This window comes from Ceratotherium simum, chromosome 2, assembly GCF_057802395.1.
Source record: "Ceratotherium simum simum isolate JZ-2026a chromosome 2, ASM5780239v1, whole genome shotgun sequence".
Taxonomy (NCBI): domain Eukaryota; kingdom Metazoa; phylum Chordata; class Mammalia; order Perissodactyla; family Rhinocerotidae; genus Ceratotherium; species Ceratotherium simum.
Window position 1 is genome coordinate 3498142 of NC_141901.1, and position 134169 is coordinate 3632310.

At 41.8% G+C, this 134169-nt stretch overlaps 3 protein-coding genes and 1 pseudogene across 6 annotated transcripts; 2 read left to right on the forward strand and 2 right to left on the reverse strand.

The window, feature by feature from the left end:
- Positions 1-2391: 2391 nt before the first annotated feature.
- Positions 2392-41234, forward strand: LOC147917721 (zona pellucida sperm-binding protein 3 receptor-like). Its single transcript, XM_087420562.1, is given in 11 exon segments — positions 2392-2533; positions 3470-3649; positions 4209-4247; positions 4250-4306; positions 13845-13931; positions 14103-14297; positions 15362-15548; positions 17803-17996; positions 33713-33910; positions 40353-40528; positions 41073-41234. Coding segments are annotated over 11 exon segments (1617 nt in total).
- A 40651-nt stretch (positions 41235-81885) lies between these two features.
- POGK (pogo transposable element derived with KRAB domain) lies at positions 81886-96648 on the forward strand. Of its 4 annotated transcripts, none has more exons than XM_004425084.3 (6): positions 81886-82029; positions 83421-83554; positions 89162-89288; positions 90047-90145; positions 91498-92982; positions 94813-96648. In XM_004425084.3, exons 2-5 carry the CDS (start codon positions 83423-83425, stop codon positions 92967-92969), a joined length of 1830 nt encoding a protein of 609 aa, XP_004425141.1. In that variant the 5' UTR covers positions 81886-82029; positions 83421-83422; the 3' UTR covers positions 92970-92982; positions 94813-96648. The 4 variants fall into 4 exon arrangements, with proteins under 4 accessions (XP_004425141.1, XP_087293515.1, XP_087293510.1 ...); XM_087437384.1 differs by lacking the exon at positions 81886-82029 and adding an exon at positions 82416-82651; XM_087437389.1 differs by lacking the exons at positions 81886-82029; positions 89162-89288 and adding an exon at positions 82412-82651.
- A 1732-nt stretch (positions 96649-98380) lies between these two features.
- On the reverse strand, positions 98381-115298 carry TADA1 (transcriptional adaptor 1). The gene is made up of 8 exons (XM_087437405.1): positions 115079-115298; positions 109770-109861; positions 109443-109508; positions 105255-105352; positions 103572-103781; positions 102127-102278; positions 100088-100250; positions 98381-99644 (listed from the first exon to the last, which is right to left on the reverse strand). Exons 1-8 carry the CDS (start codon positions 115150-115152, stop codon positions 99492-99494), a joined length of 1008 nt encoding a protein of 335 aa, XP_087293531.1. The 5' UTR covers positions 115153-115298; the 3' UTR covers positions 98381-99491.
- Positions 115299-123533: 8235 nt separating this feature from the next.
- Positions 123534-124737, reverse strand: LOC147917722 (uncharacterized; annotated as a pseudogene).
- Between the last annotated feature and the right edge of the window lie 9432 nt (positions 124738-134169).

A 134169-nucleotide genomic window follows, 5' to 3' on the forward strand; every position in this document is an offset into this window, starting at 1 on the left:
TTATAAATGCTAAATTGTAATTGGAATATGGAGGCTGGACTGAAGGATAGGAGCAGTGTTAGAGATATGTCTGGAAAATGAGTAGGATTTGGTGGAGGAAAGTTCAAGAGGGCAGATGATGTGGGCAGAGTAAGGAGGTAAGAAAGTGTTTGGACATTTCAGAATATATTCAAGTATACAAATATATTTTTCTTGAACATAGTCATGAATACGTACTTTTTAGCACCGTTGTAAGAATGTTCAATGTGTTGAACACGTGGGGTTTAGTGTTAGTTCTTATGACTATATTGTTTTTAATGAATGTATTTATAAATGCTTTCTTCCCAATAAACTCAAGGCATGTATTTTTCTTATGAATTTAAGCACAGATATAGAGATTTTTAGGGGACGTTTTCACTTTAAAGTGTCATCTTTTTAATTTTTAAAGCCATTTACATTTTACCAATATTTTAGCGTTTTCAGATTCTTGCCAATTTCACTAAATGACCAGTTCACTACAGCTACCAAATTACTGACTTACTGGCAACTTATAATTTTTTTTCTTGGGAAGATTTTAGTACTTTTGAAAATTTCTGTGAGCCTTGAGTTGTCTGGTTTTCATAATGTGAAACTTGTCTTTGCCACAGCTCCCTCTGGCTTAGAGGTAGATGGTAGGAAGAGGGGGTGCTAGGGAGCACAGAAAGGGGAACCTGCCCTAGGGGGTCAACCATCCCAGTTTTCCTGGGACTATCCATCCCAGTTTTGGTAGTGCAAGTCCTGCATCCTGAGAAACCACTCAATCTGGAGCAAACTGGTACAGGTGGTCAGCCTGTGATGGAGAAGTTGGGGCAGGGGGAACGCCTCAGAGCCTTCGATTTCTGTGTCTTCACACTTTTAAACCAGGCTGACTCATTCAATATAAATTCAGCATAAATTGTTATAAATAAATTGGCTATTATGTCAACTGAGTTTTTTGGCAGAATTGACGTAATGAACAGGGCATTTGGGACCAGGGGTATGTGTGTCTGCACGGAGCAGGAGAGGGGGCTGGAGGAGTGGCATGATCAGAAGTTTTAGAAGGTTAAGAATCTTTACTCAACGAAAGAGTTAAGCTGCTGCATAAGCTTCCCCCGCCAAGGTGGGCAGTGACAGCTTTGAGAGGAATGGTGAGAAGATTGTCTTGACTTAAGTGGGCATCTGCTGGCAATTAGGATAATTAAGGGTGAATGGTAATATAAGACCGTCTCAATCTCTGTCAGGTTTTAGAGTAAACAGTGAAATCCTACATTTCACTGAAAGTTAATTTCATGTGTCATTTTAGAAATAAGGACTAATTCTTAACTAAACTCAGGATATGTGAGGGTTTTTCCCAGTTAGGGAGTAAAAGTGGCCTTATAGGGATTTTGCTGTAAAGAAGTCTCTGATTAATGAATGACCAGAACCAAGAAACCAAGAAACACAACAGTAATGTTTCCCTTTTCTTTTTTTCTCTTTTGGTGGCAAGAGTGATGCTTTGAAAATTCTGAATTGACCCAACGGATCATTGCTCTTGTTGACATAGGGACAGTTTCCATAAGGAACTTGATAGATAGATGATAGATGATAGATGGATAGATAGATAGATAGACAGACAGATAGAAAGGGATAACGCCTCTCTTCTGTCTCATCATTTTCTTGCTTTTCTTTCATTTGCTCCATGTTCCCTAACTCCTCTGCCATTCCTTGTTCAGATCATCTCTGTGGCTCACCTGGCCAATTGCAATAATCTTCTTAATCAATCTCCCTGTCTCTTCTCTCTGCCTCTTTCAGTCTATCTTGTCCACATCAGCCATAGTGATCTTCCAAAAGCACAGTAATCATGTCAGTCAAAAATTTTAAAAAACTAAAAAATCAGTGGCTCTCCATTTCCTGGGTCCAAACTCCTAGTCTTAGCACTGAAAGCTCATCAAACCCAGTTCTAATCTGCCCCTCTATTTTTCACTATCTTCTCCCTATCACACACTCCTTACCTTACAAACAAATTGAAGTACTAAGTACTGTTGCCCAGAATAACCTTTACCTTCTCACTGCTGTGTCTTTCCCAGTTTTCACTTTTGGCATAAAATGTCCTGCATTCAACACTCCAAATTTCACAGCAACATCTACTATATGCAGTCACCTCTGCAAAGCCCACTCCCACCTCTCCACCTAGAGTTAACTGGCCTCCTGAATATGCTCCTGAAGCAGACAATATAAGCTGTCTTTTACTGTAAATATTTGGGCTTAATGTCTTTCCTTCTACACTCCATTGCAATCTCTTGAAGGCATGACTCCTGTGTGATTTTCCCTAAGACTTTACAACAAGTCAGAATTCAATAACTGTTTACTAAGTTGAGTTCTTTTGCCAGAGAGATGTTGAAGAAACATCAGATCATGCCTCCTCAAAGAGTTCTATATGGTGCCCTCGATAGAAAGGGGAAAATGGCAGCTAGGCCCTTCTCTGGGCTGTGGAGAGTCTCTGATCCAACTCTGTTCCAAATGACCTTGGTTGCTGCCCTGTTCACTACTGTTCTTGGTGAGTAATGGGGCGACAAGGTCAGATTGTCACCATACAACTGAATTCATCAACACACCCTATTTCAAGAGATATCTAGCAGATATCCATCTTGAACATTGTGGGGTATTTGACCCCATTGAATTTAGGGAAATTTGCATAAACCCACACCAAAAAAAAGGCCTGATTTATAAACACTCTTGATATTCCCTTTTAGAATTTCCTCTCCAAGCAATCTAACCTCAAAGCAAATCATGACTTGGAATAAACGCATATTATCTGCCAGTCTGAACATGAAGAGCTCTCACTGCCTGTGTGGTTATTCAGAACGCAGAGGGGATGGGCATAATTCTGCTAGGGCTCCCGGAATCTAACTTAGTCCTTTATTTAATTCTTCCCAGAGAAGTAGAATTAAGATTTTATTTTTCAAGGATTTAATGCATCTCCACCTTGTGATGCTTTTTGAAAAACATTTTATTTTCAAATAGGCAGTCTATTCAAAATCTAAAAGGACATAAATGAAATGCCTCCTTTTCATCCCTGACTCTGACACAACTAATCTGCCATAATGCTACTATTAATAAAATATATGTTTCTGCTCAGGCAAGAAGGTGGAATTATATGGCACAGTATAGTTGCCAGTGTTCTGAGTAGGCAGATGTGGAGAATCTGGTATGATGATGAAATTCAGGTCTGTTCATCCATTTTCTGACAAATTATCACATATACAGGAAAGGACAGATAAAATTTTTCTGCCTTTTCTCATTGCTGTTGTCATTGTCATCAATCAACAAACATGTATTACTGATGACTCACCATGTTCATTGAACAGTGGGATAGTGGGAAGTATGATGAAAGAGGAAAGCATGGTCTCTGTTCTAAAAATCTCACTACTGAAACATTGAGATGCTATGTCCCAACCTACAACTTGATGCTCCTTGTCATTTTGGTGTCCAGGGCATTGTGTTCCTTCACCTGATTTACCATTTGCTTCCCCAACAAACAAGTTGATTAAGACAGACTTCAAAACTGGAACTGTTCTGAAATACACCTGCTGTCCTGGCTTTAGAAGAATCAGTTCAAGTCAGATTGCTTGTAATGCTAGAGGCTCATGGGGCTATCTGGTCTTTTGTACCAGTAAGTATCAACGTTCATTTTTCTCACCCATACTTTTGTTTTATTTGGGAAAATTCTCTTAGGAACTTAATGAATTCTTTAATTCAAATGAAAATCTTTGACTAAAGTAGTATTCAAAATTAACATCATCTATACTATTTGGAAGAAGTCCATTGGGAATACACACCGAGATATTTTTCTAACAATAAGGATATAGAATCTATTACCCTTTTCTTCTGTTTCCCTGAGACGAAGGGCATACATTTTTGAGAACATACATTTCTGTGGATAATTGGTCCGTATATCCCGTCCTTTATTATCACAGTGATCTAATTGAGGAAACGAATCTCAGCACATTTTTTTCCTCTTCTTAAAATGTATCAGAAAAATGGGATAAATGTTTGCATTTATTTTTCCTCAAAATAAAAATTCAATAAATCAGAATCAGAAAAAAGCATTGAAAAACATCTCTGGGTTTATCTGGAAGCAGAAGTTAGAACCAATCCATCAGACGTTTTTTCTAATGATGTATTTTGTAAGTAATAAGAATCACTGGTCATCACGTTAATTTTCCTCCTAGAGAAACGCTGCAGAAGCCCAGGAGACTTAACCAATGGGAAGTGGAAGTTAAGACAGATTTTCTCTTTGGTTCAACTACAGAATTCAGCTGTTCAGAGGGATAAGTATAAGGCAACCCAGAAGCAATACTTTTCTATTAATTTTTATACGTAGATTATCTACGTATAAAATGTACGCATTCATATGTTTCAAAAATAAAAATGATATAGAAAGGTATACATTGAGAATTCTCACTTCCACTCCATCTCATTCCACTCTGCCCTCTGACAGGAAGCGACTTTAGTTTCTGATTTATCCCTCTAGTGTTCACTTATGTAAAGACAAGTGAGTATACATATTTTTATTAATATTTTGTCTCCTTTATTACATAGAAGATAGCTGAGGGCATATGTTGGTTTGAACCTTGCTTTTATCTTTTTCACTTAACAACAATGCTATGGACTGAATGTTTATATCCTCCCCAAATTCATATGTTGAACCTGAATCCCCAGTGGGATGATATTTGGAGATAGGGCCTTTGGGAATTAATTAGGTCATAAAGATGGAGCCCTAATGATGGGATTAGTGCCATTATAAGAAGAGACACGAGAGAGCTAGCTTCCTTTCTCTCTTCCTCTGCCATTCGAGGACACAGTAAGAAAAACCGCCATCTGCAAACCAGGAAGAAGGTTCTCACCAGAACCCAAGCATGCTGGCAGCCCAATCTCCAACTTGCCAGCCTCCAGAACTGTGAGAAATAAATGTCTGTTGTTTAAGCCACCTGGTCTATGGTGTATAGCAGCCCGAACTAAGAAAATAAATACGTACTGGAGATCTCTGATATTCATGCATTATTTCCTCATTCTGTGTATGTGTGGTTACAGCTGTATGGTTTTCCCAGGCATGTATCATAGCTTATCATAGTTTATTTAGGATCCCTACTGATAGACCTTTGTGAGTTTCCAGTCTTGTGCTGTTACACACAATGCCCTGATGCATAATTTTCTATATATGTTATTTTATATATATGCAGTTATGCCAGATAATAAACTCCTAGAAGTAGGATTGTTGGATCAGAGAGAAGATACTTTTAAATATTACAAAATTTCTCTTCATAGACTTTGTAAAATTTTGTAAACAAATGTCTATTTCTCTACCACCTCTATGATCAAGTATTTTATCAAACTTTTGAATTTTTGCCTATATAGAGGTGAAAATAAAACTTCCCTGTAGTTTTTTTTAACTCATTGAGATAAGTGTAGATTGACATGCAATTATAAAAAATAATGCAGAGAGATTCTATATACCATTTTTTCCAGTTTCCACCAATGGTAACATTGTGATGCCAAAGGGGATTGTCTACTCACCGCAAGACAAACCAGCAGTGGAGAGGCAAGGTGGTAGGAGAGAAAGGGTTTTATTGCAGCTTGCTAGCAAGGGGGAAGATGGAGAACTAATGTCCAAAAGAACCATCTTGCAACTACAAAATCTTGAGGCAGTTACATAGGACAAATGGGCTAGAAAGGGGGGTCTTGGAATGTCGACCATGTGATGTGGCAGACCTTGAGACACCATATCATTTCTTTTTTCTGCCACCAGTGATGGATATCAGCATAGAGCTTTCTTCCTGGAGGTCATTGCATTCCTGAGGAAACTTAAAGAGCAAAGTTATCGCCTTAGCTCAGCAGGGAGGTCTATGCGTAAGCTAGGGCTATAAAACTAACAGAGCATGCACATCCCCTGGAGACAGGTACTTGATATCTAGGCTACATGCAAACTAAAGCATTTTTTTCCCAAAGGGGCTGGTGACTCAGAGTCACACACAGTTCTAATATGACTTCTGTCTATAAGATGGCTTCCCTTATGCTAACGTTTTTTTTTTGTGTGTGTGTGAGGAAGATCAGCCCTGAGCTAACATCTGATGCCAATCCTCCTCTTTTTTCTGAGGAAGACTGGCCCTGGGCTAACATCCGTGCCCATCTTCCTCTACTTTATATGGGACGCCGACACAGCATGGCCTGACAAGCAGTGCGTCGGTGCATGCCCGGGATTCAAACTGGCGAACCCTATGCGGCCGCAGCGGAACGCGCACACTTAACCACTTGCACCACCGGGCCGGCCCCCCTTATGCTAACTTTTGACTGGGCCTGTATCAGTTAACTCAGCGACACCAACAACATGTTACATGGCCACAGTCACATGTACTGTGATACTGTGTACAGTATCACAACCAGGAAATCGGCATTGATATAATCCATTGGACTTATGCAGATTTCACCGGTTTTACAAGCACTCATTTGCCTGTGTGTATTTAATTCTATGCAGTTTTGTCATGTGTGTAGATCTGTGTAACCATCACCACAGTCGAGATACAGAACAGTTCCATCACCAGGACCCCTTGTGTTATCCTTTTATAGCCAACTCCCTCCCTCCCTTCTTCATAACGTCTGACAACCACTAATCCATTCTCCATTTCTGTAATTTTGTCATTTCAAAAATGCTATATAAATGGAATCACACAGCACGTCACCTTGGTGAGATTGACTCTTGTCACTTAGCATAATTCTCTTGAAATTCATGTAAGTTGTTATACTTGGATACTTTGTTCCATTTTATTGCTGAGACAATATTCCATGGCACGGAATTTGTTGAACCATTTACTCGTTGATGGACCCTTGGATTATTTCATTTTGGGCTGTCTTGAGTAAAGCTGCTATCAACGTTCCCATACAGGTTTTTTGCGTGAACTTATGTCTTCATTTCTCTAGAATAAATGCCCAAGTGGGTGATATAATAGTTATGATGTTTCGTTTTTTAAGAAACTGCCTAGGGCCGGCCCGTGGCTTAGCGGTTAAGTGCACTCACTCTGCTGCTGGCGGCCCGGGTTTGGATCCCAGGCGCGCACTGACGCACCGCTTCTCTGGCCATGCTGGGGCCGCGTCCCACATGCAGCAACTGGGAGGATGTGCAGCTGTGACATGCAGCTGTCTACTGGGGCTTTGGGGGGAAAAAATAAATGAATGAAATCTTTAAAAAAAAAAAAAAACTGCCTAACTGTTTTCCAGAGATGCCGTATCATTTTACATTCCCACCAGGAATGCATGAGTGTTCCATACCATCCATACCAGCATTTGGTATTGCCACGAATTTTCATTTTAGCCATTCTGATAGGTGTGTAGTAATATCTCATTGTGATTTTAATTTGTATTTCTGTAATAGCTAATGATGTTGAACATCTTTTTACGTGCTTATTTGCCATTTGTATCCTCTTCAGTAAAATATCTGTTCATATCTTTTGCCCATTTTCTAATTGTATTATTTTGTTTTTTTACTGTTGAGTTTTGAGAGTTCTTTACATAGTCTAGATATAGTCTTTTGTTGGAAGTGTGGTTTGCAAATATTTTCCCCAGTCTGTAGCTTGATTTTTCATCCTCTTCACAGAGTCTTTCACAGAGCTAAGGTTTTAATTTTGATGAGGAACAATTTTTCTTTTATGAATTATGCTATTGGTGTCAAGTCTAAGTACTTGTCATCTAGTCTTAGGTCCTGAAGATTTTCTCTATTTTTTTCTAAAAGTTTTATAGTTTTACATTTAAGTTTGTGATTCATTTTGAGTTAATTTTTGTATAAGGTGGAGTTTTCGGTTGAGCATATTTTACTTTACAGTTTTTCTTGCAGATGCCCAATTACTCCAGCACCATTTACTGAAAAGCTATCCTTTATCCATTGAATTGCTTTTACACTTTTCTCAAAAATCATTTGGGTGTATTTGTGCGGGTCTATTTCTGGGTTCTCATGCTGTCCCATTGTGTCTGTCTTTCTGCCAATACTACACGGTCTTGTTACTCCTGCTGTGTAGTAAGTCAGGATCAGGTAAAGTGATTCCTCCCACTCTCTTTTTGTTCTTCAAAATTATTTTAGGTATTCTAGGTCCTGTGTCTGTCCATATAAATTTTAGAATAAACTTGTCTATGTCCCAATAAACTTTGCTGGGATTCTAAGATTTGCATTTGATAGGGTTTGCATTTTCAATAGAATTTGACATCTTTGCAATGTTGAGTCTTCCAATTCATGAATACAGCATGCCTTTCCATTTACTTAGGTTTTCTTTGATTTCTTTCATCAAAATTTTATAGTTTTTAGCATACATATCCTGTACATATTTTGTTATATCTAAATATTTCATTTTCTTTGGAGAAATTATACATGGTATTGTGTTTTAAATTTTGATATTCACATCTGTTGTTAGTATATAGAAACATGATGGATCCTGTGTGTTGATCTTTGTCCTGCTATCTTACTGAACCCACTTAACTAGTTCTAAGAGATTTTTGGTTTGTTTTGTTTTTGTAGGTCCCTTGTGATTTTCTACTTAAACATTAATATCACCTGCAAATACAGACAGTTTTTTTTTTCTTCCTGTCCCATATGCATGCCTTTTATTTCTTTTTCTTTCCTTATTGTGTTAGCTAGAACTTCTAATGCTATGTTGAATAGCAGAAGTGAGAGTGGACCTCCTTGTCTTGTGCCCAGTCTCTGAGGAAAGGCTTCAGTCTTTCACCTTTAAGTATGTTAGCTGTAGGTTTTTTGTAGATGCTCTTTATCCAGTTGAGGAAGTGTTCTTCTACTCCTAGTTTACTGAGAGGTTTTATCATGAAGAGTTTTGGATTTTTTCAAGTGCTTTTTTCTTTTTTTTTTGGTGAGGAAGATTGTCCCTGAGCTAACATCTCTTGCCAATCTTCCTCTTTTTGCTTGAGGAAGGTTGTCCCTGAGCTAACATCCACGCCAATCTTCCTCTATTTTGTATGTGGGACACCACCACAGCATGGCTTGATGAGCGGTGTGTAGGTCTGAGCCCGGGATCCGAACCCAAAAACCTGGGCCACTGAAGCGCAGCATGTGAACTTAACCACTACGCCACTGGGCCACCCCTTCAAGCGCTTTTTGTGTATCACTGTGCATATGATCACATAATTTTTGTTTTTTAACCTGTTGGTGTGATGGACTATATTGATTAATTTTCATATGTTAAACCAGTTTACGTCAAATAAATTTCACTTGGACATGGTGCATAATTCTTTTTACATATTGTTGGGTTGATTTTCTAATATTTCATTGAGGACTTTTGTGGATAAGTTTATGAGAGATATTGGTCTATAGTTTTCTTCTTTTGTACTGTGTTTGATTTTGATAAGGGTGATACTAGCTTTATAAAATGAGTTGGGAAGTGTTCCCTCCTCTTCAATTTTCTGAAAGAGATTGGGGAAAATTAGTTTCTTTAAATGTTTGGTAGAATTCTCCAATAAAGCCATCTGACCCTGGATATTTCTTTTTCCTTAGTCTTTTAATTATGAAGTCAATTTCTTCAATACTGAAGACAATATTTTGTCTTCTTATGAATTTTGTGCTTTTCAAGGGATTGTTCTTTTTCTTTTAAGTTATTGAATTTATGACCATAAAAGTGTTCATTCCCTTATTCTCCTTTCACTGGCTACAGGATCTACAGTGTTATTCCCTGTTTCATTCCTGATACTGGTGACTTAACGTCTTCTCTCTTATCTTTATCAGTTTTAGGAGAGATTTATCAATTTTATTGTTTTTTTTTAAGAATTGGCTTTTTGTTTCATTATTTTCTTTATTATTTCCCTGTTTTAAATTTATTTATTTCTGCTTTTATTTCTATTTCCTTTTTTCTCCTTGCTTTGGGTTTGTTTCTTCTTCTTTTTCGAGTTTCTTTAAGTAGGAACTTTGATTACAGATTTGAGACCTTTCCTATTTCCTAATGTGAGCATTTAGTGCTATAAATTTCCCTTTCAGCACTGCTTTAGCTGTGCACTACACATTCTGATCTGTTATATTTTCATTTTCATTCCATTCTATGTATTTTAAATTTCCTTTGAGACTTCCCTTTTGACCATGGATTGTTTAGAAATGAGTTGTTTAATTTCCAAGTGTTTGGAGATTTTCCTCTTGTCTTTCTGTCATTGGTTTCTAGTTTAATTCCAGTATGGTCAGAAAATATACACTGTATGATTTCAATTTTCATAAGTTTGTTGAGGTTTGTTTTATGGCCCAGGATATAATTTATCTTGGTGAATGTCCAATGGGTGCTTGGAAAAAACGCATATGCTGCTATTGTTGGATGGCCTCTCTGTAGTTTTAATGTCCATTTTTTTATTCATGAGTGACAATGAACTTATTTCATGTATCCAGAAGACATTTATATTTCCTTATGTGTAAACTAACTTCAAGTCCTTTGTTATTTTTTTTTAAATGTCCAATACAAATTACAACTTTTTTTCTCAGTGTGTCATCTTTCTTTTGACTTGGTCTATAACATTTTTTTTCTTGACAAGCAAAAACTATGCTTTATATGGTTAAATTTATCAAATTTTTTTTTATGGCTTTCGGATTTTGAGTTACAGTTAAAAGGCCTTCCCTGCTTGAAGGTAATAAAGTAATTACCTACAATTATTCAACTACTTTTATGGTTTAATGTTATTTCATACATAGAGCTTTGATGCACCAACCATTTTCATCTTTCTCTAGATGGCTTTCATGTTGTCTTGGCATCATTTATTAAAAGGTCCACAAGGGGCTGGCCCAGTGGCGTAGTGGTTAAGTTCCAGTGCTCTGCTTTGGCGGCCCAGGGTTCACAGGTTCGGATCCCAGGCGCGGACCTACGCACCACTAATCAAGCCATGCTGTGGCGGGAGTCCCATATATAAAGGAGAGGAAGATGGGCACGGATGTTAGCCCAGGGCCAGTCTTCCTCAGCAAAAAGAGAAGGATTGGCATAGATATTAGCTCAGGGCTGATCTTCCTCACACACACAAAAAAAAGTCCACGATTAATCTACTACTTTGAGATAACATTTTTTTAAAACTATACTTAGTTCCCATAGGTATATAGGTCTACTTTTGGACTTAATACTTTTAGTTTGTCTGTATATTCACACAACCACTTCCTCTGCCTCACTGAGTTTCCGTAGTGTGTAACATTGCTTAGAAATATCCTCCTTACTCTTCTGCTTTTCCAGGATTTTCCTAACTATGCTTGCTTGTTTTTATTTCTATATGAACTTTAAAATTAGTTGATTTTTTATTTTTAATCCATTACATTAATTTTTTAAACTGACTTTAGGAGAATGGACATTGTATAACATTGAGTCTTCCAAGCCCAGAATTTGTTATGCCTTTCCACTTGTCCTGGTCTTGTGTGTGTGCACGGGGTGGGGGTGGGGGGGTGTTTCAGGATTGTTTTAAAGTTTTCCTTATTTAGATTTTCCAGTTTTCATTATGTTGATTCTTTGGTATCTTATTTTATTTTTGATATTTCAAATGGTGTCTTTTCTTCCATTATACCATCTAACAGTTTTTATCTGTGTGTATGGAAACTCTTGATTTCTATATATTAATTTCATATCTCAGCTAATATCCTGAATTCTCTCGTTATTTATGATACCATTTCAGTTGGATTCTCTTGGGATTTCCTGGTATGGAATTATATAATCTGAAAATAATGATATTATTCCTTTTTCCTTTTCAATTTTTATATTTCTAATTCCTTTTTCTTATATAATTATGCTAGCAATTTTATTTCAAATAAAATACTAATACTGGCCATTGTTTTCTTGTTCTTGACCTTAGCAGAAATGACTCTAGTATTTTCCCCTTAAGTCTGGTGGAGCTCTATCTCCACTGATTCCCGTTATATTGAATAGTTTTGTCAAGAAAAATTGTTGATTTTTTTTTTTCAGATGCCATTTTGGTTTCCATCAAGATGATGGCATGTTTTTCTCCCTGGATTTATTAATGTCATGTATATATCAGTCTGCTCAAGCTGCCATAACAAAATAACACAGGCTGGGTGGCTTAAATGATAGAAATTTATTTCTCACAGTGCTGAAGGCTGGCAGTCCCAGATTAAGGTCTGGCAGGATTCAGTTTCTGAATCCTCTTCCTGGCTTGCAGATGGCCGCCTTCTCATTATTTCCTCACGTGGCCTTTCCTCTGTGCCTGCACATGGAGAGAGGGAGAGAATGAGAGAGACATAGAGGGAGCGAGAGAGCTCTCTGGTGTCTCCTTTATAAGGACTCTAATCCCATTGAATCAGGGTCCCACAGTTATGACCTCATTTAACCTTAATTACTCCTTACTCCAAATACAGCCACACCGGGAGTTAGGGCTTCAACATATGAATTTGGGAAGGACACATATATTCAGTTTAACAATATATTATATACTAATATATTTCCTAATTTTAAAATTTCCTTTCATTCTTGGAATAAACCTGTTTGGTCATGGCATATTTTTCTGTTAAAGTGTTTCTGGATTGTGTTTGATTTTTATTTAGAACTTTTCACTGATATTCAGGGTAAATTGTTATGTAATTTTTTTTCTTAATGCAAAAAGTCCTGGAAGAAAGAATTGTCAAGAGCAAGAATAATGAGATGATAATCAGGAAGTCAATGGTTTACGAGAGTAAGCCAAACCCTAGTGCCAGAAGGAAGATCCAAATTAGAGATCAAAGTAATTTTTTTATCAGTAATTTGTCTGGATCATTTATTCAAAGGAAACTGCATAACAAATTCAAGTGTACTTTTACCTATTTTGTATTGCTTGATTTGCAGTTCGTTAGGCAAAAAGTATAAGGTTTAAGTGGAGTCCTAAGATTTTGGGTGCAAAACTTGTCAGTTACTTGTTTTTATTGGCTCTGGATGTGTGCCATCTAATACTTAGAAAAAGCTTAATATTGTGGTTTAAATGAATGAGTGAATAAAAGAAAAAACGAACAAATAAGCCTTTCTCCTTGATATGATGAAATTCAACTCCAAGTTAACCCAAAAGGTAATTAGTAATCAAGAGAGCACTATTTTTTCATTTTTAAATATTGAATAAAAATTCTGTTTGTCCAAACCTCGTTGGCAATTTATGTTTAGAGTAAGACAAATTGCACTAAAATCTATGACCTTTTTATTTATTTATTTATTTATTTTTTTGTGTGAGGAAGATCAGCCCTGAACTAACATCCATGCTAATCCTCCTCTTTTTTGCTGAGGAAGACCGGCTCTGAGCTAACATCTATTGCCAATCTTCCTCCTTTTTTTTTCCCCCAAAGCCCCAGTAGATAGCTGTATGTCATAGTTGCACATCCTTCTAGTTGCTGTATGTGGGACGCGGCCTCAGCATGGCCGGAGAAGCAGTGCGTCGGTGCGCGCCCGGGATGGGAACCCAGGCCGCCAGCAGCGGAGTGCGCACACTTAATTGCTAAGCCACGGGGCCGGCCCTGACCTTTTTTTTTTATTGATGTCATAATCGTTTATAACATTGTGAGATTCCAGTTGTACTTTATTATTTGTCAGTCACCGTATAAATGTGCCCCCTTCACCCCTGGTGCCCACCCCCCAACTCCCTTCCCCATAGTAACCACCAAACTGTTCTCTCTGTCCCTGTGTTAGTTTATATTCCACATATGAGAGAGGTCATACAGTGTCTGTCTTTCTCTGTCTGGCTTATTTCACTTAACATAATACCCTCCAGGTCCATCTATGTTGTTGCAAACGGGACGATTTTGTCTTTTTTATGGCTGAGTAGTATTCCATGGTATATATATACCACATCTTCTTTATCCAATCATCTCTGACCTATCTTATTCAGATATATCTTAATTGGCTCAACCAGTAGTCATTGTGACATCCAAGACAAAGGAGTTGACTGGAGTGATCCTCTCCCAGTATGTGTAAGTAAGTAAAGATATTTTCTGACTTGACTATAAACCTAAACTGTGTTAGGTCGTAAAACTCCTGCGCATCTTTGCTGCTTCTTGTACCCTCCAGTAGAATTTGCATCGTGAACGTTAGATTTGTAAGGATGCCTTCCCTGACTATTTTTTCCTCTTCACTCGCTCGTCCCAGTTGCCACGTGTGAGCCGCCTCCAGCCATCAGCAATGGGAAGCACAGTGGCGATGATGAAGACAGCTACACATATGGCTCTTCTGTCACCTACAGCTGTGACCCTGACTTCTCAATGATAGGCAAAGCCTCCATTTCCTGCACAGTGGAGAATAAAACAATAGGCGTCTGGAGGCCAAGCCCTCCCACTTGTAAAAGTCACAATTGAATTATTGAATTCTGCTTTGAATTTTTCTCTTTTGTTTAAAGGAACAAGGAAGGTATCTTTATTGGGGGAAATGGAATGATTCAAAGACAAACTAATCAAGGCAATGATGAGGTCATTCATTCATTCAACTAATCTTATGACATGCTGTGTTAGGATAGCTTATGCTATGCTGCAGTAATAATCAATACCAAAATCTCAAGGCTTTTTTATAGTAAAAGACTTTTTTTTTGACTCCTTCTTAGCACACTGCTAGCCTGGGAAACCTTCTAGGACAGCTGTCGTTTATGTGGTAATCTAGATCGTTTCAATCTTCTGAAAATTCCGTGACAAAACTTCCCCCATCAGTCCAACAGGGGAAGAGAGCAAGGAGAAGCAATCCCTGGCTCATAAATTATTCGATCTGGAAGTAACACATATCACTTTGAGGGTTAGATATTGCTAGGGTTTTTTTTTAATTGAGATATAATTGATATATAACATTATATTAGTTTCAGGTGTACAACATAATGATTCAATATTTGTATATATTGCAAAATGAGCACCACAAGTCTAGTTAACATCCATCACCATACATAGTTACAAAATTTTTTTTCTTGTGATAAGAGCTTTTAAGATCTGCTCTCTTAGCAACTTTCAAATAGACAATACAGTATTATTAACCATAGTGACCACGCAGTACTTTACATCCCCGTGACTTATTTGTTTTATAACTAGAAGTTTGTACCTTCTGACCACCTTCACCCATTTCACTCACCCCCCAACCCCCGCCTCTGGCAACCACCAATCTGTTCTCTGCATCTATGTTGCTAGGGTTTTTTTGACAAGAAAGTTGTAGGACTTTATCCACAACAACTAGCATGATGGGACCTCAATTTGCTGAGGTTCCTAGGAACTGAAAGGATATATATTAAGCTCTAAAGTGTTTTCTTTGTATCTCTTTGATATGTATGTACTTGTAGTAGGTCTTCCTTGGAACCATACCAACAATAGCAGTCACATCCTTATTGCCATTTCTCTTTTGTAACTGAGATGTCTTTTCTTATGCTTCTTTAGACATTGTCTGTCGTCAGCCACAGGTTCCAAATGGAATCTTTGTCTCTGGATTTGGACCCCTCTATTCTTACAAAGACGCTATTGTGTTTGACTGCAAGAAAGGCTATATCCTCAACGGCAGCAGTTTAATCCACTGTGAAGCTGATAACAACTGGGATCCTCCTCCTCCCATTTGTGAGCTCAGTGAGTATGGACCATGAAGGAATTTCAATGTTTGGCATCTAAAATTACCCAGAAGTATGGGCGTAGCATGCTCATAGGCACAAGCCCACTTTAATCCCAATAATCATTTTAAATTAAATTAATATGTTTCTCTAGTTTTGTTAGAAGGAAGATTTTCTTGTTAGTAATCTCTCAGTGTTATTTAAAGGATTTCTTATATGTATATCATATAGTTTTGGGATCAGGGACATTATAGATATTACAGGTTTATTTATTTCTTACAAAAATTTTCCAGTAGACAGTAGTAAAGCATCTCATCCTGAAACTGGCAAACAGTTAGCCATTAATGATTAAGCAGCGAGTAACTATGGGGGATTGGAATTGGCCACCTCAAAATATGTCTCTGCCTGAGTGACATTTTGACCCCTACCCCCACTAACTGACCAAAGGAGTTTGGGATGGGAGGCCTTCCCCCAGAAAAGGCCATTACCATAGACATCTCTGGGTACATGGGTGGGTCTGTGCTAAGCCCATTCTTAGTTCTGGTTGCCCTTTATAAGAGACATTGACATTTGTAAAGAAAAGCTCCATTTGTAAAGACACCTTCTTCCCTGTATCAGGAAGAAGGAGGGGATGGCCTTACCTAGTAACTGATCAGAATGGAAGGCAAGAAATTAAATCTGCATGATAAACTTACCCATTGTTGACTGTGCTGTTTGGGCAATATGCTATCTGACTCCCACTAGGTTCCAATAGGTAACATCCCCCTGGAGCCAAGATCACCATGGTAATGGGTGTTTGAGCTATTTTTTTCAGGAACTGAACCCCTTGTCCACATCAGGCTGGATTGAGACCACCAACCCATCAACTGGGCCCACACAGACAAGTGTCCAATGAGCGATCTTTTGACGGCAAGAAGTTGGAACTCCACCTTCAGGGCATGCTAATGCCACCATTCTGTGAACATGCCTCCTATGAAGAGGCATGAAGCCTGACTACGCTTGTGCAGATCATCAATTACCTCATCTCTCCTCACCTCCAATCATTTCAGACCACCTTGCCCCCTTCTGCATAAATATTCCTGAGTCCCTATTTTCAGGGAAGCAGATTTGAGATTCATTCTCCTGTTTCCACACTTGGCTGCCTTGTGATTAAACCCTCTCTCTGCTGCAATCTTGTTGTCTCGGTGTTTGACTTTCTGGGTGGCGGGGAAAATCGACCTGGTGCGGTAACAATCCTAACAAAATCGACATATTGTGAGAATTTTTTGAAAGATGGGAGTAAAATTCCTTCAAGACATCTCTTTTTTAAAATTTGCACAGAGATGCTCTATGGACTAATGTTGGCCTGGAGACCTTGAAATTGTAAATACATACTGATCAGTCATAACATTAGTGATTCTTATTGCTAACATTTATTAAGCACTTGCCATATATCAAGCACTGTTCTAAGTGCACAGCATCAATTAATTCATTTACTATTTACTACAATCCTGTGTGGTAGCTACTATTTTTTGTCCCATTTTAATGATGAGAAAACTGAGAGAGATTAAGTAACTAGCATAAGTGCACATAGTTAGTCAGGGGTGGAAGCCATCGCTACATTGTGGTTTACTGTTCCCTTCTATCATCACGAGAATTTAGGTACCATTTTAAATATGTAGTGATGAATTCAATAGGTATACAATTTGACAGACGTGTATCCTCTTTTCAGTCCACGTGGACCTTTGACATCAGATTGAGTAGAAAAAATACAAGACTGAAGGCTCAGCTACAAAAGTTGTATGGGGCTTGGTTTAAGGCCAAATAATGAAGTTCCTGGTGACAGTGTCATAATGTCTAGGGAAATGCCTCCTATTGTAATTCCCCATTAGGCAAAGAGACAGTTGAAAGTTCAGTTCATCTAGGAACAAATTTTGGCGTGTATTCTCAGTGATCCTAACGCTTCCCCTGAAGATGAACCACTCTGAGGTACAATGAAGTGGAAGGAGAGCTAAGCTCCTCTGCAGTTGGTCCAAGACCTAGATATTGCCCCTTTCTGCACCACGGTGTGCCCCTCAATCACAGCGTCTCCAGTTCCACTTGCATTTAGTGCTTGGCACTAGTTTATTGGAGTTGGTACTTACAGGTTTGTTCCTGGAATTCTCATTTAGCCTTTACTATCCGGTTTCTTGCTGAATGAATATGTGATATCCTTTTTAGGTGACAGGCTCATAGATCACTCTACCAATCCCAATAACAGTTTTCTTTCATCCTTGTGCTTGTTTCATGATCATATAGTTGTATTGACTTACCAGACATTCCCCATGCTTCCTGGAAGAGAAGACACTACAGCCTAAGAAAGTAGAAAGTATTTGAAATTGGGACTGAGTTGAAATATCAGTGCAAGCCTGGCTATAGATGTATTCTAGATGAGCCTCTGACTGTGACTTGTCAGGAAAATTTGACATGGACACTATCCAAAGGATGTGAACGTAAGCGAAATTTGTTTTGTATATACACATGTGTGTATCTTCTTTTCTATTGAAAATGTTGAACATATGCTAGGATTCTGTACCTTATTGAACATAATTGATCTCTCAAAAAAGTACACTTTAAAATACTTTTAGAATTAATTTACTGGAATCTTTGCATATTAGTACAGAAGCTATTTTAAAGTCATCGTGAAGATTGAGAGGGCTGAAAAAGAATGCCCATCATACTGCTCTGTCCCTTCAAGTTCAATATTGATTGAAATATGATTGGGTATCAAACATGCAAATAACAGTATCAGCTTCATAACTAGTAAAACTGGAGTAGAGAACACTACTGAATTATGGCCCAAATGAGATTGCCTGCATGGCCCTTTCTTCTCCATTCCAGATTTTGGGATTGCCTGGTTGAGGGAAAGTCTGTGAGCCAGGCACTAACACAACCAGCTGTCTTACACTTGTTGAGACACTACTGAGGGTAGAGAGAGCCAGGCCTCATCACCTGCTCCAGAGAACACGTTCTCAGGAGGCCAGTCTTGCCAGGAATATAGAGGCTTTTTCACCAGATAAGACCCTCCATCACTTTCTCTTCCTCATTATCATTCTCTTCCTCATCCTCCTCCTCCTTTGGGAAAAGTGAGTGAGGGGCTGAGGGAGTGGTAGAGGCTATTCTGGTTTTAGGTAGGATTGACAGGAAATGGGGAAAATGACTTTATATTCAGACTACTAGAATTCTGTCATTTATAGGTGACATCACTGAGGCCTAGACTACAGGGCTTATTATTCTGTATACTTAGATTTTAATATATGTATAAAAGACAAATAATAAGTGGTGGTGGTTTAGATCAAACTATTGAGAGATCAGTATTTAAAATCAGGAATTAACAAGATATAAGTGCAATTAATCATATTCATAGTCAATATGATTATGATATTATTGGGAAATAATAGAAAATATTTTATTAATGAGAGGACAACACTAAAAGCATGATTAAAGAATAATGAGTGAATAAATACATCTTTTGGAGGAATATACCCTAATCAACAGAAAAGAATAACATATAGTTAATATATCAATTTCTCATATAAAAATGGATGCTCACAGATGCTTAAAAATCTACTTGTTTTCTAAATTAGGTTTAAAGTTTCACTGACTGATATGTTTTATAAAAAAATCTTACCTTCTATATCATAAAGTGAGAAGTTCTGTATCCAAGTTATCACAAATTTAGTATATCAATATATTGATAAATTAATATATATATTATATATTATAACTAATATTAATTATATGTATATAATATATATAATTAATAATGAGGTATATAAAAGTGATTTGTAAACTATAGACCATAATATAAATGACAGGTATTACTATGACAATTTAAGGCTATAATTTTCACAAATTAATGAGCATTGACAGATACAGGAGTAGTGCTAGCTGTATTTGCAATTAGGGAGATAGAGTATTTTACTCTACATTATTTAAAAAGAAATATAGTGTAAAAAGTGTTATCTGAGAGAAAATTTCTATAACATTTAAAAAATATATTTATTTACATTTCCCTTATGTCAGCTTTTTAAAACATTTCAAATGAAGTATTTTTTTACAGCTTTATTGAGTTTTATTTATTGACATGCAATAAAATGCATATATTTAGAGTGTGCAATTTTATCAAGTTGACATATGTACACAAGAGAAATTACCACTACAATCAAGATAATGAATATATCCAGCTCTCAAAAAGTTTTTTCATGCTTCTTTGTAATTCCTTCCTCCAGCCCTTTCCTGTCCTTCTTCCCCAATCAGCCCCAGAAAATCACTCGTCTGCTTTTATAGATTGGTTTGCATTTTCTAGAATTTTATATAAATGGAATAATACACTATGCACTTTTTTGTCTGGTTTCTTTCACTTAGAAAAATTATTTAAAAATTGATACATGTGGTTATGTACATCAATAATTCATTCCTTTTTCTTGCTGAATAGTAGTCCACGGTATGGAAACCCCACATTTATTTAAGCATTCCCCCATTGAAGGACGCATCAAGGGAAAAGTCTTTTTATTTACTCACGTATTTACCATTTCTGGTGCTCTTCATTATTTTGTGAGGATACAGCTTTCCATCTGGCATCATCTTCCTTTTGCTTGAATTACTTCCTTCAACATTTCCTGTAGTTTAGATATGCTAGTGATGAATTCTTTCAGCTTCACATGTTTGAAAAACTTTCATTTTGCCTTTGTTTTTGAAAGATATTTTTGCTGAATAGAGAATTCTAGGTTGACGGTTTTTTCTTTGACTACTTTAAAAATGTTGCTTCCACTGTCTTCTGATTTGCATTGTTTCCAACAAGGTGTCTGTTGTCAGTCTTTATTTTCATCTCTCTGTATGTGGGGTGTCTTTTTCCTTTGGAGGCTTTTAAGATTTTTCTCTTTATCACTGGTTTTAAGCAATTTGATTATGATATGTTGTACCTTCATCTAGTTTTCTTTTTGTTTCTTGTGCTTGGGGTTTGTTGAGCTTCTCTAATCTGTGGGTTTATAATTTTCATCAAATTTGATAAAATTATGGCCATTATTTTTTTAAATATTTTTTCACCTCCATTCTCTTTTAGGAATTTTGCTTACACATATATTAACCCACTTGAAGTCGTTTCACATGTTATTATAGTTCTGCTTTTTTTCTCAGGCTTTTTTTCTCTTGATGTTTCATTTTTTATTATTTTTATGTGTTAAAGTTTCTTAATCTTTTCTTCTGAATGTCTAATCTAATATAAGTCTGACTGAGTGAATTTTTTATCTCAGACATTCATCTGTAGGTGAGACGTCTCAACCACAAGTTTTCATTTCTAGGTGTTTGACTTGGGTCTATTTTTATATCTTTAACGTCTCTACTCAATGTGCTCAATCTTTCTTCTATATTCTTAAATATATGGAATATAGTTATAATAATCATTTCAGTGTCTTTATTTGCTAATTCTATCACCTGTGTCATTTTGGGGTCCTTTTCTCTTGATTGAGTTTTCTCTTCATTATGTGTTATATTTTCCCTGCCTCTTTGTATATGTAAGTTGGACGTCAGACATTTTGAATTTGATCTTTTGGAGTTGGATATTTTTGTATTCATTTAAAATCTCCTTGAGTTTTGCACTGGGATGCAGTTAAGTTACTTAGAAACTATTTGATCATTTTGAGGCTTGCTTTTTAGCTTTGTCTGGAGGGACCAGAGAAGCCCCCTACTAAGGCAATACTCTTCTGATTATTCTATCAATACCCCATGAAATATGAGGCTTTCCACTCTATCTGGTGGGAACATGAACTATGCTCAGACCCGTGTGTGCTCCAGTAGTATTATCTCTGCTCCTTTTGTGTGGCTCTTCACCTAGCCTGCTTATTTCCTTACATGCATGTACCTGACAGTACTCAGCTGAAAACTGGAAGGGGACCCACTAAAGATCTCCAGTGCTCTCCCTCTGATCAGCTGTTTCCTCTTCATTACTCTGTCCTGTGAACACTGACTTCTTTGGCCTCCCTGGACTCCCATCTCTGTTTCCTTAACTCCTTAACAATGTTTAGAGAGAACAGAAGCCTCTGCCTTGGTTTTCCCCTCTGTGCTGAAGCCTAAAAACTCTGCATCTTTGTGGCCATCAAAGAGCTTTCCTCATTTGTTTCCCCACTATTAGGGATCACTGTCTTGTGTTGCTTGATACTTAATGTCTAAAAGCACTATTTCATTTACTTTGTCCTTTTTTCCTTTTGTCCTTTTAAATAGTTTCAGGCTGGAGGGTGAATCCTGTCCCTGTTACTCCATCTTGACCAGAAGCAGAAGTCCAAATGAAGGTTCTAAAATAGTTCTCTCTCTTCGATTTTGCATCAAAAGAGAAAAATCCTGACCTTAAGCAATAGCTAAATTTCATCCTATGTATTACCTCAAAAGCTGATATAAAACTATGAAAATATTTATTTCTTCACCCTTGAGGATAGAGTGGGAGAGGGATGCATGGGTCAGTAAAGCCTTGCCAGGAGGTGTAAATTAATAGGAAGCTCCAGAATGACATGATTCCAGGAAGACCACAAAGAGATGAATTGAGAATTGATTTATTGTTATCCATGAATAATTTTTGGAAATTAAGGTTTTATACAGACTTACTTTAGCACCTAAATTTTACAACATTTTTTTGAAGACTAACTCACACATAAAAGTATGTAGTAAACACACCCATGTAACCACAATGGTGGTAAAAATAGAACATTATTACTATCCCAGATATCCCCCATGTCTCTAGCCAATCACCAGTCCCACTTTCCTGTCCACAGGTAAATATTTTGCTGACTTCTAACACCTATTTTTGAACTTTATATAAAGAGAATGATTTGGCCTTTTGTATTTTGCTTCTTTTGATCAACATGATCTTTCTCAGATTTATCAATATTATGGATTGGAGCTGTAGTATGTTTATTTTTATTTCTATTTAGTATTCTCTTGTAAAAACATACAACTTAGTTATTCATTCTGTTCTTGATGGGCATTTGGATTGTTTCTAGTTTAGAGTTATTAAGAATAATGCCACTGTGAGCATTCTCATATACATTTCTGAGTGCACATGAAATGTATGTGTGCTGAACATATATCCAAGAGTAAAATTGCTATGACATGGGAATATAAATATGTGCAAAATTAGTAGACAATGCTAAGTTTTTCAAAATAGTACTCCATATGATTTCAATCCTTCAAATTTGTTGAGACTTGCTTCATTGAAAGCATATAGTTATTTTTTTGTAAATTGTTCAGTGTGCAATTGAAAAGATGTGTATTTTGCAATTTGGGGGTGCTGTATCCTATATATGATAATTAGATTCTATATAGACAACTTGTTAATGGTGTTGTTCAAATCTATATCCATTTCTATACTAATTTCTTGTCTGTTTGTTCTATCAGTTACTGAGAAAGAAAGAAAAGTTTGTTTGTGGATTTGTCTGTTACCTTTTTAGTTTCTTTAAAAACCATTTTTTGCCTTACATATTTTGAGGCTATGTTACTAGACACATGCAAATTTAGAGTGGTATATTTTCCTGGGGAATTTAACCTTTTATCATTGTAATTGTTTTATCTTTAAATTCTCCTTATATATATATATAAATATATATATATAACATATATATATTTTTAAAGCTTCAGTGCATAGTCGTGTATCCTAGTTGTTAGTTTAGTTCTCTATGTGAGCCACCGCCACAGTATGACAACTGACAAATGGGTGGTGTGGTTCCACAACTGGGAAATGAACCCAGGCCGCAGCAGTGAGAGCGCTGAATCTTAACCACTAGACCACAAGGGCTGGCTTTAAATTCTACTTTTATATTAATATAGCTCTAACAGCTTTGAGTTAATGTTTGCATAGTTTATCTTCTTTTAGTCTTTTACCTTTAAAGTTTCTGTAATTTTATGTTCTAAGTGTATCTTGGAAGCAGGGTATAGTTAGATATTTTATTTTTTTATTTTATTCTATTTTATTTTTTTGCTATAGTCCCAGGAGCTAGAAATTCGGGAGCTCTAGTCTATGAAAAGTTTCAGGATCTTTTTTTAAAAAGGAATAAATGAAAACTTGGCAGGAAGTGCCTGTGACAAACACCGTACATACCAGAACACGTTCGAGTGGGAATTTCTCAACGGTGAACATTAGTTCCTAGTGTTTTTACATAGAATTCCACATAAACACGTAAAGCTTTATGTTTGTCTGTTTCTTATTTTTATTTATTTATTTTTTTGTCTTTTAATTTTTTGTTTATTGTAGTAACATTGGTTTATAACATTGTATAAATTTCAGGCATACATCATTATACTTCTATTTCTACATAGATTACATCATGTTCACCACTCAAATACTAATTACAACCCATCACCACTCACATGTGCCAAATTATCCCTTTCACCCTCCTCCCTCCCCCCTGCCCCTCTGGTAACCACCAATCCAATCTCTGTCTCTATGTGTTTGTTTATTGTTGTTATTATCTACTACTTAATGAAGGAAATCATATGGTATTTGACCTTCTCCCTCTGACTTATTTCACTTTGCATAATACCCTGAATGTCCATCCATGTTGTCACAAATGGCTGGATTTCATCGTTTCTTATGGAGGAGTAGTATTCCATTGTGTATATATACCACAGCTTCTCTATCCATTCGTCCCTTGATGGGCACTTAGGTTGCTGCCAAGGCTTGGCTATTGTGAATAATGCTGCAATGAACACAGGGGTGCATGTATCTTTACGCATTGGTGTTTTCAAGTTCTTTGGATAAATACCCAGCAGTGGAATAGCTGGATCATATGGTAGTTCTATTCTTGATTTTTTGAGGAATCTCCATACTGTTTTCCATAGTGGCTGCACCAGTTTGCACTCCCACCAGCAGTGTATGAGAGTTCCCTTCTCTCCACATCCTCTCCAACACATGTTGTTTCCTGTCTTGTTAATTATAGCCATTCTGACGGGCGTGAGGTGATATCTCATTGTAGTTTTGATTTGCATTTCCCTGATAGTTAATGATTTTGAACATCTTTTCATGTGTCTGTTGGCCATCTGTAAATCTTCTTTGGAGAAGAGTCTGTTCAGGTCTTTTGCCCATTTTTTAATTGGGTTGTTAGTTTTTTTGTTGTTGAGATGCATGAGTTCTTTATATATTTTGGAGATTAACCCCTTATCAGATGTATGGTTTGCAAATATCTTCTCCCAATTGTTAGGTTGTCTTTTTGTTTTGTTGATGGTTTCCTTTGCTGTGCAGAAGATTTTAGTTTGATGTAGTGCCATTTGTTTATTTTTCTATTGTTTCTCTTGCCCAGTCAGACATGGTGCTTGAAAATATGTTGCTAAGACCAATGTCGAAGAGCATACTGCCTATGTTTTCTTCTAGAAGTTTCATAGTTTCAGGTCTTAATTCAAGTCTTTAATCCATTTTGAGTTAATTTTTGTGTATGGTGAAAGGTAAGGGTCTGTTATGAGAGGTTCGGGGATTTGATCGGAGACGTAAAAGAAACTTTCCACTCCAAACAAATGGACTGAAGGTATATTTTATTATATAGAGGATAGTAAAGGTGATAGTCCGCAAACAGATCCGAATAGGTCAAATAATAAGAGGGAAAAAACACCAGCTCAACTGGAAAGGGAAAACAGCCACATCAGCTGAGATAGCAGCAGATTCAAATAGGTCATATAATAAGAGGGAAAAACATCAGATCAATCGGAAAGGGAAACACCAGATTGACTGAAGGGAAATGACACAAATCAACCGGAAAGAGAAACACCAGGTTGACTGAAAAGAGAACACATCAGATCAATTACTTCACAATAAATCAGTTACTCACAACATCCACACCCCACTGCCGGGAGAGTCCTGTCAATCTACACGGCTGGGCAAGGATCACACATCCTGGGCAAGGCGTCCCTTCCACAGGTGGAACTCTCACCGGGTCTCAGTCTCCAGCAGTTTATATAAGCAGTTACAGAGTTTGCAGAGCAAGCATCTAGTGTTTCCATGCACAAATGGTTATCAGTGGTGTACGTGCACTGAGCCCCTTGGCTAAAGTCCCAGCCCAGTAATTGTGTACGTGCATTGTTCTCTTTGGTTATCGTCCTAGCCCGGCACAGATGGCCAGTCCATCCCGTGCTAAGATGCTCCAAGAGCCTTGAAATGTTACAACTTGCAACTCTCTCCGTGGGAGAAGGGCCAGTTCCCCGGGAAAAGGCCAGTTCCCACCACACAGAAAGCAGCTTTATATTTCTTTGTGTGCTGGTGGCTATAGGTCAATGGAGCGGCCAAACATGGCTGTACTCATGTTAAGATAGGATCTACTTTCATTTTTTTGCATGTGGCTATCCAGTTTTCCCAACACCATTTGTTGAAGAGACTTTCTTTTCTCCATTTTATGTTCTTGGCTCCTTTGTCAAAGATTAGCTGTCGATAGATGTGTGGGTTTATTTCTGGGCTTGCAATTCTATTCCATTGATCTGTGTGTCTGTTTTTGTGCCAGTACCATGCTGTTTTGGTTACTATAGCTTTGTAGCATATTTTGAAATCAGGGAGTGTGATACCTCCAGCTTTGTTCTTTTTTCTCAGGATTCCTTTAGCTATTCGGGGTCTTTTGTTGTTCCATATAAATTTTAGGATTCTTTGTTCTATTTCTGTGAAAAATGTTGTTGGAACTTTGATAGGGATTGCATTGAATCTATAGATGGCTTTAGGAAGTATGGACGTCTTAACTATGTTAATTCTTCCAATCCAAGAGCACGGAATATCTTTCCATTTCTTTGTGTCTTCTTCAATTTCTTTCAGCAATGTTTTATAGTTTTCGGTGTACAGATCTTTCACCTCTTTGGTTAAGTTTATTCCTAGGTATTTTATTCTTTTTGTTGCAATTGTAAATGGGATTGTATTCTTAATTTCTCTTTCTGCTACTTCGTTGTTAGTGTATAGAAATACAACTGATTTTTGTATGTTGATTTTGTATCCTGCAACTTTACCATATTCATTTATTAATTCTAAAAGTTTTCTGGTGGATTCTTTAGGGTTTTCTATATATAAAATCATGTCATCTGCAAATAGTGACAGTTTCACTTCTTCCTTTCCAATTTGGATCCCTTTTATTTCTTTCTCTTGCCTGATTGCACTGGCTAGGACTTCCAGTACTATGTTAAATAAGAGTGGTGACAGTGGGCATCCTTGTCTGGTTCCTGTTCTTACAGGGATAGGTTTCAGTTTTTCACCATTGAAGATGATATTAGCTGTGGGTTTCTCATATATGGCCTTTATTATGTTGAGATACTTTCCTTCTATACCCATTTTATTCAGAGTTTTCATCATAAATGGATGCTGTGTCTTGTCAAATGCTTTCTCTCCATCTATTGAGATGATCATGTGATTTTTATTCTTCATTTTATTAATGTGGTGTATTACGTTGATTGATTTGCGAATGTTGAACCATCCCTGCATACCTGGAATAAATCCCACTTGATCATGGTGTATAATCTTTATAACGTATTGTTGTATGCGATTTGCTAGTATTTTGTTGAGGATTTTCACATCGATGTTCATCAGTGATATTGGCCTGTAATGTTCTTTTTCTGTGTTGTCCTTGTCTGGTTTTGGTATCAGGGTAATGTCGGCTTCACAGAATGAGTTAGGGAGCTTCCCCCCCTCCTCAATTTTTTGGCAGAGTTTGAGAAGGATAGGTATTAAGTCTTCTTTGAATGTTTGGTAGAATTCACCAGGGAAGCCGTCTGGTCCTGGACTTTTATTTTTGGGGAGGTTTTGATTACTGTTTCGATCTCCTTACTGGTGATTGGTCTATTCAAATTCTCTACTTCTTCTTGATCCAGTTTTGGAAGGTTGTATGATTCTAAGAATTTATCCATTTCTTCCAGATTGTCAAATTGGTTGGCATATAGCTTTTCATAGTATTCTCTTATAATCTTTTGTATTTCTGAGGTGTCTGTTGTAATTTCTCCTCTTTCATTTCCGATTTTACTTATTAGTGCCTTCTGTCTTTTTTTCTTGGTGAGTCTAGCTAAAGGTTTGTCAATATTGTTTATCTTTTCAAAGAACCAGCTCTTGGTTTTATTAATTTTTTCTATTGTTTTTTTAGTCTCTATTTCATTTATTTCTGCTCTGATTTTTATTATTTCCCTTCTTCTACTGATTTTGGGCTTTGTTTGTTCTTCTTTTCCAGTTCCTTTAGGTGCCTTGTTAGATTGTTTATTTGAGATTTTTCTTGTTTGTTGAGATAGGCCTGTATTGCTATAAACTTCCCTCTTAGAACTGCTTTTGCTGTATCCCATAAATTCTGGCATGTCGTATTTTCATTTTCATTTGTGTCCAGGTATTTTTTTATTTCTCTTTTGATTTCTTCATTGACCCAGTCGTTGTTCAGTAGCATTTTGTTTAATCTCCACGTATTTGTGGCTTTTCTGATTTTCTTCCTATAGTTGATTTCCAGTTTCATACTGTTGTGGTCAGAAAAGATGCTTGGTATTATTTCAATCTTCTTAAATTTATGGAGACTTATTTTGTGGCCTAATATGTGATCAATCCTGGAGAATGTTCCATGTGCACTTGAAAAGAACGTGTATTCTTCGGTTTTTGGATGGAATGCTCTGTATATATCTACTAGGTCCATCTGTTCTAGTGTGTCATTTAAGGCCAGTGTTTCCTTATTGATCTTCTGTTTGGATGATCTGTCCGTTGGTGTAAGTGGAGTGTTCAAGTCCCCTACTATTATTGTGTTACTGTCTATTTCTTTTTTAATGTCTGTTAATAATTGCTTTATATATTGAGGTGCACCTACATCGGGTGTGTAGATATTTACAAGTGTTATAGTCTCTTGTTGGATTGTTCCCTTGATCATTATGTAATGCCCTTCTTTGTCTCTTTTTACAGTTTTTGTTTTAAAGTCTATTTTGTCTGATATGAGTACTGCTACCCCAGCTTTCTTTTCATTGTCATTTGCGTGGAGTATCTTTTTCCATCCCTTCACTTTCAGTTTGTGACTGTCTTTAGGTCTGAAGTGTATCTCTTGTATGCAGCATATATATGGGTCTTGTTGTTTTGTCCAAACAGCCACCCTATGCCTTTTAATTGGAGCATTTAGTCCATTGACATTTAAAGTAGCTATTGATAAGTATGTACTTACTGCCATTTTTTAACTTTTTTTTTTCTCAGTGTTTTAGTAGTCCTTCTCTGTTCCTTTCTCCTTCTATACAGAATTGATGGTCTCTTTAGTTTGACCTCTGTCTGAAAGCTCTACTCTTTAACTCCCCTCCTACCTCATTTTATGTTTTTGATATCATATCTAACCTCTTTTTTGTGCATTTGTATCCATTAACCTCTTATCGTGGAAATAGATATTTTTTCCTATTTGTGGTCTTCTCTTTTCCCCTTTAATCAGTCCCTTTAACATTTCTTGTAGCACTGGTTTCTTGGTGACAAACTCCTTTAATTTTTGCTTGTCTGGGAAATTTTTGATCTCTCCTTCCATTTTGAATGATAACCTTGCTGGGTAGAGTAGTCTTGGCTGTAAGTTTTTTCCTTTTAGCACTTTAAATTTATTGTGCCATTCTCTTCTAGCCTGTAAGGTTTCTGCCGAGAAGTCAGCTGATAGCCTTATGGGGCTTCCTTTGTATGTAACTTGTCTTTCTCTTGCGGCTTTTAGGATTCTCTCTTTATCTTTAATTCTGGACATTTTGATTATGATGTGTCTTGGTGTGGGCCTCTTTGGGTTTATCTTTTGTGGGGCTCTCTGTGCATCCTGTACCTGGATGTCTGTTTCCTTCCTTGGGTTAGGGAAGTTTTCATCTATTATTTCTTGAAATAGATTCTCTGCCCCTTTGTCTCGCTCTTCTCCTTCCGGGACACCTATAACATGGATGTTAGTGCACTTGATGTTGTCCCAGAGGTCCCTTAGACTGTCCTCACTCTTCTTAATTCTTTTCTCTTTTACCTGTTCAGCTTGGGTAATTTCCTCTAGTCTTTTGTCCAGCTCGCAGATCCATTCTTTTGCATCCTCTACTCTGCTTTTGAGTCCCTCTAGTGAATTTCTCATTTCTAGTATTGTATTCTTCATTTCTGATTGGTTCTTTTTTATATCTTCCATTTCTTTGTTGACGTTCTCACTGAGTTCATCTATTCTTCTCCCCAGATCAGTGAGCATCCTTAACACTCTTTGTTTGAACTCTCTCTCGGGTAGGTTGCTCATTTCTGTTTCACTTAGTTCCTTTTCTGGGGTTTTGTCCTGTTCCCTTACTTGGAATGTATTCCTTTGCCTCCTCATTTTGCCTCTTTCCCTGTGCTTGTGTCTACATATTAGGTAGGTCAGCTTGGATAGGTGACCTTATATAAGTGATGCCTTAGGAGGACTTCAGTGTGCTTCCCTCAGTTCTCAATGTTCCAGGGGTGATCCCCATGTGGGCTACGTGTGTCCTTCTGTTGTGGCCTGTTTGCTCTCCCTGTATGCACCCAGGGAGGCCGAGTTATGCTCCTGGTCAGCTGTTGTAATGCTCAGCTGTTTGTAGTTGTTGTGGGCCCTTCAGTCTCTTTATCAGGTGTGGGGAGCCCCAGCATTGTTGGCTGCAAATTCTAATACCACACTTGTGTTGCAGTATTTCTTTTAAGTGAGTAGGCCCCCAGCATGGCAGGTTGTTAGGCTGAGGGGCTTACAATTGCTATAAGCCTCCAGCCTTTAGGTCTCTTGTCAGCTCTCTGAGGATTGCAGCTGGGTGGGGCTGGCCTCAGGCAGGGGAGCACCCAATTGTTTCAGGCTTTCGAAGGTGGGGCAAACCCTCTATGTGGGTCTTTGAGAAGCACAAGTCTTCTGTAGCTGACAAGCCCTGCCGCCCACAGGTCCACACACACAGTCAACACAGTCCTGCCCCGTGTGCACGCCCCGACCTCCTGAAGTGGACCCAGTCTCTCCTCGATGGGAGCCTCAGACACTCCACCACCACCCCACACTCTCCACCAACTCCTTGTGCACGCCCTGCCCCACTGAAGTGGGTTCAGTTGCCAGGCTGCAGAGAATCCAGTCACCAATCTATGCAGGCCCACAAGTTACCTGAGGGCTTGTTGTTGGGTGGGACCAGTCTCTAGGGTGGGCTGCCTGCCCTGGCTGAGCTGGATTAAATCAGTGCTCTAGTGGATGGGGCAGACCTGGGCTAGCAGGCCCCAGGGAGAACTCCAAGGGGGTGCGTCTGTGTCAGCATGCCCACACTGGGCCACAACAATGGTCGCCACCAATGTCCCAGTCCCTGGAGAGGTCTCACCTCTCACCGAGATGCACTCAGGGCCTATCAGGTGAGTCTCTTTTCACCAAAGCACTGTGCACCTTTCTTTCTGGTGTTTTTAGGTTGCTTTCTGAAACAAGTGAGTTTGCATGTGGGCCCTTTAAGAGCCGGTTTTAATTTCTTTGTGAACCAGCTTTTCTGGGGGTACTCCCCAATATTTTAGTAGCAGGAAAAATCAGATATTCTGCCACTCATCTCGATTGTGGTGGGTCCACAAAATGCCCACAGCGGGGGTGCTCCCCGGCTCAGGGCCCCGCTCCTCCAGGGAGGGCTCTGTACCTGTGGGCTGCTCCTGGGTGGCCGTGAAGCTGGCGGCTTGTGAAGGTGGTGTTTTTCCTCTCCAGAAGGGAGTTTCTGCCTCTTCCACTTCAATTAGGATTGTCCTTTGTTGCAGGAGTTCCTCTTATCCAGTTTTCAGTTCTGTGTCAGGGGTAATTTTTCCACGAGTAGTTGTAAATTGGCTGTGTCCACGGGAGGAGGTGAGTTCAGAGTCTGCTTACGCTGCCATCTTGACTTCTCTCCTCTCTTCTAGTTAGATATTTTAATCCTGCTTGACAGTCTTCATGACTTGATTAGAGCACTTAGTCTGTGTACAGTTGATGTAGTTATTGATATATTTGGATTTATATCTACCATTTTACTAGTTCCTATGTTTCCTGCCTGTTTTCTATATTTTCTTCTCTTTTCTTGACTTCTTTAAATTGATTATTGTTTTATTTTTCCATTTTTTACCTGATATCTACTTGGTATTTATATACTTTTTACTTTTTTTTTTTTGGAGTTTACACTAAAAATTACAATATACATTCCTACTTTTTAATCTAACATAACTTACTACTTTTGCTACTTACTTTAATCTAACATAACTTACTACTTTTGCATCATGATTTACTCCCACCTAATTTATATGCTTTGTTTTTGTGTATTTCAATTCTATATGTGTCTGAAACTCCATAATATATTATTATTACTGTTGTTATTGTTATTATTGTTTTAATAAATTAGTTTTGTTTATATTTATCCACATAATGACAATTTTTTTTTGCTTTTTCTTCTCTCCTAATTCTTATATCTACCATCATTTCCTTTGCCTGATGAACATTCTTTAGTTTCCTTTATTGAGGGTCTGTTGATGATAAATTGTTTCTTTTTCATTTGTCTCAACATGCTTGTATTTCACCTTAACATTTGAAGGTATATTGATGGGTATAAAATTTTAGATTGGCAGTTATTTTCTTTGGCCACGTGAAAGATTTCATTCCATCATCTTCTGCCTTCAATTGTTTCTGTTAAGAATTTTGCTCTTGATCATACATTGATCCTTCCAAGATCATCTGTTTTTTCCATCTGACTGCTTTTAAGATATTCTCCTTGTCTTTGTTTTGCAGCAGTTTTTCTCCCATATGCTGGGGTTGGTTTCTTTGTTTTTGTTGTTGATTTTTTTTTTTTATCCTGCTTGAGATTCATAGTGCTTCTAGCATCTGAGATCTAGAATCTAAAATCTTTTATTTTAGAAAATGTCAACTTCAAATAAATTTTGTCTTCAAATACTATTTCTGCCCTATTTTCTCTCTTCTCTCCTTCTTGTATTTCAGTTACATTTATGTTAGGCCTTTATACAGGGTCTTCTGAATTTCCTATGCTCTTATCTATGTTTTTCAACTTTTTGTTTCTCAGTGCTTTATTATGAATATGAAGTCCACTAATTCTCTTTTCATCTATGTATAATCTGATATTAATTATTAATTGACTTCTTAACTTTAATTATTATATTTTTCAGTTTCAGAATTCTCACTTGTAGTGAATTTGTAGTATTGATTTCTCTACCTAAATTCTCAATGTCTTTTATTTTCTTCTATATAATAAGGCAAAGTTATTTTTAAATCTACGTTTAATATTTCATTTTTTGGGTCCCCTTAGGTCTGTTACAATTGTCTTTTGCTTTTCTTGGCTTTTAATAATCTTGTCTCCGGTTGAAAATTTGCTTGTGGCAGGTGGCAAGGGACACTAGGAGTTCTAAATGAATGACCTGAATCCAATCACAGATTGTAATGATACAACCTAGGCTTCAGTACCTAAACATTTGGTCTATTTTTGGATTATCCTTACTTTGGGGTGTAGTTCTGAAGATACCTCAAGAACTGGGGCTTATCAGCAAGCAACCCCCTCCACCACACACACATTGACTTCTCACCAGCTTCTTAGCCATTCAGCCATATTTTTTAAGAAGAGAATTAACATACTTCTACAAAGAAAGCAGCTCTAAATTCCAGGCACATCTCAGTGGTTTTCTTCCTTCCTCCTTACAAAAAGGGTAATTAAGATAATTAAAGTCTCATCTTGGCACTTTAATTCTTCACGGCTTCCTCCCCACCTCAAATTTTTCTAATTTTTGTCAAAGGAAAGGTGAGTCTGAATTGCCTAGCCCATTATCATCAAAATCAGCACCTCTTTTTAAAGACTTCTAATGAAGAAAGATGGTCAGAGGGAAATTAAGGGACAGTAACTCAACAAAACAGTAACAGAATTTGGAGAAGATTCTTGCTATAACTCTTCCTTCAATTTCCTTTCTTTTTTATATTGTGGTAAGAACACGTAACATGAGATATACCCTCTTGACAAATTTTTAAGTGTACAATACAGTGTTATTAACTATAAGCACTATGTTGAACAGCAGATCTCTAGAACTTACTCATCTTCTGTAACTGAAACTTAATACCTGTGGAATAACTTCCCATTTCCTCTTCCCCCTAGCCCCTGGAAACCACCATTCTACTCTCTGCTTCTATGAGTTTGACTATTAAAATCTTCTATAAGGTAGAGTCGGGTCTTAAGCATGGGCATGTCCTCCTGGTAATTTCACTAAACACGAACATCACTTTTTATCTGTCAGGGGTATGCTGCCCAGAACCAGAGCTGATGAATATCAGAATCACAAATAAAATATACACCTCTGATAGGTGTGTCTACGGCTATAAAGACTATATTTCATATGTGTGTGATAAAGGCTATTATCCTGCTTCTCTTCATGGAAAGAGTTCATGCCAAGCAGACGGCAAGTAGAAGCCTGAAACACCAGCATGTAAGCTAGGTAAGAATATTGAGAGAACTTTTCATAATTATTCCCCAGATTCCTTAAATTACCCCATTTAGTTCCACAAATGATCAAACTACTTAAAACCAGGTGACTTTGGGGTTGTTTTTCTGAGAAGTATTGTGCAAAGGTGATCACAGATACATACCACTAGCACCATGCAAGGCAGCTATACTGGTATAAGGCTGAGGTATATTGGTTTAAAAAAAAAAAACTTACAGGAAAAGTTTTCTTGCAAGAGAAAAGAGTAGCATTGATAAAATCCCCCAAAGTCCCATTTTGTCATTTTTCCTGCATTTATGGTTTCCAGGCACTATGGTCAATGTTCCACTAAAGAGGGACACTGCTCTACAAACCTCTATATTTATAAGTCAAGGGGGCAAGAATCATTTATATAATTATGTAACAACGGAAGATTTCTGGTTGAAGAAGTGACTTTGTTAGAAAGCGGGAGCCTTTGGAGCCTAGTGATTTTTCCCTGCTCTAACTCAGACTTGCTGAACCACCCCTCGTTAAAATACCAAAAGGGAGAAGAAATAAGTACCTAGGGCTATAAAGATCTGTCTCTAATCAGGGTAAGACACTGAAAATATCACCATTGTGCAGATATCTTCATTATGAAAGACTCTTCACATCAACGTGATGTAGATTAGTGGGTATCATAGTTTGGGTTACTCTGAAAGCAAAGCTTGAGAAAATGACTTGGGTGCTAATAGTTTATTTTGGATGTGATCTTAGGAAGTAGAAGTGAGGGATGAGAGAGAGGAAAAAAACAAAAAGCAAGTATTGTAAACAGCAGGGGCTCAATTCTTTGGGACCACTGAGAAGTATAAGGAGTGCCTTTCAGAATTGTCTGTCTGAAGGACAGGAGACTGAGACATTTATCCACAGTTTTCTGTCCTCCATTGGTTTAGGGTTGCCCTGAAGGGCAGTAACTGCTCCTCAATTCCAACTATGCTTCTCCAGCTTCAGAGAAGGCCCAAAGGCAGAAAAACTGAAAGATTCACAGTGAATATTTTCTGTAGGACACCATCGGTATAAATCTGAGCTTGTGTAAATCATATACTCCATCTGAGACTGTAATCAGAGGTGTGATATGGGTACAAAAGCATTTGCTACAGTATACCGTTTACACCACTCAGATCTGTTTATGCCCCATGTTAGTTGTACTCTATCACCGACCCTTTAAAGTAATGGCTGGCTCTATTCCCTTCAACATCACTCTAAAGGAGGGTTAGCAGAATGTTACCTCTGATCTTGAGGCTTTAATTGATATTAATAATCTTCCTTTGCTACCACCCATTCTCGATTTCCCTCACCTTTAGTCAGCACTTGAGTTGGCCTAGGTTGCTTGTCAGATGGGATAACGCAGACTTTGATACCCAAGGAATGAGACTTCTTGGTGTCTTGTAATTGCCTGTTCACTGTTAACCAAAAGATGCTCTAGTGAATCTCCTGGCTTCCAGATATATTCTTTTCTGCCCCCATTATATACCAGCCATCCTATCTCTTCATGATAACCACAATTAATTAATCAACCAGTATAACCAATATTTCCCTCAAGCTGTCCCAACAGCGTAAGGAGATCAATGAAACTAGACAACAATTATAGCTTCAGTTTCAGTGCAAGCTTCACTGTCCCCTAGCGGAATTGTTTTGTTCCATTCCGTGGGAAGCAGGTTCTCTAGTCTGGAAGAGTGTAAAGTTGCAAGTAGGAAAAGTACATTATACCTGTAGGTCACTGGGATTAATTGTGAGGAACATCAATCTCACCTCTACTATTTGGTTTCTAGTTCCATGTGTTCTAGCTGTTGAGTACACCGCTGTACACAGGTACTGGCCAATGGTTCAATGTGTATATCACACCCTGGAAGACAATGTACTGATCTGGCAGAGTGTCATTCCTGAGTTGATGCCTTAGCTGAATCTTTAATACATTCCCATGATCTGTTAAGCTGTCTCCTTTCAGGTAAGGCATTATACGTTAGGAACAGCAGATCCCATGGTCATGTTCCCGTTGTCACATCTTCCCTTTTAACAACCTTTTGGAGCCTTCAGTCTGTTCATTCTGTTACCCCAATATGAAATGTTATCCCACATCTCATCTACCCAGCCAACCTTTCTATCCAGCTTTCCAAACTTATTTCCATCCTCCCTTAGGAAATATTTCTTTAATACTCTAGCTAACAATTCATTCTCTCTCTTGCCTACAGAATTTATTTTCTGCACTAGTCTCTTGGCACCTTATCATAAACTGTCTGATATTATGGTTCAACCATTTACATAGCTATATTTCATTTTTATCTAAAACCTAGTTCATTGCTCAAGATATATATGTATTTTTGTATTAATAAAAATTAAATCAAAATTCTTTTCTAATGGAGTATTTGAAATGAAGTTTACAAAACGCTCTAGACATATAAAGATGAAAATGTCATCCTCACCATCAGCGTTCAGAGCAAGAAAGTGGTTTCTAGGGATGTAAAATGTAAAATGTTAAAATGTAAAATGTTAATCGTAACCCTAACTCTAACCCTAACCCTAACCGTAACCCTAATGTTAGAAATATTTCCTAAGGGAGGATGGAAATAAGTTTGGAAAGCTGGATAGACAGGTTGGCTGGGTAGATGAGATGTGGGATAACATTTTATATTGGGGTAACAGAATGAACAAAGACTTAAGGCGCCAAAATGTTGTTAAAAGGGAAGATGTGACAATGGGAACATGACCATGGGATCTGCTGATTCCTAATATCAGAGTGGAGAGAAAGGTGGGTGTTAGATAGTATATGGAACTGCTACAGAAAGTAGAGTGTAGTCGTAGACAGCACAAGGACCTTGGATGGAGACAGGTCTGAATCTAATCCTGCCCTTGACACTTAATAGCTGTGTAACCCGTGCAAGGTATTTAACCCCTCTCAGTCTCTGTTCCATTATCCACAAAATGGGGATGATGAGAGTACTTACCTCTGGGGTTGTTGTGAGGATTAAACGGAATCATGCACAGAAGTGCTTAGCATAGTATTTGGCACATGAGAACTCAATATATAATTCCAAGTGATCTATTGCTAACAAGTGCTCTAAAGGGGAAAGAACTGTCATTGTGTATTAGAGTAGTCAAAGGCTTCACAGGAAAAGTGGGACTTCAGATAACAAATAGAGAAGGTAAGAGCATTCCAATAAGGAAGGATCCCACCAGGAAATACATAGAAATGGAAATGCACATGGCAAGTTTGGGTAGAAATGAGCCAACTAGTTTGATTAGGGAATAGAGCTAGATGAATAAGCAGGATCTACGAAAAAGGCCAAGAGAGATTTTTTCCAAATGTCCATGGGTTGTTAAATGTGCTAATTTTTTTATTTTTAGAACATATAGTGTTTCAAAATCCCTTTGGGGGCTTGACTGGTGGTGTAGTGGTTGAGTTTGTGTGCTCCACTTCGGTGGCCTGGGGTTCCCAGGTTCGGGTCCCCAGGTTCCCAGGTTCGGGTCCTGGGCCAGACCTACACACCGCTCATCAGCCCATGCTGTGGCGGCATCCCACATACAAAATAGAGGAAGACTGGCACAGATCTTAGCTCAGGGACAATCTTCCTCAAGCAAAAAGAAGACAGTTGGCAACAGATGTTAGCTCAGGGCCAATCTTCCTCAACAACAACAACAACAAAAAATCCCTTTCACTTAGTTTTAACCTTAAGAAGAAATCACCCTTCAACATAGGACTTCCTCTGACATGCCCAGGGCTCTAAATTTATTGCAATTTTTCTTAGAAGAGTTTGTGAAACTTGAGACAGTTCCCTTCCAGGTAACCACCCCAACATGTCATGTTACTTGTTTCAGCATTGAAGTCACTGTATAAATTGAAAAATACACAAATTATATTCTTATGGTATTGGAGTTGTGGCAAAGTCGGGGATTGTTTAGAGCTCCTGCATTTATTCAGAGTCTTTATAATTTTCCACAGATGAATATTTCCTTTATTCAGCCTGATGTCTATTGAGAATAATTCTAGTTCGACATGGCTCTCTGTGGCTAAATTCATGCTTTCATATCAAAACTCCTATAATATTCCCAAGCAGTGAAACATTTTAGTAATCATGTAAAAAATTAAAAAAGTCCTATAAAACGGGAGAATTCCCTTAACCCAAGTGGCTTTCATTCACACAAACTTTTCTCCAGCTTCTCAGCCTGAAAGTGGTAAAAGTGTTTGAGTTGTGCCAAGTTACCCTATGGGAAAAGGATTTGAATGGGAAGATTAGAATCTCCTACAAATCACCTGGATTTGGGAGTGTCTTGTTAATCTGAAACTATGAGCTCAAGCTCTTCCCTCTCTCACCATTTATGTTTGCAATTCACCTCCAGAATTGCCCATGGACACTAAAAGGAAAGATATTTTTTATATTTATAAACATACATTTTATTTTTTTATTAGACTTAAAAGCCAAGGATTTTGCATTGCTCTACATGTTTTCTTTCTATGTCCAATTAAACCTCCTTTCTATCCATTTAATCCTCATCCATCCTCCAAAACCCAGCTTTAAGTTTCATTTTCCAAGACAATTGCAGTGAGTCCTATAATGCTCACTGATCTCTCACATCTTTTATTATATTTTTAATTTTTCATTTCAAAATAATTTCAGACTTGCAAAAACAGTACAAAGTATTTCCATATGCTCTTCATTCAGATTCTCCAAATATTAACATCTAACATAACCACAATACAATTATCAAAATAAGGAAATTAACATTGATATACTATTATCTAATCTATAGATCTTATTCAAATTTTTCATTTTGTTCCACTAATGTCCTTGATTTGTTGCAAGATCAAGCATTCCATTTAGGGCTTTTTGTAATATGTAATTTTTTCAACAAAAACAAGACTTTGCTGTTTTAGAGCAGTTTTAGGTTTGCAACAAAATTGAGAGAAAGATACAGAAACTGCTCATATACTCCCTGCCTCTACACATGCATAGCCTTCCCCATTATCGACATCACTCACCAGAACAAGGAAGATATTTTAACACCCTCTTATTCCGAAGCTGCATATGAATGACGTGAAGGACATGATCTGGCCGGAGAAGCTAAAATCTTCTGCAAGTTTTTATGCTGGTTGCCTTCTCCTCCTCCACGTAGGGGTAGCTCCAGCTCTATCTTCAGTCCATTGCTGAGAAGACAGAACTAGAAAATATTGAGAGCAGTATTCCCTGTGGTTCAAAGGTAGCACATAAATTCTGTTTTTTATTTAGTTAGTTTGAATATTTAAATCACACATGGTAAACTTTAACCAGTCCTTGACAGGTACATTGAAAATGAACGTTACCTCCCACTCCTGTCCTCCAAAAGCGCAGCTCATTTTTTTTCCAGAGACACTTACTACTATCAGGTTCTTAGGTATCTTTCCAGGTATCTAAAGACAATGTCTTTTACCTGAGTGTATCTTTGTGTCTCTAGGAAAGTTTTCATGAGTATTTCATGAATTAATTCCAACTATCCAAGAAAGAGGAATCTCATGTGTTAATTCCTAAATCATGAAGTGTTAGAAATCTCCACAAAAGCCTCACGATGGGCACCCATTTTCTATGACCTTTTCATTTTTGTTTTCAATGATCTGATGGTGCTCCTGGTTGGTCAACCTGCTATAGCAAGACGATGAGTCAAGAATGGGTTTGTCTCTTCAATGTACATGGTATTTTCATCATTTTGCTAACGGCTCCATTTTACCCAGGAAGATTATGAGGCAAGAACAATGAAAAGTACATATCTAGAACCATATGCAGATTAAGGCTGTGGGGTGTAGCAATTGAGAGCCAAGATTCTGCTACTTAAAAGCTATGTGACACTGAGGAAAGTATGTAACTTTTACAGTTTCTTTGTTGGTAAAATGAAGATAATAAGAGTATCTAGGGGCTGGCCTGGTGGCGCAGTGGTTAAGTGCGTGCGCTCGGCTTCAGCAGCCCGGGGTTCACAGGTTCGGATCCCGGGCGCACATCCGACTCACTGCTTATCAAGCCACACTGTGGCAGCATCCCATATAAAGTAGAGGAAGATGGGCACAGATGTTAGCCCAGGGCCAATCTTCCTTGGCAAAAAGAGGAGGATTGGCATCGGATGTTAGCTCAGGGCTAATATTCCTCACAAAAAAAAAAAAGAGTACCTAATTCAGAGTTGTAGTGAGGATTAAATGAGATAAGGTATGTAAAAAACTTAGCACATAGACTGACACGTAGTACTTGCTCAATAAATGTTAATTATTACTATTGTAATACATATTATTACTACTATAATATTATTGTATTATGAAAATGAAAGATAATATAGAACAACTTGTAGGGCCTGATTATAATTTATGAAGAGAATTTCTTATCATTCTCATTATCTAAAGCTATTATGATACCATTTACTGAGAAACACAGAATGTTCAAAAATGCTTCCATTACAGCTACGTGTGTGAAACCAGAGATAAAAAATGGAAAACTGTCTGAGGATAAGGATGAGTATGTTACATCTGAAAATGTCACCATCTTGTGTGACCCTGGCTATGATTCGGTCAGTTTCCAAAGTATCGTCTGCTCAGAGAACAGAACCTGGTACCCAGAGGTGCCCAAGTGTGAGTGGGTAAATGTCACAATTCAAGAATGTTTCTGTGCTATTGAACCCTAAAAATGAAGCCTCCTCCAAAGCATTGTTCCAGCTAGCAAAAGGGAGATCTGACTTTTGTCAGGATGCATAAGTAATTTACTGAAATCAGCATTTTCAACTTTGAGGCACTCTGATGAGCTGGGAAAGGCAAGTTTTCCTGCAATATGGCTGCAACCAAGACCTCTAGACTTGAGGCCCCCCAGACCCCAGATGTCCTGACCTCTAGCTCTGCATTTTTTATAGTAAATGCTGTGTGACTTCTCCATTTCTGATTGGTCATTAGAATTATCACTCAGCTGTCCTTGAAGAGGTACTCTGGGTCTCCTTTGCAGCTCTGCGTCTTTTCTGCATCTTGGTTGATGCTCAAGAACAGATCTGGGCTTGGCCCGAATGTGAACATTGGCTAGGATGCCAAATCTTTCCCCACATCCTGTTCATCTATCAGTCCGCTGATCAATCTCACTTTTGCCGGTAATGCCTCCCAGAATGCACCTCCCCCTTTTCTTTAAATCACTTTTAGGAGGCCCCTGAAGTCTGTGAGCCAGTGTGCGCAGGCAGACACATCATGCAGTGTCTCCCAAGCCCACAGGATGTGAAGATGGCTCTACAGGTGATTCAACTTTCTCTGGATCCAGGTGTCTCATATTGGAGGATATCACAAGCCCGCAAGGCCCCGCCCTAGAAAGGGCGTCCAGTTTGTTCCAGATCTGCCTTCAGGGGACATATGTGCATTTGAGTAGGTTACAGCTTGGAATTAGTCAGATGCCTTGTACCCCCAGAGCCCACTCCTGTGACCCGGCCTCTCCCGATAGATGCCTTGTCCCTGGTCCCTGGCTACTCTGACCTGAGAGGCCCGCGCGTGCGTAGTACGCACCCTGAAAGCCTGACTTGAGAAGGCAGGGTCCTTCAGGCCTGCGGAGCCCTGGCTGTCCCCAACCATCCAGTAGCCTCCAGGGTGGAGGGAGTCCACCCTCCGAAAATCGTTTTGAGGCAGCAGCTTTAAACTGGCGACATTCAGTCCCCATTTGCATTTGCTGCCTGATCGGGTCCTGCGCTTCTTCAGAACCAGGGCTCCTAGGTTTCTCTTACTAGAGGAATCACCAATCAGCAGCACAGGCTCTGTCCTGGCAAGATAGTCCAGTATCCTCCAGCTGTGCTTTCAGGGAGAATATGCGCATTGGTGTAATCTAGGTCTGGAGATAAGGCATAAGCCTTGTCCCCCAGGCGCCCTTTCCTAGGACACGTCCTCTCCAACCCTTCCCCTGTTCCCGAAATCTGGAAACCCTGACTGCGCTGCTGCACATGCGCAGTACGCACCCCTTCAGCCTGCTTTGGCAGCTGGGGCCCTCCAGGCCTGGGGAGGTAGTGCCCGACCACAAACACCTGCATAACCTCCAGGGTGGAGGGAGCCCACCCCCAGAAAGTCACTCTGAGGCTGCAGCTACAAACTGGTGACAGTCAATCCCCATTTGGCCTTGCTGACTGATCAGGCCCAGGCGTCTCCAAAACCAAGGCTCCCAGGTATCTCTTTTGGGAGCAATCCCCAGTCAGCCCCGCAGCCCAACCTGGCAAGGCAGTCCAAGATCCTGCATCTTGCCTTTGGGGGAGTATGCGTATTTGTGTAAACTAGATCTTGAGATTAGGCATAAACCTTGTTCCCCAAGAACCCGTTCTTGCAACTGGGGCTTTCCAGACCCTTGCCCTATTCCAGTCCCTGGTGTTTTGTTTGGGGTAAAATTATGTTCAGAGAGTGAGATTGTCTTTGCTAATAATTTATTTAACACAGGTTCACTGTGGGAATATAGTTTATAATAATATTTCAGATGCCAATCGCATTCAGAATAACGTCTCTTACTAAGCCAATAAAGAAATAGCATACTCCAAACCAATGATAGATTAATTACACTATTGATCCAGACAAAGCAGAGATGAAAGAAATTAAGTCCAAATTTAGTTGAAGTGTACCAATCTACGAACTGGTTCTCGGAAGAGTCGGCTTAGCCAACCAAGAGCTAAGGTCCAGCAGCCAGCACAAAGTGAAAGTCTCATGTTGCTAGAGGATGTTGCTAGAGAACAAAGGCCCTGGTGTTGGCAGGCAAGACGCTCTCCTTGGGGCCGCTGCACGGTTTCACCACGGCTGGCAAAGTGTCGCCTTGCCCAGACGAACACTTTTCGTAAGTCCTCACACTCTCTTCGTGTTTAAAGTCTAAAGGTCCCCTAGCCATAGATGCTCCTCCATATGTTCTTATCAGTAAGCCCCCATCAGTGCCCATCAACAGCTGAGCTACTGAGGGAGTATTGTCGACAACAGATGTTAATGACGATAACCTGATAAAGCTTCCTCAATGTACACAACTTCACTCTTAGATCAAAACAACTTTGTCCAAAACAAGCTTTCAACACATGAATTTGAAATCATAACAAGTCAGTACCCAACACCTGGCAACCCTGAACTGTGCTGCTGCACTTGCGCACGTTGGGGAAGACGGAGAATCCACCTTGCCCTTTCCCTTCAGGTTCTTATGGCTGGCCAAATAATTAAAAGACAGGTTAGCAGGAGAAAATAATACCAAGTTTAATAACATGTATACATGGGAGAAACCAGGAAAACTGAGTTTCTCAACAAAATGACAGAGATTCTCATCTTAAATACTGTCTTCAGCTCAAGACAAAGGAGGATGTTGGAGGTGGGGGGAGTCAGTTATGGGAGATTACCAGAAAAGCACAGTAAATAAGAGTAAGATTATTATGAAGATTTAAGGCCTCACCTTCCACATTGATAAGTTTCTAGAGATGAGGTCATCCCCTCTCTTCCAAGTACAGAGAGGGAGATACTTTTACAAATGGAGATTTCCCTTAGAAATGTAAATGTTTGTTTGGCTACTCTTTGCCGGGCCACCTAGAGAATGTGGCCAGGGAGAGACAGAACTTTTGATAAGAGGGTCTTGGTGCCTGTTTTATTGCAGCACCTATTTTACATTATGCTACAGCCATCATATGGTAGTGGCTCCTTCCTGAAACAGACCTTCTATGTGAAATTCTTTAGGGAGTTTGGGGGAGGTCAAATGTCCTTCAGAGAAAATAATCAAGGTAAAGAGACATATTTTGGGGTGGTCAATTTTGATCTCCCACATGCACTACACATCCCTCAGCTGACCTGGGACAGCCGGGGCCCTCCAGGCTGGGGAGCAAGGGCCATGCCCCAACCACCCGCACAGCCTCCAGGGTGAAGGGAGCCCACACCCCAAAAATCGTTCTGAGGCGGCAGCTGCAAAATGGTGAGTCAGTCCCCATTTGAACTTGCTGCCTGATCGGGTCCTGGGCTTCTCCAGAACCAGGATTCCCAGGTGTCTCTTATTGGAGGAATCATTGCCAGCTGCCCTGCCTCACCCTGGCAAGGCAGTCCAGTATTCTCCAGCTGTGCTTTCAGGGGTAATGTGCACACTTGTGTAGTCTAGCGCTTGCAATTAGGCATAAGCCCATTCCTGCGACAAGGCCTCTCCAGACCCTTGCCCTCTTTCAGATTCCTGGCAACCTCGAACTGCAGCGGTGTGCATGTGCAGTACACACCCCTTCAGCAGGCCTTGGTCAGCCAGGGCCCTCTGGGCCTGTGGAGCTAGGGCCTGGCCCAAAACACCTGCATAGCCTCCAGGGTTGAGGGAGCCCACCCTTCAAAAATCACTCAAAGCAACCACTACAAATTGGGAATACACGATCCACCTTTGGACTTGCTGCTTCATGGGACCAGGGGTTTCTCCAGCAACCAGGACTCCCTGATATCTCTTACTGGATACCAGGCTAGCCTGCTCTGCCTTGCCCTGGTAAGACTGTTGAGTTTCCTCCAGTCTTGCCCTCAGGGGGAATATGCGTCTTGGTTAGATTAGGTCTTGGAATTAGGCAGTTGCCTTGTTCCCCAAAGTTTATCCAGACGTGCCCTGGATCTTTGGTTCTCAAAACCCTCGTCAATATTTCATTGGTTTATCCCCCACCTTCTGACACACATGAGTCTTGCTAAAGCATCTATGGTAATTGCTACTTCCTATTCACCATGTTCAATCAATGGAATGAGCTAGCATTGTACTATGAGGAATGTCCAGACAGTAAAAATTCTTTGCAGACTATATTATGACAGAGAACAGGTGAGAGATAGAACCCTGAAGTAAAACTGTGAGGAAGTCCTCCTGTCCCAAAAAGACAGAAGCAAATGACTTTTGATTGTCTTTGTTGATTGCTAAGGGGAAAGACATTTGTAAGATCAGTAACAGTGTAAAAGAGGCCAGGAGCTGTTTCTAGTGACTCAAGGGATAGACCTGGGGAATCCGGCTACCAGATCCACAGCTAACAAAGCAGCTGCAGTTGGAGTCACTACTTGATAAGGTTTACAATAATTCACAGTCGTTCTCCAAGATCCATCCAGTTTTTGCACTAGACAAACAGGCACATGAAATGGTGATGTGTTAGTAATCACCACTTCTATATATTTCAAGTCTTTGGTATGGCACTCATCTCTGGGGAGGCAATACTGCTTTGGTTTATAATTCGAGTAGGGACTGGCAGTTCCTGGAGCTTCCACTGGCTTTTCCTGCCATAATAATCCTACTCCACGTGTCAAGGAGTCAATGTGGAGATTCTGCCCATTCCCAGGTACCTCTATTTCAACTAAGTATTCACTGGAGAAAAATAGTCACAGATTCAGTCTTCTGACCACTGGATCTGAAGCCGGGTATCTGAGGAGTACTGTAGATATTAAACCAATTTGCTGTTTTTCTGGTAACTCAGAGGTCTCAAGGATTTGTGAGCTTCCTTTGCAGGAGAAAGAGAATGCCTTCAGGGAGGTTGCAATCACCAGATGGCCGGCCCTCAGCAGCTGTTGAAGCCCAGAAGTCAGGTTGCCCAGAGGCTTATTGAGAGTGATCCCTTTGTTTCCCTGAAGCCACTCCCGCAAAGTCCCTTAGTTTATAAAACCCCTCTGCTTTCTGTTCTAGGGGAGGTGGATTTGAGCAAACCCAGGCTCCCACCTACTCGTTTTGGCCAATTCAAATAAATCTTTCTCATCTCCAAGCACCGATGTCTCAGTGTTTGGCTTGCTGGGCATTGGGCACACAAAATTGAGATTAAGAGATTCGGTATCAGATCCATGATGAGAGAGAATTAGGCCAAAATTCTATTTATCGCCTGACTTCCAGAACCCCCTACTCTGACCAGAAGACCATGGTGACATTTCAGGGCCTTAGGGATTAGAATTAATTCATTCATCCTAGTAAATGGTCACAGGTCCCTTTGGAAAAGACTTAGAGGAAGACTCGTAGTACATATTTGTGGCAGTGTTGTGGGGTCCTTCCTCCGGAGATATGGTCTCCCTTTCAGTCAAAGGACTTCAACTTTGGTCCATAAAGTGACATATAAATGTGATATATACGAGATCATGAATTTCCACTGTGGAAATTGAAGCCAGATTTCTTCTCACTAGATGAAGAGTTTTTCCATTTGGCTAAATCTAGTAATACTTTAATAAACTTCCTATTAATTTTATTTCTAAAAACATGATGATCAATTAACTACCATCATAGATTCTACTGACCAAAACACTACAATTTTCACTCTTCCCTTGCTGTCCATTACTATAATTGCACCCACTTTGTCTCTGATGATTTATTCCTAACATCTGGCCTCTACTATTCTGGGATGCCATCATCCTAGTCAAATCAGGGAACTTATTTCAATGGTGCCCTCTCGCATTGTCATCCCCAGCCTAGAGAGGATAACTAACATACAGCCCTTCAAGGACATTCATGCTCTTCTCACTGATGCATTTGTCAATGTCTTAATGAAGAGAATGTTCCCTGGGCTCTCCCAGAAAACATAGTCAAGGGGAAGATGAGCAGGTGCACATATAATAAATCTATCTCAACATTCCCATCTCCCTAAGTCCTTAGATCACTTCTTCCACATTATGTCAGGGAATGTAGACAATGTAGGTTACTGAAGACAAACTTCAGTAACCAACCAAGCAAACTGTTAGAGCCATTTCTAGCTGCAAGAACTAATATATTAAATCCAGGGTGTACCCATATTGATAAATTCAGCCTAATCCAACAAAATGCTCTCCTTGATCTAATATTTTTAGAATCCTTTCTCACATATGTTCCCAGCTTCCTCCTGCCTGTACAAATTAGCAAGACCATTTGTGCATGTGTGTGTGTGTGTGTGTGTGTGTGTGTGTGTGTGTAAGCTCAGCATGCTGGGATGTGACTGCATTATGAGTTTGGAGGCAATGAAGAATAATCAAGGTTATGAATTGTGGTCATAAAGTGTGGTCACAGATCAGATGCATCAGAATTACCTTGGAAGTTGTTTAAATGCAATTTCTTGGGCCTCATCCAGATTTAGTGAATCAGAAATTCTGGGAGTGGGGCCCAATTGTCCAGGTGATTTTGATGCATCCTAAAGTTCAAGGCCCACTGGTCCTGAAGAAGATTCACATCCCTTTGCCAGACAACTGCCTCAGATGAAGTTATTTCAGAGACTCTGAGAAAGGAAAGACCAGTTTCTTCTGAATGGCAAGAAATGGCAACTTCTGCTTGCAAAGGAAGATCAGGGAGAATTACAGATTCAAAGTTCTCAGCTTCATCTGGCTTGACCCAAAATGTCTTTATCCCAACTTCGAGGATCCCACTTTTTCCTTTACTTCCTAACTATTCCCTAACCTTGGCAAAGTTGTATGTTCAACCTGTATGGTAATTCTGCAACCCAAGTGATTGAATTTAGGGGCCCGATCCATGGCTGTGTCTGCCCTACAGCTATAAGAAATGAGAGATTCTTTTAAGGCTGCCTTAGAAGATGTCTGGTTCTCTATCCATATCTTTGAACTTCAAGTTCAAAGCCCTGAAGCTTATTGTTTTCTTTCTGTAACTGTCCAGCACCATAAGAGTCATCATTATTACTACACTGGTCAAAAACAGCCACTACTTACTTGATTTCCCAAAGCCTTGCCTTCAAATAGCACTTCATTCTAAACAACCACACATGATAACCTAAGTAATCGCAATGCCTCTGCATGCCATAGGTCAGTGGTCCTCAGACTTTACTGTGCATACCAATCCTCTGAGTATATTATCATAATGAAAATGTTGTTTCAGTATGTCTATGATGAGGCTTGATTTCTGCATTTCTAACAAGATCCCAGATGATATGATGGAGAACTATTTGGTATTGAAGACATGAAGTACTCGAATTACATCTCCCCTTCCCCATAAAAGAGGTTATCACTGCATTTATACTCAAAGAGAACCCTATCTTGAGGGACTATTTCCTGCATCCCTTCTCGTGCCAATAAATTTGTCAGTCAAGGTCCACCCAGGAAACCAGAAAGCACTTGAAAAGTTTGTAATAGAGATAATTTAGTCTAGGGAATTGGTTACAAAGGTGACAGAATAGTGAGAAGCCAAACAGGAGACAGTGAGGCACCCCAGAGATTAGCAACAGTAATAAGAAGTCTCTACTAGCATTAGGCTGGAGGCACAAAGAGAGGAAGTGGTGCTACTGGAGCCCTGGGCCGGGCGGCACCCAGTGAAAGCTGAGTCATGGCAGGACCGTCCAGTGAGAGGGAGAGCAGCTGTGGGAGCTGCTGCTAGAAATGCCATCCAAGATAGAGCAAGGGAGAAATGTTCCGACTTTTCCCTTCCTTCTACCTTCATATCTCCTTCCACTGCCTCCCACTGGGTGAACCCAGCCAGAAGCCAGCTGAGGTGGGAACCCCGGAAACATAGGTGCAGAGTTTGGCCACCTGTGATGCAGGACGGAACAGGAGAAGGGTGAGAAACGGAAATGATAAAAAAAGGGCCAGATGTTTCTATATGATTTAACACAACCACACTTCCATAGATATAGGTAGAGTCTATCCTTTATTATTATTTCTTTAGATTGAAACATTAATGTCAATGCAAACCAAGTAAAACACAACATCAAAATCAAGTGTGCCAGTAACTCAAGTCATAACTATTGCCATGAAATTTTAATATTTTGAGTTATAAACTAAAAATTATGTGGCTTCTCTAAAAGTTCAAGACTGGTAAATACATGTATTATTTAACATTATGCATTTATCCCACTTTAGTGTAGATTCTTTCTGAATAAATGAAGCAAAATTATTCATTAATACCTAACTCCCATTCTTTATAAAGTACTAAAGTTTACAAGTCATTTATTTTTTAAATGATATTTTGAAAATAACATAAATGTAAGAAAAGTTTTATAATATCAAGAAGATTTTTAATTTTCCTTTTCTTGACTTATAACTCTGTCAAATATTAACATGAAGGCTTTTTTCCATTTAGTAAATTTGGAGGCACAAATACATGGTGTGATGGTTAATTTTATGTGTCAACTTGACTGGGCCATGGGATGTCCAGATATTTGGTTAAACATTATTTCTGGTGTATCTGTGAGGGTGTTTCTGGATGAGACTAACATTTGAATTGGTAGACTGAGTAAAGCAGATTGCCCTCTCCAATGTGGGTGGGTTTCATCCAATCTCTTGGAGGCCTGAATAGAACAAAAAGGCAGAGTAAGGGAGAAATTGCTCTCTCTCTCTGTCTGATTGTCTTCAAGCTGGAACATCAGTCTTCTCCTGCCTTCAGACTTGGACGCAGACTGGAACTTACACCATTGGTTCTCCTGGGTCTCCTGCTTGCTGACTGCAGATCGTGGGATTTCTCAGCCTTCATAATTCCTTATAATATCTCTCTACAGATAGATACAGATATAGATAGATAGAAATATTTATATCCTATTAGTTTTGTTTCTCTGGAGATACAGATAATTTCTGTATCTGGAGATAGAGAACTATTTCTGGAGAATCAGAGAACTGATACAGAATTTGATACTAAGAGTGGTTCTAGAGGAAAAGAACTTTAAGGATGAGTTTACTCAATTCGTTCTAGGGTTTCTGGAATTAGCTCTCCAATCTGATTAGATTTAAAGACACTAATGACTCTATTTCCAGTAGTAAAGAGAGCACTGATAGTCCATGGCATGATCTGCAAATAGAGATACACAAAATATCTCCATTAGATACTTCTAATCAAACACTTATAAGAAGCAAGGAGCTGGGTGACTGTGTATATGATACTTTGGAACATTTTTAGAAAACTAATGAATATAATGAAGTTGACTGGTTGTTCCTAATATCACTGGACAAAGTAGTGAAAGAAAAGGATAAGCTCAGGGATTTGAATTCCCAGCTCATGCACTGCATAAATGACCTGAAAGCTTCTATGTGTACCCTGAAGGAGACCCTTATCTCCTACAGCTGCAGGGCTGAGATTGCTGAAAATTAAACACAGATTTCATCTTCAACTGGCATTACAACTGAATTACAACACAAATTGAACTCAGCCACACGGGGTGACTACTGTGAAAGTGGGGCATTGCTTGGAAAGGAACAGGATACTCTAAATTGGAATAGGGATGTGTAGGAAGATCCTAATGAAGCTGGAGACCTTAAGCCCCTAAATCCTCATAAGTCTTCTTTGCCAGTGGAAGAGGCATCCCCCACCACAGAAGAAATGTCTCCCCAACCCCCTCATTCCCTCCCCAACCCCCCCTCCCCCCATGGCAGTGGCATCCCTACCTCAAGTTGTAGTCACCTGTCTGTCTGAGGGGATTAGCCCTGCATTGCCTGAAGAAACTATAGTGCCCTCCTCTGAAGCAGTTGCGATGCAAGAAAATGCTGTTTCTCCTCAGGATTCATCCCCACCACCCCTGTTTGCTTCTAGACTTATAACTACACTCATGTTCCAGCAGGTTTCTAAAGGTGAGGTGACCCCCTAGGAGGTGTGCTTCACTCCAAAAGAACTACTTGAGTTTTCTAATGTATACAGACAGAAATCTGGATAACATGTGTGTGAATGGATATTGAGGGTGCAGGATAATGGTGGAAGGAACATAAAGTTGGATCAGGCCAAATTTATTGATATGAGCTTATAGGCAGAGATTCTACATTTAATGTTGCAGCTTGGGGAGTTAGGAAGGGCTCTAACAGTTTGTTTGTTTGGTTGGCTAACACACAGACCAAAAGGTGGCCCACAGTGAGTGAGTTAGAAATGTTGGGCCACCTTGGTTTAATGTAGAGGAAGGGATTCAAAGGCTTGGTGAGATTGGAATGTTAGAGTGGATTTGTCATTTAAAACCTACTCACCCAGCCAGGGAGAGTCCAGAAGACACACCTTTCACCAGTACTATGAGAAATAAGTATGTGAGGGGAGCTCTGGCATCCACGAAGAGCTCAGTGATCACCCTTCTCTGTAGGCCAGACTTTACAGTGGGAACTGCAGTCACTGGATTGGGAAACCTAGAGGCAATAGTAGTAACTGGATCCCACTGTGGCAGGGGCCAAGTGGCAGCACTCAATCACCAAAAGCAAAGTGAGCATAGTTACTATTGAAGGGGAGGAAGACTTATCCTCTGCATTCTGGGTCCTTTCTGGCTGGGCTACAAATTAAATTGACATGAGACCAAATAGCAGGAGAAAATCAAACAAAACTTGATAACATGTATACATGGGAGAGACCCACTGAGGAACTGAGTATCTCGACAAGATGGCGGAGGTTCTCACTTTAAATGCTACCTTCAGCTAAAGTCAAAGGAGGATGTTGGGGGTGGGGAGTCAGCTATGAGAGATTACTAGAAAGCGCAGTAAACAAGAGTATGCAGATTTAAGTCTTGCCTTCACTGATAAGAGTTTCTAGAGATATGGTCATCCCCCCTTCTTCCTGGTACAGAGAAGGAGCTACCTTTACAAATGGAGATTTCCCTTACAAAAGTAAATGTCTCAGGGCCGGCCCCATGGCTTAGCGGTTGGGTGCGCATGCTCCGCTACTGGCGGCCCGGGTTCAGATCCCGGGCGCGCACCGACACACCGCTTCTCCGGCCATGCTGAGGCCACGTCCCACACACAGCAACTAGAAGGATGTGCAACTATGACATACAACTATCTACTGGGGCTTTGGGGAGACGAAGGGGAAAAAAGGAGGAAGATTGGCAATAGATGTTAGTTCAGGGCCGGTCTTCCTCAGCAAAAAGAGGAGGATTGGCATGGATGTTAGCTCAGCACTGATCTTCCCCACAAAAAAAAAAAAAAAAGTAAATGCCTCTTACAAAGGGTTACTTCTACTTTTCAGAGTTTCTTTCCCTTCTGCAGTTTCTTAAAAGTAACCAGCCTAAAATAATCCTCATGCCAAAGAGACACATTTTGGGGTGGCCAGTTCTGAGCTCCCACACCATAATAGACAGTAGAGTCAAAGCAGGAATCAGAACAGTCTTGCACAGACCTATGGCACTGGCTAGTTGATCAAGGTGCTCCTAGAAGTGAGATAGGAAGCCACTGAAATCTTTGATCTCTATAAGCAGAAAAGTTCTAGGTCAAGTGAACAAGTCTAACCTGAACCATAAAAACAGCAAGTCATGGCCTCTCATTTAATTCCCAGGCCTGAGCCAGTGGACAGACCCAGAACCCCTCGAATGAAGAGGAGACCAGGTCCCCTTGAGGAAGAATGCCAGTACACTACCAAAAGTGTGTGTTATTAATCTTTCTCCCAGTCTTCCCCAAAGGGACCTTTTTACCAAGGTAACTGCATTGGAGAAAAGAAAATAATGAGACCTTTAGGAAGTACTGCACACTGGCTCAGAATTGACACTAACTCCAGGAAACCCAAAATGTCACTGTGATCTACCAATCAGAGTAGGGACCTATGTAGGTCAGGTGATCAATGGAGTTTTAGCTCAAGTCCATCTCACAGTGGGCCCAGTGGGTCCTTGAACCCATCCTATGTTTTTTCCTCCATTTTCAGAATGCATAATTGGAATACATACCTTTCTGCAGCTAGCAGAATCCCCACATTGATATCCTGATCTGTTAAGTGTGGGCTATTATTATAGTGGGAAAGGCCAAACAGATGCCACTAGAACTCCCTCTACCTACAAAAATAGAAAATGAAAAGCACTGTCACATTGCTGGAGGGATGGCAAAAATTAGTTCCACCATCAAAGATTTTTTTTTTTTTTTTAAAGATTTTATTTACTCATTTTTTTCCCCCCAAAGATAGTTGTATGTCATAGGTTCACATCCTTCTAGTTGCTGTACGTGGGACTTGGCCTCGGGTTGGACGGAGAAGTGGTGCCTTGGGGCGTGCCCGGGATCCGAACCCAGGCCGCCAGCATCAGAGCGCACGCACTTAACCACTAAGCCACAGAGCTGGCCCACCATCAAAGATTTAAAGAATGCAGGAGTAGTGATTCCCACCACATCCGCAATTAATTTACCTATTTGGCCTGTACAGAAGACAGATGGATCTTGGAGAATGACAGTGGATTATCATAAGCTTAACTAGGTGGTGACTCCAGTTGCAGCTGCTGTACCAGATGTGGTTTCATTACTAGAGCAAACTAAAACATTGCCTTGTACCTGGTATTCATCTATTGATGTACCAAATGCCTTTTTCTCTGTCTCTATCAATTAGGCGCAGCAGAAGCAGTTTGCTTTCAGCTGGCAGGGCCAGCCATACACCTTCACTGTCCTACCTCATGGGTATATCAACTCCAGTGCTATGTCATAATTTAGTTTGTAGAGATCTTGATTGTCTTTCCTTTCCACAGTCTATCACACTGGTCGATTATGTTGATGAGATTATGCTGATTAAACCTAGTGAGCGAGAAGTAGGAACTGTTCTGGACTTATTGGTAAGACATTTGCCTGTCAAAGAGTAGGAAATGAATCCTACCAAAATTCAGGGTTCTTCTAGCTCAGTGAAATTTCTAGGGGTCCAGTGGTGTGGGGCTTGTAGAGATATGCCTTCTAAGGTGAAGGATAAGTTGTTGCCACTGGCCCTTCCTACAAACAAAAAGAAGCACAACACCTAGTGGGCTTCTTTGGATTTTGAAAGCGCGTATCCCTCATTTAGGTGTGTTTCTCTAGCACACTTCCCAAGTGACCCAAAAAGCTGCTGGTTCTGAGTGGAGCCCAGAACAAGAGAAGGCTCTGCCACAGGTCCAGGCTGCTGTGCAAGCTGCTCTGCCTCTTGGGCCACCTGATCCAGCAGAGCCAATGGGGCTTGAAGTGTCAGTGGCAGATAGGGATGCTATTTGGAAAATTTGGCAGGTCCCTATAGGTGAATCTCAGCACAGGCCCTTAGGATTTTGGAGCAAGGCCCTGCCATCCTCCAAAGATAACTACTCTCCTTTTGAGAAACAGCTCTTGGACTGCTACTGGGCCTTAGTAGAGACAAACACTTAACCATGGGCCACCAAGTTACTATGGGATCTGAGCTGCCCATCATGAACTGGATGTTATTTGACTCACCAAGCCATAAAGTTGGGCATGCACAACAGCATTCTGTTACCGCACCAGGTCCGTTTTTGCCCGCTGCCCAGAAAGCCAATCTCTGAGACAACGAGATTGCAGAGAGAGAAGATTTAATCACAAGGCAGCCAAGTGAGGAAAACAGGACAACAAGTCTCAAATCCACGTCCCCAAAAATAGGGACTCAGGGGTATTTATGGAGAAGGGGGCAAAGTGGTCTGAAATGATTGGAGGTGAGGAGAGATGAGGTAATTGATGATCTGCAAAGCGTAGTCAGGCTTCATGTCTCTTCGTAGGACACATGTTCACAGAATGGCGGCATTAGCATGCCCTGAGGGTAGAGTTCCAACCTCTTGCCGTCGACACAGCCCAGTTGACGGGTTGGTGGTCTCAATCCGGCCTGAAGTGGACAAGGGGTTCAGTTCCTGAAAAAAATAGCTCAAACACACATTACCATGGTAACCCAGGCTCCAGGGAGATGTCATCTATAGGAACCTAGCAGGAGTCAGATAGCACATTGCCCAAACAGCACAGTTAACAATGAGTAAGTTTATCATACAGATTTAAGTCTTCGCCTTCCATTCTGATAAGTTTCTAGGTAAGGCCATCTCCCTCTTCTTCCTGGTACAGGGAAGAAGATACCTTTACAAATAGAGATTTTCTTTACAAATGTAAATGTCTCTAATAAAGGGTAACTAGAACTAAGAATGGGCTTAGCACGGACCCACACAGGTAACCAGAGATGTCTATGGTAATGGCCTTTTCTGGGGACAGGCCTCCCATCCCAAACTCCTTTGGTCAGTTAGTGGGGGTGGGGGTCAAAAATCTTCAACTGAAACAATTCTCTAGATGCAAGATCTAAAAAATTAAAGAGAAAAAAACACAACTTGAATGTTTAAATAAGCTGAATCAAAAAAGTTGAAAGGCAAAATCTTAGTTATTCCAAACAAGAATTAGTATACTTGGGTTCTATTTTGACTTCTTTAGGAATATAACAGAGACATGTGGAGCAGAATCTTACTGCAGCAAGGATGCCAGTTTAGAATCCCTTTTAGTCACAGGATAGTCAGAGGCGCCTGCACACTGGCTGTGCATTCTGAGACCAACCTAAATTTCCTAGAGAAGAATCTCAAGACATGGACTCTTCTTTGTAGAAGCTAAGAGGGGGGAAGCCATTGGTTTCCATCTGGAAGTTCTAAGAATAAGATTCTTTCACCATGATTATTTCATTAAAAGGTTGCTACCCATCACTCTGTGAGCTAACCACTCAGAATTTATTGCCCTTTTGATATGCACAATAGTGACTACCAAATTCCTCCACCCTGATATTGAGAGCTCAAAAAAAGGTCCTACCTGGATTTAATTTTGCCTAAAGGAACCAATCCTTTAATTAGATTTAGTTTGGGTTTGTGGTTTTTCTATCTCTGCCAATGAATTTATTCCAAAGTTCAATTTTCATATACATAAAACAATTATGAATGCCAAGTAATTGTCCTGTATAATAGCCCTCAGATGTCAGGAAATTTTAATATCTCTTCATCATCTTAAAAACAGTGAAACTAATATGTTGAGTTGCTGGCCTCAGGAGCCAGGCTGACTCATAGCTGTGTGTAGGGATTAAGCCTAAGAACTCACAACCTTAGATCCTGTTCTTAGAACATCAGAGAATTACCATGTCAGCTTTAAATCAGGAGTGGAAGCTAATCATCAGTCAATATTGTATATGTCAATGGCAAGTCCATGAGCAACAACCTATATTTGGGCATCCACAGGTTTCCCCTACGTATAGAGCTCCCTCTTCAGGCACTGTGAAAAAATAAAAGGAGGAAAAGGAGGAGAAGGAGAAGATCTAAGCCAGAAATTATTGTCTCTAAGGCTTTTTAATCCAATGAAGAAGACACAACAAATAATTCAAGATTAAAAATGTCTTGTTTTATTTACCTGTTACTGCATAATAAATCATCCCAAAACTTAGTGACAAAACAGCAACAATAATTGTATTATCTCTCTTGATTTCTGTGAGTCAGGAACCCAGGAAGGGCTCAGTTAGGAGGTTCTGGCTTAAGTCTCTTGTGATGTTGCAGTCAGATGATGGCTGAAGCTAGAGTAGGCCGGGGTGTGGCTGGGCATTTCTCTCTTCATGTAGCTTTAAGCTCTTTCCACATGGTCTCTTCCTATGAGCTAACTTGGGCTTCCTTACAACATGGCAGCCTCATGGCAGACAGACTGTTTACATAGCAGCTTAAGGCTCCAGGGTGAGGGTTTCTAGCAAGCAAGATGAAAGTTGCACTGCTTTTTCTGACCTAGTCTTGGAAGTCATATAGTGTCACTTCTGCTACATTTTAATGGTTACAAGCAACAGGCAAGTACAAACCCATCCAGATTCAGAAAGAAGGGAATTAGACTCTACCTCTTGATGGAGGAGTACCAAGATTTTAGAAAATCATGTAGAATGGGATATATTGTTGTAGTCATCATTGGAAAATACAGTCTGCCACAAGATTAAACAAATACATAACTAGGGTAACCTGACCTTTGAACCCAATGGAGAGCAATCTGCCCCCAAGACTCCACTTAATTTGATAGTTCAGCTCTTTCCTGCAATTTCTTTTCCAGTTTTACAACTAGAGTGCAACGCCCTATTGACCTTAGCTTTCCTCAGTCCAACACAATGTAGGTTAAGGATCTTCCATCCAGTTATTTTTTTTCAGAGCCACCATTCTTTCACTACCCCTCCCCCATCCTGGAAACAAGTTTTGAGTGAATCTCCTACATCGCTGGGCCCTTGCTATGTCAGATTCCAATTTCCCCAGACTCTTTCAGTGTTCTTTGAGTCTTAAATTAAGTCTGTATGCTTCATTCACATGGCATTCTAGAGCAGGAAAACTAGTGTTTAGTTATAAACATAGCAGTGATTGCCTAGGCCTCAAAGGATGGTGGGGGGAGGAGGGAAGATTCACTGGGAAAGGGCATGAAGGAACTTTTTGGGTTGATGGAAATATTTTAAATCTTGATTGGGGTAGTGGCAACATATATATGTATGTCAAAACTCATCAAACTCTACATTTAAAATAGATGTATTCATTTTTAAAATAAATTAGACTTCAATAATTTTAATTTAAAAAGAAGAGAGATGGGACCAGCCTGGTGGCATAGTGGTTGGGTTTGCACACTCCGCTTCGGCGGCCCAGAGTTCACGGGTTTGGATCCTGGGCGCGGACCTATGCACTGTGTATTAAGCCATGCTGTGGCAGGCATCCCATATATAAAGTAGAGGAAGATGGGCATGGATGTTAGCCCAGGGCCAATCTTCCTCAGCAAAAAGAGGAGGATTGGCAACCGATGTTAGCTCAGGGCTAATCTTCCTCACCAAAAGAAAAGAAAAAGAAGAGAGAGATGAGGCCAGGGTTGTAAACCCTTTCTTCAGAGTAGGCTCCTGGGCATACTTGTCTGCTCCTCCCTGTGACATCCATGAAACAGCAATTAGTCAGATGATTACAAGCAAGATGGAATGAATCTTAATCTTCTTTGTATTACCAGCACCTAGCCCAGTCCCTTAATAGAATAAAGATATTTAAATAAATAAATAATATAAGTTTGTTAAATGGAATTAACATGAGACAACAAAGGAAGGACACCCAACCCAATCCTAGAAGGTGTCAGAAAAGGCTAGAGAATAATTTACAATAGTGGTTCCTAACCATGTAAGTATAAAAATGCCATTTTAAAATTAAAAATTTCAACACCCTCAGATGAAACAAATTACACCTCCAGTAACTATTGATTGAGAAAGTAAGGTTCCAAAAACTACTATTAATTCAACAATGATTTAAATAAATTTCTATCTTACTGATTACAGCATCATCTAGGTACTTATTTTAAAAACAGTCCTCCCATTTGTAGATTGCATTGTTCAGTCTAGAGACAATGCTTGGTGCACACACGAATGTGCAGACCGGAACAATCTCCTGCGCCACTGATTGAGAACAATTCATCTGTACTTATTTCTGAGTGTCTTCCCTGGATTGTAGCTCATGCTTCAAAATCTCTCCTTTACAGAGTATTTAAGTGATTTCTACTAGTCAAGATATTAGTAGAAAGAAATTTTGGAATATAAGGTTCCAAAATGAATTCTCAGCTCCACCACCTGTAGATTCTGATCCCTTGGATAAGTTACTGGACCATGATAAGCCCCAGTTTCTTCATTTGTAAACACAGAAAAGTGGTATTTCACAAACTTGACATAATTCATTTCAAAATGCCTAATACTCTACGTACCTGGCCTGTTGTAAACGCCTAATAAAGTGCAGAGGGAAAAGAAATCCCTTTTAAGATTCATTGACGTTTTTTTGTCTCCTCACCCTACGATGACAGACATTCCCACAGTTTATTCCAGCCTTTCTTTCCCTGGAATACCATACTATCCTCTATAAATGGTAAATTTTCAAGAATATTTAAGGTAGGACCCACCCTAACACACCTCACCGTCCAGTGAGGTGCTTCTTTACCTCCACCCTTTACTTCTGGTGCCTGTTGACTGCACATCTGCAACGCACGCCTCCCGTACTGCAGCTTCAATCCCACACCTCTGTTTTAAAGTGACTTTTTGTGTGGAAAGTTTACAAAAGCTTTTTGAAAAATTAGATCAATTACGTCCACCAATTCATCCAAAATCTGTTTTGCTCCATTCAAAAATCTAAAAATGGAGAAGAATGTCTTATCTTTTAAGTGTGGAACTTGAAATTTGCATCGTAAACATGTCAGTATTTTATGTCATCACAGTGCTGAAGAAAGAACGAAAACTTCCTGACATCCAGAGTTATTACTCAGTGACCAGCAAGGACGATGACAAAGTGTGTGGACCACTGGGAAAGGCGACCTCTGAGCTCCGGTTCTAGCCACTACTCACTTTAATAAATCTACAACTTGAACTCCAGAGTTTTACACTTAAAATGGGAACCGTTCAACAAATTCAAGCTGATTGCACTACCCTACAGAATGAATATCTACAATGAGAAATTGTTTAATTCCCTCTCAATTTTTGCCACTGCAACAATTACCATCAGTGAAAGCGTTCTTGTTAATGATCCCAGATTTCTATTAGATGAGAATAGAGGCTTATTTTTGTATAAAAGACATTCCATCTTAGAATTTCCTTCTTTTTTATCGTTTAAGTCCAAGTTTCTGCCCTTGGGAATTTGGTAATGAGTGCTCTGTGTCTATTTGTTTTTGTTTTTCTTTTTGATTTAGGATATCATTTCCTTTCTAGCCTTGATTTGTTTTGTTGTGTAGTTATTTGCTATTAATATATAAATAGGGGCCGGCCTGGTGGCGCAAGCGGTTAAGTGCGTGCGCTCCACTTCAGTGGTCCAGGGTTCTCAGGTTCGGATCCCAGGCACGCACTGCCACACCACTTGTCAAGCCACGCTGCAGCGGCGGCCCATATAAAGTAGAGGAAGATGGGCACGGGTGTTAGCTCAGGGTCAATCTTCCTCAGCAAAAAAAGAGGAGGATTGGCATCGTATGTTAGCTCAGGGCTGATCTTCCTCACACACACACACACAAAAAAATATATATATATATTCTTCACAGGCTATCCCTAATGAATAATACTTTTTACAAAACAAATTATCCCTTAGCTATTTATTGCATAAAGAAGATATAAATGCATAAATTATTTGGAATGACGTGAAAAATCTGAACCTGACTAAAAGCCAGCTAGTAAATGGCAACATTCCTTCCCTTGTTTTAAATAATGTCAGTGGTTCTCAACCCTCTTTATACCTTAAAATCATTGAAGACTCCAAAAGAATTCTTTATCTGAGTTACATCTATTGATATTTACCATATTAGAAATTAAAACTGACATTTTAGAAATATTTACTTGTTTAATAATAATAAACCCAATGCCTTTTAACATAAATAACATATTTTATGAAAAATAACTATCTTTTTTAGAACAAAGAAATTATAGTGAAAAGAGTGGCATTGTTTTCTCATTTTGCAAATCTCTTCAATGTCTGGCTTGACAAAAGACAGCTGGATTCTAATATCTGCTTCTGTGTTCAATCTGTTTCTATATGTTGTTTTCATTGAAGTTCATGAAGGAAATACAGCCCCATTCAGATATGGCTGGAAAAAGGAAGCATATTTGAATAGCCTTTGCAGATAGTTGTGGCTATTCCTCATTGATATTAAAACAAAACTCTATAGCTGGTGGTTTCTTACAGGTTACCTGCAGTATGAAATCTGAAACTGTCTCAGCGAATTTTTTGTAGTCTTATTACATTAAAATCCTTTGGTCTTCTTGCATTTTGAACACATCTTTTAACTATGCATGATTTTGTAGCATCATGTATTGGTCATTTAGAAAATATTGGTTTCCTGAGTTGTGCAGATTTTTCTAAATGTTGACATTATGTCATTATACAATATCAAAGAATCACATTTCTCATCAGAAAAGCCTTAAGTATTGGGATACTATCAAGCTTATAGTAGTGAGTACAAGTTTTCCAATATTTGCATTTTTGCTCAAATGCTCTAGTGTTATCATTGACAACAAATGCTGTCAGCTGTTTTTCTTGAAGTGACAGGCTAACTTCATCCATTTTTTAGAAAATGTCTGCAAAATAACCAAGTCAAAATAACTGTAGTTTATATGTCAGTCATTCTTTTAAAAGAAACTGTTGTTCCCTGAGAAAAGCTGCTAGTTCGGCTCACAACTTAAATAATTGCACAAGTGTTTTTTCCCAGAGATAACCATCATATTTCAGAATGCAATACAAGTGCTTTATGCACACTTCCCATTCTATTACACAGAATATTACAAACACTCCACGGTTGATATTTAATAAAACTCATAATTCACCAAGGATATTGTTAAATAAAAAATGGCTTTTTTTTTTTTTTTTTACTGCAAATGCATGGTGATGAGGAATGCAGTGACTACTAGTATGGTTTGGTGCTGCTGTTCGGATTTGTTCTGAGGTACCAGCCCTTTCACCTACCATTGTTTCTGTGCCATCAGTGCAAATGTCAACACAGTGAGAAAGGCAAATGAAGTCGATATAATTATGAAAAGTTCCCCCCACAGCCTCTCTGTAAGGGTCTCAGGGCCCCACAGGGGTCTGGGGACTGGACTTTGAGAACTGCTACTCTACGTAATGTTCAGTTTAGTCTTCACTTGTGAGGCTCAGGTTTGAAACATGCCAAAACTTCAGCAACATGGTCTAGTGCAGACAGAGAAAGGAAGCCAAAACTGAGCCGGTTAAAGAGGACAAGAAGGATCGAGCCCTATACTTTTACTCCCCACCCCACCCCCCATTTTATGTTTCTGGTATCATATTTTACCTCTTTTATTTTTGTGTATCCCTTAACTTCTCATCACAGATACAGATGATTTTAGTATTTTTGTCTTTCAATGGTCATACTACCTTCATAGGTGGTTGATCCACTACTTTTACTATATATTTGCCTTTACTAGTGACATTTTTTCTTTGATAATTTTCTTATTCTTACTCGTAGCCTCTTCTTTTCCACTTAAATAAGTTCCTTTAACATTTCTTGTAAGGCCAGTTTAGTAGTGATGAACTCCTTTAGTTTTTGCTGGTTTGGAAAAACCTTTATCTCTCCTTCCATTCTGAATGATAACCTCACTGAGTTGAGTCAAAGAAATGGAAAGATATTCCATGCTCATGGATTGGAAGAATTAACATAGTTAAAATGTCCATACTTTCTAAAGCAATCTACAGATTCAATGCAGTCCCTATCAAAGTCCCAACCACATTTTTCATGGAAATAGAACAAAGAATCCTAAAATTTATATGAAACAACAAAAGACCCCAAAGAGCCAAAGCACTCCTGAGAATAAAGAACCAAGCCGGAGGTATCACATTCTCTGATTTCAAAATAAAATACAAAGCTATAGTAATCAAAACAGCATGGTACTGGCACAAAAAGAGACACACAGAGCAATGGAACAGCATTGAGAACCCAGAAATAAACCCACATATCTATGGACAGCTAATTTTCTACAAAGGAACAAAGAACATACAGTGGAGAAAGGACAGTCTCTTCAATAAATGGTGCTGAGAAAACTGGACAGCCACATGCAAAAAAATGAAATTAGATCATTATCTTACACCATACAGAAAAATTAACTCAAAATGGATTAAAGACTTGAATGTAAGACCTGAAACCATAAAATTCCTAGAAGAAAACATAGGCAGTATGCTCTTTGACATTGGTCTTAGTGGTATCTTTTTGAATATTGTGTCTCTTCAGGCAAGGAAAAAAAGAGAAAAAATAAACAAATGAGACTATATCAAACTAAAAAGCTTCTGCATGGCAAAGAAACCACAACAAAATGAAAAGACAACCTAACAACTGGGAGAAGATATTTGCAAATCATATATCTGACAAGGGATTAATATCCAAAATATGTAGAGAACTCATACAACTCAACAACAACAAAAAAAACAACCCTGTTAAAAATTGGGCAAAGGATCTGAATAGACATTTTTCCAAAGAAGATATACAGATGGCCAACAGGCACATGAAAAGATATTCAACATCATTAATTATTATGGAAATGCAAATCAAAGCCACAATGAGATATCACCTCATGCCCATCAGAAAGGCTATTATTAAAAAGACAAGAAATAACAAGTGTTGGAGAGGATGTGGAGAAAAAAGAACTCTCATACACTGCTGGTGGGAATGTAAATTGGTGCAGCCACTATGGAAAACAGTATGGAGGTTCCTCAAAAAATTAAAAATAGAACCACCATATGATCCGGCTATTCCACTTCTGGGTATTTACCCAAAGAACACAAAAACACTAATTTGAAAAGATATATGCACCCCTATGTTCATTGCAGCATTATTCACAATTGCCAAGACATGGAAACAACCTAAGTGTCCATCAACAGATGAATGGCTAAAGAAGATGTGATATATATATAAACAATAGAATACTACTAAGCTATAAAAAAGATGAAATCTTGCCATTCGAGACAACATGGATGGACCTTGAGGGCATTATGCTAAGAGAAAAAAGTCAGATGGAGAAAGCCAAATACAGTATGATTTCACTAATATGTGGAAGATACAACAATAACAAACAAACACAAACACAGAGGATAAATTGGTGGTTACCACAGTGGAAGGGGGGGAGGGTAAAAGGGATAAAAGGGCACATGTGTACAGTGACAGACGGCCATTAGACTTTGGGTAGCGAACACGATGTAGTCTACACGGAAGTCGAAATATAATGATTACACCTGAAATTTACGTAATGTTATAAACCAATGTAACCTCAAAAATTAATTAAATAAAGATTATATAAAAAAAGAAAACACCCCAGGATTTGTACCTGCTACACTGTAAGCTTTATGAAGGAGGGGTATTTCTATAAGCATGTAACAAATATTTTTGGAGCCTTTCTTTTCTGGTCTGAATTTGCTCTCCTCTGAGCCAGCTTTAAGAGAGAGAGAGCTTCTCATTATGTGTAGAAAAATAACAGGCAAATGTCTCCTGAGTGCATCCTCAAGGATCATAGAGCTACCAGATAAAAATTGATGTGCTGATGATTTTATCATATAGAGGCTATCAGCTCCTTAGTTAATTATATCGAGGAACTAAGATGCTCCTAGCGCTACGCTGAATGATTTCAGGGAAATATAATTCCTGGTTCCTATTCTGAAGTTTACCAGAAAGAAAAATATACCTAAACCAAAGAATAACAAATACTTTACATAACTTAGGAGAAAACTGTGAGGAAGAGACAACAGGTACTATAGAAAGGCTAAAGGAGAGGGAACGAGGGGAGGAGTGGTCAGAGAAAGCCTCAAGAGTGAGGCCGATTGTATTCTTGTTCCTGATTGCCTGCTCCCTCTCTTGTAAGAGCATTATACAGCCCCTCCTTGCCCTACCTCCTCACAGGTGAAGAATATTTCCACACCCCATTGTCACCCTTGGCTAGGTGACAATGGAATGTGAGTGGATGTCTATACACTGTGACCGACCAGAAATTCTAAATGCACATGCAGAGTTCTTTTGGCCTCTTGCGTTCCTGCCCTCTGCCATGAGAACAGTGTGTCCTAGACACGCCGCAGAAGCTGCCCTTAACGAGCTGGGAATTACCAAATCCACTGAGTCATAAGATTAACAGAGAACAGAAGCAATGTTTTTCCATCGTACAACGGAAATAAAACATTTGGAATCTGGCCTAAGCAGGTCAAGAGAGCACAAATAAGTTACATGAACAGGTGGTCCAGACCCTAATGTCATCTACCTCTGATGCATGGACATCTCTCCTTCAACTTACTTCATGGGAGGGGGCCCTACAACCAGCTGATGGGGGAAGAAAATCTCAGGCCTGACTGCCTTGATCTGTTGATGAAAGCTTCAAGTGAATGAGCTGGAAGGCAGTGGTAAAGTGAAGTCCTCCCAGTGGGCAGAACTATAAGCAGTACACTTGAATCTACCTTGAATAGAGGGAGAAATGAGAGATCCATGGACTCCTGTACAGTGACAGTGGATTCACTGACGGATGGTGTCCTGGAGGAAGCAAGATTGGAAGATTGGAGATACGTGGAGGCATGAGAATGGACCTATTGGAGTGTGCACGGAGTGTGTAGAGCTACGCTTCTCACACTGATGCCCAGGAGAGAAGGGTCCCTGGATAACCTGGGAGAGGTCCTCTCTCCTCGGCCAGGCTCTTTTCTCGGCCCCCCTATGCTTGTGCAGTGGGTCCATGGTGGCCATGCTGTCAGGGATGGGTGCCATGAAGAAGCCCAACAGCATGCGCTCTTTCTCACTGAGGCTCCACAATTGTTGAATGCTCAATGTGCTAGTAGCAGAGACCAACACTGAGCTATTTAATGGCACCATCCCTGGAGAAGACTATCCAGCCACTTGGTGGCAAGTTGATTACATCAGACCTCTTCCACCACATACGGAGCAGCAATTCGTCCTTACCAAACTGAAACCTATACTGCATGGGATTTGCTTTCCCTGCCCACGGTGCCTCTCACAGGCTTATACAATACCTGACGTACTAAGGGATCCTGCCTTTCATCACTGCAGACCTAAGCAATCTACATTACCACTAACCAGCTGTATGAATTCAGACAAGTTACTCACTTTCTCCGAGCCTCAACTGACTCATCTACAAAACAAAGAATTTAATCGTCACTTTATTGATTATAATGCAATAAAGACATTAATATATTTCTAGTGAATTTTAGATCCACGTCCTACCTTCATGTTTTATTATGTCTCCCTACCGTGAGCTGTGGGGGAGGGGCTGGTGGTAGAGGGCAGAGCCTGAAACCCAATGAATGTTAGCTATTATGTTAGGGCTGTGACTTCCATGAAGACTAAGACCAAACACAGCTCACCTGCTGATGTCTGGCATTCCACCCTCAAGGGCTCTCTCCTTTCAGCTTGAGGCTAATCTGGGAGGAATCCACTTTACTGAAAATGTTTGTTTTAGTTGTCCCGAAAAAAACCTTGTATATAAGATTATGTAATGAAATCAAATAGCTTTCAAATAGCTGTAACCTTTCAGACAGGAAATCAACATGGCACTCTGCTCGGTTTTCTCGCTGAGGAAAGAAAAGCATGAGAAAAGCTTCTGAGGATGGTCAGTTAAAGGAGGTATGAGGGGCGGGCCCAGTGGCGCAAGCAGTTAAGTGCTTGCGCTCTGCTTCTCTGGCCCGAGGTTCGCCGGTTCGGATCCTGGGCGCGCACTGACTCACTGCTTGTAGAGCCATACTGTGGCGGCGTCCCATATAAAGTGGAGGAAGATGGGCACAGATGTTAGCCCAGGGCCAGGCTTCCTCAGCAAAAAGAGGAGGATTGGCATCAGATGTTAGCTCAGTGCTGATCTTCCTCACAAAAGAAATAATAATAAAATAAAATAAAGGAGCTATGAAAAGCCATTTAGTTGTACACTTAAAATGGGTGAATTTTATGGTATACATATTACATCTCACTAAAGCTGTTTTTCAAAACACCTATTCAGAAAGCTTGTTGGGGGTGTGTGGAGGAGCTATGAAGACAATGACAGATCTTAAAAAATATCTCTAGAATGCCACTCACCTAACAGTTTTTGTTTTTGTTTTTGTGAGGAAGATCAGCCCTGAGCTAACATCCGTGCTAATCCTCCTCTTTGTGCTGAAGAAGACCGGCTCTGAGCTAACATCTATTGCCAATCCTCCTCCTTTTTTTTTTTCCCCCAAAGCCCCAGTAGATAGTTGTATGTCATAGTTGCACATCCTTCTAGTTGCTGTATGTGGGACGCGGCCTCAGCATGGCCGGAGAAGCACTGTGTCGGTGCGCGCCTGGGATCTGAACCCGGGCCGCCAGAAGCGGGGCCGCGCACTAACCGCTAAGCCACCGGGCTGGCCCTCTCCTAACAGTTTTAAGGGAATTAAATTGTATAATTTACTCTTATCTCTTTAATTTTGAACTACTAAGTAATAGTCACATTTTTCCTTGTCTAGCAAACCTATCCACGTTGGACAACTCCAACACCCATTTTTCATGGATATTCAGTACCCAACTGAGCTGTCTCCCAGTGACCTGCTGGAGCCGGCTCATACGGGCTCACGGGAGGCAACTGTTAAATTCTCAAGAATTTTGGTAAGCAGTTGTCAAACAAAGCCATTACTAAAAATTATACTATATAAAATTCAAATTAAAGTATATTAAAAACAAAGTGATAAATACTCCAAACTTATCCCTTCCTAATTATTTTACTTCTTTTATTATTTTCTATGCTCTTAAGGTTATACCTGGTCATTGAAGGGAAGAAAGCAGTCCTGTGAAAGAGTCAGAAGAGCATCAAGAGAGAGAGGAAGGAGGGAGGAGGCTGTGTGCTGCTGCTGGCTACTAACACGGCTATGCTTGTTGCTGTTGCTACTGGGAGACGTAGAGCCCCACAGTGTGTATACCATAGGTTACACACTGGGTGTTAGCAGTTGGTGCCCCTCTAAGAGTTCACCCCAGTAGATCTTGCACACCACGACCTAAGAAAGTACAGTCACAAAAGGCTGAGAACCCCCAAAAAACAGTTTCTATTCTATAATTTTGGCCTTATCTTTATTTCCCCCTCCAAAGACAGCAATAGCATCATGCAGCCCCGAAGAATCTGCTGGACTCATCCGTTGTAGACAGCAATTGCTTATCTACCAGCTTGTTCTCTCCTCTACACTGAGAGAGACTGAGCTCTGGTACAATCTACCCAACCTGCACTTGTTTCGTTTACTAATCCAGTCATTCTAATGGATATAATAATGGATCACAGATTTGTGGTTTCATTGCTTAGCTATTTTTATTAGTTAACGATAAGTGTCTTTAAGCTTTCATCAGATTGCAGATGTTCTAAGGTTTCCATGACTATAAGCGTAACTATCACGCCAAATGACCTCTTTCTCTAGGCTTTTCTTGAAACATCCTTAACCCTTTGGGTCCACACGTCTTTGATCCCTTTTGTAAATCTCCAGGTCTTTGAAGGATAGGCTGAGGTATATTTATTAATTCCTTCCCTTGTTTTTGCTAATTTCAACTCAGTACTCAAGTCCGTTTCAAGCACCACCTGTTCTGGGAAGTCTCCCCTAATCACCCAGCTCTGTCCTAAGCCATTCATGGGAAGCGGGTGCTAAAGGGTGAAAGCAAGTTTCTTGGTCTTGGTCTGGTTTGGTTTGGGCTCATATCCCAGGGATGGGGACATTTCCTCTTTCGTAGGAGGGATGCCTTTTCCCTTGGTGGCTATGGAATTGAGTAGGCAACTACTTTTAAGGACAAGTTCACTAATTTCCATAATTAATTTGCATCTAAAAAGATAAAAGCAGCAAAATTCCAAAATAGATACATAAAATAGTAAATGAAATAAAACTGTTATAAATTGAATATAGCTTTCCATTAATGCAGTCTATCATTAAGCATTAATGATTCTTTTTATGATTCATTAATCTTTTTTTTATTTTGCCACCGAGCATCTGTTGTGAGAGGCACTTGGCGCACATGGGCTCATTTGCTTTTTAAGGAAGGAGAAAGTGAGGCTAGAGAAGTGAGGGATAATTTCCCAGAGGTCAAAAAACTGACCCCTAGCAGCGTTGGGATTATACTCTTGAAGTGTCTGATTCCAAAGCCCAAACTCTTCATAATACGAATAATATATATTTTACAAATAAGATTCTTATTACTTCTAATAATCCTACCTGAATTTCCAAAATCCTCACAGTGTTTTTTGTCTAGTGATGCTACAAATAAGGAGTAGGGAAAACGAATTCTTTCAGAGCTTGCTTCCCAGTTTATTACTGTAATATTACCGCAGTATCCATTTCTTGGAGGAATTGAGCGACTGCAACCTTTCCCTGGGACGCCCCGCCTTTGTTCGGAGCCCCTGCCCTACTCGGAATGGACAGCAGAGGGAGTGGTCAGCCGGCAGTTCTCCCTCACTCTGCAAGGCAGGTGGCTGCAAATTGTGGTGCCACCCTTCCTTCCAGCTTCCAAAGCACCTTCCTCAAATACAAAATATTTAAGGAGATGGAGATAAAAGGAGGAGGTAGCAGAGAGTAATTGGACACTCCAGAGAGAAAAGCACCACCGTCACTTGGGCTTGGTGTGGGGAGCAGGGAGGCAGCCTGGGGGAAACACCAGTGTCTGCAAAGGGGCAGCAGTATCACGCGGTGGGGCTGGGCGCTGTCAGGGTGCCTAGTCTATTTCCACATCTGCCTCTTACCACCTGATGTTATCATGGAAAAGGCACTTAATCTACCAGAACCTCAGTTGTCTCAACTGTAAGACAGCAATATCTGCCGTGCCAATTTCATAGGATTATTGAAAGGACCGAATACTAAGATAATGGGAGTGACAGTGCTCTGAGGGGTTAAAGCTGGGGCCACTGACATGGATATAGAGGGAAGGGCATGCAGGGGGGTAATGAAGGTGATATTCACCATTTACCGAGTGCTTACCCTGTGCCAGACAATGTTTAAGAGCTTTACATGTACAAATGCACCTAAGGTGATGACACAGGGCCAGAGACAGGGAGGACTTGTGGACCATCTGCTTTGTTGAATCACCCCAAGCGAAAGCAGTGACATACCATTCTTAATAAAAGAAAAAGAACAAAACAACCATCTCTCAAGACGAATAAACTCAGTCCTGCCATTAACTCAGTTTTATTCCTTGTTTTTTTGTTTGTTTTGTTTTGTTTTTTTGGTGAAGAAGAGTGGCCCCGAGCTAACATCTGTGCCCAACTTGCTCTATTTTGTATATGTGACACCACCACAGCATGGCTTGATGAGTGGTGTATAGGTCTGTGCCCGGAATCCAAACCTGTGAACCGTGCTGCCAAAACAGAATGTGCGAACTTAACCACTGTGCCACCAGGCCAGCCCTCAGTTTTACTTCTTTAAATAAATTTTCTGCTTCCTTCTCCCTCTCTTCTCCTCCTGGAATCCCAATTATTCTAATATTTGTCCTTTTTATGGATCTCATAGATCACACAGGCTTTCCTTGATCTTTTTCATTCCTCTGTTCTTTGTTCACCTCTAACTGGGTTATTTCAAAATTCCAGTCCTCTAACTCACTTATTCTGTCTTCCATTTCCCTTATTCTACTGCAGATGCTGTCTGTTGCATTTTTCATCTCATTCATTGAGTTCTTCAGCTCCAGAATCTCTGTTTGGTTTTTTATTATTTCTATCTCTTTGGGAAAAAATTTCATTTTGATCATATATTTTTTTGAGAATTTGTTGAATTGCCTTTCTGAGTTTTCTTATAGCTCATTGAGTATCTTCAAAAGAGGTATTTACATTCTTTACCAGCTAGATCACAAAATTCTGTGCCTTTGAGCTCAGTTATTGGAGAAGTATTTTCTTTTTGTGATGGCATGTTTCCTTGATTTTTCATGTTCCTTGTAGTTTTGTGTTGCTGCTTTTGCATTTGAAGTAGCTGATGCCTCCTTAAATCTTTGCTAGTTGCTTTCTGATGGGGTATTCTGTTCGATGGTGTTGTTCTCTGGGGTTTTCTGTCTTTGTATTGCTACACCTGCTTCACTCTTCCTGCTCCCTCCTGTGGCAGGATTCTTAAGCTTTTATGTCTTCTCTCATTTTTACAAGTCACCAGGCTGCCTACTGGAAACCTCTGTTTTATTTTCCAGAGGATGGTGCTATAGCTCAAGTTTGCAGTTTCTCCCTTGCCCACAGTGGCCTGTTTCTGAATGCTCCCTGTCTACCGGAGCTCTCTCTTGCTGCCTCACATGGAAGTGCACACAAGGAGCCAGTAGCATAGTGGGGCAAGGTGTGGGTTTAGCACTTGGGGCATTGGGGGTGCCCCTGGATCCAATAGAGAGATCCCTGGGTGTGGTGTGCCCAGAAGCTCATGAGTAGACTTTCTGCTGAGTGCAGTCAGCAGGAATGGAGTCCCTTATCTGCCTTTTTCCCAATCTCCTCCCTCCCCCAAGTCATGGAGGCCCCACCTCAGTACTCTGGGTGCTGCTGGAGAGAAATGGGTTTCTCCAGTCACTTCCTGCACAGCTAGGGTAGCCAAGCACTCACTCACCGCTATCCTATTCCCCAACAGGAGAAGTCATGGCTGCTGGACAGATTAGACCCTGTGCAGTGTATCCTTGGCACAGGGTGGTTGGGCGGGGGGAAGTGTGGGGGATGGCACTGGGAAAGTTTCTCTTACCACCATCTACTCTGCAACCAAACTCACATATTTTTTTTCTAGAATGGGGTGCTGGAATCTCTCTTCAGGAAGGCTAGACTTCTGTGAATTCTCTCCCATGTGTGGGTATCTACCTAGGTCAACACTTTCCATGTTTTTTCCTGACTGTGTTGAGAGGGGTCTGGGCAGGTTTGCTGGCTTCCCTGGTTCCATAGCCCATACCAAGGTCTGCCTATTATTGGATGCACAGCTGGGTAAGACTCCTCCCGGGTCCCTTGGCACATGGTACTAGATCTAACAACACCTATAAAGGTGATTTTGTTCATGGACGGCTGTCTGTTTCATTGTTAAAAAGGGGAGATAAAAAGGAGAAATGTCGTTTACACCACCACAATGTTGACACCACTCCTAGGCAGCATTTCTGATAGTCGTGTTGGGGTCACTTAAGCAGCTACAGTCAGACAGCAGGTTGGCTAGGAGCTGGCTCTTTCCTGATGACCTCATTCACAGATCTGGTGGCCAGTCTGGGCTGCTGCACCTTGATTCTCCTCCATATGACCTCTCCAGCAGGATAGCACCGACTTGTTTTCTTGGCCACTGAGCTCTAAGAGAGCAAGTATCAATGCACAAGTGCTTATCAAGCTTCTGCATGCTTAAGACTTGCTGACGTCCCATTGGTCAAAACAAGTCCTGTTGCCAAGTCCTTAGCTGATGTGGAAGGAGACTGCAGAGGGGTGGATCCTGAGAGGAATGATTCTTTATGGAACAACAATGTAACAATCTACCATAGTCAAGTATGATGCAATTGAGAATTGGTCATTCAGTTTAGCAACATAAGATTTCCTGAGGACCTTGACCAGTTCTGTCGTAGAAGAGTATTAAGGGAGAAAACACAATTGAAGAGTGTTCATGAGGAAGATGGCAGAGAGCACAGGTGATAGTGAGAACAGACAACTCAAAGGGTGTTGTGGTGAAGGACAGCGAAGAGAAGGTACGTGGAGGGAGGCCAGAGGTAAAGAGGGTTTTTTAAAAATGAGAGCTATTGCAACATGCTTTTATGCTGATAGAAATGACCCACTAGATGATTCATGGGAATATTATTTCTCTATAACCTCTGTAGGACAACTGTTAACATCTGCTTTAAAATTTTTCACGGCCAAAATTACTTTACCACGTTTGAAGTTGAGAACGTAGGATTCCACCAAGCATGTGCTGAAACTGACCTAAAGTCACTTCTTAAAGAAGTCTGGCCTTGCCTACAGGTGCCCTTCTATCCTGATCACTTAATTTTTGTAATTTTGTAATTGGATGTCAACTCTCCCCTGGCTGATGTGGATTCCAAAGTGTATGGAATCTTCCAGTGGGCAATATAAGACACTGGCATTTCAGTCTCTCAATAGCAAATTGTCTCCTTTCCAGCTCCTAGCAAAAGCTAGGCTGGGGACGACAATATTTAGAGAAGACTGACCAACAAATAAGCTTCCATCTATTCCTCCAAAACCTTTAAATTCACTACTTAGATCAAGATTTGGACACCTAAGGGATAAATAGTAAACATCATCCACTCATCACCTTACTGGATCATCTTCATTGAGTTACATTTTGATGTTATTCCCTCAACCTTCCCTAAGAAACAACCATATTCAGCAGTTACATGTGTGTGATGAGAATTTCAAGTGATTTTTATTCTTTTCCATGAGTAAAAGTGGGTTTTTTCCTAATAAGAAAAGCAGTTTCCAGTCTGACATGTAAAGAGTTTGGAAGTGGTCATTCCCATCCTCATAAGAAAAAAGCTTAACATACTGAAAATCAACAACTCTTCTTAGATCTGTCAGGAAATCGAGATTACAAGGCAAGCCACCACACTGAAAATGAGCGAGAGAGATGAATACAGACAATCACAGCCTACTGGGAGCAGAAACCCACCGTTGGAGCCAGTATGGGTAGAAACACTTGCTGGAGGCTAAGCGTGGACCAGCCTACAAGTTAAAAATTCCAGGGGCCAGTCTTAGTGGAGCCGATACACATTCATAAGTTTTACTTTTAGGAGCTCCACCGGGTCCTCAGAATGAAGATAAAATTCCCCTCATGTTTCTCGCAAGGGGAGGGGACAAGTAGCCATTTTGAAATGAGCCCATAGCATCTTGTTAACAAAGGCTTTCCGCCAAGAGAAACTATTTTGCCAAAGCCTAACCAACGTGGGTTTTACCAGAGCCTAAGTCACCTGGGAGAAGGGAAATACCCAACTCTAACCCCCTCTTCCTGTCTCACTTAAGAGGGAAGAAGGAGGGAGCTGAGAAGCACTTCTGTAGGTCACAGCCCAGGAACACAGGCTCTTTAAAAGACGGAGACCTCATCACAGGATTATAGAATGCTTCTCCTTCCCACATATCGTAATACCACATCATTCGGGCTCCTGATAACAGGGAATCAGCAGAAAAGCAAATAAAAAAAATAGCTATTTGTGATAAACTCCTATGAGGTATTGGTCCCAATTCTTTATGCTCTTGTAGCAGTATTTTACACCCACAGCCTTGCCAGGGCCTCATGGTAGGCAGGGTGTATGTTTCTCTGCCCCTTGACTTTGGGCTTGGCCACACGACTTGCCTTGGCCAGTGGGCTATTAGTAAATAGTGAAGACTTGAAAGGTGCTTGTACAGAGGGTCTTGTCCTCTCATGTTCCAGTTATCCACCATGAGAAGATTTTCCTTCTAGTAGCTGCTGCCCCTTCAACCTGGAACCGAAAGCAAACACACACGAACACACCTGAGCTCAGCCCACAAGCTAGAACCACATGCAGCCAACCCACTTCCTGAGGCACAGCTGCCCAGGAAAGCCCAGCTGAGATCAGCTAAATAACAGTTGACATGCAGGCAAATGAGCATAAAAATAAATGCTTACTTTTGTAAGACACTGAGCTTTGGGGTAGTTTGTTATACAGCAAAAGCTGACTAATACAGAAGTTTGTATCTGGAAATGGGCTGCTCCTGTAACAAAAACATAAAGGGATGTTTGAGAGTGGGAAGCAGGTGGCCCAGAAACTGTTACAAGAAGCTGGAAAACGATGCCCTTTGTGAGGTAGTGGTAAGACTGTCACCTGTAGTTACTTGAAAGACAGGTAATGTACCTAATGAAATGATTGAGGGATGAAGTTCTAAGGCAGACTGTTGGCTGTGAACTAGTTGCTCCTAGTCACTTTTGATAAAGTGCTAGGGCAATGAGAACTGAGGAATGAACTGTCCAGTTTTCAAGCAGAATTTAGAGGGAATATAGAGATCACAGAAATTGCAGAGTTGGAAAAATGAAACTACTTCTCATCAAATCACAGGAGTAGCCATTAAAACACAGCCTCAAGAAAAAGACCAAATCAATGGTATGGCTCTCTCTTAAGACCTTGGAGAGGACTGAGGTATCATAAAGTAGATCTTTTGAGCTGCACAACCCTGCAAGAAATATTAAAAGCCTTGGCCTAGAAGCCTGAATTGCCCAAAATGTCCTTAACTATGTCTAGAGAGAAAGAGCCATATCCCCAAAAGAGTAGTAGATGTGGCTTTGGGCACATGATGTGGATTGTAATCAAGTAGTTAGAAAACTCACAAAGTTTTTAAGAGAGCTATATTGGCAAAAAGTGCCCCACAAACCTGGACTATAAACAAAAACCCTGAGTCTGTTCAAGATGTAAAAGGATCTGTGAGCTTCCATCTTTTAAAGGCAGGGAGCAGGCTAAGAAGGCTGCTCTCCTACCAAGAAGGGCATGTTCCCCTATGGCCTCTTCAGAAAAGGCTAAGGAGAATGATGGAAAATGAAGGATCTCCCAGAGTGTGCAGCCACAGTGATGAAGAACAATGAACTTTGGAGCCACTCCCAGGAGCAGACCCAAGGCCTAACCAAGGGACATTCCCTACCCCTAGGACACGGGACCTGACAACACTTGTCCAGTGGGCTTTCAGAATTCCTATGAATATGACTGCTCAGCCCCCCATTTTCCCCCTTTTCAAATCAAAGTGTTTATTGTGGTTATCCTGTCCCTGTGCCATCACTCTATATAGGGTGTGCAGGCGTGGGGAGGAGATAACTTGCCTTCTTAGTTCATAGGTCTCCTGATCAAGCAGACCTGATGTAAGTCATGAAAATCTGGACTTTGAGCAGATGTTGTGATTAGATGAGACTTGAGGGGATCTTGGAATGGGTGTGAGTATATTTTTCATGAAGGAAGGTCATGAATAATTTTGTAGATTGAATTGTTGGTTCAAATTATTTACTCCCTTGTGGTAGTATGATACACTGACACCTATTATGGACTGAATTGCATCTCCTCAAAATTCATATGTTGAAGTCCTAAGCACCAGTGTGACTGTATTTGGACATAGGGTCTCTGGGAGGTAATTAAGGTTAAATGAGGTCATAAGGGTGCGTCCCTAATCCAATAGGGCTGGTGGCATTATAAAAAGAGGAAAAGAGAGAGAGATCTTGCTCTCCCTTTCCACATGCAGCACTAGGGAAAGTCCATGTGAGCACACAGTGAGATGGCGGTCACCTACAAGCCAAGAGAAGAGGCCTCAGAATGAAACCTACCTTGCCAGCATCTTGATCTTGGAACAGCCTCTAGAAGTGTGAGAAATAAATGTCTGTTGGTTAAGCCAACCTGAGCAGACTGAGACGACACGTTTACCATAGCCTCATAGTGGACCGAGGGTATTTCTCCAGCTCTTGGCTTTGGGCTTGGTCGTGTGACTTGCTTTGACCAATGGGATGTCAGTGAACATAATATGAGCAGAGGATTGACATGACCTTGCACAATGGAGCTTGCCTCTTATGCTTCAATGATCTGCAGTGAAGAGGTTTTTCCGGGTAACTGCTTCTTCAGCCTGGTCTCATCCCCAAAACCCAGTGGTTTATAATAACAAGCATTTACTTTTATGTTCATTGGTCTTTAGGTCAACTGCGGATCAGATGACTAGGCTGGGCTCCACTGGCAGCTCTGCTTCAGGCAGCAGATCGGTTGGGCTTGGTTCCAGGCTGTGGGTTGGGCTAAGGTCTGCTCCACATGCTGTTGTCTGGAGACCAGGCTCAAGGAGCAGCTACCCAGGGGAAACTCCTCATTGCCAGTGACGGGAGCATCAGAGGCAAGTCCCACTGTGCAAGCACCGCTCAATTCTCTGCTCACATTACATCCACTAACATTCCATTGTTGTGCAGCAAAAGCTGATTACTACGCTACCTGAATTTTGAGACTACATCTTCTCAAACAATGTTCTTCCTCTGTATAATATCATTCAGTGTTCCTTACACAGGACACATGAGAAATTTCATCCAGCATTCACTGCTAGAGGAAACTTTGTTTTCTGCTGAAGATCTAGTTTGCTTTTTCCTTTCCAGTAAAGAAGCTCCTCTGTCTGCAGAAAGACGAGAGGAATAAATACATACAAAAATATATGTGGGAAAATTACTTTGAGGATTATGGTATTACTAATATCTCAGGAAAACCCTGAACTACAATAGATCATAAGTAATTTCAATGGACAAGAAACTTGAAACCACGCCGTATGAGGAAATATTGAAGAAAACAGGGATATTTAAAGGAGACTTGAAGGGATAGAACAGAAATTTTTAAATACTGACAAGGCTGTTATGTTAGATTCATTTTGCATCATCTCAGAGGCTAAGACAAAGAGCAATAAATGAATATTTTAGAAGAGAGTGGTAAAGGGTTGTAGACGTAACATATAAGCTAAGAGATTAGAAGAACCAGTATAAATGGGCTATACTGAGCTCACCCCCACTGGTGTAAAAAAAAATGAGCTCTTGAACTGGGCCAGCCCTAAGGAGAAAGGTAAAGTGGGAGAGTTGCCATCACCTTATCTCCAGCTCTGCTTAAGTAACTTCCCTGTCTAAAGCACCCTGGCTGGTCTGACATGTAAAGAGCTTGGAAGTTGTCACTCCCATTCTCACAAAAAGAAAAAATTCTGAACAAACTGAAAGTCAACAAGTCTTAGATACATCAGGGAATCGAGGTTACAGGACAAACTGCCACCCCAGAAACTAGAGAGACAGGCAGATATAGAGAATCAGCAGCTGCAGCTAGAGCCTGGTAGGAACACATAGGGACAAGTGACTAACTACTGGAGACTTAGCCTGGACCAGCTAGAGAGAGAAACATTCCTGGAGGTCCCCACACTTTCCTGAGTTTTATCTCCAGTAGCTCTACCAGGTTCTCAGGGTGAATATGGGAAAAAATCACCTCATACATCCTGCAGGGGGAAGGAGCAAATTAACAATTTTAAAATAAGCCCAGAGTGCTCTGTTCTCCTCAACAAAGGGCTGCCTTCAAGGGAAACTGTTTTACCAGAGCCTAAACAAATTGGGGTTTACCAGAGCCTAACTGACCTAGGGGAGGGGAAACACCCAACTCCAGCCCCCTCTTCCTGCCTCACTTAAGGGGGAAGAAGGAGGAAGGTGAGAAGCACTTGTGAAGGTCATAGCCCAGGGACACAGGTTCATGAAAACCCTGAGACCTAATCATAGATCATAGAACGCTTCTCCTCCCCTAGTAGTTTACCAGCATATCAATGGGGCTCCTGCACAGTAACAGGGGCTTACAGATAAAAGAACTGTAAGCCTCAGACTTTATTTAAGAAAGAGTCTCTAGGGAAATATAAAGACAACAGGCGAGACAAAAACAAAGACACTGGAGGAAATTTTAGCCTCTGATACCTACAGCTACAGCAAATAGTAAACACAGCCTAGCCCCTAGCTCAATAAACATAAAACCTCATGCTAAAGGCCTATTTACCTCAGTTCCTTTTACCCAATACCTCAGTCTGGCTTTCAACATGTTACATAGAGTCATACATACATACAACGTGATACATATATTCAACATACCAGGCATGCTAAAAGGCACAAAACAGTTTGAAGAGACAAAGTAAGCATTAGAACTAGATTCAGATATGGCAGAGATTTGGGAATTATCGAACAGGGAATTTAAAATAACTATGATTAATATGTTAGAAGCTCTAATAAAAAAGTGCACAATATGCAAGAATAGATGGGTAAAATCAGCAGAGAGATGGAAACTCTAAGAAATAATCAAAAGGAAATTCTAGAAATGAAAAACACTGCAACGGAAATGAAGAATGTTTTTGATGGGCTCCTCAGTAGATTGGACACAGCCAAGAAAAGAATCAGTGAGCTTGAAGATATGTCAACAGAAATGTCCCAAATTGAAAAGCAAAGAGAAAAAAAACAGGAAGAAAACCCCCGAACTATGGGAAAATTACACAAGGTATAACATACACATAATGGAAACACCAGAAGGAAAAGAGAGAGAAAGGAACAGAAGAAATAATAATAGCTGATAATTTCCCAAAATTAATGACTGACAGCAAACACAGACAAGGAAGCTCAGAGAACACTAAGCAGGAAAATACCAAAAAATCTACACTTAGGAATATCATATTATAACCATAGAAGATCAAAAACAAAGAGAAAATCTTGAAAGAAGCCAAAGGAAAAAAACACCTTTCCTAGAGAGAAATGATGATAAGAAGTCCATTGGGCTTCTCTTCAGAAACCTTGCAGGCAAGAGGAGAGTGGAATGAAATATTTAGTGTTGAAAGAAAAGCCTCCCTTTTCTTTTTGTGGCAGAGACAGAAATCCAGGCTCCCTTTTCGACGTGTGGAGCCGTCTCTGGAGAGGGACTGCCCAGACACGCTCTATGTTTCCCAGCCCCTTCATGAATGTGGCCAGGTAAATGATCCTAACCATGGAATGTGAGCAGAAGAGATGTGTGTCACTTCAGGGCCAAGAAAAGGGTGTGACTTCTCCATTTCCTCTTTCCCCTTCACTCTGGTGGATGAAGAAAACCACAGGCCCAAGGGTATGGCAGAGCCACAAGATGGAAGAAGCCTGGGTCCCTAAGTCACAGCATGGAGGAAAGTCACCTGTGGACCAGAAACACCCACAAAGGACTGTTACATAAATGAAAAATAAATTTCTGTTGTGTTTAAGCTTTATACATTTGGGGGTCTGTTTTTTACGGCAGCTAGTACGACACTGTTACAATTCTCTTTCCTCTTCTTCTAGAGAAACATCTCAGCATTCCTTAACGTGTGAGGTGCTCTAACCACCACATGCTTCCTCTCCAGGAACCTTCTAAGCCCTTCCAAGAACTGTCCAGAGCAGGGTCTCCCTTACCATTTTATCAAGATCTCCCAGGAATATCTTGAGGCTTTACTGAGAAATATCTAAGGTTGGGGTCATATCTTGATCCTCCTGTGAAGTGCCAGAATCCCAGGGAAGAAAAAGATACAGTCAGCAGTGACATGTCCTCCCCCTCTCCCAATCTAGGATTTCCTTGTCCATATATCTGAGGATTTCCACCATGAAATGGGCAATTCTCCCTTCCTCTGCCTCAGAGCAACCCCATGGGGCCCAATGTTGGGAGCCCTAAGTCCAAGGTTGCCTCTGATCACTGTCTCAACAAGTTATAGCCACAAAAATGCTACATCACAAGCCACCTCAGGGTTCAACAGCTTAAAACAAAACAGCGATCTCCTCTCATGTGTGTTAGTCTTCGTGTCGGTCAGAATGGCTGTGTAACACAGGTCTCATTCTGGAGCCCAGGCTGGAGGAGCAGTGACTACCTAGGCATGTTGTTGTCATGGCAGAGACAAAAGCTCCCAGAGGTATAGGTGGAAACATAAGAGACCTTTTATGACCTATGCTCACAACTTGCACAATCACTTCCACCCACATTCCATTGGCCAAAGCATGTCATATCACCAGGCCAAGAGAAAGGGCTTTGCAGTACATCCTGCACATGTGAGAACTCAGCGGGGTGTGTTGTATAACACTATCACAGGGATGCAAAGAATCAAGACTACTAATTCAATCTACCACAGTCCCCAAGGATTGGAGCAACAGGGGCCAGTAGCATGTTGACCTGAGGGCTGTGAAGCCTCTACTGAAGGTCAGAAATATGTATTTACCAGGAGACACTATAGTTCAAAATGAGTATTTTGTGGGATTTAGACTCTTTAGAACCCATATGACTTGTGCACTGCAATAATTCAATAGGAGAAAAGATGAAGTCAGACCAATAGCATCACTAAAGAATTATATATTGATTTCATAGGTGTTCTGCTCATATTATTAACCACTTACTAACAGAAATCCATCCTACCAAATTACCAAAACCATGTGCTGTCCCAAAGACTAGCTTCAGTCACTCCTCATTCAGACCAAGATGAAGTCTTATGGAGAATGGAATCATGGAATGCTAGAGCTGAGGGGAAGCTTGGACAATATCTGGTTTAACTCCCTCTTTCTGAAGATGAGGAAACCCAGGTGGAGACAAGCGATGTGACTTACAAAGCCACCTAAACATGAATGTCTGCGGTGCATGGTGCCTACCTCAGCATTCTGTTCCTAGAGTAAGTCTAGTTAGCAATTACGGACTTGTCCAAAGGTGGGTCCCATGACAATAACTGAGAGCGTGGGGCTGAGGGTTCAAAGTCAAGAATTCAGGTGGGTCACTGCTGGTTGGCTTCTTCCCAGGGAAAACCTAATCAAAGCTTCATGAGAACATGAGGGCTCTCAGAGTCTAAAACCCTAACATAATAGTCCTCTTGGGTCATCTCATAACCTGTATCACTTTTTTTGCAACAAGGTGAGATGCCAACAATGCCCCTAGTACCCTTCCCCTTCCTGACATCGTCCTCACTTTCCCATTTCAACCAGCCATTTCCTTAGAAAAGTTGAGAATGTTAATCAATTTGAGTTAAAATGTCACTCCTGCTCTAAAAATGCTAACTTTATTTACAAAAAAGAACTGTTTATTAAAAGAACCAAAAAATTCTAACATCCTCCTCTCTCCCAATATTTGAATAATTTTCTCCATCCTTCGATTAGACCTTCCCTGGTCTTGGGTTGTCTGCCATAATTACACTTCAAAGATGTGTTTGTCATACTATATTTTATGTATTAAGAACTCCACGGCTCCACAGTAGCCTCTCCCATGGCAGAGAGAAGTAAAATTCACACATAAATAAATAGAAGTGGCCACAAAAACTTGGAGAGAGATCTTTTTCAGCAGGTACTCAGGTCTCAGGGACAGTCTGAAAAGTCTGCCATACTCTCTCCTTGACCAAACTTTAGTCAGGCTCCTCTGAGCCCTCTTCTCCACTGGGCTTCTGTCTTGGGCACACGCACACCGGCTCCTGTCCCCAGCCCGCCACACTCAGTTTTAGGAAGAATCTTGCTAAGTCAGATTAGAGAGAATTCCCCCACACTGATATCTGCTCACCCTGGCCCGCCTGGCCGGTAAGAATCCTGTTAAATGGGTTTAGCAAGTATTCCCCTCCCCTTGATGTCTCCTCAGGAATTTTCCATCCACTGACCCCTCCACTCTGTTCCTGAGCTGTAATTCCCCAACTTGTCTTTGCTGTATTCAGAGTTGAGTGGGATCTCTTTCCCCTACTGCCATAGTCATGACACCTATCTTAATAATCCTGAGTAAAGTCTTCTTAACCGTTTTAACAGCTGTCAGAATAATCTTTTCTTCAACCAATTCCCAAGGAAAAGCCAACCCCTGAATCTTCTAGAATGAGAATGGCTTCAGGGCTTCTTCCCTCATCTTTGTTGTATTGTCCACAGAGCTGCAAGCAAACAACTCCTTTGAACATTTGGATAAGATCCTTCTATACACTTACTCTGTCCCCGAGATTCCGCGCTTGGGATTCAACAGGCAACAAAACCACAAAAATAGGAAGTTCCTTCTCCATGTATACTGCGAACGAAGTTCTGGACATATGCCTGCCAGAATACCAGCATGCTTCCCAAAGCTCCGGGACCCCTCCTGATCCCCCGCTCCCCTTGCTGGTCTACTCTTCATAAGGCATTCCTTGAAGCATGGCGAGAGTGCCTTGAGCGCTCATCCAAGCAAGTGCAAACCACTGGTGAATGCAAAACAGCACATGGATGTGTGCGCTCATGTTACACTCAGTCAAAAAATAAATCCGGGCTCTTCCTGCCTCTTGCACGCCAAGGTCGCACACAGTGCGTTGGCAGCTGACTGCCCCGGGGGAGAGCAGAGCGGGCAGAAGGCACGAGTGCCAGGCCAGCGACGACGAGCCGGGAGGAAGGTCAGTAGCTCCGCCGGGAGGAGCGCGCGGCGCGGACCGGCCGGAAGCGGCGCGGGGAGGAGGGGCGGGCGCGGGCGCCGTCCCCGGGCGCCGCCGAGCCCTGCTGACATCAGCCGCGCTCCTCCCCTCGCCTCCCAACACCCTCAGCTCCGGCCGGACCCTCCCTCCTCCCACCACGTGTCCTCGCCGCTGCCTCCCGAGGGGCCGCGCGCACGGGCGGCCGGAGAGACGGCGAGGATGGCGCCGTGACAGCCGGGCCGGAGCCCTCGGCGTCTCCACGGCGGCCCGGCGGTGAGCGCGCGGCGGCGGGGCGCGGGGTCCGGGGGCGGGGGCGGGGGCGGCGCGGCCCCTCCCGCGGGGCCCTGGGCGGCTCGGCCGCGGCGGGGGGGGGGGCGCCGAGCCTGCAGTTGCCACCGCCTCCGCCGCCTTTGTTGCGGGCCGGGTGGGGAGGCAGGCGGCGCCGGCTCCCGCCGCTCGGCAGGTGCGCTGGGCCGGGAGCGGGCCTGGCGGGGAGGCGGGCCCGGCGGGGGCGGGGGGCGGCGGGCGCGCTCCCGACGCGGGGCCGCGGAGAAAGGGAACTGGGACAAGATGGCTGGAGAAAGCGGAGCGCGCCCGGGGGCGCGGCGGCGGCGGGCGGGGCGGGGGCCCCCGCCCCCAACCCCCTGTCCCGGGGCCGGCGGGGAGGCCGTGCCCAAGTTCCGGCTCCAGCTCCCGGGATCCGAAGCCTGCTCCGCCCGCCCCAGACCCATCCTTGCCGCGTTCGCCTGTCGTTGTTGGAAAGATGAAGAAGCCGACTTTGAACTCGAGAGGCATCGTTTCTTTGGAAGCCCGGAAGGATGCGGCCCGCAAGATGCACACTCACTCCACACCTAGGAATTGTCCGCGCCCCTAGAGGACAGGAACGCGGCTCTTTGTACGTACTGGCCCACGAGCTCGGCACGAGAGAGAATTTTCTTCAGCCCAGAGGCAACGAGTCATTTCCCACTGGGGGCGCGCCCCAGGGCCCGGCCCCAGCAGATTTCTGCGCCTTCTTGGGTATCCAGGCGTTACCCCTCACTATGTGTCACTGACTCCCGGGCTTGGAAAGTCGCTTACGGCGGCAGAATGACTCTGTTTTCTGAACCAGCTCATGGACAGAACCATTGCATCTGGAAAATCCAGGCGATGGGTATTCTGGGCCAGCCAACCTCCTGATGCTTAACTGGCCTGTAGGAACAACCCCGTTGAGCAAGTGTCCTCTCTGTGTTCAAACACCTTCATTGATAGGAAGCCAACACCTCTCTCCCACTGCAGATAACATGATTGGGTGGCACTGGCTGTGAAAAGGTTCTGCCTTTCAATGCACTCTTTAAAACCTCTTCTGGAATGTTTACCCACCGCCCTGTTCTGCCCTTGGGTCGCTACAGAACCAGTCTGGTCTCTCTTCCACAGATAGCTTTTTAAATAGTTGAAGGCAGCTAGGTATGCTATCTGCCTACAGCCCCTCTTATCGTAATTAAATATGTCACCTTCCAGCTTCCTGGTGCTTTCCATGAAGCCCTTCCTCCTCGGGCCTGATTCTGTTCCCTTCCTTCATTCCGGGCGAACAGTGCTTTGGTTTGTGTAGGCTGAGCTGCCCCCGTCATAGGCTTTGGAGGGTTCACACCACTGCCTGATTTTTCTGAACTGCATCTTGCTTGCAGAGATGGAGTCCACAGCCTACCCTCTCAATTTGACCCTGAAAGAAGAGGAGGAGGAGGAAGAGATTCAAAGCCGGGAACTGGAGGATGGCCCCACAGATACACAGAAAGTCCGAATCTGCTCAGAGGGTGGATGGGTAAGTAAGAAGAGGTGGGGTCCACACACAGCTGTGATGAGTAGGCCTGGGAGCCAGGCTTGTTTTAAGTTTCCTCCTCAGGCAGACAGAGGAAGTAAAAATAGCCCAGCCCAGCCTGGTGTGTTTGCATTCCTGAGAAAACAGTCCTGTGGCTTTAAAAGGCACTGTGAAGAATGGAGGAGCTGGTTACAAGAACAGTCCCTTCAGCCGTGTAGCTTATCATCATCAGGTTTGGAAGTCCAGGAGGCCAAGATCGCATCTCTCTCCTGTACCACTTGTTCCCCTACGCCCTGCTGAAAGCCAGGCATGTCGTGGATACCAACTAAGTGTTTGCTGACCTATGTTAAAGTAAAAATTATTCTAACACTTGTTAAGATAGTAAAGAAGACTCTCTTCAGGACTATTGAGATAGATGTCAAGAGTGTCCCAATAGGGGAGAGAGATGGGGTTCAACACCGAATACAGTAAAGACAAGTGGGGATTTATAGCCCAGGAGCAGAGTAGAGGGGTCAGTGGATGGAAAATTACTAAGAGGAGACATCAAGGGTAGGGGGATTCTTCCTAAACTGACTTAACAGGATTCTCCCTGCAGGCCTGCCAGGGTGATCAGATATCAGGGTGGGGGACTTTTTCTATACTGACTTAGCAAGATTCTTGCCAAAACTGGGCTGGGCAGGCTGAGGACAGGAGGGGAGCCAAGGTGGAGGCCTAGTGAAGAGGGCTCAGAGAAGACTGACTATAGTTTGGGCAAGTCTTTGTCACCTATTGCTAGTTGAAGGGAATCATTTTAAATAAGACCTGGGGCATTGAATTGACATGAGGAGGGCTTTCTGAGGCGAGGCCGGTTGGTCCTGAGGGAACACCTCTCCCAATAGTTCACACAGGAGAGCTGCGTTCCCAGCTGGCCTGGACCCAGGAATTGGGATGGTAGGCAGGGGATATGGAGCATGTCCAAACAGAATAGTGTGATAGAATTAGAGTAAACTTATAAAAATGTAAATGCAATAATAATTGTAGTTATAATGATGTATAATTATTCACATCACTTACTTGGCTTCACGATAATTGGGCATGAATGGTAAACATTGTAAATAAGCCACAAATTGACATTCCTTTTCTCTGCTTAGTTTTCCATTGTGTATGAACCTTGTCAGTATATATAATATCCTTTGTTTCCAGTGACAGATCTGTATTCATAGAATCATGATACTTCCCAATGATCCAGTCCAGCTCCCCTCCACAGGAGGGAACTGGGGTGCAGAGGGGATGCGCATGTATGCTAACGTTTATTTTTTAAAATGCCTCCTGAGCTGGATCCTTAAAAGTAGTGCATTTTGTTGTATGTATGTTATACCTCAATAGAAAAAAATAAAAACACAACATGAGGCTCTGGATTCCCCTTCTAGCTGTGGGGGCTGCACTGCCTTCGGCTCTTCAGTTTTCTTTGCCCATCCTTTGCTCCTCCCTGGTTCTGACTTTTGCATCTGGGGTGACCTTGGAGGGCAGCAGTCAGTGGAGTCTAGCATGGACCAAGACCTCAAGGCAGGAGGCTTGGGCTTCGGACCAAGACCCTGGGCTTTGAGGCTAAAGTGGCCAACCCAGAACCTCTAGATGAGTGAACCTTGGAAAACGGGTGCAGTAATTGGACATCTGAGTGTGTTGGGACAGTAAGAGAGCATGGTGAAGACCATGCTTGGCTGGGAAAGAAGGAAGTAACCAGAGGAGCTGGAGGAGGGGAACTGGCATTTGTGGCCTCCGGGCAGTCTGTCATCCGTCCACAGTTACTGAGCACAGTGCTGGGTGTCATTAAGATAAGATCCCTAGTCTCGATGGAGTTGCTATTCTCGTGAGGAAGACAGGGAAGTAAACAATTAATAGTACGGTATTCGGCTGCAGTGGTGGAATACTCAAGAGGCTTCCTGGAGAAGGCAAGCATGTACCTGGTCTTGAGCAGTGGGCAGTTTTGCCCCTAGCCCCAGCCCCTCTTCGCGACATTTGGCATTATCTGGAGACATTTTTGGTTGTCGTGACTTGGGTGGGGGTTGGAGAGTGGGAGATCCTACTGGCATCTCCTGGGTAGAGGCCAGAGAGGCTGCTAAACATCTACAATGCACAGGACGGCCCCCACGACGAAGGATTATCTGGCCCAAAATGTCAGTGGTGCCAAGGTTGAGAAGCCCTGCTCTCGACCGTTAAACTAGGGGAAGAAAAGAATTGAGACTGGTTTGTCAATATGTATTTGGGTTATAGGGAATTATGTTCTGATGATCAATACAAGCCTTTCAAATGTGAGAACCATGCTCTATATTAGGATAATATTCCGTGGGAGAATTGGAGTAGAAATAACAATTTCAAGTAGAGAAAAGGAAAAATGTACTTTGAACTGAGTCTTCGTCATGAGTGGAACCAACCCAGGGAGGGGAGGGGGCTTGCACTGCAGGCTCGAAGAAGGCTGGAGCAAAAGCCCCAGAGAGAAAAGCTTGTGTGCAGAGTAGGAGCAGCTCCCGTAGCTGGAGCACTGTAGCCGGAGCCCGAAGTGCGTGCCAGGGAGTGAGAGGGGATATGGCGAGAGAAGTAGGACAGGCAGGGGCCAGAGCCAGCCCTGAGGGAGGGCGAGGTGTGCGGTGCTGAGGAGTTGAGCGCTTTCTTTAGGAGCTCTGGGAGAAGTCCTTGGCTCCTCGTTCTAGGGGAAGCCTGGGTTCAGCTAAGGCCCGCGTGGTCTGCTGAGAAGGCATGGGCTTTGGAGTCAGAGTTCCTAACTCTGTGGCCTTGGTCATGTTACTTAACAGCTCTCTTTCCTCCCCCATAAGAGCTGGGTAGTGCTCCCTATATCTCTATATTATTTGAAGGAGTCAATAAGATAATATATTTAAACGTGTAAGAGCGAGTGCCCCACACAGTGCCTGGCATACAGCAGGTGCGCTATCTGGGCCCTCAGGTGCCTGCCATCCTGGCTGGGTGGTTGTGCGGCCTGGTCGGTGAGGCAGTGTGATGCGGAAGTTCTTGACGACGGTTCCCTGGGAGATAAGCGTTGGTAGGCCAGCTTGTCCTGCAGGGCCAGGCCGTGCACACAGCTGAGGGAAGAACACTTCTCTGATGAGTCCTTGATCTTGTGAGGGAAGGGAAGAGGACAGGGATTGAGGGCCCACACCTTCGAGGCCAAGAAAGGGTGTCTGGGGGTTGAACACCGGCTGCCCGACTTTTGAGGTTTGCCCAGGGCCGGCCCTGTTTACCTTCTGCTGTGCTCGGCCAGATAAAACGCCTCTGTGGAGAGGGGAGGTTCGCACAGCAGGGCCTGGCTGAAGGCTTGCTCAATTCTCACAGAGGGTGGCTGTGAGGAGGGTTTCTAAGCCACTGCCCTGCGCGCCTCTGGAGCATAATGTGGGCTTGGAAGATCCTCCGTGGCTCAGGCATTAATAGGAGATGAACCCAGCACCAGCCTTCAGCTGCCTTCTCGAAACTTCAAGGCTCCTGACATTTTTACTAGGCCTGGGACGTGTCACCTTCTGCGAGTATTGATGGCCCCTCTGAAATGACAGGCAAAGCCAGTCCTGTGTCCCATTTTATCAGCAAAGGAAAAGGGACTATACATAGGTATGGCCTAGATCTGGAATTTCCTAGGGAGAGAGAAGGCCAAAGGGAGAGCTGTTTAAAAACCTGGGAAGGGGGAAGCGATGGGGTAGAAAATTCCTGGCTGACTGGCTTTCCAGATTGATGAAGAAGTCGGGAAAGGCTAGTACCACCCGTTTGTCCCTCCTAGTATTTCACTTAGGGCCTTTTGTCCATTCTTACTCCAAAGAGGAGGCTCAGTTTTGTGACACATGAAATTCAGATTATTTGAAATTATTCCAAGTGGAACAAGAGAAGGGAAATACAGAGATTATTTGCTTAAATCTTTTATTCAAAAATAACTTTTTAAGTGATTACTATCTGCAGGAAGTGTCCTAAACTTAGGGAAATGGAACAAGCAGAGGTTCTGCCCTCAACGAGCGTGTGTTCTTGTGGGAGAAGCAGACGAGTGAACCAAGAGAATGCTGCCGTGTGATAAGGCCTGCATAGTGTTGAGCCCAGGGCACCACGGAGCATGTGGGGGGCACACAGCCGATGGCGGGGCGGGTTTCCCAGGGAGCAGGATGGCTTGGAAAGTCTTGGAAGGTGGGTGGGCGTTAGCCAGGCCAAGAAGCCTCCAAAGCAGTGAGAGACGCGTGTGCTGAGACATGGAGGGTTGGAGGATGGTTTGCTCAGGGAGCTGCAAGCAGTTGAGTATAGCTGAGCGTGGAGGTGGGGAGAGTGGAGGGCTAGTCACCAGGGAGGCCACTTTGTTCTCTAAGGGCTGGAGCCTTGAAGTCAGACAGTGCTAGGTCCAAATCTCAACCCTGCCATTTATTGGCTGTGTGGCTTTGGACTAGAAACGAGGCCTCTCTGAGCCTGTTTCCTCTTTGATTAAATGGGGTTGTTGGGGGAAATCAATGAAGCAGTTAGAGGGCCTTTCTCAGGAAGTGCCTCCTACATGTAAGGTGCTGTGAAGGTGGGGAGGGAATTAGGTGGACTTCAGCAATAAGCAGGGGAGGTCAGTATATCTCAGTGATTGATGGCCAGACACCTGAAGAGCCTGCAGGCTGTGCAGACACTAATTTTCTAAGCTGATGAAAAACATTGTCATAATCACACAGGCCCTAGATTGAGCCTTGGGGAATAGCTTTGAAAGCTGTAATACAGAGTAACCAGCCCGAAACACATGGCCTGGTGATTTCTCACCACTGAAGATGATGAGTTGTGGAGTAGGATTTTAATGACCAAAAGAAAAACCTAGTAAAAGGAAAAGCAAATAGTTGAATAAACAAGAAGTGGTTGGCTTGGGTGGCTTGGCTGCCTTTCCCGGTGCCCCCTCCCACTCCCACTGGGGGTGGGGAAGTGGGGAGAGGGTGCGGAGCAGGGCCGTCCTCTCTGACCTTAGGGCTTTCTGCTGCAGGTCAAGGCATCAAAGCAGACTAGTTTGCTCTGGTATCTCATTACATAAATTTAAGCTCTAATTAGCCCCTCTCCCCTCCTGCTCTTGCTGGCGTGGACTGGAAGAGGCCAGATCAGGCCCCTTCTCTCCCTGGCTCCTCCCTGGGCAGCTTTGGGTGCTGAGTCAAAGGCTGGGGCTAGTGCCCCTGGAAATGGAGAATAGTGCCCAGGGACACTGGCGCCCCACAGGCTGAGGGTCTGTGAGTGAGGGAGAGAGCAGGGTAGGGAGAAGTGTGTTGTGTTGGTGGTGTTTCCCTGTGCGAGGTTGGTTCCGGGCTCTGCAGTGGGCTGTGTGAGCCGTGAGCAGCTCTCCCTCCCTGCAGGGCGTGAGGATACCATGTCTGGTGTCTCCTGCCTGGTGATCTGGGGTGGGAGTCTTCTCCTCGAGGTGCTGCTCTGCTTCTCTGGGAACTGTGGGTGGTGAGTGCTCAGCGGGCACGGGGGGCTCGTGCCTGTGTCTTCCTTTTGCCTCTGGTAGGCGTGCGAGTGTGGACTGATGTTTCCCTCAGGTCGAGGCCCCGCCCTGTGAGATGAGGGCGTGTGAGTCTGTCTGCATGTGCCTATTAGTCGTTGAGAAAGGCCTGTTCGCTGTTCCAGGTGCCAGCCCTATTCGATGAGGTGGCCATATATTTTTCCGATGAGGAGTGGGAACTTTTGACGGAGCAACAAAAGGCCCTCTACCGGGAAGTCATGAGGATGAATTATGAAACTGTCCTGTCCCTGGGTAAAGCTTTGTTTTCCTATGTCTCCTAGAAGCCCTGAACCCAGAGAATTGTTTCCATGTCTCTCTTTGCTGATGTGTCCAAGATCCCTCTCTCCTGAACAGAACTCTGTCCCCTCAATGCCTGTGACCATTTAATTTCCTGTTTTTGATTCAGGCAGGATATAAATATTGTGTCCTTCTACTTAGCAACTTGTGCCAGCTCTCAGAACCATCCTCATTCGACCCAGGCATTTGCGACAGAAAAAATGAGACAAAACCTAAGAAGTGTCACCACGGGTCTGGGCCTGTGCCTCATGTGATCCTCAGGAGGGAAGGCAGGCCTCATTCTTACCCTGTCAGCCTCAGAGGCTTGGGGACATACCCTAAAGAACCCTTGCGCCCTCCCGGCATTGATGTCCATATTATTGGAGTGTAACCGTTTGGAGGGATTTCCCAGTCTGCTCATACAGGTACCAGAATGCTCATTAGGTCAGTGGCTGCATTCACCCACTTCCCTGCTAAATGCAGTTCTTCTTTCTTGTTGCTCGTACCGGCCCTCATTAGCAGAGATCCATAGATTCGCTTGGACGGACCTATTTCCCATCATATTTTTTCTTTAAGTATCCCCAAGCCCTTTTCCCCCTGTCGTTCATAAATCTCCATATTGAGACTCAGACTGGGAAGAGGGCAGTGTTCCTGAAGTATTATAAAGTACTTATTTTGGCAGTGCTCCGAGACAGTAACACACAGCTGTTACCTGTTTTATTTCCTATAAACAGAATTCCCATTCCCTAAGCCAGACATGATCACTCGGTTGGAAGGGGAGGAGGAGTCTCAGAATTCTGACGAATGGCAGCTCCAAGGAGGAACCTTTGCAGGTACTACCATTAAACCAATCCAGCCTCCATCCAATGGGAGCATTCTGAAGCTGATTAAGTCTCCATATAGATTCTGTGGGGTATTTAAGAGTAAGGCAGGGTTATGAGACCGAAAGATTGTGGGCTTTGGAGTTTCAAATTCTCCTTTCCAGTGCTGTGTAACCTTAGGCAACTTCAGTCACCTCTCTGAGCCTCCATTTCTTCATCTGTTAACTGGGGTTAATAAGTCTCCATGTGCAACCTTGTATGTAGATGAAGCAAATTGAAGCTTGTATGGCATTTGGTCCAGCACACATCCTGAACGAGGCCACCTCAGTAGTGCACCATTCACCTCTGGAAATGAAGGAAAACAGTGTGACAGAGCACACATTCAGAGTTATTTTACCCTGGCTTCTTGTCCATTTCATCTTCGGTAGAAAAAGCAATAGCAGCTGTAGAATGCATTTGAACAAATATGGCTAAGAAGCACGTGGTGCATTAAGAAGAAACATAGGAGAGTAGCAGTTGGATAAATACAGCTTCTGAACAGCCAGAGTGGTTTTATTTGGCCTTCTCTCTTTAGGTAAGAGTTTAAAACTGCAGTATTTCATGGATTCTAAGATGCGTTTTTCCCCCCACCACTTTAACATCTTTGAAATTGAGAATGCCTCTTAAAATTGATGGGATGTCATTGTTTAATTAGTGGCATCTTTTTCTTTCTTGGTGGCACATAATGGTGCATCTTGCAACTGATGGCATCTTAGTTTTGGTGAGATATGGTAACCCCAAGTCATAATCCATTTCTGTGACTCACTTCTAAATATACACATACAGCGAAACCCAATTCTGACATTGGTGTGCAAGAACCAGTTTTTTGCCTTACAAACTTAACTTTGCTAAGTGTGGTTTTGCTGTAGATTTTCTTGGTTTAAGGGATGCAATTCACCCCATGGTGCATCCAGATTCTGTAATATTATGTGGTAGTATGGGCTATATTTGGCTTCTCATCCACATAAAAATTATTTTGACCCAAACACGGTCCACAAAATTTTGCAATCCAAGCTTGGCACCTGCGTCCAGTTCCCAGCTCTGCCACTTTCTTGCTCAGCTGCCTTGATGCATTACTTATCTTCTATGGCCTCATCTGCAAAGGAGGACTAATTACACAGTTAACTGTGAGAATTGGATGTGGTAATCCATAGGAATTTGCAGTGGGTAAGGACTTAGGAAATGTTATCTGTTATTAAAGTTACTAGTTTTGGTGAACTTCAAATTAAGGTATTCTTGGCATTTCAACCAAAGAAATCAGGGAATAAGCCAGAAATCTTTTTACTTACTGGCATTATCTTTGCCCCTCCCCATTTGTCTCCCAGACAATGAAGAATCTGATGTGAAGCCTCCAGACTGGGCAGGCCCACTGAGCACCAGCTCACCGTTTCCCCAGCCTCAGCACCTTGATGGCTTTGGCCTCCGTCTGCCACGGGACATCACTGAGCTGCCCGAGTGGAGTGAGGGGTACCCCTTCTACATGGCCATGGGCTTCCCAGGGTACGACCTCTCAGCAGACGACATTGCTGGGAAGTTTCAGTTCAGCCGGGGCATGCGCCGCAGTTACGATGCCGGGTTCAAGCTGATGGTGGTAGAATATGCCGAGAGCACCAACAACTGCCAGGCTGCCAAGCAGTTTGGAGTGCTGGAGAAAAATGTTCGAGACTGGCGCAAAGTGAAGCCGCAGCTCCAGAATGCCCACGCCATGCGGCGGGCATTCCGAGGCCCCAAGAATGGGCGGTTTGCTCTGGTGGACCAGCGCGTGGCCGAGTATGTCAGATACATGCAGGCCAAAGGGGACCCTATCACCAGGGAGGCAATGCAGCTGAAAGCTCTCGAAATCGCCCAGGAAATGAACATTCCAGAGAAAGGGTTCAAGGCAAGCTTGGGTTGGTGTCGAAGAATGATGCGAAGGTATGACTTGTCTCTGAGGCACAAAGTGCCCGTGCCCCAGCAACTGCCTGAAGACCTGACCGAGAAGCTCGTCACCTACCAGCGGAGTGTGCTGGCTCTGCGCAGGGCGCATGACTATGAGGTGGCTCAGATGGGAAATGCCGACGAGACGCCCATTTGTTTAGAGGTGCCATCACGGGTGACTGTTGACAACCAGGGGGAAAAGCCCGTCTTGGTCAAGACGCCAGGCAGGGAGAAACTGAAAATCACAGCAATGCTGGGTGTATTGGCTGATGGGAGGAAGTTACCTCCATACATCATTCTGAGGGGCACGTACATCCCCCCCGGGAAGTTCCCCAGTGGGATGGAAATTCGCTGCCACCGGTATGGATGGATGACCGAGGACTTGATGCAGGACTGGTTGGAAGTGGTGTGGAGACGGAGGACTGGCGTGGTGCCCAAGCAGCGAGGGATGCTGATCCTGAATGGCTTCCGGGGCCACGCCACTGACTCTGTCAAGAGCTCCATGGAAAGCATGAACACCGACATGGTGATCATCCCAGGGGGCCTGACCTCGCAGCTCCAGGTGTTGGACGTGGTGGTCTACAAACCGCTGAATGACAGTGTGCGGGCCCAGTACTCCAACTGGCTTCTGGCTGGGAACCTGGCGCTGAGCCCAACCGGGAATGCCAAGAAGCCGCCCCTCGGCCTCTTCCTGGAGTGGGTCATGGTGGCATGGAATAGCATCTCCAGTGAGTCCATTGTCCAGGGCTTCAGGAAGTGCCACATCTCCAGCAACTTGGAAGACGAAGACGACGTCCTGTGGGAAATCGAGAGTGAGTTGCCAGGAGGAGGGGAACCGCCCAAAGAATGTGACACTGAGAGCGTGACAGAGAGCAACTGAAGGGAAAGCCGAGGTAACCAGGCAGGAGCGAGTACTCGCTGCTGCACTGAGTGACATGTTTGTGTCTACGGATACCTTTTCTCTTGCTGTTATTTTCCTCTATTTCCAAGAACTCTTCGAGCCAACAGTGCAGTACTATAGAAAACAGGCCATCAGTACTTTCTCCTTTATGTGAGACTTTTCTTGCTTGCTTACTTTGTGAGTATGTTGCTATGCAGCCTGGACCCAGGAGCACTGGTACGATACATAAAATGAACACGGAGTGAGCTGCCAGAACATTTCATCTGAGAGCTGTAGTGCTGAAAGATTATTTGGGCCTAAAGGAGCATAGTCTGACATTGCTGAGTTAACCAAAAGTTTTGTTGAAAAGCCAGCTTTTCTCTTTCCCTCATGAGTTGTCTGAACAGGTAGGGCCAGTGTGTGCATCTGGTCCCCCTGGGGCACTTGTGCTCACTTTCACTGGCCTGTGGGGCCATGACACAGGGAGGGCCCCAAGTATGGCTTCAGACCGTGTCCTCTGGGCCTCCGACCTCCATCCTGGGGTCTATAGTAGCCCACTCTGAAATAAAAGTAGTAGATTATGCTTGCTTTTCCCTAGGAATTCAAAAGTGTTTTAAAACATCATCTTATTCTCATAATGACCTTCACATGGAGTGAGCAGTTACAATAATTTCTTGTAGTCGTCAGATGTCTGAAGAGAGAGATTTTTAAATTGAATCTTTGCACCAAAAAAAGAAAAGAAAACAGGGTGCATATCTAGGACTACAGTGAATAAAGTCTGAGGGCCAAGGACAGTAGGCCTGGAATTTTCAGAGTTGAGTATAGAGGGGAACAGCTTTACAAGGATGTGTGGAGTTGGGGACAAACAGTCAATGCTAGTGGCCTGAGCCTACAGCCCCCCACACCGGGACACAGGAAAGGAACAAACAACTCATTTTACCTTCTTGTTCTCATTTCCTTAATCATCAATTAATTTGTTCCTCCAGACAGTGTTTCATTTTTTTACAGAGGACCTAAAACCATCTTGACATTTTTTTCTTGTTTAAAGTGTAACTAGGTGTTTCCACCTGACTTGTTGTTTTTTCCAGGTGAAGTGCTAATAGAAATCCTGTCACCCCACTTCATGCTGCATACATTTAAGAGTGACTTACATCTCCTTCCTGCCCCCACATCAAATTGTACTCATATCGCTAAACCTGCTGTAACTCTGGGACCCCCGGAAGTGCAGTGGAGCGAAGAAGTTCCTACTCTTACATTCAAAATCCCCAAAATTGCTTTTTTTTCCTCTCGTGTCCCCTACGTTTTCACCTCATGAATTGAGCCCCCCTTTTCTGCTAGCCATTGTACTGCCTCCATTGGATATCAGACTGAACTATACTGAGTTTTTATCCTTTTCTCATTTTACCTTTTGTTTTTTTCTCTCTCCTTGTTAAATAACATTCTTTTTATTTTTAATTTTTAGTTTTTAATTTTTAATTAAATTTTTAATTTTCTAAGCTGTTTGCTACTCAAAGAACTGGATCAAAAACGGCCGGAAGAGGAAAGGGAAAAAAACGATGCCAGGCTGCCGCTCTGAGTGTAGGCGTTTATGCCCGACATCAGCCGTGAGCTTTGCTCATCTGCTGCCACACTTCTCTGGGCAGCTGCCGTTTTCTGACTGAGGAGGTGACAGAAGTAGATAAGGATTCTCAGTGTACAGGAGATTTAGGAGGAGGTGTGGGCATAAAACTGCCTCTTCTCAACTATTTGAAAATCTGACTAATGATATAATTATGTTTGTTAAAAGTTATACAGTACCTAAATTCCGAGGTTAATTCACACTTAGGTTCTTTCTCTTTTCCAGCAAATGGAACTGTGTTTTAAACAGTTGGGGAGCAAAATCCTCAAGAAGATTCCTCGAAGTGTGGATACACAGGGAACAGCAGGAAGAGGCCGTGCGGCTCGGACAGCCCGGGTCTGGGTCACAGCCTGTGCTCCCCTCCCGCGACATGGCCCAACCACACCCCACATCCTTGAGGTGTCACAAAAGTCTAGGACCCTTAATTTCATCAGACATGATTAGAAAAGAAACTGCTTCTGCCCTTCTTATTGTTTTAGAGATTATTCCATGTGTCCATCAGAAGAAACCTGTAAATATGAATGAACAAAGGTGTTTACTGGAGAAGAGAGCATTTGTTCCATAGCAACAAGAGACAACTCATATGGGCCCAAGTCCACTAATGTCCTTTCTGTGCAGAAAACCTCAAGTAAATGTTTTCTTCTGCCTTTAAAAATGCTTCCAAGGGTAGAACCTGTCCTCACACAGGTCAAGACTGCATAGAAGGCTTTTATGTCATTGATGTACACCTGCTACTTACACATCTCCTCTTCTGGAAAAATGAGACACTAATGATAACAACATTCAGACACTGACCGGGCGCCAGCAGATGGCTTTTCTACAGACAAACTAGGTCAGTGTGGAAGATACAAGTTAACATGAACTATGCTGTTTTATCTTCCCAATCTGGTTGGCAGCTAGACTTTTTTAGGGTCTCATTTAATGGCCCTATTTTTCATTATTATTATATTTAATGATAGGGCAGCATTTAATACACAAGCTCTTCTGTTTCTCAGGCTGCCTGCAGAAGTCCCCATAAATTATCTGCTGTCTACATGGTACAAGGCTCATTGACTCATCTGATACTTGGATTTGTTAATTTCTTTAATATTTTTTTATCACACCAGGCCCTTTAGCCACAGCTGTTTCCAGACTCCTCATCTCCTTCTACCCTACAGGAGTAGATGGGAGTCTTTGAATTTTTACACTATAGTAATTTGCATTCCCACATAAGTCAAGTGTTATGAAAACATTCCTTCAAAGCTACTTGTGCTATAAAATATATGCCAGAACCTCACAGACAAGCCATTGCTAGAAATGTCATTCCAATGTCAACTCTGGATAACAGGCTACCATAACCACTTTTCCTTTTACTGTAGACTCAACTCATTTGTATGTTATACTGTTCTTGGCATCTTGAAAACACCTATTTCTACTCAGGTACTCATTTTCCTATTAGTGACTCACCTTTGTCATTTTTTTAAACCAGTTTTCTTCCAAGAGGGGAAGTCTCAATTTCTGGTGTCTGAATAACTTTCAATATTTCACTTGTTTTCCCATTTGCTTTTACCTGTACTGTATTCTTTGTCATCTCAAATGGCATCTATACCCAGCTACTTGCCATTCCAGAAGTTTCCATTCCCTCCAGTTCCACTTAATTTTCCCTCCAATGTCCTAGTTCCTGGCCTCTTTATGTCCTATTTTACTTCGGGAGCTTCAAGGATTCTCTAAGACCTAATTTTGGGTTCCTGCATTGGAGCCATAGTTACCTTGCAGAGAAAATGGGTTCAACTCCTGTTTCCTTCCACCAACACCTCCTCAAGTCTCATCGTCACCTGATAGGTGATGCCTTACAGGTTGCATAGCACTGGAACTTTCCTAGAGTAATGGCTCTACTGTCAGGGTTTTTCTGGGCTCATTGTTCCACTGACTTAATTATGATCTATGCCTAACAGAGCCCCAGTACAACTATTTTGCAGAATGGCTATTACCCTAGAATTACTATAGCACATATTGAGAGATAGTTGTACTCCCCAGTAGGTAGGAACTGACCCCAACAATAAACTTTGATAATAAAGACAATTGGCTATGGTGGTTTTATTTACCTGTTTGCATTGTGAAGAGTCACATTTTAAACTATCATTTATGCCTGATTTTCCATTCAGTTTCATACCAATATATTACACCCTTGAATCAAAAGTGTCTGTTCATGGGATGGCAATATAAGTAATGTTGGTGTCTTTGAAGACAAAGGGAAGAAAAATTATATGTGTGTTTTAAACTGGCTTTTGAAAGGGTGGGGGAGGCCTGGCATAAACAGCTTTTTTCTCTGTCATGTTTAGATGCTCTCAGGAATGGTACGTTACCAAAATCTCATGAAGGAAATCCATAAAGGGATATTCATTTTCAATGAGTGGTAACATGCTAGCAAGTCGATGAACAGAACACTTAGTACTCGTTTTCATAAATTTCTTTCTTTAGAAATGAAAGCATGATGAACCTATATGCCCTTTCATGGTATGCTTTTGGTAAAATTAGTCCTGACAACTGACCATGTCCATAGATTCAGTTAAATAAGTAGTAGTCTACTCTCCAGGACATTTTTCCTTTTTTAAGCCATCAGAATTAAATGCTGAACCAATCTGTTGGCCACAGTATCTAAGTCTGACCCCTAAAACCAAGCTTCCTTACCCTAATTCTACATCCAGTGTAAGTCAGATGTGATGGACCACAGGCATTTACCTATAGTAAAAGTCAGATAATCCTTTAGAAAATCATTGTGAAATCCGTTGAGGAACATGCAGTCAATGGGGAGAAGAGTTGGAGGAGACGGGTGCTTGGTTGATCACAGCCATGGATGATAGAGGGGGTAACAATGTGCTGAGCCAGTGTTCAGGGTGCCTGGTATAAAGTAAGGTGGGCCTTAGCAGACCTGGTTTTGTAGTGATACATCTGTAGCTAAAAGTCATTACTGAAATTTCTGTAGGAAAAATAAGCTTTATTCTAAGTCTGAAACTATCGGGTTTCTAACAGCTTTTTTCCTCATTGAAATAGTTTTTTTTCTAAATGATGCTTGATAGTAAGCTTTCTCCGGATCCCACAGTTGGCAACGGTGCTCGAATTCAGGGGCTCTCTTGAAAAATCCGCCTAAGTATCACTGTCCTTTCCTGCCCTGCCCTCAACCCTGTCTCTTCAACTTCACAAAATGATTCTTGAGGAAAATCAGCATGGAAAGCAGATCTTAGAGTGTAGGCCCAAAACATGTGGCAAAGGGAGTCCTCTGGGGTCCTGTATTCCACCAGAGGAGGTGACTCTGCGGGGATTCAGGCCAGGTCCCAGAGAGGAGGAGTTTCTGTTTGGACTTCTAGGGAACCTGCCATTGCAAAGGGCAGCAGGGCACGCATGAGGCTCCTGGCTGCCTCGCCATCTATGGACACATGAAATTTAACACATACTTAGCATGAAGGCCCAGGTATATGGATAGTCCAAAACAAAACCACTACATTCAGTTAAGATGTCGCTTCAAATTCTTCCAAATCCTAAAAATTGCTGAGTATTATCTCATCTAAAACTCTAAAGGGCTTTTCAGACTTGTACCAAGAACTGAAAAGTAAGCTGTTTATTTTTCCTTTTTGGTCTTAATCTACACCTCACAAAAGGAAGAAATGACATACCTTAATTGGAATCTGCTTTTTAATCTTTCTCATCTAGTGCATTTCTTTTGAGAAGTCTCTGCTAAGATCTCATAAAGCAGGGCTTTTCACATTTCTGTAGAAGGCGGTATCTTTGTATGTTTACTTTAATAAACAAACAGTTTTCTCCCAAAAGGTTTATTTGTCACATTTAAAGTACAAAATCAAATACACAGATCCAGATATTAGACCATATACACATATCTATACATATATTATTTAGACCTACACAAACCCATCTGTACATTCTAATAGATCCACCAACACTATCTCGTGAGTAAAAAGCAACATCTTTCTAAAAAAATTAACTTGGTTATTAGTAACACTGTCAAATATAAGTTATTTTCACTTTATCATTTGAAAGGATAGAAACACGGTATTTCATAGGAATAGGGGAATTACCAGGTATAGATCCAGTATGTTTACATGGACTTCATAAAGCATATTCTGTAGGAGTAATGAACAGGTGAACCTGCCAATCAAAGTCGTCAGACATATTAACTCTATAAAAGAAACTTGAGTTATGAGAAGACATAAGGTTAATTAATTACAATCCAAGAGTTTTGTTTGTTTTGATTTAGGTTTGTAATACAAAGGAAGGACTTTATTTTGTCTAATAGCACAGCATTTCTAAGTCATATTTTCTATGGAGTTGTAATGAATTTTTAGGGAGCTACCTATATTTGTTAAAAATTAAACTGGTCACTAAAGGAGGTATCTAATTTTTAACACTGTGTAGGTTTATTTCAACCAAAATTCAAGAGCACAGTTCTTGAGGAGAAAGGCAGAAATTTTCGACTTGCCAGATACAGACTATATGATGTCAGTGAACACAGATGTCCTGCTGATCCTGGGGACTAAGTTCTAACAGCCTCTTTGTTCTAGGATGTCCTCTACCTCCCATGTAGACTAGAGGATACTAAGCCTCAGATGCCTGAACATCTCCATTCCAGGCACAGAATTTCATCAGTGCCGACTCCCATAATTGGGAAACACACACACACACAGACTCCCATAATTGGGAGGGAGGGGGACACACACACACACACGGCATTATCCAAGTCAGACTGATATGAATGGCTTCACAGTAGCCACACAAAACATACTCTGTCATGTTTCCATAGGAAAGGTCACATTTACACCACACACTTCAGTCTTGAAATGTGGACCCAAAGAACATTCGATTCTCAATAATCGCTGAACTTGCTGAGGGTCCCACCCTCAAATCCTAACTCAGCAGAGCAAAAGCCCCTCCTTGGCTGCCAAGCGCTGGCGGTGGACCTTGTCTTGCTGTAGCTCTTCATGGTTTGGGTGCCAGAGTTTCATGATGACCCTCTCAATGTTGAGAGCATACACAGTGTGCGTAGGAATGACTTCCCTGTGGACCTGGGATTACAAAATTAGCAAGTCTCCAATTATACCTCAATATCCTTATTTTTCCAACATATAAAATAAAAGGTTTAGATCAGCAAAACACTCACACAAAAGACGCACAAACCTATAAATTTTAAGCCAGAATCTAATGAATTCCAAACTAGATAACAAGAAAACAAGGAAATAACAAGGTTCTGAAATAGGAATAATGGAACAAGGGGACTTTTTTCCTTTTCTTTCTTTCATTGGGGAGGTGGGGGATGGGAGAGGTAAATTAGGAAGGACTCTTTCACCCAGGATTCGAAAAATGAGGCTAGTACTAACGGCTTTAATAACAAACAATAAAAACTGATGAAAAGCCTGGAAGTGGAAAAGCTACTGAGTATCTTTGTAGACTTGAAGAAACTTTGAACCTATCCATAAATCCAGGTAAACCTTAAAGAGCCAAGAGTTACCTGCAAAGCTTCAAAAAGGTCATACATGCTCACTGGAGGCAAAGATGCAGGCAGCGTGTCCCCAGAGCAGGCCAGCAGGAGCGCAGCCTGCTGCTCAGCATCATCAGGGGGCGGGTGAGACACTGGATTCTGACCAGCACAAGGAGCAGAAAAGGCTGGAGGGCTGAAAACAAAGTATTTTAGAAACATTCCCAGTAACTAAGAAGGAGAAAAGCGAAAACTAGGAGAGAAATGGGCTGCTAGAACACATCTTATTAAAAATATCTTAACATGAATTAGAAACCCAGTTATTCTTTAGCTAACATATACATGAAGAGTCTGTAATTTTAATTTTTAAAGGCACCCATTTGTCAGGCTGGAAACAAAATACAAGAGTAACACATTTACCCTCCCCCCCTCCACAATGTTAAAATATTTACTAAGCTCAGGATACTGAGCGAAAATTGTTTCCTGCCCTTAAAGAGCTTCTAGTCGGGGGAAAAAAAAAGACTTTAATTAAAGGTAAATCAAACTGAAAACAACTGACTTGAAGAGGAAAATAAATGGTATTGGAGACAAGAGGATCAAAAATAACAAGCAAGACAGGATACAGCACAAAAGAAGCAACAGGCAAAAACGGGGGGTGACGAAAACTAATCCAGATCCTGCAAATTTCTCAAAATGGGACCCAGATAACAACATCAGCTGGGAAGTCAGGCACACTTTTTGTATCACCATACAGTGGGAGATAACCTATACAATTCTGAAGAACAAAGAGGAGCTCAAACAACACTGAGGCGGCGGCTTGGAGGAAGGCACAGTGGGGCAGGAGCGTGGGTTCCGGCTCAGACAAAGGCAGCTCTGTTTGAGAAACAAGCAGCCCACAGTGAGGCAGGAGTCCTCCCAGGGACTGGCCAGCAGGAATGGGCGGCTCGGGAGGCCTGGAGGGTCATAGACACTGCTCCCAGCATTCACCCACTACAAGGAGCCACTTTTTTGGTTTGTTTTTCTCTAGAGAAGAATGACTTACAAATGAGAACAAACAATCCCAAACATATATGCCTAAATGAGATTGAGAAAGTAAATCTTCACATACAGCAATCTAAATAGTGAACCCAATTTAAGACAGTGCTCTTCAAAACAGGCCTTGGGAGCTGTGTCTAGGTCTTTGGAGCTATGAAATAGGCACTGGGACAGCCCCTCCATGTGGCGTCAACACTTTGCCCTGTCCAACTCTCTTCGTGTTCCCACCCTCCACCCTTTCCCATCACACCTCTTGCCCTCCCTTCTTGTTATTGCCTTCCCAATCACATTTCTCCCTCTGAACTTGTATCTCCCTATCATCTCTTCACCTCTTCTCCCTAACTAACCAGACACACAAAGTCCAGCACTCAGTTACCACAAGGAAAATTACATTGTTTTCTCTCTCCCAAAGGCTTAAAATTCAGACTAAATTTTTTTGGGGGGGAGGGAGAGAGGGAGGTGAGAGGGTGAAACAGAGAACACATGGGTGAAAGTATCCAGGTCATCTCATGAAGGGGTGACTCGGGACATTAGAGATCCTGGGAGCCCGGAGACCAGAGCTGAGACCAGACATGCACAACAGGGTGACACCCAGCACAGGCCACTATCTTGAGCTGCAGCTACAAAAGCCAGGTGAGGACCTGGAGGAACATCTACCCCCCCCCCCCTTCACGAAACCCAACCCCGACCCAACAATCAGAGGCCCACCTCCACCTCCAGGCAGGTGCTGCCCCTCGGAAGCCATCAGGACGCACCGCCCGAGGGAAGTACTCCATTCCACCTCAGAACGTAGGGGGCATTCACATTAAACCACATGCAGCAATCAAACTCTGCAACCTCACTTCTGATAAAGAGTACCAAAATAACCCATGAGTTATCATGGAAGGATGCAACTTCAGAAAATAAAACTGTACTGTTCTCAAAGGTACCTCAGACTTACTGAACACAATACCCAGTTATTGAATAGTGGTCTACTACAGAATAGTGGTGTAACAACTAGAAAGGATGGACGAAAAATCACAGGAAACTTCCTGTACCTTTCTATTAAGCTGTTGTAAGCTACTACACTATTCTTCAGGTACGGCTGTGGGGTCACATTGCTACCAAAGGCATATTTAAAATGACCATCACGTAACCGATAGGCTTTCCTTCTTGATACAACCGATGTCAATATATCTTTAAGGTGATTCTGTAAAAACAAGAAAGAAAAGAAAAAAAAGCATGAACTCCTCTTTAAAAGCAAATCATAAAACTTCCACTGACCAAAAAATGTTTACTGGCATTTAGTGGACGGAGATGTGGGACAGTCTAGCATGTGCTGGAACCAAATCAATGTTCACTAAAGAGCCACAGAGCCACCCCAGAGTAGGGGTACAGGACAGAGGGAGACGCACTATTTTTATTTAGTTCTATTTAAGACGGGCTTACTCTACACAAAATTTATTAAAGAGGTTTTTATAACTCTAAATTGGCTCCTCTCTCTCAAAAATGATTTTCATATAGCTTTAAATAAAAGTACAAAAATAAATAAATATATAATTTTTCTAAAACAGGCAAACTACCTTGAAACTTGGTTTAAAATGAGACAAAAAGTTTCAAGGTCTGGGATTTAATGGTCATAGTGCCCAATCTACTAAAATCCTTGCAAGGAAAGAACCCCGGCTCTCTCAAAAGTCACATAAACAGCAGATATATAGGAAATAAACAAAAATAGGTATTTAATATCTCTTGACCTTTATGAGAGCCAAGTACATAAGAGAGGGCTGGAGAATGTCATGAGAACAGAGACAGAACTAGTCCCCGCCCACTGTATTAGGGGGAGCCAAGACCAGGCATGGTGGTGCTTCAATTATACCACTAACATCACCTCACACTAGGACTTCATGGTACAATTCATAGTTTCCACACACAGAATCTGTTTAATGTCTATAACTTCATGAGGCACTGTTAGAATCTGGGAGGGACAGGTGAGGAAACGGAGGCCCAGAGAAGGGAAAGCAGTTACCCGCCGTCACCTGACAGCACCTGTGCACCACAGACCTCAATGTATTTGTTTTGTCAAATAACTAAATGAATAAAACGACGGATGAAAGTGTGCGCTGAGACAAGAATCCCACTGTTCAGACGCCAAGTCTAACGCTCTTCAAATGCTGTACCACAACAAAAACCGTGATTTTAATCTTTAGGATTCTCAATCTCATTTTTTTCCCTTAAAAACTATTCCCTTGTTGACAAATTAAACCTCAGATGGAGCAGAAGTGTTATGCCCTAAGTAACCTTTCTGAAAAGCTTGGTCTGATAGCTGAAGGCAACTGTCTGGATTGTGATGTGTTTCTCCCCTCAGAAGAAAACAACTTCAATGATGACAATTCTGAGATCAGAGTGACACTTTGGCTCTTTTCTTGCAGTACCAACTTTCAACAACACACACAAGCTCATCACATCCAATCTATAAAACTGTTTCTGCCACCAGCAAACCAACCTCCACGGCATAGACCACAGCTGAGACAGCCTCCTCGGTGACGTTGTCCAGCCCGTGCTCGTAAGCCGTCACTATCATTCTCCCTTCCAGCTGACCCCGGGTGGGCAGCATCATCGTATGGGAACAAAGTTTCAAGTCATCATCATCTTGGGGATCCTTTGCCACAAACTGCTGGGCTCCCGAGAGGGGGTTTTGAGGCTGGAATCTATGCTATGGGTAAGAAAACTTTTCAAAATTACTCATCACAGTGCAAGTAATAAGACACAAAAAAAGTAACCAATGTATTAGACTTGAGATACTACAAATTAATGCCATCAAAACCCTACCACAGGGGCTAAAAAAAAAAAAGCAAGTCATGTACAAACATCAAAGATTCACACCCATTACATGGTAATAATGAAGACATGAATTAAAGGGAGTAATGGCAGTATGCATAGCAGTTTATTCTATTCAATCAATACCTTGGTAATCACAGACTATATGGCTCTGTGCTAAAAATAACAGGGAGAAGATGAAGATATAAAACTATTTTCAAATAAGTCAGAGCATTTTAAATATACTTGTAAGTAAGCAGGTTCTGAAAGTATAAATATATAATTAATGCTTTAATTAAGTCCTAAAAAGCCTAGATAACCAATATAACAGATCTAACAACAAATATTCCACAATAATGTTGCATAATATAACTATTTAGTTACCATTATCTCCCACTTACAATTCTCAGCAGAGAATCTAAGACACAGTCATACTAATTATTTAAAATAGTTTTTCTCAATCTTTTTCCACTCATAAAACCTCAGCCTTCCTCTGGGAGATCTGACAGCCCATTTATATTGTCCATCGTCAGTGGGAGATATGCCACTAGTAGCTTGTGCTTAAGCCCAACATATAAGTTTTTGTAGCAAATATGGCTTGTCCCTGTTTGAAGTTTGTATCATAAAAGCAACACTTGTTGTTTTTTCCATTTTCCAAGTATAAAACTGTATTTTATATCACACATGCCTTTTTAAACTAAGTGTGCCTCTCTGGAGATACTGATGCCCTCCAGGTTGAATATTATTAATATAAAACATAAAGCAAAGGTAGAAATAAATCAATGTTTGTTGATGGTAATCAATAAAGCTATCAATACCCAGTCAAATCTATAAAAGGGATAATTTTGGGAAACTTTGTTCTCTTGATGTACACTGGAAAAAGCAAGCTATTCTAAAATGTTTACAAATTTTACAGCCAAATGCCTTCATAAATTCTCTGCTGATCCCCAGAAGGCTCAGGACCTAGCTGGGTATCACCAGGATCCTGCCAGAGGCCTCCAGGCCTCCTAGACCCTTGGAACAGAAGTCTTTTCAATCTGAGAAACATTATTCAATCCAAAAAAATATTTAAGAGGAGAAAGAACACAGGTATAGTTTTTGAATCATTGAAAAATTATCAGGTACTGATGATAACATTAACATGCATGCAATAACAAACTAGAATTATAAAAATTCAGACACCTGGGACTCACAATCTTTGAAACCCTCACCAACTTCAAGTACAGTAACACCCTGTCTCCCCAAATCACGCCCCCTTTTATTTCAACTCTACTACCAACAATTTAATATTCATTTAATAACTAAAGCCAGTGCCACCACACCAGTGCTTAAATCAGCCGTTACCAAGATCTACTGAAGAACAACCTACGTCAAACTTCTGACGAACAGAAGAAAGCTTCCTCTTTCCCTTTGGTTTTCCAGGTTTGGCTGCAGAGCCCCCTGTCCAGGGCAGAGATCCAGCGCCCTCTATGAGACAGAAAAATAACAACCATGCGAGAAAACAGTGACAACTGATAACTGCTAAATTTGTTTTCATTTTGGGCTAAAAAAGTATGGAATGCTCAAGTGATGAAAATAAACAATAAATGCTTCAATTCAGATCTTCTCTTTCTACTTCTGTAAACAAAACTATAAATTCTCTCAAATCACATTTTTTCTAGCTGTAACCAAAATTATTCTTTTAAGAAGACAAATTTGTTTTTCATATTTTTAATTAATGTTTATTGTGTGTTTTGTTTATTAGTAGCAGCAGTACTATAAAAGTAGGACAGAATTTTCTAGTTCAAGATGATGAACTGAGCACAGGCATTCATCTGCTCTCTCTTCTAAGACCTCACTAAGAAGGACAATAGAGGAAAGTAAAGGGCACACAGCCACAACAGAGATAAGGAAGAAAATGAGTGGCAGACAAGATGAGATCTCAACACATTTCAAGGAAGGGCAAAAAAGGTGCTGACTTACAAAGCAGACACATGGAAGCTGCAACCTAGGCTAGGCAAGGTTGGTGAATGAGGCGGAAGCAAGTCAACCCGCCTAGTAGAAATCCACAAAGAATCTGCATCCGGAGAAAGTGAAACCAGGAGGGATCAGTAAAGCTAAAAACAAGATTAACGGAAGGTCTGTATTCAAAAGTCATCCACACAAACCCCGTCCCTCACCCCCAGGACTGGGCTCAGTAAAAAACAAAAATGCAGGGTCCCTTGTCCAAAAACTAAGAATTTCAAGACAACCACAGCAGAACTCTAAACCAAGTGGGGGGCCCTCCTAAGTTGATGGGCAGTTCCTGGCCCAGGAAGCCAGCTCTGCTCACTCCCATACATAGCACAACATTTACAACAGGTTGGGGGGAGGGTGGAGAGAGAATGGAGGACTCTTCTTTAGTGAAATACAACACAATTTCTGGGATTTACTGAGGTAGCTGGTATGGATGCTGGCACCCTAGAGCACAGCTCACTGCACACTAGCATTTGAGGAAGGCCAGTGTAATAGCTGGCCTCCTCTCAGCTCCCTCTGAAGCAAAATCTCCAGGCAGTTTTACGCTTCATTCTTAAACATGATCACCAGACATCTGACGACAATCTGTAACATGACAAGAAAGACCAAGCTAAACAAAGCTAAAAAGACCAAGCTAAACAAAAAGTAAAGGTCCTAGAGATAAAGAATTCAGGCAACACAAAGGACTTCGAAAAATTTCTAACTGGCATCCTCAGAGAAGTCTGAGAAGACGCGTATCCATAAAACAAAAAGAAGATGCTATAAAAATTGCTTAAAGAATGCATTGGACAGAAAGGCTGAAAGATAAACTCACGAAACACAGAGCAATAAGACGAGACAGATGTTGAAAATCAGTGAATCCAGAAGGAGATTTAAGCATTCTATGAGGAGCTATGGAGGTCCCACCAGAAAAGGAAAGAACAAAAGTAGTTGTCTTGGAGAACAGGTCTAGCGGTGGGAAGAAGCTTTTCATTATAAGAGCTTCTATACTATTTTTTTTAACCATGAACATATATAGTTTAGTATTAAAGAAAAAAATCAAAGTAATATAAGCTTATTATAGCACACTTGGGAAAAAAACACCCCTAAAAAACTTAAGAAAGAAAAAGAAATCACCCATCATCCTAGCAAAACATTATTTCCATTTTGATGTTTTTGGAAGGATGAGTTTTTAAAGCTTTGAAAAAAAATACTCCAAGTTCCTCAGTTAAAAAAGAACAGTTTGGGAAGTCAAGTCCCTCTTCTCCTTCACTTTAAGTGTCTTTGGCACACCCACATCTCACTTGATAGGGTCAGCCAATCTTAGATATGTCCCAAATAAATCTATGCCTGATAAATGGAACTGGGTGTCAGGTGACGTTGTGTGGCCAAATCCTCCGGGTGAGGAAGCAAAGCATGGTAAGGGCTGACTCCGACAATAAGGAGGGCTTTACAGCAACAGTTAGATTCTGGTTTGGAGTCAACACTTCCACCTACTAGTTAGATAGGGCCTCTGGTTAGTTTTTATTTTCTTTTGTTTTGTCTTCTCTTCTCTGAAGTTTGTTTCCTCATCTATAAAAAGCAGCTAATAATAGCTACCCTGAAGAGTTGTCGAGGATTAAAGATAATGCATGTAAAGTGTCTAGCGCACTGTGCTCAATAAATAATATTATTATAATCGTCTTTCCTGCCTAGCTTAGAAAAATAGAAAACAACTCACCCACAATTATTATAAGGACAGAGAACTATATTTCTATATTTTACTTTTAATAGAAATCATCTCTTTGTTGCCAGCAAATATTAATTTCATTATGAGGAAATATGTCTGGGGTGTTTGATGGAGAAATAACCTCTCAAATTCCAAACGTTTCTTCATTTACTTTATTTTTTTATAATTTTATTTATTTATTTATTTTTCCCCCAAAACCCCAGTAGATAGTTGTATGTCATAGCTGCACATCCTTCTAGTTGCTGTATGTGGGACGCAGCCTCAGCATGGCCGGACAAGCAGTGTGTTGGTGCGCGCCCAGGATCCGAACCCTGGCCACCAGCAGCGGAGCGCGCGCACTTAACCGCTAAGCCACGGGGCCGGCCCTCTTCATTTACTTTAAAATAACCAATGACACACATTCAAGAATATCAAAGGGTTTATTTAATTAAAATCAGCCACCTACACTTACTAATACCACTTCATTTTGTTTGGCATTTTTTATTTTTAAAAGCACTTTTTCACATGTCCTTTCATCTGCTTTTTTATAACCCTGTAGGGTAGATATAAATGCTTCTATTTTATGAATGTGAAAGCTAAGAACACCCAAAAACATTATCTAAGCCAGTTGCAAAATCTAAACCTGAACCCAAGTCTCCTGACTCCTACCAACCAGGGTTTTTATTTCTGATAATTCCACTTATCTTCTGGGTGTGTGGCACTCTAGAATATAAGTACCTAAAAAGTAAGATCTAGTCCTCACAAGGTTGGCTCTTCCGATCACATTAAATTTTATACAATGAAGTAGATTATGATCTAACTGGCTCAAGTCCACTTCTGTCTAAATTAAGCAGAACATCAGAGCTCTGACACAGTGTGACTGAAGGGAGGGGTCTGGGGAGGGCCAGGAGAGGCAGCCGCTGCTCCAACACCAACCTCCAGAAACAACGCTCACTGTTCACTACTCTTCACACCAAGGGCAGCTTATCTGAGTGTGGAGGAACTAGGCTTCAGGAGATCCTCTCTAAATTCGTTATCACACAATAGTGAGGGACGGTACAAAATACTAGCCATTTCTACATAAACATGGGCTTTTAAATGATCATGAGAATCACCACAGGCCCTTTAAAAACAAAAAAATTAAACTTGATCTATAGCAGGAGGTACCAATGAATCCAAGTTTTTAACAAGAGCCCAGGATAAATTGTATCATGAGGCAAATTTTTAACATATTTAAGTATTTGTTTTTGACTAACTGATTAAAATAAGATGGTTGAAAGAGGTTACTCGTACCACTTAAGCTCCAAAGAATTAGGGGCAGAGGGTCGGTGTTTCTCTCCCTGCCTATTCAGGTCGAAGCGGCAGATTCAGCTCCACCCCTCCCCAACACGCTGCTCTCCACTCCCTTTAGTTCTGCACTGACAATCAGCCCACACACGCTGAAGCTCCAACCTTCCAGGGCTAACATCTCATTCCAGAAGGCAAGTGCAAGTCCAGGTTCTCAACATGTGCTGTGGTTCCCCACCAAGTACCTCGTCCTCCCTCTATCTAACGAAACCCTCTCCCAGCACCAACCACCCTCTCTTCATTCCTCTCAACTTCTTCATCCCAACCACCCACCCATTTCTTCCCCTTTGCTCACGTGATCTACATCCAGCTGAGTGGGGAGTAAAGACCAAAAGTCAGTGTAAGGACAGGGAAATAGCCTGCTTTACAAGGTTCTATAAAAGAATGTGTACCTACATAATAAAATTTTTCTTCTGAGCAGCTCAAAGAACAGTTCATTTGCAAACACGCCATCCGTGAAAGGAAGCTAAAGCTCAGTGCTCCGTGGCCTTCCTGACTGACATCCCTGGACTCTTGCCACCCCCTTACCTGGTGTAGACACCAAAATCTGACAACGCGTGAGAATAGCCAGGAGGAAATCGTTGTGAGAATGGACTGAAAAAGGGAAGATTGTCATATGTCAAATACAAAATATTTACAACATACGGAAACCACTATTTTAGTCTAGCTTTTAAGGATTTTGGATATCCCCTACTCTGCCATTCTTTATACTTAATTTTAAATATCCACATTATTAAAATGAACTTACGCATCACTAAAACCAAATTTTATTTTTTAAGTGAAAAAGATTTTAATTTATTGCAAATCTGGGAAAACTTCGGAACAGTAAAATAACTCCCCAGATAATTTTTTTACCATTATCCTGCGTGAGAAGTCTATGAGCTTCAAGGTCAAACTCTTCTTTGCTGATCTTCTGCTTGAACCACAACTTTAAGTTAGCCCAGTATCTGCAGAGGCAGAAACAATATTAAGAACCACAGGGTTTGCTTCTCTCCCAAGTTCACCTTACCTGCTCCAACTCCCAGGGAAGGAAATTTTGCATTCCCTGGTGTTATGGGCTGAACTGTATCCCCCAAAAAAATTCATACGTTGAAGCCCCAACCCCAGTACTTTAGAATGTGACTATATTTGGAGACAAGGCCTTTAAAAAGGTAATGAAGGAGCTGGCCCCATGGTGGAGCAATTAAATGCAAACGCTCCACTGCTGGCGGGCTGGGTTCGGATCCCGGGCGTACACCGACGCACTGCTTGTCAAGCCACGCTGTGGCGGCGTCCCACATAAAAGTAGAGGAAGATGGGCACTGATGTTAGCTCAGGGCCAGTCTTCCTCAGCAAAAAGAGGAGGACTGGCATGGACGTTAGCTCAGGGCTGATCTTCCTCACAAAAGAAAAAAAGGTAATGAAGTTAAAATGGAGTCGTTAGGTTGGGCCCTAATCCAATGTGCCTGCTGTCCTTACAAGAAGAGATTAGGACACACGGAGAGAGGGAGAGACACACCAGACAATGGCCATCTACAAGCCCAGGGGAGAGGCCACAGAAAAAAACACCCCTGCCGACACCCGAATCTCAGACTTCCAGCTTCCCTAAACTGTCAGAAAACAAGGTTCTGTTGTTTAAGCCACTCTGTCTGTGGTATTTCGTTATGGCAGCCCTAGCAAACTAACACACCTAGGAATCAGAATAACACTGGAAGAAAAAGGAACGAAAGTCCTTCCTAAGAGGGAATGACAGGTAGTCACAGAATTGGAGTCATGAGTCACTGAGCCAAAAACCACAGCTGTCCCTTTCCTTCCTCACTGTCGCCTTTCTAAAGGACCTACTCCCTAGAATCCTACATTTAAGGTTTACATTTTAAAAGTATTATTAAAAGTATTATTAACTATAGTTAATAATACTGCATAGCATATTTGAAAGTTGCTAAGAGAGTAGATCTTAAAAGTTCTCACCACAAGAAAAATTGTTTTAACTATGTATGGTGAGGGATGTTAACTAGACTTATTGTGTTGATCATTTTGCAATGTATACAAATATCAAATCATTATGTTGTACACCTGAAACTAATACAATGTTATGTGTCAGTTATATCTCAACAAAGAAAAAGATTTATATTTTTAAAATGTCTGTGTGTTAGGGGTTGGGTAGTGGTCATTAAAGCTGATTCTGAGCGACCTCTTTCCTTTCAAATGAACTCAAGTTTCAATCTAACTGGCTGAAGTAATGGGTTTCTAAAACACCTCACCACAAAGAACATACCCGTGGATATGAGAAATTTAGTGGTTTTTAAAGTGAAAACCAACCACTTGTCATAAAAATTACTAGTTAACTGGCAGGAAAAAAAAGAATCAATCTTTTACACCTTAACGACATTATTAGAAATAGGAATAAAATATATGATTTTTCACAACCACACCCCCTTGCTTCAGTGCTTAAGGAAGCTGCTCTTTGTTCACAGAGCTGGATGAAAAATTACTCAGTATACAGCTTACATCACTTTCAATTCACACTTAGCTACTTTCTAATGCTCATTTGAGTTCCTGACAGAAAAAAAGGAAACATTTCCTAACGAGCTGGTTAAATGCTCTCACTGCCTGGTTATACCCACGGCAAGGCTTCTCCTGCACAGACTAACTTCAAGTCGTCTTAGCGTGTATCTCTGTATGTAACTGGCTATGTATGTATGTAATTGCATGCAAAGGTTTGGCTTCATGTGCTTTTCTTTTTTTTTTTTTTTCACAAGAAAACCCACAGCTTTAATGGAGTCTTCAGGTTGCCCAAGACTCATTTCACTCAACAGCAAAACACATTTAGTTCTAGAGCTCAGCACACTTTTTACTGATATTCACACACTCATTAGTCAATAATAACTTCCCAACAGTGGACACTTAAATGCTCTTTTTTTTAAGGACAGGAAAAATTACGAACATTTATTAATGAAATAAAGCTCCACAGAAAAACAAAAGTCTTTTCTATCCCATTCTATCCAACAAAAGAGGATAACAACATGAGAAAAACTGCATTATTGAAAATCCCTGTATCACTATTTTATAAGAAAGATGCAAATAAATCCATATTTGAGTGTGTGAACTTGTTCCAGAACGAAGACAAGGCTCCACCAGGAGGCTCTGCCAACGTGATACCATCTATTTCATCCAGTGGCAAACTTTCCAACCCAGAGAGCCAGCAGTGGCTGTCCAGAGTTGGAAGACGTGCTCCCCAATCCTGGTCCCTGTGTGGACTCCCTGGACACCCACGGACAAATGACTGCTTTCCTTAACAATACCAAAAACAAAGTTAGTCGACCTCTAGGAAGGTGAGGTGATGGCTGACAAGTATAAGTGGGTCAGACTAGGAAGCAGTGGAGACACCTGGAGAAAAATGACATGGGACCAAGCCATCAGAAAAATTAAGCACCTATTTGAACATGACACTCTACTGGATACTATACAAAGTGAGTGAGCTAGCAGAGCCCATGTCTCTCTAGAAGCTGATGTGGGCATACCACCTGACACAAGGGACATTCGGACCACTGGATAAACGGAAAACAACTCACACCCGAGTTCCTTATACACCATATGTTTTACCTACCACCAAGGACCACATTTAAATGGTCAGGTTGTACAAACCAAAGCAAAGTATGCATGAAAGAAATGTGAGAAATCAATGTATAGCAGTATTATAGACTGTTCAACCAAGAGGCACTTTTTAAGGAGCAGAAGGGGAAAAAGACAACGAGAGAATGGAGAAACACCGACCACCACTGTACCACGAACTGTCCCTGGCACAAGCGCATTCTGACTGCATTGTTAGTGGAGATTCATGCTACAGGTGCATCCAATTTAGCTTCAGCATCTGTCTCTGACCAACGTCTGACAGCCAACATTGGCCTTTAAAGACCAAATAGAGAATACCAACTTCGACATTTCTGGCAACCCTGAACCTGTGTGATGAGCGTGGGATCAGAGGTCACCATCACATCTCATCAGTCAATTAAACACACAAGCCAGGGCCTTCAGATTCATTGTAGTATGGAAACATTCACTTTCAAATATTTGTAAGCATCCTAGATGTAACAGAGTGAAAAGTCTATTGTGCTTAAAAAATATATAAATTTTAGCAGTCAGTATTACAAAAGTGAACAAGCTATAGTTAATGAAGGTGAAAGCTGTCAATTTTACCTATTAAAATAATTAAGAATTTTTAATTAATTAAATAAGCAAAGAAATAGACTGACAGTAAACATGAATATTAAAACATGACTTTAGGCGCTGGCCCCTGGCATAGCGGTTAAGTGCGCGCGCTCCGCTGCTGGCGGTGGGGCTCGTGTCAGGCCATGCTGTGGCCACGTCCCACATAAAGTAGAGGAAGATGGGCACGGATGTCAGCCCAGGGCCAGTCTTCCTCAGCAAAAAAAGAGGAGGATTGGCAGATGTTAGCACAGGGCTGATCTTCCTCACAAAATAAATAAATAAATAACTTTAGGTAGAACATTTTATCTTTGGAAGTCAATAAATGTTCATTAAAAAATAATTAGGGGCCTGCCCAGTGGCAAAGCAGTTAAGTTCTGGGGTTCAGCTTCGGTGGCCTGGAGTTCACCGGTTCGGATCCCAGCGCAGACAGACACATGGCTCATTAACCCACGCTGAGGTGGGGTCCCACAAAGAAGAACTAAAGGACCTATGACTAGGATATACAACTATGTACTCGGGCTTTGAGGAGAAAAAAGAAAAAAAAGAGGAGGATTGGCAACAGATGTTAGCTCAGGGTCAATCTTGCTCAAAAAAAAATAATAATTATACCAAAATAATAGATGAGATTTTAATTCTAGTGTTTGTAGAAGTTTGATTTAATAACGTTCATAATATTAAAATAATCTTTATAAGAATTATATTTTGTTTTCAGTTATTCCAATCAGGCCATGGGTATTTCAAGAAGTCTTACACAGGAATTCTGCATATCATGTTAGGATGAAATACAGATGGTCGACTCGGCCACCCCAAAATTTCACAAGAAGGAAAAACTCTAAAAATCACGTATGACATCCAAGTTAAGTAACTTCAATTCAGTCAAAATAAAGACTATGAAGATGGGAAGAAGAAAGAACAAATATTTTATTCCTCCAGCAACATCATCCGAAAGTGAGCATCTATTGAGTAATGCAAATATGCAGAATATCACAGAAGCCATCTAGCAGCAACAACACAAGTATTATAATTCTAAACGTTTAAAATTTGCTTCCTGTATTTTTGAAAAATAAAACTGTAATAACAATTAATGTTTTGAAAATTTCCAAACGCATCCTTGTATCTCAGACGTTCCTTCTATGATATTATTTGGCTTCGGCCTCGGCTGAATTATTGATTCTACACTCGGCCATTCAGCTTCTGACCCGACTGCACGCTGGGGCCCCTGCCTGGGCGCCTCTGCGGTCCTTTGCCACCTCCTGGAAGGGATCAGAGCCAGGAACCAGACGTGAGGGTCCCATCCCTGCAACGACTTTTGAACAGTCACTTAACCTGTCTAGATCTCAGTCTTCTCATCCATCAAATGGGAATAATAACTGTACCTACCTCACGTCTCTGTTGTGAGGATAAGATGAGATAGTACATTTACAGCGCTTAAAAGGTGTTCAATACATGCCCGCTACTGCTATCACCACTGTAACTGCAGTGGTGTTCGGTGCCTATTATTTTACCGGAGGGTGTGATGCCTTCCGAAATTGCTGTCAGTGCTCTCACCGATAGTGCCTACACTTCACCCAAGCTCAACAAGCCTCCGCCTCCAGGAAGCCCTGCGGCCTCCCTGTGCGGGCTCCGGGTCACTCGGGCCTCCCGCGTCCCGCGCCGGGGCCGCACCCGCTCGATAGGCCCTTGGGCGTGAGGTGGGTTTCTCCCGCCCCCCCACGCCCCTAGCCCCAGGGCAGAGAGTCCCGGGCGAAGGCGCCCGCCCGGGTCCCGCGAGCCAGGGGCGCCCGGCCCCTCCGTGGGGGCAGTCCCGGTGTCCCGCTCGGCCCCGACCGGAGAAACCCGGAGGTCCCGCCGCCCGCCACGCGAGGCTGCACAGGCCTCGCGGCGGTGGACCGTCTAGGGGTGGGTGGGTGAGTGGGCAGCCCGAGGCCAGGGCGCGCCCGCGCGGAGGCCGGAGGCTGCGCCCGCACAGCTCTTACTGTTTCACGTTGTCCCCCAGGGCCTCGCTCAAGTTCTTCTTGGCCGCCTCCAGCTCGCTCACGAAGGTCGCCATTGCTCCCACGTCTCAGCCCGACCGCAGACCGCTCAGCCACAGCGACCAACAACCGAAAAGTCAACCCGGCCAAGGCCTAGGCTCCGGAGGCCCAGTCCGCTCGCGTTCGTCCCGCCCCTAATCGCTCAGAAGGCGTTTGTTTGGTTTTCGGCTCCGCCCGCCTTTCTGAAGAGAAAGTGCGGAGCCAAATTCGGCGTTTTCTGCGTCCTCCTCCTCCTGCCCCTCGAGTCACGTGAGCCACCTCGCCTGGCGCTCCCGCGCGCAACCTATATGCGCCCGCCCGGCCCGGCTGCAGCGGGTGTCGTTTGAGCTGGGTGAGGAGCTTCCCGTCCGGGTCAGAAAGGGAATGCAGTATCAGGTTTATTCTCTTTGCCTTATTTTTCGCCGAGCACTGGTCTTCTAATAGGCCGTTTGATTGATTTATCTTGTTAATTTTCTGCTTCTTCCAACTAGAATGCAAGTTCCATGAGGCCAGGTTTGTGTTCCCGCAGTTCCTAGCGCAGTGCCTGGCGCATATGGGCTCTCAATATTTGCTGAGTGAATTAAGTAATTATGAAAAGTAGGGAAGATACGTAGAAGGATAAAGAGAAAAGAAAAAACAAGTGTTCTGCCACCTCCGGACAAACTCTTTTACCTGAGGGAGATTTCCTCCCCACCCCGACGCTCCCCATAACTTATAATCATACTCTACAATTGTGCATCTTGGTGTTTCCGCTTTCTTTTTTTTACTTAATAATACAAATATTTTCCTCTGGTATTACATTGTCTTTATAATCATAATTTTCACGACAGCATATTACGTACCCCATAGATAGAATATACACAATAACTTGTTTCCCAGTTGTTAGACTGATTTTTTTCTCTATTAAAGGCAATACTGTAATAAATTTTATGCATAGGGCTTTTCCTCATTTAGGATTATTACTTTAGGATAGAGTCCCACAAATAGAATTTAAATAATGATAGGAATATTTATGAGTCTTGGTGACTATTGTCAAATTGCCTTCCAAAGACCTAAAATAATCTTAAATGGCTTTTAAATCTTGTGCCATTTCTCCACAGAGGCCCTTCAAGCTTCTTCATTTATTCAGCAGATATACAGTGAGCTCCTTCTGTGTGCCTGGCACACTTCTGGGTGCTGGGGATACACAGATGAACAAGGCAGGTAAAGTCTTCCTATCTGTGTCATAAAACTCTAAAGAAATTTCGCCTTTTTAAAAGTAGTTATCCACTTAAGCTTTCCATGGTTCCCCACTGACGACTGAGCACATTCCAGACTCTCCTAGCTGGCGTTCACATTTTCCTATGACCTGGACTCAGCCTACCTGTCCACCTCTCACACACCCTGGCCTGTCCCCATCACCCCTTAGAATGCACTCCTCATTCTAGTTACTTGACCTTCTATAACAAACCATCACTCAGTCCCTTTACACAAATCTCCCCGCTGCTATTTTGAGACCTATGGGTGGCTACCTACGTATTTTGCCATCAGATTCAAACATACACGGAACCTATTAATGGGCCAATTCACAGGATAAGGAAAGGGCACAGAGGTTTGGGTGTATCTTCCGGAACAGTCCCTCCTTCCCATCTCTGTCACTACCTATCCACTAAAGGAATATGACTCTTTATCTCTTTGAATTCATGCTTGACAACACCCATACCACTATACATCTACCTCATTTAAATAGTCCTTTCTCGGGGCCTCCCCATGGCACAAGCGGTTGAGTGCACGCGCTCCGCTGCGGTGGCCCAGGGTTCGAAGGTTTGGATCCCGGGCGCGCACCGACACACTGCTTGTCAAGCCATGCTGTGGTGGCGTCCCATGTAAAGTAGAGGAAGATGAGCACGGATGTTAGCCCAGGGCCAATCTTCCTCAGCAAAAAGAAGGATTGGCAGATGTTAGCTCAGGGCCGATCTTCCTCACAAAATAAATAAATATTCCTTTCTCTCTCATCACTTTGTACACCTATTAGTATAATTTCAGTATAGTTATTCAGTTAAATGTCCATTTTAAACTGTTGTGTTAGACAATATAACATACACAGACATCTGACCAAACAGTGTACTTAATAGAAATGAATACCAAAACCATTTGCAATTTGGTAGTTTAAAGAACTAATTCTAAATCTTCTTTTAGTTATAGCAATACTTGTACAATGCATACCACATGCAGACAACTATTAAATAGCTTCAGAGAATGTGTGTGAAAGTGGTTTATAAAGTGTAAAGAATTCTACAAATGTTACTTTAATCTAGTTTTTTTAACTCTACTTCTTGGATTATCCTACAGCAATGTTCTCTTCCTCAGTTGCAGGCTAGTTTGAGAGTAGCTAGTCAAGTCACCTCACTAGGATATTGGGAACAGACAATATAAAATAAGAGTTTCCATTATCCATTTCTTTTTTTCCATTTCATTAGGATGAACAGTTGAAGGTTGATTGTATTTATATATTGCCTGTTTTTATAAAACTTTTAAATATATAGTTATATAAATTGTAAATATAAGTGGGTACAAATACAATACAAAGGAAAGCACCCCAAAAAATTTATTTTCATAGTTATTTTACTTACATTTCCATGAAAGCTTGGCTTCTGCTTGCTTAATTCCTCCCAAATCTGTATTTTATGAGGCACTGGTTTTTTTGGCCTTAGGACTGACGTTGATGGAGTTGTGAGATGTCTGGAGATTATGTCATTATTATTATTCTTTCTTCCAGATGAGATATTTAGGTTCTTTAGACCTATTTATAAACCACTGACTCCTTCTTTACACTGGCTAGTGCCTAGTACGGCAGAAATATTTGTTGACTGACTTTCTTACTCCACTCATTAGCATTGACTCATTAACCTTCTTCTCTAAGCACTGTCAGCAAATGTGATTGTTTCCGTTTCAGACATCAGCAGCTCTGCTTTACTGGAAGGATTCTTACAGTTCAGGTTTAAAATATTATGGATAATATTTTTAGTTGCCCTGTTGAACTTACCATTATAATGTTCACTGTAATTTGTAGTACTTATTATATGGTATACTATGGTACATATGGTACACACGTGTGGTACCTATACATATGGTACATATATATGTGGTTATACTATGGTATTGAGTGGCTCACACTCAACATGTATGTCTGCTAGAATTAAATCTCTTAGAAAATTCTATATAATGTTCTTCCTCATCTGTATCTATATTGATCTACAGATTTTAATGTAGTTAAAGGTTATTGACTAGAATGAATTAGATCGTAATAAAATTTATTGAAATTAAAACAATTGAAAACAATTGGAGAGGCATGTCACCACATATATTTATTTTATGTCTGCCAGAAGGAGGTAAAGAGGTTCTTAGTCTTTTTTTTGTGCTGCGGACCTCATTGGCAGTCTGGTAAAGGCTTTGCAGCCATTCTCAGAATAATGTTTCTAAATGCATAAACTATACGGGATTACATTTAAAACAGTTTTTTTGAAACAATTCTATCAATGGGCCCCAGCTTAAAACTCTGAAGATTTAAGGTACAGTCATCCCTTGGTATCCGAGGGCGATTGGTTCCAGGAACACCCACGGATACCATCTGAGGATGCTCAAGTCCCTTTTATGAAACGGTGTAGTGCACTGAATAGAGTCAGTCCTCCATATCTGGGGATTAGAAACCCGCAGATACAGAGAACTGACTAGACTTAGTTTGCTCAGGCTGCTATAACAAAATATCACAGACTGGGTGGCTTAAACAACAGAAATTTATTTTCTTACAATTCTGAACACTAGAAGTCCATGATTAAGGTGCTAGCAAATTTGATTTCTGTTGAGGACTCTCTTTCTGGCTTGTAGAGGGCCACCATCTCTCTGTATGTTCACCTGGCCTTTCCTCAGTGGGTGTTGGGAGGGTGTCTCTGCTTGTAAGGACACTAATCCTGTTGGATCAGGGCCCCACCCTTATGACCTCATTTAACCTTAATTACTTCCTTAGAGGCCCCATCGCCAAATACAGCCACACTAGGGGTTAGGGCTTCAACCTACAAATTTTGGGAGGATGCAAACTTTCAGTCTATAACAGTACTACAGAGAGTTACTATAGTTTCCCTTTCCCTTTCTCAGAAGCTGTTGGAGATTCAAGTTCTAAGACTCTGAGAAACGGAAGGCATCTAGGAATTCTAGTGCATGAAAAACACCTAAGCAACCCCAACAATACTGAAAAGTGAGCACTGTTTTTACAGTGTGTTTTGATACTATCATGGTTGTAATTAACTTGATCGAAGCATTTTTCCTGGAGTTAATGAGTCTGAGAATAGAGGAACAAACATTTAAGGAATAGAAGGAAAAGGCGTGATCTGTAACGTAGATGGAAGATAATTAGAAGCCAGTCAACTGTATGATACTTGAACATTATAAAATGTAAATAACTCCACAAATGTTAGCTTTGTCTAGTTTTGAAATCTATTTTTAAAAATTATCCTATTGACATGACTACCCAGACTAGGGAAACTAAAGAAAAAATAAGCAAGTGGGATTTATCAGATTAAAGAGCTTCTACAAGACAAACGCAACCAGAATCAAGATGAACAGACAACCCACCAGGTGGGAGAAAATATTTGCAAAACATATATCTGACAAGGGGTTAATCTCCATAATATATAAAGAACTCACACAACTGAACAACAAAAAAACAACCCAATCAAAAAATGGGCAGAGGAAATGAACAGACACTTCTCCAAAGAAGATATACAAATGGCCAATAGGCACATGAAAAGATGTTCAACATCACTAATCATCAGGGAAATGCAAATCAAAGCAACACTAAGGTATCACCTCACGCCCATTAGAATGGCTATCATCACCAAGACAAAAAACAACAAATGTTGGAGAGGATGTAGAGAAACAGGAACCCTCATACACAGCTGGTGGGAATGCAAACTGGTGCAGCCTCTATGGAAAACGGTATGGAGATTCCTCAAAGAATTAAAAATAGAAATACCCTATGATCCAGCTATCCCATTACTGGGAATCTATCCAACAAACCTGAAATCAACAATCCAGAGAGGCTTATGCACCCCTATGTTTACTGCAGCATTATTCACTATAGCCAAGAAGTGGAAGCAACCTAAGTGTCCCTCGACTGATGATTGGATCAAGAAGATATGGTATATATATATACAATGGAATATTACTCAGCCATAAAAAAAGACAAAATTGTCTCATTTGCAACAACATGGATGGGCCTGGAGGGTATTATGTTAAGTGAAATAAGCCAGAAAGAGAAAGACAAACACTGTATGATCTCGCTCATATGTGGAATATAAACCAACACATGGACAGAGAAAACTGCATTGTGGTTACCAGGGGCAGTGGGGGTGGGGGGTGGGCACAGGGGGTGAAGGGAGTCATATATATGGTGATGGACAAACAAAAATGTACAACCCAACATTTCAATATTATAAACTATTAAAACATCAATAAATTAAAAAAAAATTATCCTATAACAATTTTCCTTTCCTCAGAGGAATACGAGTAAAAGTATAAGTTTGTTACAAATAAAAGAAGGTTTAGAATTAGGACAATCATCTGAGAAGAGAGGTAGAGAAGAGTTTACTATTCCACTAAGAGGACAGAATATGGACAGGCAGAGCTGGACTACTAATTAGCCTCTGAAGACACGAAGAGGCAGCCACCATGGGCATAGCCCCTTAGGTCTCCCCAGGATATTTCTGTCCCTTGAAGTGAATCTCAGGAGCAGCTCTTCATTCTATTGCCTCTTCTCACTCTGGGAGTGTGGCAGCAAAGATCCCCTTGGTTGTATGATGGTAGTAAGAAGACTACAGACAGCTAATGAGACACAGCAAATGGCTTAAAGAGCTCCTATTAAGGATGAAGTTAAATCGCTTCTCGGCCTTTTGGCTAAGATCAAGTGTAAGGATGAAGTTAGTCCTGGACATAATATCAGAGGTATTTATGGGACCATTCTTTAAGCTTTTCAAAACACGAGTTAATAAACTCATACGCAAATCTCCGTAAGCAGCTAGCCAAACTGAAATTTGCAAAACTTGCAGAAGCCTTTGGCAGCTACTCAGAATGTGGGTACAAGCTTCTCCAAGGTGCTAAAAAATATTTTTGTGTAGTGATAGAGGTCAAGCGCTGGAGAGATCTTTGGCACTTGGGGCAGGTGGAGATTCCAAACTGATGCCCTGTCACTGGAGTTACTAATGACACAGGGAGACTATGCTGGATGGAGACTAGGCTACAAACCTCACCCTCTGGAAGGAGGGAAAGCCACAGTGAGGATCCAGAAAGGTAATTTGCTGTCTGCTGTCGTCCTGAAAAGAAGGACCCCAGGGAAGGAACTTGAAAAGTGAATTTTAGAAGATTTGGCCAGGCTCATTGTTTTAAATCCAGGAGGTGATTTGCTGCCTGGAGTTGGAGCTGCAGTTGTACCAAACAGAGCACCCCATCCACCTGCTGGAGTCCTGAGTCCACTCTCTACCCTTGTCAGAAGCAGCAAGTCTGCTGGGAGCCAGGACTTCCTTCAAAGTAAGGAGCTCAGTCATGCATATCTTTTGTTAGGTTTACACCTAATTTCTTTAAAAAATTTGGATGCTCTTATAAAGACATCTTTTTTGTCTGTTACTTTTTCCCCCTATTATGTTACCTAATTTGTTTTGTTGGTGCATGGGAATGCAGTAGAGGCAAAATAGCATAGTGTTTGCTCTAGAGCCTGAGGTTTGAATCCTGACTTTTCCTATTCTAGCTTTATATCTCTGAGCAAGTTACTTAATCACTCTGCCTCAGTTTCCACATCTGCAGTGTGGGCATAATAATACCCAACCAATACCCATTGGTTGCTGTAAGAATTAAATTGTAACATGTAAGAGTATATGAAAGCCCTTGGCACAGTGCCAGACATGTAGTAAAAGTCAATATGTGATAGCTATTATTGTTCCACTGATCTTGTGTATAGCAACATTGCTGAACTCATTAATTCTAATAGTTTATCTGCAGATTTTCTTAGATGTTCTATGTAGACAATCATATTGTCTGCAGATAGGGGAAACATTTTTCTTTCCAATCCTTAGGCCTCATTCCATTTTCTTGTTGTTGTCATTTTTTTATATTAGCTAGACCAGCACTATCCAGTAGAACTTTCTGCAGTGATGGAAATGTTCTGTAGCTGGGTTGTCCAATGTGGTAGCCATATATGGCTATTTAGCGCTTGAAATATGGCTAGTGAGACCCAGGAACTGAATTTTTAATTAAATTTAAATTTGAAAAACCACCTGTGAACAGCTCAAGGCCAGACCCTGCATTACAGTGTGGAGCAGTGGTGCTAATAGTGGGCATCTTTGCCTTGCACCTGGCTTTCGTGGCACTCCTTGTCACGTTTCACCAGTAAGTATGATTTTTGCTGTAGCTTTATTCTTAGTTTGCTGAGAGTTTTACCATGAATTATCACTGAATGCATAAATGCATTTCTGCATCTATTGAGGGAATTTTATAGTTTTTCTCCTTTACTTTTTTGGTGTGGTGAATTACATTGATAGTTTTTTTTTCTGATGTTAAACCACTCGTGTTTTTCTGGGATAAATCCTCCTTGACTCACATGCATTTTTAAAGTACACTGCTGGTGCCGGCCCCATGGCATAGTGGTTAAGTGCACGCGCTCCGCTTCTGACAGCCTGGGTTTGGATCCCGGGCGCGCACTGATGCACCGCTTGTCATGCTATGCTGTGGCAGTGTCCCACATAAAGTAGAGGAACGTGGGCACGCTTGTTAGCTCAGGGCCAGTCTTCCTTAGCAAAAAGAGGAGGATTGGCATGGATGTTACCTCAGAGCTGATCTTCCTCACACAAAAAATAAAGTACACTGCTGTATTTGACTTGATAAAATTTTGTTTAGGATTTTTGCATCTATGGTCATAAGTAGTATTAATCTAAAACTTTTGAGTACTGTCCTTGTCAGGGTATAAACATTGATTGCATCATGAAATGAGTTGGGGAATTTTCCCACTTTTTCTATTCTCTTAAACAACGTTTTTTTTAAAAAAGGGAGTGGGGCTTCTCTGTTCTTTGAACATTTGAGAAAATACCCCATGCAACCATCAGAGCCTGCTCTGGTGGAGAAGAGGATAGGTTTTTTAAATTTTCCAATTCAATTCCCTGGTTATTTGGGTTTCTTGTTTTTTCTTGAGTTATTTTTGTTAATTGATGTGTTTGTCTGTATACTTTTGCATTTCCTCTAACCTCAGAGAAGCTCAGTGTTGACCCCTGCTTATTTTGCTGGAGTCAGCATGGGCTCCAGTAGGTGGATGGGTATCCTCTTGATTAACTCCGCCACCCTTCTTTGCATACCTGTGGACACAAGATACACTGTTACTATGGCCTCCACCTCTGGCCTAATTTGCAGCGACTTTATTGCAAAGAAACTCAGGAGGGTCACGTGATGAATGGCCGGATTGTGGGTTCTCTAATTTTGGGTCCCGGCTTTTCCACCACTTCTTTTGAAAGAGGCAGTTTAGGTTCTTGCATTTGCGAACCCAGTTTGGGTGCCGGGTCTCCTTTGGCCTGTCGCCGGCCTGGGAAGTTCAGCCCCACCAAAGTGTACTGCGCCAAGGCCGCTCTAGAGCAGCCCCAAATAATTCCTGCGCCTCTAAAGCGGACCCCCCATCCCGGGGCCGGGGCGGCCACGCCTCTCCCCGAGGAGGTCTGACAGTGGCGACCAGCGGGCCGGCGAGCGGGAAGCGCCTTCGCGCAGGTTTCGGGAGTTGCGAGCGACGCGCCGCCTTTCACCCCCGCCAGCCCGCCTGCTGGTTTCGGTCCTGGCACCCTTGGCCTAGGTTGAATCTCGCGGGCGGCGACCCAGGTGCCACCTGGGCTCCCTCAAGTTCAAGAACTTGTCTCGCGGAAAGAACTTCCCGTGCTGTCGCCCAGCTCCCGGGGCGGGTCCTGCCAAGCTCGCGGGTCCCGGCGCGGGGCGCACGTCCCTCGGCCTTCAAGTCCCGCCTCCTGCAGGAAAGAGGCGGGGGTAGGGGCGGTTAGGTGGCTTTGGGCGGAGGAATCTTTCTGCGGGGCAGGGCGGTGCTGGGCACGGCCCCAGAGCAGCTGTCTCTGAGAAGCAAAGAGAAGATTCAGAGCTGGTCCCCGCCACGACCAAAATGTCCCCGCGGCAGCGCAGCCCGCCTCCACTAGAGGAAGAAGAGACCCCCCGGCGCGCTGCGCCGACTCGCCCCGCTAATGTCTGCTCGACCGCCACCAGGGGGTGATGCGCCCCCCTCCTTCCTCCGGGATGCCGAGAATGCCTGCGAGGACTGTGGGTCTCAGGCATCCCAACCCGGCGTCTCCGCTCGGGGTGCTAAGATTGGCCACCGGCGGGGCTCAGGTCGCCCCTAACACGTGCGCATTCCTGCTACGGATTAGAAGGAGGCCCTGAGAAGGCCTGGCCTTGGGACTCACACACCTTGGCCGTCCAAAAGTGGGCGTTCTCAGACCCTCCAAGAATGTTGGAGGGCAATGCCCGCTGGAGTGTTCAGGCTTAAGTGGTCGACAGTGACTGGCATTAGGCCACCATAAGGTCCCTGGCAGCGATGGGCTCAAAATCATTGCCAGATTCCAGATGAGGTTGTCACCTATAGGAAGAAATTGATGAATTGCCACATTTGGGAACAGTCTGGGAGCTGAGGCCCTAAGGGGCCTTAGAGCAGTGGGGTGGTGCAGGCAGGGGCCAGCAGAGCTTACCCAACCCTGAGAGCTTGGGCCCAGAAGGAGAGAGAGCAGAAAGTCCATTGTGAGATCTTTCTCATCGGTCCCTAGTCAGTAATGATAGCTATCATTGATTGCCTGCCTGCCTGCCTGCCTGCCAGGAGCCAGCTGGAGCTGCCACATTATCTCCCTTAGTCCAAACCATAACCCAGCGAGGTATGAACTGTTTCACGCCATGCTGTAGGTGAGGAAACTGAGGCTCAGGTAAGTGAAGTGCCCTAGGTTACACAGTAAGGGGCAGAGTTAACACTGAAACCCAGGTCTGACCGACACCAAGTCTGTATACTTATCTCCTTTGCTATAATAACCATAACGATAACAGTCAACTCCACTGAGCACTAACTGTCTGCCAAGCATTGTGCGGCATGTGTTTTTGTAATGCTTTATTTAATCCTCACCACAACCCTATGAGGTAGGTGCTATTCTTATCACTCTCATTTTACAGGCAGATAAACTAAGTGATAGAGGGATAAGAAACTTGCCCACAGTTACGCAGCTAGTAACTGGTAAATCTGGACTTGACTCCAGAGCTCATCACTAGCTACCATGTTCTGTCGCTCACTCTATCACAGGTGCTTCAGCCCACCTCTTCTCAAAGATTTCATCTGAGACAAGCTGAGAAAGTGTGAAAACTCCTTGATGCCCTCCAACCAGTGTAGCTGATGCCATCCTTTCAACCGTGTGCATTATGCAATATACCACAACTCCATACAACCCCATGAGTCCTGTGCACTGTGGGGGTGGAGCTCATGCATGCTGTGTGTCCATCTTAGGAGAGATCCCTCTGCAGATTACACTGGCCTCTCATTGGGTGCACATCAGCTAGGTTGGGAGATTTAGAAAGAATAATCTTTTTCTTTTTTTCTTTTTTTTAGCGCAAATTTCTGATGCCTGGGTTTATTGCTTCCCCCAGTTACCAAGTGTATTGAAGAGTACAGACGTAGAAAATAATATCTGAATGGTTGACCCAAGTTCGGGAATGTGAGGCAGGTCCCACCCAGGCGTCTTGCACGTGGAAGCAGGACCACTGCCATTTTAATGTGTTGTTGGAAATGGACCTTGTGGGATTGTAGCTGTATGGTGGAGTCTGATCCAGTTGGCTCTGCTCTTAGTGTTGCCGAGTAGAGTTCTTGAGCCTTGGGACTTCAAAAAAACAAACAAATAAAAAATAGCAGAACTGTGCCTTTTGCTACTTCTGCATCATTATGATCTGTTGGGAGCCTATGACTTTAAATTTGTGTGTGAAGAGGGTTATAGCCCATGTAAACCAGGTTCATGAAATTTGGCTGCTTCCGTGGCAGTGACTTTAACCTGAGGATGCCTGTCTAATACCAAATGGACAGTAACTGGAGGTCACTTCTTTTCTAGCTATGATGGACTGCTGAGTGGCCTCTCACCCCACAGTACCTATTGTATTGCTGGGAGGTGGGGATGGCAGGTTTTTGTAGAATGCCAATAACAAGGACCTCAGCCTTTTCTGCTGTGTGCCAATGGAAGGAAGACACTGTCTGGGTGTGTTCTAATGCCCAGCAGAGCCATCTTCTGATCAGATAATAATGTTAATAAACACTTACCAATCATTAATATGTCCACACAAATTACTCTAATGTCAAGTCTATTCCGGTGGTTTCCATGTCATGTAGGGGATACCTAGGAACCACCCAGGCCAGGACAGTGGGATCACTTCCAGCTGGTTGCTATGGGGAGCCCAGGGGGGCCTATGGAAGACATGAGGTGTTTCTACTCTCCGTTTCTGGAACGTGATATGGCCAAAGATTACTGGACTTTGCTTGCTTTAACGGAGAATAATTTCTGTTTAATTTGCCCCATTATAACTTTGATAAAAGCGGTTTCTCAACTTGCGTGTTAGAATCACCTGGGGAGATTTTAAATAACTCCGTGCCCAGGCCACACTCCAGACATTAAATCAGAATGTCTGGGGAATGGAACCCAGGTATCAGTATTTCTCAAAGCCCCATAGTTGATTCCAATGTGCAGCCATTTCTCATAGTTTTCCCCCTAAACCCCAACAGGTGATTCAAACTGCAGGGCACCTACAGCACCAGCCAGGGCAGTGGCCTATGAGCTGGGAACCCCAAACATTCCTGAAGAGCCTGAATGTTGATCTGACTGAATTAAAGAAGGCAAGTTTTAAGATGTCGGCTACAGCTCACATCAGAAATCGATTTTATACGATCACTTTATAAAAAGGAATACGGACGTGTTGAGGGTATTCGAAGATGGAGGCAAACTGCCTCTGTCACTTGGAGGAGGTTGAGCCTGGGCCTTGGCCCCAGCAGCAGTCTCATCTAGTAGCCAGCTGCAAGTCTCCCTTTGGTTATCCTTGAGCTTTAAGAAAATTCACAGCGAAAGTGCAAACCTAGTTTGAGCTCTGCTGTGGGAGTCAGGGAAGAGTGTAAGGGTGGACTGGTTAAAGAGGAGCAGTAACCTCATTTAGGCTGATGTGGTGGCTGGGCTCTGCAGGAAGGGGTCAGCAGTAGCATGAGCAGTGACCAGAGGCAGAGCAATGAGCAGCGTCCGGAGCCAGGTAGCGGCAGAAATACAGTGGTGTCGCAGACTGACTTAGAACCTGTCTGAAGCCCTCAGCCCTCAGGACTGCCCAGGGCCCCAGGGCCCCTGAGAGTTAGGGTGGAGGTTCTGTGTGAACGGGCGGACAGGACAGGCAAAGAGGCCTTATTATTCAGACATTACGATAAATTTGACCTCGCCTGTACTGATGAGCAGGTGAAACCTACCACATATTGGCTATAATTAAATAGCTCAAGAATGTAGCTCAAGCCCTGATCGAATTTCACATTAAAACCAAGCCCCACTCCCAACCATATGTAAGTTTCTCTTTGACCTGAAGTGTTGGACAGAAGCCTTTATGGTTGCTTCATGGGGGAAAATGTATGAGCAGTCTTTCCTACCAACCAAGCAGCCTGGGGTTCAGAGGTCTAGGACGCCGGGATACTTCACATGTGATGCATGTCATATTGAATAGTAACTTCTTTGAATGAAAGGCTCCTTGCTGGCTGGTCATTCATGAATAGCAATGACCAAATAAAGCTTGTGCTTGTCTTAATCTGTGTTGTCTTTGAACTATTTTGTCTCTAGCCTCCTCCCTGAAACAGAACATTCGGAAAAAGCGAGGCAAAAACGTTAACTGAGCAAGAAACAGTGTTGTTCTGAAACATCTGTAACATACATGTTTATGTTTTTCAAAATCCTCACCAACAGAGTCACGCTATCCTTCTAGTCATAATTTCAAGCACTGTGTCTCCATAGTGATGATTCAGGCTCCTGTTGCCATGGTGATCATCCTATGAGCTAAAACACTTCCATCAATCCTTCTCCTCCTTCCTATTACCGTTGCCAAATCTTCAATCCAGGCCCTTATTATGTCTTCAGGACCTAACACTGGGCCTGACAGATAATGGGTGGTCAGTGTATTGAATGAACATGTGTGACAAAGACTATTAAAATAGCTCTTACCTGATCTGTCTGTCTCCTGGCTTTGTCCTGTGGGTTATTATGCTTTATCTTCATTTTTCCTATGCTGGAATTTTTAAATTACCAAATCAAACACATGCTCATTTTAGAAAACTCAAACAATATCGATACCTGCAAAGTTAAAGTAAACGTTCCTCTCGTCACCAAATTCTAGCTGGATCAATGATTTAAACATAAAAAGCTATCAAAGTTCTAGAAGAATTTATAATCTGTGGTAAGTAAAGCCATTTTAAGTAAGAACAAGATCCAGAAGCCATTAAGAAACAAAATTAATATGTTGTACCATATAAACATTTCAAAAAACTGTATGAGAGAAAATGCCATAAACAAAGTCAAAAGACTAATGACAAATTGGAAAAATGTATTTGCAAATCAAATGGTAAAAAGTTAAACTTCCTTAATTATCAAAGAGTTTATACAAGTCAGTATGAAAAAGATGACTAACCCAGCAGGAAAAAGGTCCAAAGAAACTAATGTTTGCAGAAAAAGGCACACAACTGGCCAGAAAACAAATGAGAAGATGTACAACCTCACTCATAATTAAGTAATTGCAAATAACCAAAACTACAATGAATGAAGAGGTAAGACTTTTTTCACCGATCTGACAAATATAGATGTTTAATGACACCAGGCACCGCAAGCCTGAGGGGAAAATGAGCACGTTGATAAATCATTGGTGGAAACGTACATTGGTGCATTCTTTCTGGAGGATAATTTGATAATATCTGTCAGAATTAAAAATGCCCATATCCTTTCACTGGTAATCCCTCTGCCATAAATTTACCCAAAACATATAGTTGCAAATGTTTAGCAAAATGTATGTACAAGAATGTTTATTGCTACATTGTTTTGCAGCAGCAAAAGCCTGGAACCATCCTGTATTCAAAAGTAGGGGCCAAGTTAACTAAATTACAGTGAATCCATATGATGGAATAAGAATGCCTCTGTGAAAAGAATAAGGTAGTTCTGTGTCCTCAAGGGTCTGAAGAACTGGGCCAGCCCCGTGGTTTAGCGGTTAAGTGCTGGAGCTCCACTTCTGGTGGCCCGGGGTCGGATCCTGGGCGCGCACTGACGCACCGCTTCTCCGGCCATGCTGAGTCGGCGTCCCACATACAGCAACTAGAAGGATGTGCAACTATGCCATACAACTATCTACTGGGGCTTTGGGGAAAAAAAAAACAAAAGGAGGAGGATTGGCAATAGATGTTAGCTCAGAGCCGGTCTTCCTCAGCAAAAAGAGGAGGATTAGCATGGATGTTAGCTCAGGGCTGATCTTCCTCACAAAAAAAATAAATAAAAAAGTACAGAACTCTTTCCTGTTAAAAAAAAAAAGAGTCAGAAGAACAAGTAGCAAGCAGTACAATGTATAACATTTTTACAAGAACCAATAAATAGGTGCATATATGATGTGAATGTTTGCATTAAAACATTCTTCTGGAATGAATTACAGGGAACTGCTATCAGTTTCCTGGGATGGGAGCTGGTGTGAAGAAAAGGAAAGAAGCTTTCACTTTCGTTTTGTATCTTTTACTCATTAAAATTTTTATCTTATATGTTTCATGTATGGCATTTAAAAAATCGTCAGCATTTTTCTCTCCTTCCCCCAATGGCAATGCCCAGAGATACTTTTTACTTTCAGGGTTTTTTTATATGTATATTAAAAAGATGCAAATATGCATCTTTGCATATGCACAATTATAATTTTTTGTGTTACAATAATGAGATTATATATAGTTCTGCAATTTGCTTTTCCTAGTTTATATATCATTCACATCTTTCCATGTAAAGACATACTGCATAAAATTTCACAGTAAAAATATGCTATAACTTATTTACCCATTCTTCTATCAGGTTCCTTCCAATTTTTTTGCCTTTACAATCCATTCTACAATGGCCATTTGCATAATTTATTTGTGTACGTGTGTATTTCTATAGGGTCAGTCCCCCACAGTGGAATTCTAGGTAAAAATGTAGATGACAGAAACACAAGAGGTCAAGGGAAACCGTGCAAGTCAGTTAAGACCTCTGGACAAACACAAGTCACACAGCCAACCCAAAGTCAGTAGGGTGGGAGAATTACACTCTGCCCACCATTCAGCCATGGCAAAGACAGAGAAGAAGGAAGACTCCTTTTGGATATATATACAATGTGGCTTAGTCTGTCAAATTACTGGAACGGATGTCTGTATTTTTGGTTTTGTCTTTTTCTTTAATGATATTAATTTCTTTAGCAGATGCTATTCAATGCCCCACCTGTATCTCCTTAACATTCACCTCTACAAGCAAACCTGGCTTTCTATGAGCATCCACCACTCTGCCTGAGGACTTCAGCCCAGCAAGGTGGACAAGCAGGAAGTGCTGGAAAGTTAATGCCCTGGAAGCAGCTCCACCAAAGGTGGGAGGGGAGTTGAGGGGTAAAATTCCAGATTCCTTGCATCTCAACTGGGATGATGCAGGCATTCCTGCCCAGTCTCCCAGAATCCCCCATGAGGATTGAGTGCCCGTGGCAGGAAGCAGTAACTGCCCTGACAATTCATTCTTTATTGACTTCCTTCCTCTCCCTGTCTCACTTCCTACTCCCCTCCCAGTGTTTCCTAGGACCATTTCTCCAACAAACTGCCTGTCCTCAAATTCTTGTTTCAGGGTATGTTTCTTGGAGAACCAAGACTGCACTACTCCAAATGTTCACAAATTAATCTCTTGTGTGTTGAGAGCTGGGTGTAAAAATACCTAGAACCTATCTGGGGGAATCTAAGCTAGTAGATCAAGGGGAAGGCGCCAGCACAGTACTTTTAAAAAATATTCCAGATGATTCTGATACACTTGACCTAAATATCCTTTTGGAGATGACTTTAACTTCAGGAGAGTCCTTAATTAAACTGACTGTAACTTCTTATTCTCACACTAAACTATAATAATGAACTCTGGGAAAAGACTTGGAAAAAAATGAACGAAATATAAGATGGTTCTTTAGAGAAAAACGTAAGATCATTCTTGACCTTGCTGCCTGGCTTGCATCCTTATCAACTCTAAGCTAACTTTTACTTCATGCCAGTTATTTTCCAGGAATACAAATTTCATTCCCAAGGCATTTTTTTGGACTAGAAGGATATCCAATAACTCAATCCCTTATAACAGGGTCTCTGAGTCTAGCCAGTAGTGGGAAGTCATTACCACTCCTAGGGTGAAAGGGACAAGGAGAGGAAATGGTGTTACCAGTGAGAATGAAACCAGCAAACTGTTAGCCATTGATGATTAAGCAGCTAGTAACTATGGGGGATCGGAATTGGCCGCCTCAAAATATGTCTCTACCTGAAAGACACTTTGACCGCCACCCCCACTAATTGACCAAAAGAGTTTGGGATGGGAGGCCTGCCCCTAGAACAGGCCATCACCATAGACATCTCTGGCTATCTGGGAGGGTACTTGCTGAGCCTATTCTTATTTCTGGTTACCCTTTGTAAGAGACATTTACATTTGTAAAGGAAATCTCCATTTGTAAAGGTATCTTCTTCCCTGTGCCAGGAAGAAGGGGCGGATGGCCTTACCTAGAAACTTATCAGAGTGGAAGGTGAGGACATAAATCCACATGATAAATTTAACCATTGTTAACTGCGCTGTTTAGGCAATATACTAATTTCCAGTACCCACCTCACCCAACTTGGGATTCGGGGAGGCTGCTGAGCCTTGAAGAGTGCAGAAGGCTGCTTTTTCTTCAAGAACCACAGAAGCTCATGGACAGAATTTTCCTCATTCTACAGTGTTTGTTTTTTAAAAATAGACTTTATTTTTTAGAGCAATTTTAGGTTCACAGCAAAATTGAGCAGAATGTACAGAGAGTTCCATACACCCCTTGTCCCCGTACATACATAATTTCCCCCACTGTTAACATCCTGCATTAGACAGTACATTTGTTACAATCCAAGAACCTACATTGACATGTCATTATCACCCAAAGTCCATAGTTTACATTAGAGTTCACTCTTGGTGTACATTCTGTGGGTTTGGACAAATGCATAATAACATGTATTCATCATTATAGTATCATGCAGAATAGTTTCACTGCCTTAAAAATCATCTCTGCTCTGCCTATTCACCCCTCCCTACCTCTTAACCCCTGGCAACTGCTGATCTTTTTACTGTCTCCATAGTATTGCCTTCTCCAGAATGTCATATATTTAGAATCATACAGTATGTAGCCTGTTTAGATGGGCTTCTTTCACTGAGTAATATGCATTTCAGTTTCCTCCATGTCTTTTCATGACTTGATAGCTCATTTCTTTTTAGCATTGAATAATATTCCATTGTCTGGATGTGCCACAATTTATTTATCCCTTCACCTACTGAAGGATATCTTGGTTACTTCTAAGTTTTGGCAATTATGAATAAAGCTGCTACAAACATCCATGTGCATATTTTTATGTGCACATAAGTTTTCAACTCCTTTAGGTAAATACTGAGGAGTACAATTGCTGGAATCTATGGAAAGACTAGGTTTAGTTTTGTAAGAAACGACCAAACTTCAAAAGTGGCTGTACTATGGTGTACTTTTGAAATGACTTAATCTTGTGCCCAGCAGTACCTATATGAGGTATGCTTTCAGAGACTCCAGAAAATTTTCCTGCTCAGCCAATTTCTTCCCTCTAATTGGAAGATACCTCTCCCTCTGCCCTTATGATTTATCTTCTTAGATTGAGTCTGAACTCTGTCAAAATGCAAACCCCTGTACAACTGGTAACAATTTTCATTGTCATCAATTATCAATTATGTACACCTTGAATAGGAACAAATGTTCTAAAAGTGCTTTGGTAAAGCAAAATGGAGTGAAGGTTAAGGGAAGAAGAATGGTGTATGTAACTGGTCTATAAATCTCTTCTCCCAGGAGTATTTGCTGTATCCAGGGGAAGAGACCAGTCCTGTTTAATCTAATGAGCGGGGAAGGAGCTCACAGTCACTGGGCACTGAACTGGAACTGGGGATACAAAGGCGAAGAGGAGCAGTCTGTGTCCTTGATGAACTCACCACTCAGGCACGTACAAACACAAATTCAATGTAACAGGATAAGAACTGTAATCACAAAAACCATTTATCCTTGATTTTCAAATGGTCTGCCTAGTTGTCAGTTGATGTGTCAAATCATGTGTTGCAATCATTGATGCAGAAAATATGGTTTGCTCTGATAGAGCCTTTAAAGCACCATGGAAGCTCAGAGGTGAGCAGACTCCTGGAGAGTCTGAGAAGTCTTCAGAGAGGAGACAAAAGTGTCACAATATATGTGACTTTTCCTGGCACAGGGAAGAGACAAAGCTTTTAAGGCAGACCGGTCAGCATGTGCAAAGGTGTGGAAGTGGGAAAGAGTGTGGTCCATTTGGGGGAGGCAAGTGGTTTGGTGTGGCCAGAGGAAAAAGTGCATGTGCTGGGGGCAGGAGAGAAGGGGGGAGGAGGCGGGACGAAAGGGAGGCAGGAGGCAGCACGTGAGGGACTTGTACGTCCTGGGCAGGAAGTTGACCTTGTACAGTAGGCCTGTGCTGTCCAGTAGGATAGCCGATAGCCACATATGGCTCTTGAGGACATGAAATGTGGCTAGTGCAACTGAGGGGCAGAATTTTTTATTTAGTTTTATTCATGTAAATTTAAAAATGGAAGTAGTCTAAGATAGGTAGGTAGGTAGATAGACAAATAAATAGAGATAGATTACGTGTTGAAATGATAATATTTTAGATATGTTGGGTTAAATATATTATTAAAATTAATTTCACC

What these genes read in the sequence shown, in the direction of transcription:
- TADA1 (XM_087437405.1), bottom strand. Translation starts at nt 115,152, where the DNA reads ATGGCGACCTTCGTGAGCGAGCTGGAGGCGGCCAAGAAGAACTTGAGC. An exon ending in ACTTCTCACGCAGGATAATG is followed by an intron (nt 109,509 to 109,769) that starts GTAAAAAAATTA and finishes TCCCTTTTTCAG; the next exon opens with TCCATTCTCACAACGATTTC. An exon ending in ACCTTTTTGAAGCTTTGCAG is followed by an intron (nt 99,645 to 100,087) that starts GTAACTCTTGGC and finishes TTGTAATCCCAG; the next exon opens with GTCCACAGGGAAGTCATTCC.
- POGK (XM_004425084.3), top strand. Translation starts at nt 83,423, where the DNA reads ATGGAGTCCACAGCCTACCCTCTCAATTTGACCCTGAAAGAAGAGGAG. An exon ending in TCTGCTCAGAGGGTGGATGG is followed by an intron (nt 83,555 to 89,161) that starts GTAAGTAAGAAG and finishes TCGCTGTTCCAG; the next exon opens with GTGCCAGCCCTATTCGATGA. An exon ending in TGAAACTGTCCTGTCCCTGG is followed by an intron (nt 89,289 to 90,046) that starts GTAAAGCTTTGT and finishes TCCTATAAACAG; the next exon opens with AATTCCCATTCCCTAAGCCA.